The sequence below is a fragment of the Dermacentor silvarum genome, chromosome 9, assembly GCF_013339745.2.
Source record: "Dermacentor silvarum isolate Dsil-2018 chromosome 9, BIME_Dsil_1.4, whole genome shotgun sequence".
Classification (NCBI taxonomy): Eukaryota; Metazoa; Arthropoda; class Arachnida; order Ixodida; family Ixodidae; genus Dermacentor; species Dermacentor silvarum.
In genome coordinates, this window is record NC_051162.1 from 110,010,859 (window position 1) to 110,136,502 (window position 125,644).

At 46.1% G+C, this 125,644-nt stretch overlaps 1 protein-coding gene across 1 annotated transcript; it reads left to right on the forward strand.

Moving 5' to 3' along the window:
• Positions 1-17,774: 17,774 nt before the first annotated feature.
• On the forward strand, positions 17,775-113,207 carry LOC119463814 (glucose dehydrogenase [FAD, quinone]). Its single transcript, XM_037724637.2, has 11 exons — positions 17,775-19,157; positions 90,619-90,821; positions 92,586-92,775; positions 93,426-93,557; positions 93,989-94,110; positions 95,264-95,434; positions 97,122-97,275; positions 101,071-101,234; positions 104,579-104,756; positions 107,901-108,123; positions 108,874-113,207. The coding sequence occupies exons 1-11, from the start codon at positions 19,028-19,030 to the stop codon at positions 109,055-109,057; spliced, it is 1,851 nt and encodes a 616-aa protein (XP_037580565.1). The 5' UTR covers positions 17,775-19,027; the 3' UTR covers positions 109,058-113,207.
• Positions 113,208-125,644: the final 12,437 nt, after the last annotated feature.

Consider the following 125,644-nt stretch of genomic DNA (forward strand, 5'->3'; position numbering starts at 1 on the left):
GCCAGGCAAGTAACAATGAAGATGGTTGTATTGATAGATTTCGATCATAAAGTGCATGCAATCTCTCCCCGACATTTCAGTGTTAACAGAGGCGCGGTAAGCACGGATTCCGTTTTCTACGACTTTAAACAGTAAACGCGCTTCTCTGCATATACTGTTTCACACAATCGCTAGGACACTGCCATCTCGGTCTGTTGGCGCTGCCGTTTTCTAAACGTAACGATCAACGAAATTCGATCTACTATACGGTCGACTGTTACTCGTTAAAATGTTTGTACGAATGCGTTCCATGCATAACGACCTTGTTATTGTGATGTAACTGTGCACAAAGTTGAGACATTGTTGCACAAGATGGCGGTACTCGTAAAGTGAAACAAAATCATTAATCGGTATGGAAGATGCAGAATACGGGGACATCGATGACGCGGACGGCAACAGTTATACCGCTGGCAGTTTCGAATGAGCACGGCGATAGGGGCGGAAGTTGCATAGTCGAAGTTCACGGCATGAATGCACACCCACGACTTCGATCTACGCTTAAAAAAAGGTCGTTGTAGTTACTTTTTAGTTGTCACACTGTTCCTACAAGTTCTTAACTTTACTGACTAAACAAGGTATAGTCACTAAAATACCAATGGGTCTCAGCATATACCAATGTCAAACGCACTTAGCGCCCCTGAATACGAACTTTATAGCCTACATCGCATATATCCGACCATCTCTTCCTTATTCCCGCGTGGAGTTGATATATATGTACAGGCTAGAAAATTTGCATCCGGTAGTGCTTACTGCGTTTCCAATTCGTAGCTGAGTCACATTATAAGCCAGTAATGTACCGTTAATTGTAACGGTAGATTCAGTAACTCTACCGTTACCAACTGAGATTATGCCGATGTAGTAAATGGTGCTGTCAACTAACTAGTAATTGCAACGACCATTCTTTTAAGGATCGACTTTAGTAATAGCTAACCTGGATAACACTGGCGTCTGTCACCGCTGCGGCGGAAACGCCCTACAAAAAAAGCTCCGGCTGTCCTCAACACCACCACCCACCGCCTTTCCACAACCTTCAGCTCCGTTCTTTAGCTGCTCTACTTTCCAAGGGGCGGAAGAAAAAGTAAAGGGGGACATCTGCGCTGGTCCGTGAATAAACGATAAATCACAGGTGAAGAACATCGCTCCGCCAAACCGGTGATGAGACCCCTACGACGAGACGCGAAATACGTATACACACAAAGAGATTCAGCGAAACAGCGCCAAAAAAAGAAACGACTTCAAGAGTCGCGAGCGCATTTGACTGCGACCCGTGGGCCCGTCCGCCCCGCGGCAGTCATGCAAATCGGGCTGCAGTTTGAGGCTTCCTCTGTGGAGCGCATCGCCCGTGTGCACCTTGTGTCTTCCTCCGCACGCCGTCTTCGAATACTGAGACACAGTGTAGGCCATCTAAGTTTGATGTTCACTACTCTATAACTCCGTTTCCTACGTAACAGGCAACGCTACGAACATTTCTCTTCACAGCTCGCACTAGCGACGAAAAAAAAAATTGTGCGTCCGACGTGAAAGAAGGACATATATAGGTATGCGTCACGTAATTCGATGCGGCAATAACTTTCATACATTTATGTCGCAAAATGTGACATGATTGTTTAACTGAAGCCGTCGCTGGTCTGAACCTTCAATGATCACCCTATACGAGGTGAGTGGCACGTTTGCGCGACCAACGGCCGCAGCACGCCGCCCTCGCAAACGACCAGAACAAAGTGCGTCGCATGCTGAAAGTAGTACGGTGGACAAATAAGACGTGTTGAGAACGCAACCTTAAGTGCTACGTAGACAAACAGCGGTGGTGCAAGCAAGGTAACGTTTAACATCAACTCAGCACTCTTGTATTGCACTATATTCTGAAGATATACATTTTCTGTCAACATCTCCGCGAATGATTGCCAGTCAATGCAAGCAGCACAAAAAGCTTCGCTTAGATCGATTGCCACAGTGCCTGGGATCTGCATAATTATTAATTTTTTTAAGACCGGCTTTTGGGACTCGCGGCACGTGTTGGTGGGTGACCATGGCCGACACAATGCGCGCAGAGGCAGGCAGAAGAGTCATTGTTTTGTTTCTTTTTTTTTTCCTTTCGGCAGACGCGGTAATAGCTGGTCCGCGCGTGAACGATAAATTGAAAAGTCACTTGACGCGGCGCGTAATCATATCTATCGCGCGTGGATACGATTTCCGTTTGGTATAAAACCATACATTTAATTAAGGTAAATGCGGTATTTGGTTTGGATGCATAATTATAAATCACGCAAAACACACAGGACGAAGAACAAGACCGTACACGGGAATGTTTGTCCGGGTTTATTCTTTGTGCTGTGTTCCTTTTTGTAATACGCCATTTACAATTCATAGCAGTGCAGGAACATCAAACCGGTTTAGCGGAAAAAATCGGTTATCCGGCAATTCGATTCACCGGTTATTCGAACTTGAAAACCGGATAACCGGAGTGATCGGTTATTCGGTTTATTCGGTTAAATGTATCCTAATACTTGGATAGCCGGATGTTTGTTCTCTAGTTGTGTCGAAATTACTTCTTTCTCTCTTGTATTATATTTGTAGATATTTTTTCAACCGCCCTTGCAAACCCGATATCTGCTTTGGTTAACCGCCTTACCTTTCCTTTTTTAAACACCAAATATTCGTGTCCGAATATTCGAATATCCGGCTAACCGGTTATTTCAACCGGATATCCTGTATAACAGTTTCTTGAAGTTCGGATAACCGGTTTTTGAGGCCGGATTCATTTCCCCTTCCGGTTAAACCAGATAGCCGGTTTAACCGGAGAGTGATGGCGTGGAGCAAAGGTAGAACGCAGGGTTTCTAAGCTGAAAGTCTTAAGGTCGAATACTCCTCCAGTCCACTACATTTTCAAGCTTGAGTGGCGCCTGACACCGGCAAAAAAAAAAAAAAAACAGTCGAGATGCACTGGGGCTATACTAGTCCAGGTACAACCAATATGGGAAAGGCTCACTAAGCTTAAATACACTCCCTCACCAGAATGGGAATTGGCCTCCCTGGTACACTATTCTACCCCTACCTCCTTCAGTGGCAAAAATTTTATACTGACCTGTACAGTACCCAGAGCAGCCACGCTATCTTCATTCAAAGTAATGATAAACAAGATGCAGAGGCTCCTTTTATAACCAGCCATGACGTTACAAGGGCCTTGCAAAACATGACCCGGGGAAAATCGTCAGGGGAATATGGAACTGTCGATTTAATCAAATATGGAGGAGATATAATGCACGAAAAACTTTCGGCTCTTTTTAGGCAATGCCTCGTAATTTCAAGTCTACCAGAGAGCTGGAATAATGCCAGCATTATACTAATGCATAAGAAGGGAGGTGTTAAAGAATTGAAGAATACTTCAAGCAAGCCCATTAGTTTGCTTTAAGTATTGTAGAAAATATACAGCAAGATAATTTCAAATAGAATCAGGACAACACATGATTTCAATCAACCAAGAGAACAGACTGACTTCAGGAAGAGATTTTCTACTATGAATCAGATTCATGCCATCAATAAGATGATTGAGAAATCTGAGGAGTATAATCAACCTGTCTATATGGCGTTCATAAATTATGAAAATGCATTTGATTCAATAGAGATACCAGCAGTCGTAGAGGCATTGCGTAATAAAGGAGTACAGGGATGCATACGTGAATATCTTGGACAACTTCCTACAAAGATTCCACAGCTGCCTTGATTCTCCACAAGTAGAAAATTACTTATCAAGGAAGGGGTCAGGCAAGGAGACACAATCTGTCCAATGCTATTCACTACATGCTTAGAAGAAGTATTCAAGCTATTAGACTGGGAAGGTTTAGGAGTGAGGATCAACGGAGAATATCTCAGCAACCTTCTTCTTGCAGATGACATTGTCCTGTTCAGCGACAATGGGGACGAATTACAACAAATGATTGAAGACCTAAACCGAGAAAGTGTAAGAGTAGGGTTGAAAATGAATATGTAGAAGACAAAGGTAATGTTCGATCGCCTGGCAAAGGAACAAGAATTCAGGATCGCCAGTCAGCGTCTAGAGTCTGTACAGGAAGTACTTTTATCCAGGTCAATTATTCACAAGGGGCCCTATCATGAGAAGAAAATTTACAGAAGAATAAAAATGGGTTGGAGTGCATACGGCAGGCATTACTAAATCCTGACTGGGAGCTTACCACTGTCATCGAAAAGTGTACAATCATTCCATTATACCGATGCTAACATATGATGCAGAAACTTGGAGGTTAACAAAGAAGCTCGAGAACAAGTTAAGGACCACACAAGGATCGATGGAACTAAGAATGTTAGGCGTTACGCTAAGAGACAGGTATATAGCGGTATGGATGAGAGAGCAAACGGGGGTACCCGATATTCTAATTGACATTGAGAGAAAGAAATTGAGCTGGGCAGGTCATGTAATGCGTAGGGTAAGTAACCGGCGGACCATTAGATTTACAGAATGGGAGCCAATGGAAGAGAAGCGCAGTCGAGGACGGTAGAAAATTAGGTGCAGGCGTAAGGAGGAATTAGCCAGCGCAACACAGGGACAATTGGAGATCGCAGGGAGAGGCCTTCATCCTCCAGTGGACATATAAATAGAGTGACGATGATGATGATGATGATGACGATTAGAACACCATAGCTTTCGCTACACATTCAAGCTTCAGCTTCACAAAGTTCAGAAATAGTTCACAAGGTGTTTGGTCAAACTTGGCCCTTGCGTCACAAAACACTATATTCATCATCATCAAGGTTATACTTGATTTAACTTGATTTAACGAGGTTTGATATCATCGTGGTAAACTATAGCTTAATGCACAGGGTTTTACGCGAGACCAAGGAGATTAGTAGCACTCGTTCGAGTCCGTAAATTTGCGAGGAACGTGAGTTAACAAGCAGAGCACGAACACACACAAAAAAAGTATTGGCCTTTTTTCTTACAGGCATTTCATTCTGTGTGCACTTCTGCGTTATTCACCTTTGTTTCCTAGATTGACGATTGGCTTGGCCAGCCGGCTAAAGGTGGCTGCCGATCAAGGCCAGAATGTCAATGGCAATGTCACTGAGAGTGTCGTAAACAGAAAAAAAAAATACTTGTCTGATTCTCTGCCTGCGTTACACATGCAGCTCGATGTGACACTCCCTGTCAAGACTTGAAATTATGCGCACTCGAGATGTGCCGAAATGTGGCTTTACTCAAAAAACAGTTTCGACATGAAGGAATCCGGTATCGGCTTGTCCGCGAAGCCCCCAGGCTTGCGAACGTTCACAACATGCATTGCACTTGCGATGTGTGAAGTGTTCGACGTGCTCACCGAGCCAAGGGTGTCTCCCCTCCTCCCTAATATGAATGTCTGCAGTGCGTAGCGCTACTCAACGAGGGCGCCTTTTGCACTCAAAATGAGGTGCCTACGTGACAGTGGTCGCATGAGTAAGGCACGCGCCGAATCAGTGCACTTGAACTTGAGCAACGCGAAAGGAAATAAACGCACAAATCCTTCCCGACTGGCGTCGCAGTGACCCCGCTTGCTTCCAGTCTGATGACACACATTTCAGAGTCGGTTGCTTGCACACGAATCAGATGCTCTTTGAAGATGCGTTTTTCCAAACCGACGTGTGTCACGTTCTATCTCTTCAATTTCTTTGTATTTTTTTTTCCTTTTCTTGTAATTTTCTTCCTTCGAGTCTCTAGAAGACGAGCGAATTGCCCCTTCATCGAAATCCTCAAAAAGTCGATTACTGCTTGTCACTGTCGCACTTGTAAGTACTCACACGAGTTATTTTATTGCATGCGCTTCTAGAAACTTCTTCGTAACCCAGTTTGATTTTGTTGTCTTCCATCTTGTGCATCTTCCAGGAGAATGCGAAAACACATTTGCAGTGCCCTGAAGGAGGTTCAAGCGAGAAGAAAAGCGCAGAGCATCACTTCTGAATCACGCCATGGAAAACTAGATGAAGTTGGTAGTCCACGCCTGTCACTGCGCCCCATTAGCCATACTGTGGTGCGTCGTCTAAAATGAAAGTTGCGTTGGGAGAGTTAGAATGTGCTTCTCCAAAATGTGTCTGCAACTCTGTGTCGTTCTAAATGTCCTCGGGGCCGCGTGCTTACCTTGCAAAAAGAACAAGAAATGTACAAGCGCGAAGCAGAAAGTGGGCCGAACCACGGCGGTAACCGAAGCCGACGGTCAGTTCTGTAATAGGACCACAGCAGAAAAACACGAGAAATGAAACATCGCAGACATCCTCAAAAAGAAGGGGCACCGTCCATGAAAGTTGTCCCCGGAGTGGCATTTCCACCGGAATGCGGTTGCTGGCGCCCTTGAACTATATTTCGAATTGCCCCCCAAATCTCGAGTACTCCTACAGGTATAAGATTGACCTCGTTATCTGATAGGTCGTTGCAGCCGTTTCCATACGTCGTGCTATTTGGCATATGGGCTCAGCGCGTCGTAGTACGCAACACAGTTGAGAAATGCGCGAGAGTAAATGGATTGGTTAGAACTTTCGTGAAAGATGGATGAAATGGTCAATGGCATCTCAGAGAAAGTAATCATGAACAACGGTAGCATTGCAAATAAAACACGTCGTTCAAGATATCTAAGTGGAACTGTGGCCATCAGATTAGGAAACCATGTCACGCTTTCTTGAGCTTCAATATATGCGCCAAGGGCTTTAGAAACTAAACTACAAGAAGTCAGGGCAAACCCTCCTAAGTATATAAGCAAAACAGTAGGGCCATGATCGCAGAACCATGTGACAAGAGACATTAGAAGAGGTCAAGCGGTCAACCGGACAACACTATTCGGACTGCTACCCTGAACTGGAGGGCAAGTAACTGGAGTTCGAACGATGGGGGAAGAGAACGGATGAGCATACAATAGATATGATAGAGAAAAAGGTATACGAAATAAATGATGTAGCTGTTCATACAAGCTGGCAGACCTGAGATAATAATGCTTACACGGCCTTATTTAATCTCTTGACGAGTGACACCGTTGTTACCAAACCTTCTATTGCGACAGAGGACTGCCTTTCTACATGTTGAGCACTGTGGGGATAGACTGTTTCAGTTTACAGAAGGGGGGGCACATGACGCAGAATGTGGTCGATATATTTTGTCCATGACTGTAATGTTTTTTGGGTGACGCTGGTGAATGTTTTTGAGTCGGAAGCGTAAGCATTCTAAAAGACCGCTTCCAACCATAGTCGACAAAGGAGTATTGTGTCTCTTGGTAAAGTCCTGGTGAAACGAATGCATTCTAATTCAAATTCTTTATTTCCAAAACAAGTTTGGTGGTTGACAGGGCTAACAGTTGCCTTGTCTAGAGGGCAGCTTTTCACCGCCGAAATGATGGTGATTGCCAAAAATAACAAAAAAAGCGTTAGGTCGTCTTGCTTGCACCAAAACAAAAAGAAAACAGGAAGGAGAGATAACAGAAGTAATTTGCAGCTTTTTTTTTCGTGATGAAGCATATTGCATGACTAGGTTTGCTGAAACGCGATGTGAAACGTAACGTTTCGCAACAAATTTCAGTAACTATAGGCAATGCGACATTCTGGCGGGACTCCTCTCCGCGACATTTGACATTGATCCAACGGAAATGAATGCGACACCATGTCTGCGTGCATAACGTACGCATCAACTAGATTCAGCATGTGCTTTTCTGGCTCCAAGGACGTGTATAGAGTGCGAGGACGGAAAACATGTTTTGTCCATCCTTAACTGTGGTAACTTAGAGCTTGTACACTATGACTCAAGTGGCTGTCCGCAACACTAACAGAGATCTTCGGTCTTGATGAATGCACACTGAAGTGAACAAAGTTCAGTATTGACCGGGTGACTTCGCACTTGAAGTTAAAGATTTGTAAAAGTCTTCATCAGACACGAGAATAGCGTAGCTGAAGCCTATATTTCTACGCAGGAAACCAGATGAAGCAAAGTGTTGGCAGTCTGGTCATTTTTTTTTACCTCTCCTGAAACTCTGCACACTTGTTATGGCTGCTTTGAATGTTCAAAAGGTCAAACAATGGATGTCTCAAAAATATTGTATAGGACGTAAGACAGCGTTCAGAAAAGCATCATCTCTTCCTTGATATCTTCCGTTAGCTGCTGAATATCCTATCCCTGTAGCTTGGCAGCAATGCAGGGCGTCATGAAGGTGTTACAGCGCTGCCGTTTGTTTTGCGGTGCGCAGAACAGATGGGGCTTCTTTCTTGGTGAACGAACGCATGCACGTGTGTGTGTCACCACACCAGTGTTATGCTGCCGCAAGCATAAGCGGGAGAGCCAACGTATACGAGTTTTCACTACAGTCCTGCTATACGCAAACACTAAACCTTTACTAAACTGAATTTCTCAGCGTGCTCTGAGCTTACAAATATATGTACCGTGTGTCCCTGCTAAGGTAAGCCAAGCTGTGCAGAGAAAAAAAAGAATATATTTAAAATCCTGTGCAAAACAAGATTTTAAGACCTGCTTTTCGGTTGTTAGAGATCGGACGACCGAACACCGTAAGTCTCAAAATTGTGTATTGCGCGGTGCTTTTAAAATCTTTTTTTTTCTGTGAGCAGCTTGGCTAACGTTCGCTTGGACACCCTATATAACGCACAGTTTCATTGTGTAGCAATGGCCTCCGAGATCATCAGCGCTCAATGGGCTGGTTCCATACTATCTCTGAGGCCTTGGTGAAACACGGTGGGTGAGGTGGTATAAGGACTAAGTCATTTGGATATTCCTGAAAACCGCGTTTACATGTCCCAGCTATCCATAGCTGCCTCCTAGTACAGTAGAAAAGTCGCGAGCCAGCATAGAGCCAGAGCACAGCGCTGAATATTTTTTTTCCTGACCGCCGGTGTGAAGCTTTCTGAGAGCGAGAAAGTCTCACCAACCGGTCATACTTTGTTTTGGTACATAACCACCACGTAGTAGCACAAATTTCTCACTTATGAACTGTAGATTTGTCAACAGTTGAGTACGTACTAAATGTGTAGGCACTGTCACAAAATTGTGTTTTGTTTATTTATTTATTGATACTGCGATCTTATACAATTTCTTCGAGAAGCTGTTAGAATACCGTAGTACGTATTTACTAGCCTAATCAAGCTCAATGGAGAAAAGAGGCAATCGAGACAAAAAGAGAACAAAAATACATAGGAAAAGGTCGTGCCATAATTGTTACGTGCTGTGAGCGGGGTAATTGATTGGGAGTGCTCAGTAAATCAGTCGAAAGTTATGTATAAGCGAGACATCAATCTTATGATGTCTTTAAAAAATAAAAATAAATTTTTTGTGGTTAATACGATTTTTTTATCTGCCACAGACGATTTTCATTTTTACCTGGGACTGACCCCTGCTCAAGAAGCACATCGTGCGGAATATAGTAAAATATTGCATAATGATGATGGTGAAAACAAGGACGTCCCTTCGCGTGCTAGAAGTGACGTATTAACGAGTAATGCTACGTCATCCATGGCCTAGACGTCAATGGCGGCCTCATAATAACGCCACAGTAGCGATTTTTTTTATATGTATAGTGCAGACAACCAAATTAGCGGGCATGTACGACATGAAGAGTTTATGTTTCTGAGCTGATGAATGGAATCGTAATACAGGGTAAATTTCTTTTACGTGTTTTACATAGATGTCTTTATTTCCACTACTCTTTTGTTCGATAAACGTGTCGAGTGGACAGAAATTCGACATCGTCGACTGGCTAGAGAACGTTCGGTAGGGAACGATTCATACGGCAGGGCATTATGATCTAAATTTAATATCAGTGTGTGCATGTACACTCTTCATAATCAAGCAATAAGTAACGACGGTACATCTGTACAGATATAGCTGCAGGCTCTCAGGCATCTCTAAAACACACAGACCTGTACTAAGACCGCATGATATTCAGTGATTTCATTAAAACAGTTTAACACCTAATTTGTTGCAACACCACAACTATTACATATGAATTCGCTAACTTACAAAAGGTATATATAAACGAGCGCTTACGCACTTAAGAATATTGCTTTCTTGCAGTGCCATTTCTCTACCTCTCCTGGCGTTCTATGTTACAAACACCAAATCTTGTTCAAAGCTAATTCTGGGGATTTACCTGTCTAAATTGCGCTATGATTATAAGGTGCACACTGTAGTGGGGGGGACTCCGGAATAATTTTACCCACATGGGATTCTTTAACGCGTAGCTAAATCAGAGTGAACGAGCAGTTTCGCATTTCATCTCTATCCAAATGTGGCTGCCGCGGCCGTGATTGAAATCGTGGCCTCGAGATCAGCAGCGCATGCAACGCCATGGCTTCTGGGCTACCGCGGCGGTTAAAATCTCGCGTATTCGGCAACTATTTTCCTCGAACAACTCAACAAAAGCACTTCTGCATCCGCGTAATTTCTCAGGGATACCGATCTGGGAAGCTGGAAAATGTCCGAATTGGCAAGCACTGAGGCGCGACCAAACCGGTGAAAACCAGCCACTGCTAGGATAACCAGTCGTAAACATAGTCAATCATTAGCACCCTTATTTGGCCGAACTAACGCTTACAAACACAGTTATTTTCCCAGAACAGTTAAAGGCTAGAATTCACTGCCTCAGGAGATATTCGCAGCTGAGAATTTTGCTACAACACTGAAAAAATCTCTCTTTCGTATTTAGAGTTCAAATGCATTGTACTCTTATTGTTGTTCCTTCACAGATATGTTGTTTCTTTCTGCGTATTGAGGAGTGTTTAATGCGACGAATTCAAGTTTTCTTCTTCTTGGTGTTACGAGTTAATTGATATTGCATTGCCCCTCCTGCTTGGACGAAAATGTTGATCCGCAGCATGTTTAAATAAGTAAAATAAATAATAAGTTAGGTTATTAATGCTAACGGGCAGGCTTTCTATGTAGCACAGAGTACGTGCAGCCCTTATCGGCGCTGGTTCACCATTAGAACTTCCCGCGCTCATGGTATATACTGTCCTTGTGTGTTAGCAGTGCGATAGCATGTGAAAAGCGATGATTAGCGGAGCGCAGGACCGTGAAATGTTCTTTTCCGATTACTCTGCTACTTGTCGCGCGATTGTCCCACAGCGAGCAGTATCTAAATTTTCTCCCGTCTTTATCTGTTCCAATTCTATCGATATTTCTCACGGTGCTTTTTTCCTTGTTCTCACGTTCCCCATGACGAGTTTAGTCACCGCCCGCAGATATGCTTTGTGTTCTTTTCTTTATTGCAACAAGACTGCAACTGAGTGCATGGGAAGGAAAAAATAACTGCGCTGGTGAGTCACGTTTCTTAAAAAAAAATCTGTCTATTTTTAATTATCACAACATACACAGTCGTGGGCAATATAATAAGGAGACCCTAGTTTGTCTTTAGCGAAAATTATTCGTGATGTGCCGACATTAATGTGGGTGTCAGAAAGTAATAAGTTTCTTTTTTTTTGTCGAACTTATAGCCACACACTCTCAACATTTTTGCACCTTTATGTGTGTAAAAAGAATATTCGGTTGTCGCATGGCTAACACCCTCACGTTTAAGGGGTAAGAATAAATTGTGGGTGGGAACCAATCGATGGCATCTTATTTTCCAACTTTTTCGTGCAAGTAAAAATGATGACAGCTGTAACAGGTGATGATAAAAAGTGCATTAAGGTTTCATATCTATCCCTGTGAAGTTCTCCTGTCGGATATTTCTGTGTGCCCAAGGCTGTCAGAATGATTACATAGTTTTAAACTACGCCTTTTGTCATCGCATGTCTACTTAGATATCCGTTGTCGTCCGCTATAAATTTTGTAAGGCCCTAACGGCAGGGGTGTTACCCGCGTGACAAGCAAACACCTTTAAGGGTGTGAACATTTTTACAGTGCATGCAAGAAACATTTTTATGAGGGGATGTGTATGCAGGAAATATGACCGCTTGAAATAAGTTTATGCGCTCGCTTTAAAAGGGGGGCAGGGGGTCGTTGGGATACGTACAAATTAAAGTTTGATAAGAAAGATGGCGGGGGAATAGGGAGTATTATAACAGCTTGACTGCTACCATCCTACCGGAAGCTCAGAAGATTCGGCGTGCCAAGCGACCGCGAATGCTCGTACCGCGTGCCTGTCCTTTTTCTTTTTTTCTTTTTTAGTACGAAGCTAGATCTTTATTATTTCTTGGAAGCACCTGCGACAGATAGCGTTTTTCGTCATTCCAGATTAATCCATTGATGAAGCTGACATTACCTGCATGAGAAGTTGAAATATCTTATTACCTAATTAAAATAGCGTTTGTATGCAGGCATTTGTTTGCAGGCAGTTTGTGATGCGTTCATTGTAGCAGTGTTATACAGCACGCAGGAAAAGTACAAGGACTCGGTTTTGTCTCTTCTCGTTTTCTTTTCCTGGGCGTAAATGTGCGTAAACACAATTGTGAATAATTCATATAATTTACTAATTACTTTTACAATTATCTACACTTTAGGACATGAGTTGCAATTGCGAAATCGATGCCGAGCAGAATTTAAGCCCCTGTTTGCTAGGCGGAAATCATAAGACTCGCACGACTTTTGACATATCCGGCCTTGAAGTGTACAACGAATACACTGTGTTCCAGCAAACAGTTACCCAAAAGAGTGCGTGCAGCCGTTCGGAATAGTTTAAACAGCAACGCCAATAACATTTCAGCCCATTTTGGGGACAGAAATATCTCGAAAATTGCGCTACTCTTAGGAATCCTGCTAAGGGGATGTGAGTTCATTCCAGCTCAGCTTCAACTTCGCATCTGGATCAGATGCCCCGAAGTCAATAATTAAAACGTTATTCAGCGAATGATTTTATTTGGCCATAGGCAAGTTTTGGCGCAAGTAACGTATGTCCGCCTCTTGAGGCAATCTACCTGAACAGGCCGCCAAATTACTCTGTTTGCTGCTTGATTTTTTTTATTGCAATAGCAACCAAACGGATGCTTGAGACTCATTAGCGCCATCGGCGCCGTCGCCATCGCGCTGTCTAACTATCGACTGCGCAGGTGCAGATCGCACGTGGAGGTTTAGAGTATGGCCGCTCGACGCCTTTTCATCGAGCGTTAGTGCTCAAACTGTCTTCAGAGACGTAGTGTGCGTTTGGCTGCAAAAACGACGATGCGAAGCGGACGCACAATCAACTCACGGCTCAATCTGCTCTGTGGCCGAACCAGGACATCGTTGTGCCTTGCGCTTCTGGAGTGAGTGTTTTGCGCACGCGCAGCGTGTAAGCACGCTATTTATTTATTTATTTATTTATTTATTTATTTATTTATTTATTTATTTATTTATTTATTTATTTATTTATTTATTTATTGAAAATACTTCCAGGTTCCAAAGGCACTCCAGAAAGGAGTAGGGAAAAATGACAAGACGTGCAACTAACAACAAGGCATTTTGTAAAGCGATCTTGAACTCGTGGTCATCAGTTATGCTTGCGATTGTGAAGGGAAGGTGGTTCCCTGCGACGCTTGTTCTAGGAACAAGAGTCATTACATAATTTTGGGTGACAAAACGGTAGACGAGGTGGATGAAATAGGATGTCCTTCAAATCGTTGTTATAATAATAGATTTTGTGAAAAAGAACTGGGCGAGATGACTTTCGACGCAACGAAAAGTCGGGCAAGTTTAGGGTTTTCTTCATAGACGTGGCACTGGAATGACGTGAATAATTCAATAAGATGAAACATGCTGCGCGGTTCTGGATGGTTTCAAGAGTTTGAATGAGGGTGGTCTGAGTAGGATCCCGTATGGCGCATGCGTAGTCTAACACTAGCGTTCCTGCTGAACTGCTGCGTGTATGCACTGGTCTGAGCTGAACCGGCGATCGTTTAAGTGACAGCCGCTTTCACATAGGCAATGAAGAACGCCGACAGTGTAGCGTTGGTCTCGTCTAGTGTGCCATCGAGGAATGACGCCTGGCGGCGCTCCTCATCCCACTGCAGCATTGTGAGACGCCTGGTATAGTTTCTAGGGCGCTGTTTCTACCGCACAGCAGCAGTTGCCTTGCGCGAGGAGTCGCGCCCGCTTGTCGCACCAGCGTTAGAACACCATTAGAGCGGTTTAAGCGCATCGCGAAACGTTGCTATTGCTGGCAATCTGTCGCTTTTCGGCCGCCATTAACTGCCTCTTTCTTTCGGAAACGCTGGGTCTCAAAAAAAACGAAAAAAAAAAACGCGGTATAACAGAAATACGTAGTGTAACGGTAAAGAAAATACGAAAAGGAATAAAACGTGAAGTTCCCGGAATTTGTTGCTATACCTCCAGACTGATTGATTAATGAAATTCAAGACGTGTGACCCCATGCTTGGGGCACCTTAATGCTTTCGCGTGTTAAAGCAGTATCCAAAGAAACCAAGGCAGACAGAAAGAGAGGTAAAAGATAAATGAAAACTCAAGGTGGAACTGGTCGCATTTACCACTGGGTGCTACGTGTCCATACTGCTCCGTCCCTGTGATGGAAGCAGATGCATACCATCCTAATATGGACATGTACTGGTTTACAATCGGAACGCTCGTGTCTCCTATTACAAGCCGGCCTCCGCTACAGTGTGACAACCAGCTATGACCGCTGGATACATGATAACAGATTCCACAAAACACTGCTTCAATTCATACACAACACAGGCCTCACACCACACACATAATACATATATACATATCAAGAATTATGCCTTAACGGCAAGTCTTTATCGCAATAAAAAAAGAAAGCCATATAAAAGATAAATGATCAAAGACACAACATAAAATTTGCAGTGAACCTTATAGAAATAATATTATTAATAATAAAAAGGAGAAGAAGATGATGAAGCAGAAAATCATCTGAGGAACGGGGTATATTAGGCGCATAACCACATAGTAAACATGCTAGGTCAAATTTTCCAACAATAAAGGGGTGTGATGACTGTGGCGTCAATTCATTTTGTCGCTAAACTTCTTTTCATGTTTGGTCAGCATAGGAGAGTCGCTTGCTAAAACCGCATGTAAGGCTACATGTATGAAACCAAATTTAACGCAATCACATAATAATATTATTGCTTATATCTTTGCAACGGTACTATACACACACTTTACTTTGGTATCGGTGTGTAGCGGAAAGAAGCCATTACTCGACCACGCATGTGACGGTGCGCAGATGGAGCCAATATTCCTTCTGGGGTTTTTATGTGCTAAAACCAGTTCTGATTATGAGGCACGCCGTAGTGGAGGGCTCCGGGTTAATTTTGACGTGCTCTACAACGCAAGCACACGGGCGATTTTGCATTTCGAGATGGAGCTATTGTCGCACCACTCATGACGCTGTCAGAGATAAATTTAGCCACCCACTCAGCATTCAGAGAGGCATAACTCGGCAGTAAATTTGTTGATCCTAGCGGGAGTAATCGCTTTTGCGAGAGCTCACACTGCCATAGTAGGCGTAATCCATCAAACTCAAACCTCGGCTCATCGGAATTTATAAGGCTTAGAAGTGCGCAATCTGTTGCAGAAATTTGATGCTTGCTCGCCTGTGACGCCCCCGCGTTTGGCACGTAAGTTTCAGAAACGGCGTGAAGAGACTCGGGCAGCAATACAAATGGATGTCAACCAGCTCGCACCACCTGTCGCAAAGGCGGCTTCACTGCATACGAATATGAAGCGCGCACGATTGCAAGATTAGACCGTGGGACACACAATAGCTTTACCATAGTTTCAGTTTTGAATGTAAGCATTGTAATGTGTAAATAAATGTCGCTTTTGTACTTGATTACGCCATTTCTGTACCCTTGTGTCCATACGTCCTAATCAGCAAGCACAAAACGTTTCAGGCACACCATTGCGACTGCGTCCCCGATACAGCTTAGCCAAATTTTTAGCCCATTTTGGCCTCGAGGGATCTTTTTGTCCCCCAGAGGCCAAATCGCCGCACAGGGTAGTAAACCGGACATCCGTCTGCGTGGTGAACTTCCCTGCCTTTCCTTTCTTTCTCTCTCTATTTATCAGTGACCAAACGATAAGAACGAAACAGGTTCGAGCCGCACTTCAATTAAAGTTTGGCAGCGAGAGAGCAGAAACGAGAGGGTGCAACTAAAAGCCAGCGAAGAGGTATCCCAGCCCCCTAAGATTAACCGCACTATTTTGCATCGTGCCATAATCGTTATGCACGTTGAAGCATCCTAGGATTAAGATGCCCTCAGCAATGATCTGATAGTTTGCGTGAATATGGCAGCGGGAGAATGGAGAGGGCATGAGTGAGCGTTACTAAGAACAGGAAAGGGCACATCCCAGGACTTTTAGGTTAACCGCTGTGTGATGCGCGATGGAACCGCAAACACGTTAAGCCATGCTACGATTGACAGGTCATCGTCGTTTTTGCTACCGACAGCGTAAATATGGCAGCGAGAGAATAGGCGAGAGTACCAAAAGGCGTAAGTAAGCGGGGCCACGACACTGCCGAGACACCTGAGGTTAGCCGCTTTACTCTATCTCTACCAGGCGATTACCATTAGGCACGTTGATCCGTGCGAGGACAAAGAGTCCGTCAGCGATGATCCGATCAACAGCGCCAACATGGCTGCGCGGTAATGGGAGAGGGTAAGAAAGAGGGAGAGGGCGAAACGTGCATGTTAATAGAGAATGGGCGAGGAGAAGACAGCGAGGAGGCGACAACGAGAAAGGATGCGCCCGAGAAAGAGCAGTGCGTATAGCGCAGAACACGGTTCGACGACGGAGCGCGCGGCATTCACAAGCCGAGCGGCCGCAGCCACTACTCCCACCCCCAAATCCCGTCGCCTCCCTCACCCTCCGTTACCGTTTATCTCTCTCCTGAAGCGTGTCTCGAAGCTGCACGTTGTTGTTGCTTGCTTTCTTTCTGCCTTTCTTTTTTCTTTCTTGCTTCGCGGGGCCAACCAACCGAGCCGGCAGGCCGCATCGGCAAGTGTTCCGTTTTCGCTACGTGCGCCCTCGTCTAGGCCGCCAGTGCACGCCGGGCTGCCGCCTGAAGCGGGTGAGCGAGTCAGAGACGTCGACGACGACGACGCTTGGTTTCTCGGCCAAGTTCAAGGCGGCACGCGCGCTCACCACGCGGTCGCACGCGGCGAACTCCGGCCACCGAGCTCCGATAACTAGCCAGCAGGTTAGGCATACTCTTCCGCGCGGACTCCAGAAAGTGGGCTTCTAGAACTCGGAACTTCACTTCTTCTGGAACTTGGATCCTGGAACTGGAATCGAAACCTCGGCCTCCGGAACGTCGCTTTCGGAACTCGGCTCCTGGAACTTCCGCAGTTCCCGTGAATCGCGGCTTTCTCAGAATATCTTTTTTTCTCGCCCATTCCTTTGGACTACTCGCCTCTTCTAGGATTATCCTCTGCGAAACTTGGCGAACGACCGCTATACGGAATTGATCGCCGATCGTCAATCGAACGCTGCAACTTCGGCATTGGACGTTGGATCCCTTGCGTCTAAGCCTCCCCGCTGAAGAGCTTTTGAAGCACGACCACTCGTCGGGTCCTATCATAAACGAAACACCAGCAACTTCCCCGACTTGCCCCTGAGAAGATTTCCCCTGCTATTTTCATACATTCGGGAGCAGTATTATTTACCCTTTTGGATGCCTGCAAACTCACTTCCTGTGACCACGCTCTATTTCTGGACTGCCCACTTCCGGCCTGTCATCGAAGAAACCCTACTCATCCCAGTCGCTCTCTTGCAGAGCTACAGAGTCACCATCGTCCTGCTAACTCCACGACTCGCGTCGGCAACTGCATTCCGTCACTTCAACAGTTTCGTCGGTCTCCTCTCGTCACCCACGTGTCTTGCTCCTGTGCGTCCCCGCGCGACGAAGAGAGCAGTTGCATTGTTTTCCATCGGCTCCCCTTCGCAAAAGAACACCCGGTCCCGCGTTCTTCAAACGACTGGAAGGTACCACGGAAGGAAGACGGGCCAACGACGGGGGCGGTGAACGGATTAGTGCCACGGCATTGCTTCCACGCCGCTACGATTGTTCGAAGACGGGCCAGTCGTTCATCCCCCAGCGATCGCTTGACGCCTCGGGTTTTCTGAGCCAGTGTTCCTTTCTGGCAGGGTCAGTGACATATCGGTGGCGTGTGTTGTACGAGAGAGAGTTCACCTGTGTTTCTTTTTTCTTTTTCTATCTCTCTTGTTGATGTTCCTGGAAAGTTGAACGACTTTTCGTCGCTGACGTGTACTTGTTTTCGCAAGCACTGTTCCGACTATTTGAATGCCCGCAACGACTGCCTCGTGCGCAGGAAGTAACTACGTCTTGCGGTATCGGACTACGCTAGCCATCGGTGCTAAACGTGTCAGTGAGTTATGACAACTTTATGTGTTTTTCCAAACCACGTCACATATAAAGAGCTCCATGAAGCGGATTTCGGAAGTAGTGTTACTATGAGAAGTGGGCACTCCAACTGGTGTTGAAGGCATTCCTGAGTGGCCGGTTTCAAGGAAGCCGTCCTTGACGTGACTCATCAGTGGAGCAATACATTTATACCGCGTAGTAATGACGAGCGAGTACTCAAAGTTTAGTAGTTTAACAAGTTAGTACTTGTTACCGACGAAAGAACCTACACAGAGTTGGAACAGCGACGAAGATTGCGTTTGTGCCTACTCACGAAGAACGTGTCTGCAACAACTCAGGAAGTCCTTCGTTAGGGAAACTTTATTTAATCACCGAGCTTGAAGTTTGGTTCATGATTTAGAGCTTCTCGTGATAATTTTGTGCCGTTTGACATTCCCCGTGGTGCCAAGTGAATACGCATCCACACTGTCCTTTAAGCCAGGAGTTCGCGGCTAAATGTCGTTCGTGATTCGTGTGATTCCTGCGGGCTCAGATCAGTCAGTTACACACAGAGGGCGCCCGAGAACTGGTCACTAAAAGCGGTGCACATACCCCGAACGGTGCCGCGACTGTTCAACTCACGTTGCGTGTGCTTGTGTTTTTTGTGGATTTCACTGTTTCTATCTTGAGCCTTCACCATGGTGGCCTTGGATATACCGTTCATACCAGCGGTCATTCCCTTCACCGCATTTCTGTTTCTTCGGTTCGGCGAACGAATAGTGCCATTCCAGAGCGAGCACATTCAGAAGGAGTACGACTACATCATCGGTGAGTTTATCGACTTTCTTTGCATGATGCTGCAGCTAGAAGAAAACAGTGCAGTCACCATGCTGTTGTTGTTGTTGAACTATGTTTATTGAAATGCTTATCCAGACTTGTCGGAGTTGAAAGCAATGTTCCTACATGAACCGACACAGCCACATAGACACTTACAAATTTACATACGTACATCTCGAGTCCTTTGAATGTCCTTTTATTATTCACTCGTGCAAAAGACACATCGGCAAATGTTCAATGCATATAATGCGATCGGACCAAGACTTCTCCGACATTTGAAGGCCGTCGTTTACCGGCTTGCCAAAGAAACTTTATTGGCGGAAAAAAAGTGGTGATGACTTCTTCGCATCGACATCAAGAATCAAATGCCAGGTTTATAATGCCACGCATGATGACGACCAATCAAAAGCCTGCGAATGGTTGAGTGATAAGTTTTTTTTTCTTTCTTTTTCACCACAGCGCCGTACTCGTTACCTGCTAGTGCTTGCGATTTCCACGAAGGGAGCAAACTTGTGGAACAATCTGTATACTTACGAATTTCTCACGAGCGTTTGCTGATTGGTCTGACGTTCCAGCACCCCTTTTCACGTGTTGGGCGGGGCTACTCATCCATTCCTTCCGTCTTCTCTTTCTCTCTCACCTACATCGTTAAAACCTCGCAACCCTTTTCCCTAGTGCAGAGTTGCCAACCAGATTTGCCTTTGTCAGGCACCCTGCCTTTCCTAACCTCTCTTTCGTTCGGGCGCTCGTTAGGTGTGATAACCACTAGCGTGATGTAACGTGACTCACAGGTTACATTTAATGCGGGTCCAGAATGGAAGATGTAGCACGATGGAAACCGCGTCACCTATGCTGTGTGTGGAACGGTGGTTGTCCTTTTTTTTTCTTTGTTCAGATATCACTTATACTTCAGAATGTTGTGGGTATGACAGTTACCTGCTTTATCAATAAAGTACATAAACCTTATGAATATCGTCTAGCCCAGTCGTGCTGTAATGCTTTTAAAAACAGCGATAATTTCATTCTTAAACCGTATGAACTACAGCCGAACCTTTTTTTTTTTTTTTTTTTTTTACGTGCAACACAGGCTCTCTTGTTAAATGGTGCATGCGAACTCCTCGAAGTAATTACGCCTTGCAGTCATTAACATACACCCTACCACAGTTGTTAAATAGATTTGAAAGTCAATTTTGTGGCCTAACGTGCATTTCGTGATGACACTGTTTCGTTATCTTTAGTTTAACGTGTTTTGTAATTCATTATCTTTTAACACGTGGTTGCTATTTCAAATATTATGTTTCAACCATGTGCTGTTCTTATGCTATAAAGTTGAACATGCTTGAAAATGAAAGTTACTTTTCTGCGTTATAGATTTATATGTACATTATGTTGTGAATCATGCGAATGTTTTTTGTTTCCCTGTCAAATGTTAAAATTTTTATTTATTTTAATTTTTTCCGCCCGTGTTTTTTCTGTGGTGCTACAATTATCTTGTCAAGCTGCTGCATCATGCGGCTGTCTGGAACTCTCCTCTCCTAGTAGTTGGATGAAAAAATTTAACCTGGTTTGACACGTGGGAGGGTGTGGGCGGAAGGTTCCGCATTAGGTAAGCCTATTACAGACGGCGTGCGCCAGAGGGAAGTATATGCGAGATAAGGTTGGCGTTGCCGTTTTCTTTTCTTTTTTTTTAAGGTCAAGCCACTAACAATCGTTCGACAATGCTCACGAGAGCCCGGAGCAGTACCACGTAGGGCTTTGCACTAATCTCGGCTCAAGAGCACGGTTGATTAGACGATGTGATGGTACGAGAAACGTCGTGCAGAGCGCGACGCCCGCTCTTTGAATTCGATGTCAGCGGATATAAACGAACGCACAAATAAAAAGTATTGTGTACGAATATCAACGAACACATCAGCGCGGAGTATCTCTTTTTTTTCGGATTGTTTTATTCATGGAGAGCGGCAGGCAAAGAAAGGCAAGGTAACATGGCTGAGCTCCACCCCGCTTTTTTATATAGATGCTGCAATCACCAAAGGTGATTTTAGCAGGGTGGTACAACAAAGTCATACATCAATGACAGTCATGCTGTAAAGAAATGGGCTCATGCTAACAACAAGAAGAAACTCACAGTGGTTAACCACTGCCACACCGCTGCCCACTGCCGCCTGATTCATGGTCGATCCCCCGTAGTGGGTGGGGCCATATATATAGGCGCCAAACCAAACTTGCATCGTGCAAAAACTTCAGCGAGGTTGTGAAATCTTGCGGTACCTACTTGCTATAAAGTCAGCATGGGGGTCACTGCGTAGTCCAGACCCTCTGAGCGAGGGGCGGTGCCGTTATGTTTTGTGCCTGGCCCAATCCACAACAGGTGCTATACATCCGCGTCTGGTGCCAGGGTCGCACATTTGAGGCAGGTGGCGACGGCCTTGATGAAGCACTTCCACTTACCAGGTGACACCAGGAGTGTTGAGCCCCTAGCTCGAAGGCTCGAAACCTGTTCATGAAAACCACTTCCACCCTCGTGAGCTTGAAGCGAAGGGAGAGGGCCCACGAGGGAATAAGAGAATATGTGGCTTTTCAATGGAAGAAATCGTTATGGGTTTGCATAAGGAAAAAAGAGGCTGGTACAGTTGGTGTCGTTGAACGTGTGTTCCTCGTGTTTCCATGCGTTTTTTTTATATAATCTGACATGACAGGTCACAGTTGTAGTTCACACAATAAGACGCTCAATGCAAGGAAGGTCAAATACACCAGCATGTCATGTCCTACAAGAAATACAGAAGAGAAAATGAGCTTGACATAAGATACTTAATGAACCTTATGACGCGCACATCGTTCCATCGCACTATTGCTACCTGACGGCAACGCTTCCTCGGTTCTTCTTTGCCACCTCTAATTATCCGGCGACCTTTTACTGTGATTAGCGTTCTTGGCATTCTCATACGATTTTTCTTTCCAGCTATCTATCTAACCGTTATCGTGGGCCAATTCCAAAGACGGGCTAGTGTAAATGCGGGTGGATCCCGAAGATCATGCCGTCTGAAAATGTGGCCCGATTTCGAAGTTAGTGCAGTCTGAAATTTTAGACCTGACCTCGTTCACAGCACTCTTCGATGAGAAGAAGAAACCTTTAATTTTGTTTTTCAGAATTCAACGTCATCTAAAAGGAATGATATTCGCGTGCCTGGATATTTCTTTTTAAATAAAGGATAGTACTTCGTGCAACTTTTTGTGTATGGATTTGATTCGTGACCTTGACCATGAATGACCGCTGAGCTGAGATATCCGCCGGACATCACGAGGAAGTCGTGTTTATAACGGTCGGAGGAGACCGTTTGCACCCACCCGCGCGGCTGTTTAGCCCGCGCAACATGCGATAATTGCCGAGTCGACAAAAAGGGGGGAGGGCCTCCCATTGTGTTTAAAGACGTCTAATGACGTCGGCACGAAAGGTGTCAAGTATGCGCGCGCAACAAGGCTTCCGCCTTGCGTGAGCTGAGGGGTCGTTTTTCTTCTTGATTTTTTTTTATTTTATTTTTGTTGCCCCCGCCCTCTCCCCTTTCGCTGCTGCCATTGCGCGTGCTTACGCTGTCTACATTACAGGCCGTGTACCATGAGACAGCTGAGTCGCGAGGGTCAATGCCAAGAACGCCGAGTTTCTAGCTTCATGCTCTCTGTACTTTGCATAGTTCTTGATAAAACGGATACCAACAGCACCGCAACTGCTCGAATATTGTATATAATATAGCCGAGGTGACAGTATAGCCGAGGTGACAGTATAGCCGAGGTGACAGAATAGACTCCGTTCTTGTAGGAACGGAGTCACCGATATATAGCGCGGGCCTTTGTGAGCTATTTCGTGCGCTTAGCTTCTCGTCGGGGAGTGTTACTCAGTGGCGCCACCCACATGCAGTTTCCTTATAATGGCCGCAGTATAGTATGTGGGGGATCAAACGTGATAGGTGGCCGAGCGTTTATTGTGTCGTGGTTTGGCGACCGTGAAATCAGGGACGACAGCTTAGGCGAGTGACAAACAAAGCGCTGACTCTCAACTGTGCTCTAAATGAGCTATATGGTATGCGGCTCAACGCCGACTCTCAGCCGAACGTTTTAGTTGAAAGGAGCAATATCCGCAGCACATTTATAGCACAGGTTGCGAGTCGGCACGATTTGTGTAAGTCGGCATTGACGTCTGGTTCTTAGATCCACAAATATTGATAGTATAAGAGCGTTTGTGTTGGCAGTCGTCTATTTTCTTTCTTTTCTTCATTAATTGTTGTATTACTACACGCATGCTTTCATGCTGTGAGCATCTTTGTCGATGCCAGCTACACTACTGCTTTTTTAAATTGATGTCGATTCTTCTTTAAAAATGACACTGAGTCCGTAATAATTCGATTTAGGCACTGACAATCACAAGGGCTGTGGACATCTGTACCCAATTTCCTCAAAGATCTGTCACAGCAATGCTCTGGCGTATGCTCCTGACGTATCCCTCGTGCTGCGTAACTGTTAATATTGACGAACAGTTTTTCTCGACGCACGTGCCTATAATGGCACTGATGTACTTTCTTTAAACGTTCGAGTACTGCGGGACGGACCGCACGGTTGGAGGTGTCGCCCACCCGAGTTTCCACATCCCCATAGCAAAGTGAACAAGATGGATTTAGCTTGCAACAGCGCAAAGTGCACCCAAATATTGGACAGGCGCTGACCAACAACCAATGATTCCATTCAGAAAAAGTCAAGAATAAACACACACAAAAAAAACCTGATTTTATTTGGTCGGAGTATCACGTGCGAGCTGCTTGGATTCCTTGTGTAAGTGTGCCTTTATTCTTCTGTCTGCCGAATAAAATTGTCAGTTGTAAGTCAGCGCCTGTCCCATGTGCTTCTTGTGTTTGCGTCCCCTTTCTCAATCTGCGTCTATCGTACCTTCAAGACACCATATATACGCCTGAGGCATTGTGATTGAGTTCGAGGTCGGCCGGCAGAGCAAGCGATGACCCGATACGTAATACAGAGCATTCGACGCCGCCCAAGATGCTTCCACAATGCGGAAGAAGGAACATGAAGAAACGCTTCTGCCCCGGTGTGCACGTCTGTGTGCGGGTGCCTTCCTCTACGTGTGTAGGTCTTGCCTCCATATATGGATGTTGCTTCCTTCATCCCAACGGACCGGGTGTTTCGTGTCTCCGGAATCGTTTCCTCCATCAAGAGCAGACCCGCGTCTCTCTCCATCTCTCCTTCATAGCTACTGAGGCATTGTGTAAGGCACAGGGCTCGTCTATTCAGAACGGTAGTTGCTTTCATACTTTACAACTTGGGCAGGGTGGAAACATAAATACCTTTATTCGCATTTCCGGGAGCTCGTGATGCTTGCGTCACGTTCACGCGGACTGAGTTGTTTACGTGGCCGTGTCCTTTAGAGCGTTATGCCTTGGTCGTGATAAGAAAATGCTTTGAAAGCATGACAAAAGGGTGAACAGAAAATTAAATATAGGGCCTTACGTCTCAAAGTCACGATCTGACAATGGGAGATGCCATGCGTGGGGTCTCTGCAATGAATTCGACCTCTTGGTGTTCCTGAATGCGCACCGGAAGCTCGCTGCACGCGTGGTAGATGAATTCTTGTCCTTGTCGGACTGCGGCCGCCGCAGTAAGGAACAAACCCAACCCTCGATATAACAATTATCAATCTGGCAATGTATGCGCATTTGGTACCTTCAGTAATATTATGCGCAGTGGTACCTTCAGTAAGGGATCCCAGAAAGGCCAGCGTGTAATTCTGGACAAAGAAAAGGAAAAGATTTGCGCACCTTGCTATCTGAGCAAGAAGACTTCGGCTGAGCATGCCGGGCAGGGCGACCAAGGAAGCGTCCTGCCGAACAGCAATGCGCCTGCGGAGGGTACCTCGGCCGTACCTGGCCCCACCACGTGAACGGAAACGAGAAAGAAAATTGGGGCTCTCATCGGCCTTGCCCGTTCAGCGTAACCCAATGACCCGCGCCAACGTTCCTCGAAATGCTTTTAAGCGGCGCCGGCGGCGGCGCAACGTTCCTCACGCCGAAATCGCGTCGCTCGCTCTTTTTCCCCGCGTAATGAGCACTAATTAAGGCGCAGTGTTACGGAGGAGCATACATTCCCGCCGGCAATACTCGTTCAGGTAAAGTTACCTGCTGTCGTCGAAAGTGCCATTTTGATAATCTTATGCAGAAACTTCTTCAACTCGCTATAGCGCCATCTTCGCTTCATGCAAAAGTTAACGGCACAAAAGCGGGTCCGTCAATATTAATATGGCGCAAAATTAAATACTCGTAAATATAGAAACAGAAACGAAAGACACGTCCTGTCTATTTCGTGTTTTCTTTTTTCGTATTCTTGCGTGTGATTTCTTACTTTTGCGCTGCCATTGCGAATGCAAGCTTCGTGCGAGCCTCTTGCGGTATAGATTTCAAATTTCCATCGCGTTCTTCCTGACAAAGTGTTACGAAAAAAAGTGAGGTTGTTGATGGCACTGCGGTACCTGATTTATTACGAAACGTTACAGCGCGAATTTGCTATCTTAGGTAGTTGTTGACTCCTTAATTACCAGGCCGTGTCTCAATTCCTCGAGAGTGCCACAAACAATTATTTGCAGCTCCTTTTATACGACCCGTTCAAAAACCCGCTTCAAACGCAACACGGCTTCGCACTTGAAAAAGGCGACTCGTAACGTCACCGAAAGCGGAAGAGGGTTCGCGTAGTCAACCCGGTAGGTACAGTGAGCTATTCTAACCCTCTATCCAACACCTGTATCCTTCACCCCCTCCCCCCTGTGCAGGGTAGCAAACCTGAAACTCGGCTCGGGTTAACCTCTCTGCCTTTCCTCTCTTGCTCTCTTTCAAGCCCATTGTACCGGTGGGATGGCTGAAGGCCATACAATGACCGTGTCCCCGACAGCTGCCAAATGGGGGTGAAAAAGCAGGAGGGGGAGGGGGGCACCCTTTCTCTTTTTTTTTCAGGTTGAGGGCTGAATGAACACAGATTTGGGCAGCACGGCCAAATTGCGGGTGTACGTGTCAGTAGTATCTATTAAGACAAGACCACCTCAGCAGGTTTCCATTTTTCCCCGTCCAAAGCCGTGTGGCACTTCGTGCGCGTTTTGAACTTATCACATTAAAAGGCGACGTGAACAATTGTTTCTCGCTCTTGGGAAATGAGACTTCACAGCGTAATTACTGGGTCGACAGCTATCCAACCGAGCAATAAGAACCAGACAAACGTTTTCTGCCAGGACTCCTTTGCTTGGCACGCGACTTACGTGAGGAGTTATTCGGTCGTGCGGGGCCGTATCAACTGCACCTTTTAATCTTAGGTCCGGTAAATCGCTTCCACAATGCGGTACTTTGCGGTAATTTTTTTTTCTTTTGACCGACACGTAGTGCTCGACAGACTTTGGCTTCCGGGGTACCTACCAACCACTGGTAATAATGTGATCTCTACAACCGATTCCAGACTACTGTAATCCGACAAAAGAATGCATATTTAGTGGATCAGTCACGGTAACTATTCTGTCGGACGACTTTCTCTGGCAATGAAAGCAAACTAGCGGGGGTAGTTGGGGGGGGGGGGGGGGGGGGGGGGCGAACTTCTGCACACTGAACTGCACCAATTATTCCGGCAGAGTTTTGAGTTTTTTTTCGAGCATATACTGAATCAGCGTAGTATCAACGTGCGAGAATTTTGCATTGGCCAAACGCGGAAGGAAACATCGAGAAATAAGTCGTATTTAACACTGAGTGGGCTACTTTATATGTTGATTTATTACAATCACTGTAGTAAATAGGATGCTTATGTTTTTTTTCTGTTTTTTTCCTTTAGTGTGCGCGTGTGTGTTCCCGAGCTTAACCCAAGAGGAATTACACTTCGGTACTATTTTGAAGAGAGCTGTCACTTCAGTCTGCTTCTCCACCGCAGCTGTCACTTCATTGTCACAAACAGCTGGAGTGTGCACGACCTTCGCAACGTATTATGGAGCGCCTTCATTCCGCAGTGCGGTTCAACCGGGTGGAGTGCCCGAAGGCTCGGCTTCTAACAATGATGAACAAAGCTTCGAAAGCACACTCCTCAAGACCACATTGCCTTTCTCACGTGCATTGTACATCACGCACTAGAGCGCACTTCACCCCGGTGTGCTGTACGACCCAAACCACTGCTGTTAACATGTACCGGAGGGAGCTTCCATTGTGCCGACCCCATCCCAGCCCCCGCGTAGGATTGTCCTCCTCTTCTAACTTCAGCGGTCGCGCCTAAGCGCATTCGTAGAAGAAGTCGTACCTAGTCGTTGCTGCGCCGCTTGCTGCGTCTCGTACCTGTTTGGGAGTGGCAGTAAACTTCGTTAACTGCCAGCCTTCCGCACAATAGACACGCAATGAGCTAGAAGGGATCGAGTTAAGACGCGGAGATAAAAGGAACAGAGTAGTCCGAGTGTCAAACCGCGCGTTACCACGACAAATGTCCCACGTCCTTAAAAGTAAGAAAAAAAGCCCCGGGACGACTGCTCAACCGATGTAGTTCTTGGGCGCTGATGAGCCTGAAGCAGGTGCGTTGTCAATGGCTATGAGACATGACCTCAAACAGTATTCTTTTTGTTGTTGCTTTTTTATTATTATAAAGGCGTCACAAACATAACGTAGTTACTCGAAAAAAAAACATAACGGTAATTATACCAGACCATTTCATTCCGGGAGTTCTATAGACATCGGGGACAATTAGGCATGTCAGAAAAACTGGTTCAGATGCCGCGGTGCAGAACTACAGAAAGCGTTGACTACTTATACTGACACTCTTGAAAAAGCCGGTCCAGCGCGTGGACTTGAAAAACTTTCGTCCTACGGGTATGAAAAATCGAGCGTCCATTTGTCATTGCCAGCCACGAAGCACTGGCCGCATTTGTTTAGAAAGAAAGAAGGGAAGGGGCTTGCATGCTTCATCGGCGTTTACTTTTGTAAACAAGCTAATAAAACGACGGCGCGCATGGGCATTTTCTTAATGTCCAGTGACGCTTGCAATGTGACCTTTTACACTTAGGTGGTGGTGGTGGTGGTGGAGAAACATTTATATAGAAAAGTACAGAAAGTTGCTCTACAGAAGCACTTGGGTGGTCTCCATATTCCGGAAGTCCACTGGAAATGATCGCCGCTCGGGCGCGGGCCACCAAGGAGCGTTGAGCGTCCAGGGTAGAGCAGCAAGCAGGACCTCCTCCCAAGCCTCTCTTGTGGGTAGGGGGAAGGGGGATGAAAAAGGAAGGGGTATGGAGGGGCATACTGCCATCATGTGATAGGTGTCGGCCAGGACACCACAATGCGCGCAGTGGCCGTGTATACCCGGCATGAAATGCTGGGCGGCCGCAGGACACAAGAAGGTGTTAGTCTGCAAGCGTCTCAGAAGTCTTTCATCTTAGGATGTTCCACATCCGCCGTCAAGGCCGTGAGATGTGGCGCTTGCTGACACTCCCAGGGTCAATTCTAGTAGCAAAACATAAATAGCCCGAAAAGTGGATGGGAAAACGGCGCAGCGGTAGCTCAATTGGTAAGAGCATCGCACGCGTAATGCGAAGACGTGGGATCGTTCCCCACCTGCGGCAAGTTCTTTTTTCATCCATTTTCATTTCCATTAATTTATCATTTAGGGTACACTTAACGGGAACCAAAAGGTTTCCCTTGCCACCTCCATCGGAATGCGACTGAGGCCTCAGCTGGGGACCAAACCAGTGACCCGAGTGCGTTATCAGCAATAGAATGTCTCTGCCAGCAAGCCGCCACCGCAGGCTCGTAGTAGACTCCTGCAACAACATTGCGAAGCAATCAGCCGCAACCATATGAAGACGTTAGGATGAATAGTTAAGAAGTGTTGGTTAAGCATGATCTGAAGTAAAGGCGCGAAAACGACGACGGACGAAGAGGCGCCCTGTGTGTGTGTGTGTGTGTGTGTGTGTGTGTGTGTGTGTGTGTGTGTGTGTGTGTGTGTGTGTGTGTGTGTGTGTGTGTGTGTGTGTGTGTGTGTGTGTGTGTTCTCTCTTCGTCCGTCGTCGTTTTCGCGCCTTCACTTCAGGCCATATGAAGACGTTAGGCTCGCACATGGTCTAGGTAGATTTGGTGCATAAGGAACGTCCTACAGTGTGAACAGACGAAGGTCAAGGAACAGACACTTACACCATATATATATATATATATATAGAGAGAGAGGGGGGGGGGCATAGGTTCTTGTAGCACCTGGCGGGAACACAACAAAAAGTTCAGCGCCCGTGTGCTGGAGTGTTGCCTTTTAGATTAGCCGTCGACTTCGTATTTTTCGTGCTATGAGGCGTTCACGCCACGAATACGCTAAAATTGCCTTCCTCGCCCACAGTCGCCCCATGGACGGAACCGAACTGAAAGCAGCCTGTCACATACGACTCCTATCATCGGCAACCTGGCAAGGATCGACAAGAATGCGCGCCTAGTGGAAAGACAACGGGCGCGTAGACAGAACACAAAAGAAGCGAAAGCTGTTCCTCTTTCTCTCTCCCTTTCTTCCTTTTTTTTCTTTATGTCTTTCTCCCTTTCGTTCCCTTTCTCCGTCGCTCCGTCTCCTCCGCCCAATAGCTCAGCATCGAGGTGCGAGTCGTCTCGCTTTGTCGGAGAAGGGTGAAAGACGAGTCAACCTTCGTCTGTACCATCATCGTCGGCAGAGGGAGTCCGCCTTCCCTCCCACGACGACGTCGTCGCAGTCATCAAGGAGTGCGTACGACGAAGCCTTGCGCCAGAAATGAAAAGTGTGTCGCCTTCTTCGTCGCTCATAGTTGCTCGGCGGGCCGACAGTCGGCGAGAATGGGTAGGAGGAATCGTCGCACGGTTCGCCGGCGTGCCTTCAGTTGCCGGTTGGAGTCTCCCTCGTCGCTTGCCCGTGGCGCCCTCATACCGTAATGCTTGCTCAGCGCCGGCAGATCACAGGAGAGGCGGTCGTGATGCTGTTATTTTCAGCGCAAGCTTGACGAATTGCTCGCTTTTATCTCTACCCTATCCGAAGTAGATTGAGGTTGTCGCGGTTGATTGGTTATTTGGCTTTCGACGTTGGCACGTAGTGCTTTTCTTTCGAGAGCGCGCCGCTTTCCGGATGAGTGGAGTGTTAGATTTCGGCATTCTACAGGTTCTTCATTGTTTCCCACCTTTTTTTTTTCATTTGTTCGCGCTCATATAGAGCGCAGCTGGCCGACAGTTTCGGGCGTGAAACGTGCTTTGTACTCCAAGCACACATCGTTGGGGGTCTTCGGATTTAATCACACAGCACCTTGGTTTTGGTAGAGCGAGTTTCGTTCTGGGGTACCCAAAACTGCAGTTGTCGTTGACACGGTGAATCGAGAACACGTCCTTGTGTTGAACCGTTGTTTCTGAGTACAATGATCCACAGTACCTATGCCGAAAGCTTTTTTTTTTGTGTGTGTGTGTTGTGTGTGTAGCCCATACTTGGTTGTATGAAGGGTTTAATCGTTATAAGAAACCAAGGTGATGGCAGGTATAACTTTTTGAGAACGACTAGTTTCGCAAATTCAGCCCTGCGAAAGCACGAGCCACATGTATGCCAGACAATCCTAGAGTTAGCGCTGTGTTCTTTAGCATAAGAAATAATAGATTGTGGTTAGTCGTTCTGATATGATCTCAACAGCGTTACGGTGTTCACTTTTACTCTTAGTTTCAGAGCTCAAAGCCTGCTAGTGAAATAAATGAACCACGCAGACGCGTTGGCAGTTTAGCACACTGCCAGGTTGGCTTCCGTGTAGGTATTACCTACAAGCTTTGGTCCAACTTCGACGCACTTAAGGAAGACTGATTGGACAGGCGAACACCGTCCATCTTCCTTGTATGTGTCGACGTTGCGCAAGCGACTACCTAATTCATAAAATGGACCGACTTGCTCATGAGAATGTAATAATGACTAGAATTACGCTGGCAAGAAAGACTGCCGACCTTCACGTGTGGTTCCGCTAGGCACAGAATATAAATGCAGATTGGGATAATGAAGAGTATTCAAAGCAGGTAACGTTTGGGCGACTCTTTCGTCACTCACTTTCGTCACGTCACAACTCAAACGTCCTGGCCCAGTTCGGCCATGTGCGTTATTGAAACACCCCTGGTCAGAACCTCACACCACTTTGATATATGTGGTACGCAATGGCTCCAGACTAGGGCTACGTGTTGGCTCGTCAATTGACGAAGAAACGTACGCCCATCGAGAAGGAGCGTGTTCTTCTTTTACAAGGCGATATGCTGAATAGCTGCTACACACATCGAAAACGATTTATTTTTCTGTTTTCCCAAACCTTTGAAAACACGATCGCACGCGCTGGCAACGTCGTGGGAAATTCACACCTCGTGACCGCCTTTCAGCTCCAAGCAATCGTCGCGTCATGCGTTACGAGGCCGCAGTCGCTGATCAAGTCAACGCATGCATGAGCGACGCATTCCTGCACTCCCGAAAGTACCGAAATACGACGGTTCAGCGTAAACACTAACCGGAAAGACGAGACGTTCGCTAACCGTGCATTACAGTTCTTGGTCGACAAGGAGAGCTCATGCACGCCGACGGCTATGGTATGGAAGACTTAAAAAGCAGAGTGGGGCGCTAACCATGGAACTGTCGGGGGAGGGGACATGCAAGAGGACGAGGCTTGGCCACAACCTCTCGTCGCCTCTCGGACGCAGCCGCACACCAACGCACTCGCTCGCAAACGTGCACACAGAGAAGACACGCACACTTCAGATACCATCGCAGCGGTCCGCGCTCGCTACGCGCTCCGGCGGCCGCCTTGCTCCTCTTGGGCAGCCTGCTGTGACCACGGCTGCTTGTTGGCAGCATCCGCACCCCGCTACTCCTTCGACGCTGTCTGCGTCTCGCCGCATCCACACCGCAGCGAGGAACGCAAGCAAACACGAATGTCCCTCTCGTTCCTTCATCTATTTGCGCGCGGTAGTCACGTACGCCGAGAGACGGGTTTTGCCTGCGCCGTGCACTGCTGGGTGACGGCGAATTGTAAGACACTGCAATCCCTTGTGTCGACAGTTCCGCAAAGTACTTCCGACACAGTTCAGAAACTTATTTTCAAATTTGGCGAGCCAAGAACGACAACGTAGACTGTCGCGGTGGACAGCGAGTTGTATGCATAAATGAGGAACCGAACGTTCAGTGATAGCAATCAGTCTATGCATATTTATGTATGTAATTGTGGGTCATTTCACCGTGCTGACTATAGCAACCCAGTCGCGGCCGTCGTATTGCCCACAGAGCCTATTTATTTCGAAGGAGCGTATAGTTTAGCATGACGCACATGAAGCAATGTTTGCGAAGCGTGCCCTGTCGATGATATTCCGAGCTTTTTTTTATTATGCTCACCGATAGATTATGTTTGAATGCTCACGATAGAGCCATCTCGTCTCCGTCCGTGTCTTCTTGCGCTGCAGCCTTTTCAAATATGTGCCAACACGCCCAATTCACCGCAGCAATTGGTTATGTTTTTTTCCCAGTGCTTTCTTTGTTTCCCTGCTACAATTTCCGTGTTTCTAACCCCGCTTATTCATATCCCTCTGTGTCGGGTATGCAACCAGAAGTCTCTATTATAGTTAACCTCCCTGCCTTTCCCATCTGATTTCTGTATCTCCTATTTTTCACTGCCTCTCTCCTGAAGAACAACCACCACTGCCGAGATGTTGCAAAGAATGGTGCCACCTTAGGATTCTTGAGTGACCATTCCTGCATTCAGTCGGTAGCTGTCAGTGCAGTCGGTCTGCAAGGTTTGCGTGTGTTAGTGCCAATCGAGCACTAGGTACAATAATGTTGCCTTCTATTTCCTTTTTTTTTTACCGTTCGTGTAGCAATCCCGGAACTGCATACACAGTTTATTCACACAGGTGCTATCTTGCGACCACAATGCTCTAGTGCAGTCTATGTTATTTTCTTTTTTTTTTCGTTTGCAAAGAGACCAATAGTGTCACGGGGACGCGTTCGACGGACTTGAACACACAGCCCATCGGCTGAACAATAAGATCAGCTTATATTGAAATATTACTCCCTTTTTCTCTTTTCGCGCTGATAGAATGGTCACTGAGCGATATCCGGAAGCGTAGCAATCGTGTAATATAATACAGTCTGCAGTGACATCACACTAATGCTTTCGCACAGTATTTTCTTCTTCAGACTTCGCGTTTCGTCTTCTGGCAGGATTTCGTAACACCAGCTTCTCGCCTTATCTGCACGTTTGCACGACGTCGTACGCTCAAGACACAGACGACGGCACGGGTTTCACGAGAACTTCTGTCGTGCCAGCATGGTGTCGTCAATGGCGTGCGCGGGCGACTTGAAAGAACCACGCTGGCCCAGTTTCGTGACAGAGCCATGAAGTAAGTACGCGATTCGAGCATCTGAAAGATAAAAAAAGAAGTGACGCAAGAAACAACAGGACAGATTTAAAAAAAAAATAGAGATAGAAATGGCGTCAGCGGTCATAATAAAGCCATGAAAGTCACCGTAAAGGGAACGTCTACTCTAGAGCGAGAGTTTGAAAGGAAAACTGGCGCAAAGGATGGGATGGGATCACTCAAGCGAAAATCCTCTAAGGCACTGCATGGCATTCGATCAAAAGCGCAATGCTAGAAAGTGAATCCGCGAATGGAGGCCATTGACCCGAAAAACAGGTCGAAGCAATGCACTCAGGTCTCGCGGGCAGAAAGAGCTATGGCTTGAAGGTCGCTTCTGATATCTGGGACTGAGAAGTGACCTTGAAAGCGTCTAATGACTATTCTTGTTGTCGGGAGTCGTTTCAGGAAGAAATGGTTCGCAGGTATGGAGGCTCAGCGTTTAATTAGGTCGAGCAGGTTTTCACGTGTTAAAGACTTGTGAGTCACTTCGACATTGGTCACTGCGCCAACAGCTATTTACATCGATTTGATCACATAGCGCTGCATTACAAGTTTCAACATACTGAGAAGCGTTAAACAAGTTTTTAGCAGTGCCAGTCAGCCGGAGAAGTGCTAGAAGCAATTTCCACAGCACTCAATAAAAAAAGCACGTTATAAACGAATTCCCGTGAAGAATTAACAAGGCGCATATGTTGCGGTGAAGTGTGGAACGAAACATTCGGGCCTACGCTGCCATAGTGCATAGGCTGCAATCTTTTCATTCCCGCCTACGGCCACCAGCACAAGCTTGTGGAAAAAAAATGTGCAATGACATGTTATCAACATGGAACAGCGACCATATGCGTTGAACGCGTATTACGCTGTGTCCCAGTGACATTTGCAACAGCCCAGGAGTGCAGGGACCAAGGTTTATAGGAGCTACCTTGTCCTTGAAATCTCAGCCATTGCTCTACAGAAAAACCCGTTGAGACAGAACGCCGCCTTGAATACAGCTAGAGGCAAATTGACCAACTTCCGTAGTAAACCTTGCGCGTTTCTCGAGCCCACAAACCAAGGGCGCCGAGGAAATGGCAGCCAGAGCTACCACCTGCCAATGGTTCACTTGTTCAAAATCTGCCCACAAGGGTGTGCACAGCTGATTTGACTGAAGAAAAACAGGTGCTAACTGAAAATGGTGCTTGCGTGCCAAAATGTTTTGTTGTGCTCGAAAAGTTGCATTTTGTGCTTAGTTATGCAGTACTTAGAAGCGCGACCATCTACTGCCACGCTGGTCACCAATCACAAGCTCTGTCAGAGTCCGGAAACATGCGGCTATGGCGAATTTCGCAAATGGCAGGATTGAAAACACTGGTCACTCGAGGGGGTCTGTGTGCAGCCCGAGTACCAATGAACCAACGTGTGATATCTGCATGTCCAATAACCTTCCTTTATGGTTTCTCTCGAAACCTAGCAACGCGATGTCACCTTTTAAACTCAAATTCATTGCAGTGAGCAACGCCTGTAAAGGCATCCTACCTTGTATTTGTTTTGATGTCCAACTTTACTGCGTATCAACGGCGCTCTTTAGCGTAACATGCAGGTCATCTTCGATATTGCTTCTCAGTGGTTTTCCTCACTCTTTCCTTTACTTTCCTTTCTCTTAGTCTTCTTTTTTTTCCATGACACAACCATCTTCGAGGGTACACGTCAGAAAAAGCTGTTCTCCATTTGCAGTTCGTAACGCGGTCAAGTGTGGTCCGACCACCTTCGTCGCTTTAAGCGTGTCAAGTAGCTTAGTCAAGAAGGTGGGGCGAGCGCTGTTGGTCTACCGAAGACGCCGTTGAACGCTAGAAGGGCTTTGAGGAACAGGTTTTGCGGCTGGTTGTCGCATACGATCGAGAGCGGGGAGAAGACTCAGCAGCAGGTGGGATAAACCGCTGGTTATGTATACTTATATCCGATGTCCTGGCGTATGTTGTCAATTTCGTCACCTAATGGCGTCGACTTGGCGATAACTTATACGTGTGGATTATGTCAGGTGCCAAAGAACATAGAAACAAGCGAATGCGTGCAGTTGGTTATGATGCAATCCGAGGTCTTCTCCCGATCGTTGTACATAACTTTTCCGTTTTTGAGCGACAACAAGAAAAGCGTGTCGATCGTTCTTGGTATCATTGTATAAGCAATTCGTGCACTTACGAATTGACGCTGAGCTTCCAGGAATTGGTTGTTTCAGGGATCCAATCAAAGTACTGTAATTGTACTGTTTGATTGAAATCATTTCAGTTTGATGTTAGTTGTCTGAAGTCCACTGTAAATGAAAACATCCTACAATATTCTATAGAAGGGAGGTCATGTGTAACGTCCAGCAACTTATTGTACTCAGATGACAGATGTGTGGAAAATAAAACCATGCTTTTAACCCGAACCGGTTAGGCCTGATGTGCTTTGGAAATGGTACGCACGACAGCAGTATAAACAAAGCATTGAAATAAATCTGCCAGGGGGATTTGAGGCTCATGCGGTAAGAACGCAAGTATATTTTGGTAAATAAATTGAAAAATATTGCGAAGGCACCTTTAGAAGGCCATGAAATGATTTTGACGATGTTGTACAAAACTACTGAGTCGTTACGGTAGGTCCTTCTGATCTTCAAGTGACACATCTAAGCGCTCCGCGTAATGCGTGTAATTTACTATAAGATTTTAAAAATGTGCATCTCTACCGATCGCAGTGGCGCTGCTCCCCTGAGTTTTCAGCCACCCCGTCCCCTGCTACGTAGCGGGAATGCGTGACGTCAGTCGGGCGAGCTATCCGATTGGCGACCCACGTTGCTACATCGGTAATTTTTCCAACTTTATGGCGAACAAATGTTCGTCATAGTCAGAAGATTTATTGTTTTGTTTCTCTCAAAATAAGTTGAAAGAAAATCACAACGACAATTTGTCACTACACTCAAGTACTTCCGGCACACAGGTGTCGTCTGATTGTGTTACAACGTGCTCCGCGTTTACGTGAGCTGCGCGGTCAGTGTTGGTCTCGAGCTTTCATTTCGGGAGCGCCACGAGTTACCCTTGTTGCGTTGTGGGCTGCAAATCTAGCGATTGGCGGCATGTCAAGCTGCGAGATCGTGTCTCTCTGCAAGACAACAGGTGAAGCAGATCCAGTGGCTGAAGTGCATCGGGCGGTCGGTATCCGATCGGCACAAACATCTATGTGTTTGCGGCCGTCACTTCACGCCAGAGCTGACCATTACCATAATACCGTGCCCGTGCAGCGATTCGGCGCTGGCATGATGAATTTATCCCTCGGAGCTGAAACCTTGCCGCCTTTTAAACGCCATAGCGTTAAGGGCCCCGTGTCGCAGAAAATCCAGCGTCGGTGTCGGTGTCAGCGTGGGCGTGCCGGCGTCGGTGGTGGAGAAAATCATCCCGAACCTGCCCGATCATTAGTGAACAAAATTGAATTTCTCAAAGTAAAATCCGCCAGAAAAATCGTAAAGTACGGCTTAACCACAACCTACAGACATGTTAGCGTCGGACTGTAATTTGAATGTACGAGAAAACATAATTCTCTTACGAGGAGACTCGAACACAATCCCCTTTTCCAGCATTTCTACCATACCAACTGTGGCGCGCCAAGGTAGGTTACTTGCAAATGCCCCATCTAGACGGCGCTAGGGAGCGTAGAGAGCGTAAAACGGCAGCGGCGAGCAGAGGCGAAGGTGGAGATAAAAGAAAGCTGCAGTTGCCGGGAAGCCTGACAAGCATTCAGGGATCTTTGAATGTTATCGCGTTACACTCTTAAAGGCGAAGCTTAAGCGTCCTCCAATGTTTCTTTTTTTTTTTCGTTTCAAATGTAATTTCACAGAGAATGCAGGTCGTTTGCTGCTCGTCGTGCACGATATCAGAGCTACGCTATTTTGACTGCCGCACAATTATCTACGTCTTAAGACCAGCTGAAAATCTTGGAGAATTCTGCGGCGTACAGCGGCTGACATATCGATATATCGGTCAAAACCCATGGATCTCTTCGCTCAACCCGCGCAATGGCTCCTCAAGCTCCTGGTTCATTACGCGAGCAACGGTCGAAACTGGGGTCGAAATAGAATGCTCGCAGTGCAGGCTGCTTGGATAACTCTCGCTGGGGATCGACGGCCAGACGGCTAGCGGAGAGGTACGAGAGTCCTCGGGCGCTGGCTTCAATACACTGGAAGTAGACGACACGATATTACATCATGACGATGGGCCAGTGAAGGCCGAGCTTAGCCTCGATCACTCGGCGAACGAGTTGAGGAGGAAAGACATGGCTCGGCAGGACGGTAACTTGTATAAGCGCCCGCAGCTTAATATGAGACGCTTCACTTAAATTGGGCGAATGTTTTACTCAAGCTGTATACCCTACGCGCTTACAAAATTTGCCCAACCCGTTTCAGGGATCCTTGCATATCTTCACACACGAAGCCTTGTAACAGAAAGGCGTAAGTGAGAGCTCAAAGGAGCGGAGTCAGCGTTCAATCAGTTTACCGTTGGCAAATGTTGCGAAATAATGGGTGTCCAGCACACTTGAATCCATTACGGGTACATACACGAGTCACGACGACTGAATTTACGCTGTGTTTGGCCTTCAAAGCATCGTCGGCGCATTTACGGCAAAAATCGTAAACTAAACAACATACTTCAACCATTCTTGTGGCATTCAACTCATTTAGCGTGGACCGTGCGTATACTGACCTGCCTCCTCCCAACGATGCGTCCAGCTTCAGCGTAAGGCGGACGGGATAGTCAGGACATTCAGTGGAAGCTTTCTCCAATACAAGTTATGCACAAGTGCATAGCGTAAACAGCCGCAGCGCATTTTTTTTTCTTTTTCTGTTGTAAGCTCCGCGCTTCAGGTGGGTGTAACCGCGACAGCGGAGAAATTTTCACACTTGTTAGACATGCTTTTTTTTTCTATAAATACAAAAGTCGTGAGTGGGTCAACTGATTGCCGTGTACATGAACCAAGCTGGTCATGCCTCGGTGATTTCCGAATGCGTTAATACAGCGAAGAACCAGAACGTGCCTTACAAAGCGGTGTATACCTATACTGTGGAGAACACACATTTTTCAACACAATGTTCTCTTCACAGTATCATGGTTATGCCGAAGCATATAAGTGGAGGTTCCAGCGTAGATTGTGGTACCCAGAAGATGTGAAGCAATCAAGGCTGACAGGTACATTCGTGATGAAAAGAATAACAGCGCGAGAATTACGACAAGAACACAAGAGAAGACGGCAGGACACAAGCGCTGACTGCCTGCCTCTTCTTCGGTGTGCGTGCCCTAATTATCGCGCTGTTTTTCCACTATGAATTCATAGCAACTCGCTCAGCTGTCAGGTTTAGTTAGTGACCGGTAAATCCACGAGGGTAGAACAAGCAACATGAATGTTCACCGAACGTACAAAACAGTATCATTTAGAGCAACAAAAACTAGATATACAACTTCTGAAGGACCATGCATTTGCGGTGAACGCAGGCAAAACGAAGCAAACAAAAATATTTAAATAAGCAATTACACTGTTTACCCGCTCTTCATTGTCTCAACATCCGTGACCGAGACGAATGCGAAACATACGAGACAACAATATACAAACAATAAAGCACAACCAGCGGTAATAATTTCAAGTCGTGCTGTGTCTCGGTGTATACTTACGGTCACGGACACTACAATCCAGCATGCATGAGCGGCTGTCCACCCGGTTGAAATTACGAAGAGGTTCGGCAACGTTGCATGAACAAGCCGTTCCGCGTTCCATCCGACCTTTCCCTGAACCGACGTGACTTTAGAGATCCACGACGCACTCGACGGTATTAATCTCTTGAGGGAGACGGAGCATGACCTACGAGAGTCGTGTGCGGCTAAGTTCATTCCGCAATTTTGTTCAGCAGCTCATTCGACATGTCACGGTAAGCGTCCCCCGCGCCTCGTGACTCCTGTAAATTGATTAAGTCGCAACTAACTAGATATAGTGTATTTATTACCATGCGGTTTAAAGGCAGCGTGACGTGGTTTGACGTCAACGCAAGAGCACATAACGTCTCGTTCTTTCCGGGACGTTAACTCTGCGGCGTCTCGCTTGGCTGCGCGAACTCTCAGCCAACCTAAACAGGGAGAACAGGTAAAAGAACTAATCAGGGCATCGATTCGGCCAAGTTAGCATCTTGTGGGAAAGGATTGTATTAGCGGGACATGTGTGAATGTACGCAAAAGCCACGTTTATTGGTCGTATCGCTTTCCCACTCATTGTTTCAGTAGAACAAATAATAAAGAAGGAATGGTGTAACATTGTAGCAAAAGCACCATCGACCTTATTTTTCTGAACGTACAGTCCATGAGAATCGGTACTATCAAAACAGCTAAATCAGTATAGAGCGACTAAGTATCTGATACTGGTGAACTTCGGCTAAATATTCGCTGCATGGCATTACATTTCCGGTACAAGTATTACACACCCAGTATGGCTGCGCAATGGATGCTGTAAATTGTTGCTGCTGTCCGACTACTGGACAGCAGCGAATCTGCTGAATATATAGGTACGCCTTACCTATAGCCTTACCAGCTATAGGTATGGCGTACATCATATCGGCGGCACACTATATATAGTATTCTGAAAGTTTGATACTGTGCATAGACCACACTGAATGGTTGAAAGAGTCGGATGGTACCAGGACAGGATGACCTGCCGCTTTAGAGCATGAATAGAAAGCGTTCAATGGCAAATGAAGAAATTCTTGAAAAGGCAGGCACTATTAAACACAATGTATGCTGTTCTGGACCTGTTCTGCCAAACTAGCAAACCCGAATTTGTAGTCTATAATCATGTGCCCTCAGCTTTCTTGCGCCAAGCTGTTGGTGAAATTGACGTGTACATCGAAGCGCAGCTATTTGAGTCTACCGCCCGTCTGCTGAAATTTTAACTATACGCAATAGCATAAAGCGCCCTTCAACATAATTTACAAACACCAATAAGCACCGAACAATGTACCAGCTTCAATAAAGTAATCATACATAAATGAGTATAATTGGTCTGTGGAATAAACAGGACTATAAAACTCCGATCTTTATAGATATTCACAAAATTTGCATTTCTAGTTGAACCAGTAGTCAGTCGGTGATGGGAAGGTTCCGAAATGTACAACATACAGAACAATTTGCGCACTGTATATAATGCTCACAACTCAATGTAACATCTATTCACCCTATTCAGGTTTATATATCCAGATTGTTCAACTATTGTTCAACTATAGTGGTGCTGCTGCTGATACCATATCATCTTCAATGGTTTCTGCCACATTTTATGGCGCGTTTTGCATTCTTTTGTACTCTATTTCATATTCCTTTGTGCTGTTGGCCGACCTCATCCTCTAACTTCGGGTTGCTTATTTTGAAACGGTCTCTATATATATCAGCACTTAATAATTTAAAGGGGAATAAATGTTGGTATAAACTTTGGTTAGCTGTTGCTTTCAACAGTGGGTCGGTACCATACATCGACAAGCCGCTGTCGATGGTTGATGTAAGCGTAGTGACAGCACAGGTAATCTGCAGCCATAGATCGGGCATGCGGGTTGCAAAAGCTCCAGAGCACAGTGACGTCGACCGGTCGTTGAGCGGGCTCCATATAGAGGTCTGTGAGCGTCTGTATTGCGGAGTGGGGTGAGGGGACGATGATTTAAGAAGACCGCGCGGGACGGGACGCTGTATAGTTATTAGCAATTTTCGGCTCTACCACGGCTGCCAGATATCGGCGTGTCGTGGTGGCCCTTTGCGCATTGTGCATCTTACGCGTGTCTCACGATTATCGCTTATTTGCAGAAGCGAGCCTGGTTACGAATGTACTCACGCGTAAAAGAGACAAATCAATAAAGAGAACAGACCTTGAGAAAGAGGAGGACGTCGTCATATCCATTTGCGGCCTCGTGGCCAGTGGTCGCGCGGTTGTGTGTTTTGTGTGCGTACATATGCATACGGCCACTTATACCTTGTGATTTAGAAGGCACAGGTAGTTGTCATAACTGGACCAATCATCTGCAGCTGTAGCCTTGTGATGTGTTTCTTTTAGCTTCTTTTAGAAGGAAGCTCTTAGGCGCCCGTTCCTGGATTGAGCGTCGCCGTCCCTCGGTGTAACTGCGCGAATGCGCTCGCACCACTGCTCGCGCGTTCATCGTTGTCTTCCATAGCTGGCCCGATGCCGATCATCATGCCGGCGTTCCCATACTGCCCCACCATCTGCGAAGGCGTTGACGCTACTGGCCCACTGCCAGTCGGTGAGGTGATTTCGGTAGCAAATACGTTGTCCCAGTATATCGCGAAATGAAAACATGCATACAGCTGCGCTCAAATGTTGCATTAGGGAGTATCGTAATAGTCGGACATTTTTTTGTTGTGTTTTTTTTCTCCGCCCTTTATTCTCGCATTGTCATTGTAGTCCTGCAGCTCCTGATCATTACAGCATCCAATTGTTTCTCTGGTCCTGGAGTTCCTGGTCATTGCAATGTCCAAATAAAATCTGAACTGAATGGAACAGCGTGACAGGAAGCCTTGTTTAGCATGACCGCACAGTTTTTAGCAGGAAATAAAAAGTGAGGAATGAGCAAGGGGGAGGGGGGGGGGGAGATGCAGACTGTACTTAGATCATCAAACAACAAATGGTTAATCTAGAAAGATGGCGGTACCTTATCGACAATTAGTGTATGTGTAGTTCTTGAATCTCATCTTGAAGTACTGCTCTTTCTGTGATAATGAACCAGCTATAGCGCGTCATTCATTTCTTGCAAAACCATCTTGTGCTTCTGCGTCTTTTCTGAGTTTCCAAGTTTCTTCCCGTGGTAAATGTGGATATTTTTAGTGTTACAGAAAAGCTGCAATGGCAATGTTCTCATACCGCTCATAATAATTTACTCTTTAGTGTCTCTTTAACATTTATATTTACTGTCCTTCCATGCAAAGTTCAAGCCAGGTCGTGAATTAACAACCTCGAATTGCAGCAAAGATCGCGTTCCAGCATATTTATCGCGAGGTTTTTTTCTCCAGCATCGGTAAACCTGCCAGACGAGAGAAACGCCACCGAGGTGCAGAGCTGGGCGTGTTTCAATGGCCCACAATGTTTGCGCACATAAGCCACCATTCTTCATGGCGAAAGTAGGATGCTTCTAAAGCGCTATACGCATACACTCCGCATGCCAACGTGAGAGATCCACGAACGCTGAGACGCACACACACACACACACACACACACACACACGCGGGAACGTATTCTGGAGCTCGAGGCAGCCGCAAACGCGCACGTCACGTTTTCGCGCTGCCGTGAGCATGGGTGAGAACAACGCCGCCACTCAGTACCGCACGGTGTAAGTAGTTCAAACAAGGAATGCCCGTGTATACCCAGTGCTTTTGTAGCATTCGCGGCGTTTCTTTTTTTTGGGAAACCCGTTATGTTGGTGCCCACATGTTGGGCTGACGTTTTACGAAGGTCACTAAATGAGTACTGACATGACATTTACAACTTTTACTTTTCTTCTTTGTAACTTAAAGCCCTAGGACCTCCAAACATTACAAAGTATGCTGGCCAGCCGCACACTGCCATAAATAATTTATTATTCAAAACGTTCTTCTACGAACTAGTTTCGGTTTCCTTTCTGACGAGGTGTAAGAGTCATGACGCAGGATGTAGTCACGTGGGAGCAGATCATCGAAACGTTGTAGCGCTCGCTCAGACTCGTTCGGTCGTCTGCTGTGCTGTTATTCGTTGCCAGGGTTGATGTAGCACCATAGCAGACGACTGAGCGAGCTGGAGCGAGGGCGTGGCGGGGCTCAAAACGTTTCGATGGCCTGCTTTAACGCGAACACCTTCTGCGTCATGACGTCATTACAAATGCACCTCTTGAGAAACAAAATTGAAACTGGTTTGCGGAAAGATATTAGAGTAAATTTATTCAGAGAGTTGTCAGGCTTGGCAGTATTTCTTCTGGTGTTTCGGGGTCTAGAACCTTCATTTAATGCAAAAATTGAAAGTAAAAGAAGAAAATGCCATGTCGATGTTCTAAAACATCTTCAAATAGTCGTTCGGACAGCGGCCGCAACAAGACGTACGCGCGAAAGACAGACCATATAAAACGGTTCTTTTGAACTTGGCACTTCTCATAACAAGGATCTCCCTCGAAGCTCGTATAGCATGACATTGCGATTTGGAATAGTATAGCTGACCTAATTTTCTGCTCAAAGTGATTTTACCGGACCATGCACACAGCCCTTCTTTTCGACGGACACTTGATTGCTCCTGTCAGCAGTACCGCACACTGGCTGGCTCACAAACGTGTCCACCGGACTTCCCAGTAATACAAAGTGACAGTTTATTTCACAACACTACAGTGCAAAACGCAGATATATATGGTCGTCAGAGTGCGAGCAAACGGCACAACAATATTACTCGACGGGGTCTGACAGACATGACCTCTTCCTCGCTTAGAACTCAGATGAATACGACATAGAAAGTAACGTACTCCGTGACCTCCCCGCTTGCACACGCACGTCTGCCCCTCCGCCCACAACCTTCTCAAGTCCGGTTGCTCGCGCGTGCTTGACGGCACGTAGTAGCGTCGAGAAGCGTGGCTAGCGAGTGTCTACGAACACTCCCTCACTGCTCCACCGTCCGTAGTAAACAGAGGAGGGTGCCCCTATTCATGACCGGATCATAGGTGCATATTGTCACGTTGTACTGACAGTGAAGAACCAGACCGGGTACAAACTGGGAGTCACAAATTTGAAAACTGGTGCACTTTCAGTGCTTCAGAACAAAGAAAAAAAATCATAGAGTAAAAGAGAGCAGGACAGGGAGGACGCTAGTCTTCAATTAATTTTAATCCAGGAAAATACACCCAACTGACGCGTGGTAGCAGACGAAAGAACTACAGAATCGTGGCGCATGCGTCAAGCTATACGTCACAGATGTGTATCATACAAGTTTCGATGCAGATAGTAGCACTCTTTCATTGTCAAGGACACTGAGAGAGTGCGACTATCTGCGTTGAAACTTGTGGGATACAGTTCTCTTTTACTCTCTCGTATTTTGTTTCTTCCAAAGTGCTGGAAATGCATTAGTTCTTAGAAATCCAACTAGTCCTATTTCTGACATAAGCTCACAAACTTCACTTTTGATCAGCAACACCCATCCTCTGCCTTCAGGCTCGAATATGTATTGCCAAGTCCTAGTTCACAAAGCCCGCACTGGTTTCGCCTTATACGCCGAACGTTATGTCACGTTGGCTGGTGCACAAAAACAAAAAGAAAGGCAACCTGGAAGACGGCAATAATATTCCGATTCCCGAGCTTGCACTTGGCTGCCCCTCGCGTATGACAACAAAGCGAGGCCAAGCATACGACATTTAGTAAGGGATTGCCCTCCAATTCACAGTAGCCGCCAGATGTACGCGACGACAATACCGCAGCTGGTCAAATGGATCACTCCGCAAGTAGAGACCCGGGAACACCTGGTGGCCCTCTACAAATTCGCAAGAGAGGCGGGAGTAATACAGATGATTTCATTCCACGTGGTTGAATAGCTTCTCTCTTCCCCCTCCCGCCTTACTTGTGACACCCACCATCTTTTATTTATTTTCTTGACAGTCCTGCCATTCCCTTCTCCACTTAGGCCAATGAACCTTCTTTTCAAATTATTGGTCTATTCGTTCTTTCTTTAGGTGAAATTGTGCCCAGAAAAGCAAGCAGCATTGAAAAAACAAAGGCAACGCAGAGCACACTCATCGGTCGTCGAAATTTGGTCTCACGGGTCAAGACCGCCTGCTACTTCTACACGTATCGCAGTACGTTGCAGAATGACAATTTGTGCTCGCTTACATTCGAGGTTGCAGAACAGCCTTCACGTCGCGTGCACAATTTATCCGGTGAAACAGATAACTGTCCGAACCACCAAAAGCAAAGTACTGTGCGCGGGACAATGTCACTCCCCCTTATAAAGCATCTTTCAGATTGTGTACACTGAACACGAATGTAAAACAAGGTACGCGTAATAATGTGCTCATATAGGTCAAAGACAATCACATGAGGGTGGAAGCGCAGGAGGGTGGTGAATGAAGGAGATCATGGTCATGAAGCGTCGCTGGTCGGACACAGCGTTGGCTGCCGAAAAGCGCCAATGATTGCGCGAGAAACTTAATAGGCAGTGGCCTACGCGTCAGTCTTCGGTAGTAGGGGTAGTCCGTGAGTGGATCCTCCATATTGCTCCTGCAAGACAACATCACGAGCTTACCCGCATGCCGTGTTTCATTGGAGCTTCGGTAGGCTGTGCTTTCATACGTGATGTGGGAGAAGGTTCATTCGAACTTTAGGGCTCAACCTTTCGTTAATAACAACCACGTGAAGCCGACAGACACTGAAGCCATCTCTTCTTGGCTTCAGTTTCGGTTGGCTTTATATGGCTGTTATTAGCATGCGGGGTTGCGTTTTGTACTATAGAACGGCGTCGGGGTCTTACTAAAGCCAAGTAGTAATAATGGAAATGGCAATGATATTTCGAGGTTTACCAAAATTTGACAGCGTGCCGAAGTTTGACATTCGTAGTTTGGGCGTATCCTTTTTTCACAAGTTCATTGTACTTACTGGCTAGCCAGTACATCGATCGGAAAACTTCTAGTGGCCGCCCTGCTGTTCTCGGTGGTGACGCTGATCACCAGCACAGGTGATGACACCTTGCGAGGATGTCCTCAAACAAAGTGGCCGTTTAACTCTTAGGGCATAATTGTTAGATGACAATTTAGCTTTTTGCAGAAATATTTAGGCTGCAATTTGACTTTATGTACATAGAGTAATCTCCTGCTTCTTAATTATTTCTTTTCGCCAGCAGAGGTGCAGCGATCCATTTGTTTTCATTAAACGCATTGTCTCAAGGTATCCCCGGCTACAAGCACGTGGGTCAGGGCTGGGAAATTTAGTAATCCTTCCTAAAAAGCAAGATTCAAAAGCATTTTTTTTTCACTGACATGGACAACCATATCTTCAAGACCTCGAAAAGTCGAAAGGCCACTTTTCTTCGGCACTAAGTTGGCCTTCAAGCTTACACTGACGTACAAGTGCGTTAGCGCGAGCAAAATACATCAAATGACCCACGAAAAATTAGGTTGTCATTTGTAAGAAGTCGCTAAACTTATTCAATCAGCAGGTTTTTCAGTTCAGCGATTAGTACTTGCATGTTGTTATGGTTGCATTGTGCAATCTTGTCGTTTCCATAAGACCACCACTGTCATTTGCCTTGCGCGTTGCCTTGCGCAAGATGCTATCTGTTTCCCCACATTCGAAAAGACAACTTTCGTAAAAGCAATGTTTCGTAATATTTATTACTTGGGTGCTTTAGCAAAAATTTATCGCCCTGCTTTTTCCGTTACTAGCCTGCCGAGGCGCTGGAGCTTCGCGGGCCTTATGGACGCTGGTGCACAGTTCACAACTTAAAATGTGCGCTGAAATGATTCTAAAATGATCAGCTAACATGACTACCAAGGTGCAGATACCCCACGTGTCATTCCTATTCACGTATTCACCAGTGAACCTAGACTACACGAAATTTCTAGACTCCACCAAGGAGGCGCCTTCCCATGAATGGGTGTTAAAAGCTTGTGCTTTGAAATATGGTTGTGGATAATGCCACTGAGCTTGTTATTAAGGAGTTTCAGAAGTAGCACCCCCTCCCTGAGCCCAGCTTGAGTTCTTTTGTACTCCTTTCGTGTTCTCTTGTACGCTTGGCCGATAGCGTTTTCTAACTTTGGGTCTCCTATTTCGAAAACTCCCTATTTTCAGCTCTCGTGTTTATTATCGGCCCTTGGATCGCTGGTGTTATTTCAACAAACCATGAAACATGGAGGACCTTTAATGCCCTAAAAAGTAATGTTTTTTCATTATTTGTGTCCTGCCCCAGCGCCACCGATACCCCAGCCACCTTTCATTGTTCTCTACATCAGATTCTTTACTGTTTTCTTGGTTAAACTTCAAGGACCATGTTTTGGACAGGGTAACCACGTTTTCACTGACGTCTGAATAGATACTGCGTTGTTTTAACAAAATGTGCTATTTGGATATTGCGATATTTCCACACGCGTCGCATCTGTAGTTGTCATTGGTAGTTACGCAGCTAGAGCACAGCGCTACCTTTCGATCGAAAAGGGCACCGCACTTCGATAGTGCTTCTCGCCGGTTATTCCTCTGACGAGGAGTAGCAAGAGAAAAACACTTTCACTCCAGTACGTTCGAGTAGACGTTCAGAGCGCCTGGTTACAATACATTCACCCAGGAAACACCACGGGGTATCACAGAAGCGGAAGGACAAGTTTAGTCGAGGGGCCGCCCTGGTTCCCATCCGCTTGAGTGGAGGTGTCGCGTCGAGGTGAGGAACGTTGTACAATACGGAGCGTTTTACTGAAGCGTAACATGTTTCTATTCAGAAGTGCCCGCCGAGAGACTACGTAATAGAAATTGTCCAGGCAATACAAGCAAGTAAAAAAGATAATTGAGATATTTTAGGTAGATTGCTTGATTTTTTGTTTCAGAATATATTTATCTCACTGTCAGTCAGACTCCGCGTTTATATTTTAAATTGAAGTTTCAGTTTCATGAGCGTACACGCACAAACGCAAGCACGAGACACATTCACATTGCCTCGCGCTATTGCACATAGGAACAATCTTCCGGACCACCATACCGTCAATATCAAACAGCGCAACATTTCTCCATCATTTGAATACACTCTACTCCTAAAATTGCATACTGATGTTTCACTGTATTTTATTTTGCCTCTGACATTTGTAAGTACATTAGTTAACTTTTTATTTGATGTAACTTGTTCCCGCTCGGTACACGATGTTTCACCCCTTACTCAATACGATCAATGGCCCTGCAAGTTGTTGGGAATAAGTAAATAAATAAATACGAGGGCACACAGGCAATGAACACGTGCATAGAACCAAACATAAGTGTGTGTCTGCCAAAAGAAAAGAAAAATGAGCACCGCAAGGAATCTAGGCCACAAGGCTTCCTTGTGGACGCTCGCGACGGAAATTGGGTCTCCGGTAGGCAAAAGACCAAGCGTCCTCCTGAAGAGCTTTCCAAGTGACACTTCATGAATGCATGTTGTCTTATACATGCACGTGGACGTACGCACGCACACGTAGGGACAAAAGTACACAAAGAAGCGAGCGAATTCGCATGCACAGACGGACAAGTGTAGAGCCCACAGGGAGGAAGGCAAATTTGCAATTCGAATGCCACGTTCGAGAGTCTACAGCTGCGTGGCCGGCCAGCCGTCATCGTTCAAGAGTCAGGCGTCTCCGCGAGCCCAAATGAACAAAGGAGGCTAAGAAATAAACGTGGAAGCCCAAAGGCCAAGAACACAGAAATTTTTGCCCTGTGTAAAAAGCCTACTTTCAGATAGGTATATAGATAGAGGAGTCCTGCTGCAAAATTGTACAATTTACGTGACTGGATGAGTCACGAGAAGCTCGCAGAAAGATATTCTGATACCTAAAGTCAAGATAACCTATTCATTACAGCTGGCCGGAAATAACACGGAACCCGGCGCCTCTGAGAGGGGTTGAGACCACAGCGCGCCGACAATCTCGAAGGTTATGTTTCACTATATGCGTCAAAGCCTCGGCCAGCTGTCGACTTCGTCTGCTTAGATGTTTTTAACTGAAAATTAGATGATTCCCAGCCTCGAAGCTCTTCTAGAGTGTTACACTGCATATACTGCTCACTTTTAACCAATTTTTCCAAAGTGAAATGTCGTTGCAGTTGGACTTCGACGTTCGCCGCAGTTCTTCGCACCCGGATTGGTGCAGCCCACCTGACACTTTTTATCTCATTGGTCGTTGTAAAATTTTTCATTATTCTCGCAGCGACACACTCCCTCTCAAGGACAGACACTGCGAGAAATCTTCCCATTCCAGTACGCACACTCTCGTTAGCTGAGTGGTATACCGCACATGCAAGTCGCACCAGATTGCACAGGCTAAACCCTTCGCGGCAACTCCGACCTACGGCTGGACTGCACCGACGCGAAGAATCTCTTCTGAGTCAGTTGTGGTTGGGAGTTGCCTTCACGAAAGCTTATTCAGCACTACGTACTTGGAACGGCTGACAGTCCTGCATGTGATGTCTATGTCGGCGAGGGGAACATTGAACACCAGTTGTGCTACTCTCCTCAATTTGAAGTACACAGACAATCTATGTCCAACGCATTCAGGAAACTAGACGATCGTCCCCTCAGTGAACAGACAATGCTAGAACACCGTACCATCCCCGCCATTCATCGGCTCAGCAGGCGGTGAAGGCAATTTTGTGCTTTCTGAGAACGTCTCGCTTGTGCGAGTGCCTGTGACTCCGTAGTGCTGTCCGTGCACGTCTCTCTCTCTCTCTCCCTCCCCCCCTCTCTCTTTCTCTCTTCCTTCTTTCTATTCCCCTTCTCCTTTCCTCCAGCGTAGGGTAGCCAACCGGACTCTTGACTGGTTAACATCCCTGTATATTTTTTATCTCTCTCTCTCTTACTGCGACAGCTCTTCAAACTCCGTTTGCTGTGTCGTATACGATCTTTCCGTTAGGCCGTCGCTGTGAAACCACCACCTCGTCTTGAGTTTCACCATATCCATGAGACGCTGAAAAATAAAGCATTGTACACCACCGCTGCTGCTGAGAATAAAACCCATCCCCCTGTGGTTGGGAGCTGGACGCACTGACCACTGCGTGACCGCGCTTTTTTTTATATATAACGCACGGAGAACAGGTGTAGAGGTTACTACGACACCATATACACGAATAAGCACAAAATATACAGACAACACATCCACTCTGGCGGTGTCTCTTGTGCGGCATCTGCAGTATACGCACATAGGATGCAGCTCCACTGAAAAATGACCTCGTAGACCTAGGAGTCTCAGCGTGTCGGTCACATATTCGACTTCACCAAAGACTGCTTAGTCCCAACAAGTTTAACACGTCATATGAAGCGTGGCCAGGATATTAAAATGGCAGAAAACGTATCGAATATGGTGCAATGTCTATGTATTTCCAAAGTGACCTTTGAAGGATGGTCCCAAAAGAACACCGCATCTTTCCAATATAAAGAAACAATAGCCAATGACTTCAGCTCTCAGACACAGACGACCGTTGGTTGAGCATGGTACAAGACAGCCTCTTTTATCCAACCACGCTTTAACTGGAAGGGCTGTTCAATTTAAAGAAAAGGGCTTACACGGCAGGAGGAACTCACATTCGGCGCATACGTCTTAGCGCATCTTGTTTGTCAGACTCCAAATAAGGTTGTCCATTGGAATCTGTGAACAGACAGTCTATTAGTGCAGTAGTAATTAAGGGACTTATGGGAAGCACTGCAAATATTTTGCATGGTGAAACGTTGTGACGCCCGCACGGTACCGCAAGCAGTAATGTACCGGGCGAAAACGACGTGATCACTGCAAATAAGATGTTCTTTATAAGAGGTGGTAGCATTCACTGTTTAGTATAATCACCAGTCGCAGTAAATGAGTCTCTCCGAGTGAACCATTGAAATCGGGTATTTCTTTGTGTGTGTGTGTGTGTGCGTGTGTGTGTGTGTGTGTGTGTGTGTGTGTGTGTGTGTGTGTGTGTGTGTGCGTGTGCGTGCGTGTGCGTGTGCGTGTGCGTGCGTGTGCGTGTGTGTGTGTGTGTGTGTGTGTGTGTGTGTGTGTGTGTGTGTGTGTGTGTGTGTGTGTGTGTGTGTGTGTGGTGTGTGTGTGGTGTGTGTGTGTGTGTGTGCTGTCCAATGGCGCGAAGGACTATGACATCTTACTCACTCCGCTGACCACTCAGGCGCAAAATTGCCCCCGTTTAATAAGCTCTAAGATTTCACAGGAAACTCAAATCAGGCGCACGCTCACTGCGCTAGGCCGGAGCCGACACCAGTTAAACACAGGGGCCTAGCTAAAGAAACAGTATACCGTAATATGCCCCTCCGCTCGAACAGAAACGCCGAAAGATTCCCTCAGGATCACGCACCAGCGCGCATCCAAAAAGCAACGCGACGCCAATAAATAGACTTACAAGCTTAGTGTTCGCCGTGGTACTTCGCGCCTTAATTTTCGCTGACCTATAAACTGCATGCACTACACGAAACGAGGCCCTCATCGCGGTCCAAGCTTTCAATAAGATTACTATGGTCGACGTAATTTATACAGCGCTGACAACTTTCTTTCGCTCCACATAGCGGGATGAAAAATTGCTGACCCTCGAAACACAAACAGCAGGAGCGGATGTCCCGCCCCTCCGTTTTGACTAAGCTCATACCGCGTCCCCTATGTGACCTTGGAGCAGTAGCTTTCACCGGTGAATGCAGACAGCAGATGGCGCAGCTCCAGCTAAATAGATTGCCTCCACTCAGAAAGCCACAACCTGCATCCGGCGCCAGCCATGCCCTTATCTATCTAGTTCACTGCAGAACTGCAAAGGGCTCTGCTTCCAGAACGCGTTCTCGAGTACAATTCCAAATCTGAAGTCGCTGAGACGAGGTGCAGAGGTTCTTCGGCAATCTACGAACCGACTGGCCTGAATGAACGGCAATTTCACACAATATCTCATCTAACCATCGTAATAGCTCCGGCGTCTCGTCAACACCAGGTTTAACCGCACCTTAAGCGGTTACAAGTAAACAATCGTACCGTTCAACGAATAAAAACACGTTTAATGGTTAAACTGGGCTCATGAATCATTCTAGGAAGTGGAAAGAGCCACCAGTGACCTTGTGAGGGAGATGGTGCACATATTGCACCTTTATGAGGCAATCTAAAGGGAAAATAAACGTCCTATACTCAAACAATTCTGATAAAGACTTCTTCAGATGTGTTCTTGTTAACTACGTACATTACCCTAGTGCTCGTCTATTCAGCTGGTCAGTAAGATACCTATGGCGTACGCATTACTGCACGCAATTAGCACGGCGCAGCGTACAAGGGCCGGATTGACCTAATTTCCTGCGGCAGGGGGCGCTCTACCTACCAGCACCGCAGCGCCATCACCCGGACGAGCCATCGCTCGGATAGACACCCGCTCCCTCCCTCTCCTCTCCTTCATGTTCCTGCGCGTCGTCACCACTCCGATTGTATCAGCTTGCAACGCCCATTAAGGAACTTTGCAGGCTGATCGCAATCTCCACTGTACGAGCCGCTCTCGCAGCGCGACGAGATGTTATCTTTATTCCTTCCAATAGCTGCCGCCTCTTCGTTTTGATGGCACCGCCCACACGGGCTCATTATGGCGTGCCGATGCTCACAGCAGTGACGGCGCCCGCGCTCCGTAGAGGTCAAAGGGGCCGGACCTTTGTTGAAGCACGCAACGGCTCGCGCTATAACGAAGCGACGTCCGTTGTACAAAGGGCATGCTTCTAATTGTACTCCTGGGACATGGTGCCGGTGTCGCATTATGTTCTTACCTTCGCGGGCGACTTCGAAGATGGAGTCACGTTTTATGGCGCCGGCGCTGCTATTAGGAGGCCCGAGTCCTCAGCATCTGGTAACAGAGAGGGGGGGTTCGTGTCATTGAGCTGAAGGCCTGCGATTGCGTCGGCATCACAAGATGAATGATCGAGTGGGTATAATCAACGAAATCAAAGCGTTCCGCTGCGGGTGGCCGCGCTTGCAAGAGGTTACCACGTTCACAGGTGCACGTGTTGGTCGGTGCTCGCTGGTCTGCCGTTTTATACGGCAGGTATTGAAACACGATCCGTCTAATATATAAGTGAGATGTGCACTCCTTGTTGCGTCTAGAATCGTCCATAGATGAGGATTATCATCTTTGATTGCGTACTTGCCCGGAAGTAGTTCACCGTCAAAATTATGGCGCAGGCTCAAATCATGAACCAATGACGATTCATTTTTCGTTTATGCTCTGCAGCCTCAGCGACGTTTACTTACTCTGCGAGCACAGCTCAACGTCACGTGTTATCAAACTTGCAGCATGGAACGTATCCTTCTGGTGAAACAAGAATTTTATTTATTTATTTATTTATTTATTTATTTATTTATTTATTTATTTATTTATTTATTTATTTATTCACTGACTGACTGACTTGACCGGGGAACAAATATCGGTGAATTCGTGGTTCTTTTCCAATAAATGTAGCTACTATACGAATCGTTTCCATAAAATGAAGATGTATGCTTGGACTCATACACGATAAAAAAATAAACGTACACTCGGAGACTGCCTTCGTATATATATGCGTGCACTGGGGCGTATAAAGCGAATGGAATACGAGAACTGGCACAGCAGGTGCGAGATTAACTCTCAGAGGTCGCCTCACCGAAGTTGGTTCACGGTTAATCTATCACAGCCTCGGTAGGCGTAACTGATCAGCATACGCCGAACGTTATTGATGGCAATGCTTCTATTGCGTGCTCGCGTTCACGTGTCGGCATGGGTTCACGTGGCCGCTCAATTCATCCGAGGATGCGAGCGTGTTTTCGCATTGTTTCTTGGTCTTCGAAGCGAGCCATGTTCTGTTTTCCCGTATTTAGGGCATCGCGTCCGTCCATCGTATAGTAGGGAGTACCCGAACTAGCGGTCGTTCGGAACGTCCGAAAATTGGAGGGCGCCGCGCAGGCAGCCTTCGAATGTGGCGCAGGCGGCGTTGTCATATAAGCCATCTTTCCTTACACTCTCGGCTGCCGGTTCGCATTGTAACGGGCTGGTTAGTCAACGTAAACCCAGTGGGGCAAACGACATCTAGGTCGGTAGCGAAAGACGCGCCTGAAAGCAAGTCCTTGTGTCTCGTATGCAACGGGAATTCGCTTGGCTTTTCTTTTCATTTCTTTCTTTTTTTTTCTTTTTGGTTGTTGCTTGCTTTTTGTTACAGAGCATGGCTAAAAGTTATGTATGACAGGGACAGTGTCGGCCGTTCCCTCATTTTCTTGCACTAGGCTTTCCTTTTCTCTTAGTTTTTAAGGCTTCTAACGCCCGTAAACCGTAGCCGCAGGCAGGTTTAAACTTATAGTTCGTCGCGCCTGTGCGGCTGTATATGGCTCGTGGCTTGGCTTTAGATTCAAATCGCATTTGCTCAAAATGATTTCGAAGCTGTGCATTCCACACATAAAGTAAATCGCGTACATGTAAGAAAAAAAATTCAAGTGGTGTTGTGTTGGCAAAATGAAATATGATAGTGTTCTTTCTAAATTTTTGTTGTTGCATTTGTGTCTTCTCAACGCAAGGAGAACTCACTTGGTGATGGTTAAACTGGACGTATTGGTAGCTACAAGATCTGTACTCGTTTTTTTTTTTATATTTCTGTTATGTGGCAGAACGTAGGGAGCTCCATAGCAAAATGCGCAAATCACGTCCCAACGCTCAGTGTTTAGAAAAGCTAACCCCCTAGGGGATTAGTAAAGTAGTACAATTTTTTAACAACGCCGTAAGGCTGATAACTAGTGCGTGTTACACGGACAACGTGATACTATAAATGTAAATGTTTTATTAATTAAAAGACCTCATGGCTCATCTGCAGCCCCTGTTGCATAGACTTCGACAGTGTTTTGTTGCGATATCGCCTCTGTAATCGCTGTTAGAGCCGAAAGACGGTACACGCCGGAATAGTCAATGTCAAAGCTTCGGTAATCTTGAGCGGTGTTTATTGAAGCCTCGTGCTCAGAATTCCGCCGCTGTCACCCCGCGCTTTCGATATTGTCGGGGCTTATAAAGTGTTCCATGGATTAACTGAAGGATTCCAACTTCCGCCCAAAACGTGTGCACACGCCCGATCCTCAGTAGACCATAGATTTCTTTTTCTTTTTTCTGAAAACGAAGTTTTCCTTAACTACTCTACCGTGTTTTGGCGTGGCTGTTGGGTCGGTCGGTATCTTGGTGCATATATATGTATCAAGGTTATATGTGCGCCGAGTGAAAGCCCCAGTGAACAGGTCTTATGTAACCCTTGTTTGGCTGACCGACAAAGTATTAGTGCCAGTAAGCGCACTTCTGTTCTGCGTAACCAATATATATATATATATATATATATATAAATTCCTACATGAAGTCGGCACATCCAATGTCGGCACATGTATATCTCTGAAGCACACAACAACCTGTTAAAGTATTTATGGGTTATATATGGCGGATTCTTCTATTTGCCTTTTTTTCTTCTTTGCTTTAGCACTTTCGGTACGTCCTACTGGGTACGTCCCACTGTGACACAATCGGTACAAAGGATCGCTCAATGTACCCAGATGTGTGTCGTACTTCTCTTTATATACACCTGTTATCCTTATGTGCTACAGTAGGTGTGCGTTCTATGTATCCGTTCTATGTGATAATATGCATCGCCTTCTTTTTTGTGACACCGCTGCGAAGCTCGTCTCGCAGTGCGCATGCACCTCATTGAGAGTTTGCACTTCCGCATAGCTTGTGAGCGGTGTAGTACATACGCATAAAGATTGCTTGACAACACGCGTTGTACAGAATGAAAGTACGCAAAACTGCACGCTTCGCCGTTAGTTGTGAAGCATTAAGTTATCCCCTTCACTAAATCTTCGCTTCACATAGATGGCAACATGTGTGTTTGATGTGCTCATTTTATTTATTTATTTATTTATTTATTTATTTATTTATTTATTTATTTATTTATTTATTTATTTATTTATTTATTTATTGGTGCGCTGATAAAATCCAGATTATATAAACTCTTAAAAAGTTCAATTGCTTTGATCAGCGGGATCATCCCTAAGTTCGGGTCTTCCTGCAGTCATATTGCTTTGCTAAACTTTTAATAGTGCATTTGGTCTCAATATTCAGGCAAGCGACAGCGAGTACTTTTTAGATAAACTTAATTTTTTTTAATTCAGAATTCTTTGTAGAACTGCCTAGACGTTTGTAGTGACACTCTCATCGCGGTTAACCTGATTGTCGTACTATACGCAGCAATGCAGAAAATGCCCCTTTGTGTTAGACATTTACGCAAGGGTTTTGGTTGCGTAATGCGTGGCTTGCCTTTTTTTAAGCTATACTACAATTAAACTTCCTCCTCATTCGCGGTCTCCTGTGTGCGCCAGTTTTCTTTGGCGTGTGTGAGTGGGTAAAAATAGACGCATTTGCAGATTTGTCATCTGGAACCTGTGGAGACGCCCCTTCGCTCCCTCTAAGGCCAGCAACTTTTACAAAGTAACGAATAATAAAAAAACAAGACGTCGTCTGCTTTTGTTGTCGTTGCTTCTGGCACTGGCGCTAGTAGATCCAGCGGGTTTTGCTCTTTTCCGACACATCGGGTTCACGCGCGTGCAGATGTTGTAAACAAGTCACCTTGCATAAGAGCTTAGATCACGTTAGCACCGCTCTGTACCCTATGCTTTGGCCGTATGATATCGCGTGCCAACCAATCGCCGAGTACAATTATCTCTTCGCAAGTGGCGGCGTCGTCTGCAGCTTCCCGCCCATCAGATATCGTCTGCTCCGTGCAGTAATGCTGCAGGAGCCAGGCCCTCGCTTCGAGTTACGCAAGACTGGTCTTCTGGAAAAGAAGAAAAAGAACCGGCCGAGCTCCACGATATGGTGGCTTCATCCTCTCGCCCTATATTAGGCCCATTTAGCCGTTCAGTGGCTGCCGATCGCACTTGGCCCACATCGATTCGATCTACGGTTCCTTTTTTTAGTTTTTCTTTCTTTCTGTCGCTTTGTTAAAGCTTCTATCCCGCAAGTTGATCTATAAAGGTGGGCCACAATTCGTCTGCTCCGGTTCAGGCGAAAATATCTGGTTCCACCACCAAAAAGCAGACGCGCGCTTTTTTTGTGTGTGCGTTGCGGTCTGGGACTGATGACGATCGCTGAGGATTGAGCCTATGGGTGTTTGTTACAGCTGTTTTTGTTGTTGTAGGAACGCTACATGTTGCGTTGCAATGGGCTGTTAAAACTGAACCTAGACGGCTGCATCGCCAACATATCCGCAAAAGACATCGCTCGCGCGCACTTACATGCAAATGTATCCGTATAAAGAAAGCCCAGTAGGCCTGCTCATGGCCTGGAGACCATTAGCATTTCTTATCGTTGTTCATGCCCTCGCCGAGGTTGTTGTTCGGACGCCACCTGTTACATTAGGCCGCTTCTTAAAAAAAGGCTAAAGAAAACGCGGAAAGTTTCACTGCCAGCAGGTCCGCTAGAACATCACTCCCGAACCTAGGTACAAAGGAATCTACAATAAAGAAAGCAGCGCGGGCCACCCAGGTAAACTGATTTCGGATTCTCTCTTGATGCCGCGTTCATATCATTTTATCTTGATCTATTCTGCGAGGACGTTGGTTTGAGGTATTTTACTCGTGGCGACAGCGACACCACTGGGGCGTCTGGCCAGATATGCCATGAGATGACCGAGAGAATCATTCCTCAGAACGACCCATTGTTTGCGGCTCCATTAGGATGCGTTGGGGGAAAATGAAATCGAAACGCCTGCGGCCCTTCGCTCGAATGTGAACGACCCGGCTAGCTTTCTGCGGTGCCGGGAGGTCGAAAACCTTTTATATTGCGCAATGTTTGAAGTTGAACGGAGACCGAAGAAAAAATTGGTTCAGTAGTATTACTACTGTTACGACACTACCATGAAGACGGTCACTCTTACTCTTACTTAAGAAGTGTCTTACTTAAAAGGAGCCTTGGTAAAACTCAAAAGGCGTGCAAAGAAAATTCGGATGACGACGCCCAATTTGAAGTTTCCGCTCCAGCTGACCATGGCGCCATATATGTTGACGCCATCTGCTCGGCCCTAGTTAATTTTTTATCAGTAAGGATTAAGTACGGTAAATTCTAGACGTGCCGAAAACTGAGCTTAAGCAAGTTTCAAGAACATTTACTGCGAAAAAAAAAGAGGCTTGTAGTCTATGACGTCAAAGTGACGTAGCGGTGCTGCGGTACTTGCTCAAAATGAAAAAAATATATATATGTATCTTTGATGATTATATTTTGCAATAGTATTTAAAGTTGGGCGAGTAAGTGTTCGTTCATTCTTGGAACAGCTCGAAATACAGGACATGAACACGGAAGATGGCACACATATGGGTGCAACCCTTGTCACGCATGCGCACACAATTACATGCAGAGAAAATCCCACGTTGTCAGTACAAGAACACGTGCCTGTGATGTGCCCTTACGAATAGGCGGCCTTCTTTTGTACTTTTCTTTTATCAGTGGACACAGCTTTCACGCATGTCGCCACCCCAAACTGCAGTGTCTGCTCGGTCGGACAAGTTTGTACGCTCTCCGTGAGTCTCTTGTAAGGAATGACGTAACGATCGTTGCCCCAGTATTTCCCTGCTCGCTTCCACCATCAGCCCGAGCAAATAGCCGCTTTTGGAACTCGAAAGACAACCGATACAAGTGCATGATATAAGCGAGCCCAAGAAGTAAATCTGTCGTTGCAGATGGTGCTTGCCGGTCTATCCTATGCGTGGAGCCTCAAGAAAGCGCGGGCAGTGAACCGTTGCGAGTCCTCTTTTGTCCGCGCGTCAACGCCTTTTTCAGACCAGAAAGACACACACAAGCCAACAAGCCGGGCAGCCCCGCTACCGATCGTCTCCGCCGTCGACACGGCTCTCCGAACGCGAAAACGACTCGGCGTTGTGTGCACCGTTTCTTCGAGTCGTTGCTTCGCCATTCAAAGCGACCGTACGAAGCACCGTGGCAGGTGTGGCCTATGCCGGCTTAACGGTGCGACGTTCTGTCGCTGGCGTTCCTCGGGGTGCGGCCGGCTATTTCGACGGTCGAAGGTAGCTACATCCTTCAGAAACATATAGCTATCTGACGGGCAACCTGCTACTATGGCACGACGTATGGAAAGCATGTCGTTGGCTTGACCGGCAACCGGTCGTTTGAAAGACGCCCCGTGTATCTCTCGAGATCCCATTGGCTCGCGGAACTGCCCGTTGGCTTATGAAACTTGATGATGGCTCTTGCACTTCTCTTATGCGTCGGAGGTGCTCCCGGAAGGAAGCAGGTATGGGCGCGTTTGAGAAAACATATAATGATTGACTTTCTTCGAAACTGGCACGTCTCTTCCAGGCGAGCGGGAAAATGACGACGAGTCTGCGTCAAGGTGCATTAGTCGGGACGCTTGGATGTTACTCATGTTGGCAGTTGTCTTGGGCACTTTCGGCGTGTTGCGATGGTTGGCGCTGAAACTAGGTCATGATCCAAGAAGCATCTCTAATTTTGGCTTAGAGTGAAGGTGACCATAACGTCTCTTCAGTTTACCAGCGTTTAACGTCCCGAAGCAACACACGAGCTATTAGGTCCCGAAGCGACACACGAGCTATTAGGAGGTAAGGATTTCTTTGGACCACGTACGGCTCTTTAACTTGCACAAAAACCTAAGTGAACGAGTGTTTTGGCATTTCGCCCTTATCGGAAAGTGGACGTCGCAGCCGGGTAACGAGCCACCTACCTCGTGCTGAACAACTGAACTTCATAGCCACTCAGCAACCGTGGCGCTTGGCACTGCTCGTAAGAGTAGGTGTCACTCAATCGCGAAGTGATACATATTATTAGTGAGAGCACCTGGCAAGCAGCTCTTACTAACAATAGACTTCTTGTTTCGCATAGTCTAGCTCTGTTTCTTTGGCACACTCCTAGTCATTTTTTTCGGTGAAATTTTGTCCAACTTTCGAAGTTATTCTTCTTGGCTTTTCAGGAATAATCGAAATGTGCCAGTCGTGGGAGCTAACTTATGACCCGCGGGCGTCTTTCACATCACCGTGTGACCCCTCCCCCCCTCACCCAAGCTTATGAACCGAATTGCGGACACGTGCTTCCGATGACCGCGAAATCTCCGCTGACAGTCCGGGGTCAAGGATACGGAGATAAAGACCGTAACTGCCAGGCCCACCGGCATCGACAAACTTAATTTATTACCTGAGGTAAGCACAGTCACTTCGCCAAAGCAGCCCTCTGATGCCGGGGTTCTTGATGTTTCTCCCTGGACATAACTCAAAACACCGGGAAAGAAAAAAAAAAGCATCGGATGAAGCTTGTTGGCGAATCTGAGTACAGGTTTTGCCCCCGCGGAAGACGTCGACGAGGGAGGCGGTCGTTCGTCGTGACCCCATTTCGAAAAGACAAGTGTTTACTTAGGGGGCGTGGGGCAGGTTAGTGAGCGCGTGTGCTATAGCGGCGCGCCGCGCATAGCAGTCGAGGCAAAGTTCATGGTCATTGCCGCACAGCTCTGGCTGTCGTCGAACGCAAGGAAAGGTTACTAAGCCAGAGGCCACAGTTTGAACAAACGAAGTCTCCACCATGTGTTACCTCTCAGGCACGTGTTGCAGAATCCTTCGAGCTTGTGGAAACCTGATATGATGGACTTACGCAGCCCAGCAGGACGTGTTGCTGGTGCAGTGCTAAGTCACATCACACTGACAGGACAAGGGCCACTGACAACTTTACTACGTTGAAACGAGTGACATGAAAGAAGGCGCATAAGAATACATAGAAGGACGAGTGCTACTAGTAGCTGTTGTTAGTGCCACTTCTTCAGTTATCTAGTTTGGTGTGTAGTCCTTTGTGCCGTTGCTTCCAAGATGCACGCAATCCACTGCCCGAATGCCGCCGGTAGTCATGTCATGACTGAAGTTATCTGAGGAATAACTGCAAAAAGAAAGTTCAGTACGTGCTCTTGTGGGTCATTGACGATGTGCGAGAAGAGGCTTGCGCGAGCCGACCTTTCATAACAGTATAAGGCTCTATTTTGGCACTCAAATGATGTCACATGGTACGCCATCTAATAAATTTCACCAGACTTTACACTTTCCATCCAGCACTAATCAGCATTTTCTCCGTTGCAAATCGGGAAGACCAGCCAATGGTTTGGGTGTTCAATTATACAACTAAACGCTCCAAGCGAGAACGGCTTCGTTGTACTTGTTCTGTGTAAGCATAGTGGTAGCCACGCGAGGAAACAAAAAAAAACACTCCAGGCGGATTTTGTTGTATTTGGTCACGTGCTACCCGAATACGTAGTGGTTGTAGGATTCAGAGGTCGCCTGAAAGGTCACCTATCAGGTTATAATTAGGAGCTATAATTAACAGTCACCTGAAACGTTTCGATCCTCGGCCTGTTTCCTCCTTTAATGTATTTAAAACGCGAGCGAAAGCTTTCTTCTAATGCATGTTTAAGAGCAGCTTTGGGTCAATACAAAAGCGAGAGCTCCGCAGTAAAATAATGGCGGGAAATTCATATTGAGAAAGCCTTCTAATGCCCCTCACTCAGTGTTACCAATAGGCCCGCAAAAGAGAAGAAGTTCCCATTTCGACTATGCGCCAGCTTGATATCGGTGCACAGGAATTTACAACGTATGAGATAAAAATATAACGCGGCGTATTGAGATGAAGGCTGCGGAGAATTCGTTATCTCACTGCCAGTCTGCACGTCCCACGGTGCACTTTCATGTAACCCCGTTTTACACGCGAGGGGTCAGACAACTTGTCCACGGGTGCAATCGGGGCGGTTCAGGGTCGCTTGCAAAGCATAACTTTCCGGGGCACAGCTCATTGTGAGTACGTAGGTTGCGATCTTTCGATAGTGCGGGTAGTTCAGCGACCGTTAACGTCCCCGGTCACCGTCGCTGGAGCGAGTGATATTTTTTCCGTTGTCTTCGGCCTCGGGGTCAATCGCCCATGCGTGATATGAACACTAGTGGAAGCAAAGGCTTTCGCTCTTTCTTTTTTTTTTTTTTTTGCCCCTGAAAGCAAAACTGCGATGAACGATTGTCGGGAGGGACATGCAGGCCGTTAATGAGTAGCGCTGCGATCAATTGTGTCATCAATGGTGTTGCCTTTTTTTTTTGCGCGTTTGTGATTCTGCGATGCTATCAGTGGTACATTGTCTCTGCAGTAGTTACAGCCTATTGTGATTCAGCTAGCGCTCACAAGAGGTGCTTCATTGAGATAGCTTGGATAGCAAGTAAACGTAATGCTCTTTCATCCGCACAGTGCGTTCAACAGTGTGTCGCACTGAACGGCCTCCGTTAGTTGCATTAGTGATGACGTTTGTAGTACCATTTCGCTGGTTAGTGTTTTAACAAATAAAGGCCTAAACTTTCAAAGTGGTACTTTCTGTCATGGCCTTTCAGTACAACTCTTTCACTTTTAGATCTTTACGGTAATACATTCAACAGTAACAGAACAACGTCTTTCATAACGCCATTCAGCGCAGATCACTACGCATTATGCTGCTCTACAGAGCATTGCAGAGGGCGCGCAACTGTGCTCTCTCTAGCTCCTCTATCTCTTTCTTTTCATCCATATACCTCTTTCCCCCAGTGCAGGGTAGCAAACCGGGCGTGCGTCTGGTTAACCTCCCTGTCTTTCCTTTCTTCTGTTTCTCTCTCTCACATAGTTGCAACAACACGACCTCTAGTTTTGCATCGTTTTCTTTCTTTCTTTCTTTCATTCTCTCTCTCTCTTTTTTTTTCATTGCAGTGGGCCAACCACACTGGTTTGAACGTAGCTCGCTACTGGGCTTACGGCTTATGCTCGTAATTTTACTCCAGGTGATTTCTGATAACGCGTTTGAGAACTGAAGCTGAAATCGGCACATGTTCTCACCGTAAGAAAGAGGATGTTAGAAAGGGAGAACCTTCAGGCTTCAGCAACATATAATTGTGGCCAGTCACGCAACTGAAATTGCTTTGCCGCCCGCTGTCACGCGATATGTGCCAGCCTCCTTTCGACCTTCGGCAGTGTGTCGGTACCAGAACGCGAGGACCAACTTTCACGGAACTTAGTCAAAAAGTCTTATGTTGGCAGGGTCGAAACATATAGCTGTCGCTGCAGTTTAATTCCGATTAATGCAGAATGCAAGAACATTTGTTGTCTTAATTGAGAAGGTATTGGTCAGCTAGCTGGTAGGGCCATTATTGTTTTAAAGGCAGCGCACTTTTTGACAGATGGACGAAAACATGATCTAACACGTGTTTGTTTTTACATTGGTCCAATATGTTAAAGGGTGCGCTGCCTTTAGAACGATTATGTCTTTTTTAGATTCAAGTGGAGGTTCGAAGGAGGCCTAATAGTAGAAATTAATCGGTAGTCTCCTGCATGGCGTTTTCTGAAGTAAAGGTGCTGCCTGGCGCGTTAGATTTTACAAATCAAATAAAATGAAGGTAGGAAGCAGATGAGGTTTGTAGCGTTGGCCACAAGGGGATTCAGCCTTGTAAGGCGCGTGATTACAAGACTGAAAAGAAGCACTGATGCATAAAGTCAGAGTCATAGAAGCTCTACCGGACGTTTCTTGTCGGCAAAAGGGTTACACTTTTGCAAGCATGAACACTGAGAAACATGTATTAGATATTTAAGTTTGATACTAAATTTCAACTCGAAAGGCTGGACCTGGGGTCACCGACATTCTTGTGTCATCATGACAAAAAGTAATATTTGCTGACGTTGCAGTAATGCCAGGTATCATGATGTTGTTTATAAAAGAAAGTTTTTGGCCAGAGGGCGGCATTGCGACCTGTGGTGGTGTTGAGGGCCGGACAATAAAATAATAAATAAATATTACAGAAAAAATTCGCAAGCATAAGTAGTGGTACTGGGCGTAAACTAAAAATTTTATTCCAAACATTTGATGTGCTTTATTCAAATAATTTTCATTTTAATTAGTTACGTTGACCTTCTGGCATAAGATCCAACATAGGAGCAAAATCATTATATTAGAGGTACAATCTCGCGTTTACCACCAGGTTCCGTGGGTATACAAATTCCAAATATTTTTAAACATTTGTGGTAGTTAAAATGTTAAAGAAAAGTAAAATTTATAAGCACGTCATTCAGGGCATCACTGTCCAGATTTTAGTAGCATAGCGCTGGACAGGCAAACCAGGCAACTTGCCCAACGAGGCAGATCATGTTGCCAGCATGTAATCAAGGAAGCATTGAATTCACGCTAAAAATAGAGGGAGAGGAACAATCACAAGCATTAATTATTAAGTAGTCATGTTCCTTATGTTTGCTGAATTGCCCCGACGTGAGACAAGCGTTGCGTCACTCGAGAGTTATACGAAACGTATAAAACTATCCTGTCATTACTGTTTCGAAATAACCGACTCTCACTCATGTCTTCATGGTGGTCGTTTTAAGGACCGAGTTGGATTATGTACCGTCAATTTATTCTCGAACGTTTTCGATGCTTTCTATCTGCGCAACCCATATCCTGCACTGAACGTAACCCACGCCGTGTGAATGCGAGGAACACAGAGAAGACACACGTGAGAAGACGTCTGCCTCAAGCTTTCTTGGTTTCTGCTCTGTAGAACCTATTAACTCACCGGGGCAGACAGCCAAAGAGAAGAAACTGGGTCCCAAGCGTGAAGTAGAAGGTAATCAGGGTGCTATAGAACCGTCCCTGCGACTGCACCTTAACGGAGCGTGTTTCACTTCGCAGCGCATTACGTAGTGTTAACAATAGCAGGTGTACAACAGAGGTAACTAGCATTACATAACTTTACGCCAGCCTCACCCATTGCCTCTCCTTATAGGTAAGTGAGCGTATCGAAGCAAGAAATAAAAATGAACACTAAGACAGCGTTACGTTTCCCTCGCTTCTGTTCGTGGTGCTGTACGGTCCAATGTTAAGTGGAACACGAATTTTTATTTAAACTAACAGACCTTTTAAAAAAATTATGGGGTTTTACGTGCCAAAATCACGATCGGATTATTGGGCACGCCGCAGTGGGGGACTCTGCAATAAATTGGACCACCTGGGGTTGTTTAATGTGCACCTAAATCTAAGGACGTGGGTGTTTTCGCATTTCGCCCTCATTAAAATGCGGCCGCCGTGGCCGGGGTTCGATCCCACGACCCCGTGCTTATATAAGCCCAACACCCTAGCTACTAGCAACCACGGCGGGTCTCACAGACTTTCAATTTATCATCAGCTTCACGAGAAAAAAAGATTATTGTTATGACGCGTTACATTGACTTATAGGTTAAATGTTATTGGTGAAGCTTTCCTTTCAAGACTAAGCTGCCATCAGTGTTGAAATGTTAATTTGGTGTTCCCTTCAACAGTGCCCCCCCCCCCCCCCCCCTGTGGACATTTGTGCAACTTGTTTGAAAACTGGTTACGGCGCGCTGATGTGGCTTTGCGTTGTACTGATCCCGACAAAAGAAAGCCGCATGAGCTCCCGGCTTGTAATCCGTTTCTAAGAAATCCGCTTATAAGCGACATCCACTTATAAGAAGCGGAACTGATCACTGTGGTTCGCTCAGTTTCCTCCTCAAATTACTGAACGAAGCTCTGGTGCTTTGGGAATTCAGCTGCCATGGCAATAATGGGCAAAGTCCATGGATTAGCGAGGACAAAGTTTCAGCTGCTGGCTTCAGACGCTGTCTTGGCTTTATGTATAACGATTTATCTTCCTTTATCGGCCTGAACGTTCAATAAATTGTATATTTGAAAACGCAAAAAGAAATGACTATGCACGCATGCCTAATCATTGTGAAAGTTTGCAGCATTTATAACGCATTATTTTGTAGAATATCAACAATTTAGAAAGTCACAAAGCCGCATCAAGCTAGAAGGACAAAGTTTAGGCAACTCTACGTAGTAAATATCCTTTGCCGTGCTGGTTCAACCGCCTTGCGTGCAGCAACCCGAGACTACATGCGCCGAATTGTCTATTAGCGTTTGCAGAAGCTATATGGTAGTGGGCTTCCAAACTAAAAACGCACGTGTCTGCGTCTTCAATTTGGGCCCTGCAGGATATTTCAAAAGTTCAACAGACTCTCAAAACAATAAAACGAGGCAGAACATCCAGTCCTTCCAAGCAAGTAGTCAACAACACAGACTCCCTTAATTCCCATGCAACGTTTGCACACACGAGCTTAGCGCGTCACGCCGTCGAGAGTGAGATAAACGATGCGCTCGTAGTGAAAACTGACGGCCAAGAAGATCGCCCTCGATGCCGGCGTGAGAGGAAAGCGGCTCGGCGCGTCGCCGTCGTCTGGGCCTCGTGCTCCCGTTTTCCAGGATGCCTCGCGCGCGGCACGCTCGCGTCTTAACGCCACGGGGCTGCCTCGATCCGCCCGTCCTCTCTCCTTCGCCCGACGCGCGTTCGTGCATCCACTTTATGTATCTACGTGTTCGTGCATTCCCGCCGTATATAGGCACGCGTATACACCCTCTCCTGCGGCGTACGCGCGTGCCACCTGCATACGCGTTCGTCGTTACAGTACGCACTGCTCAGAAAGGGGTCTGTAGCTCTGGCGCCTGCAGAGATGACGCGATGGGCTGGCGGCCATTTGCGAAATGGGTGGCGAGGGCTTCAGTTTATGTAGTCCGCCTACGTGTGTATGTGTGTGTGTGTGTGTGCATACGTGCAGGCACATTCCTCGGGGTAAGTCAGCGCACCCTTTACGCTTGGTGCATGCCGGCATTAAAGCGGTGATATGAAAGCGGATTCCAAGAGTAAGCGACCCCTTGCTGGTGTCGTATGGCTCTGGATAGAGTGGCCTGGGCGAAAGGAAAGTTGTGAAAGTTTTGAAAATGTCATCGTTGATGTCTGAGGGAGGATGTTAAGGATAGCGAATATAGGTGCACATATCTTCGTCTAAGTGTCCTTTTCGGGTAACTGTGAATATTTCTGCGGATATTAATGTGAAGGTTGCAATACGCCGTGATATATCTAATTGCTTATTTGGAGGTCCCGTTATCCTCTTCGTGGAGCTGCAATTTTCAGTAGCTTTGCAGATTTGATGACCCCGAGCTTTACAGTGGACAACGATGCCGGGTAGCTTTGGCTCCTTGGGAAGTCTTTGATGTCCCTCATATCTAAGTAAACCACTATTTTTTCGTCTCATAATTTATTGTAATGCGCTCGTGGCTCAATCCCGCGACCACGTATATAGCAGCAGAAAGCCAGATCCACATATCCACTCCCCTTCGCTGCCCGTGACATCTAAACTTGTAAATATTGCTCTCGAAGTTCATGTTAAAGTGCAGTGTGTGACTGTGTGTAACACTACATCGGCCAACGAAGACAAATTTGCAGGAAAATGGAGTCTCAGGGGGGGGGGGGGGGGGGGGGGGGGCTATTCTGTAAGTGTCCACCTAGAGGACATGCCCATTTCGTCTGCTACTGAACTTCTGATTGGCTGGGTACGCGTCAGGATAGGATAGGATAGATAAACTTTATTGAAAGAATGATCAGTTGATCAGTTTTTGTGGGTGGCTCCCGAAGGAGCATAGCTAATGGTCGGGGCCCCTAGTCCAGGGCTCCGCTGCCTCTTGCCATTTCTTCGCTCTCTGGATGAGCTTGAGCTGGTCGTCGAGGGCCGAGCTGGACAGCAGTACCTTCCATTACTCCCTCGTGGTGTCCGTGTCGGAGTGTTCTATGTTGTGTAGCGTGCACTCCCACGTAATGTGGTATATGGTTGGTGTGGCCCCGCACCACGGGCATTCGTCCCTGTAGGCTGTGGGGTGTATGCGATGTAATATGTGCAGGTTCGTGTAAGTGCCTGCCTGGAGCCTACGCCAGGCAGCAGCATCTCCCGTCTTTTGTTTTCGATGGGTTGATGGATATTGCAAGTGATGTCATCTAGGACACGTCTATTTAAAACAAGGGAGCCTACTTTTTACAGCTATACGCACAACCGCCACTTTTCAATCAATCTTGCCGTAGGTTCTGCATCCTTACTTCCATACCTGCACTGGTGAGTAATAAAGAACTTATGTGAAAGCGATCATTTCCTAGAAATGGTCGCGCTACTAGAGCCAACTGAAAAGTGTATATTTCCCGCACGACCGAGGCCATGGTGTCTTCGTCGTGCAAAATGGGATAAACTGAAGGAGTTTTCCACCCCGACGCATGAATCGGTACATCTCGGTATAGAGGAAATGACTACAATCCTCACAGGCCATAGACCTAACGCTGCATGCGAAACCATCCCTTAATCTTCAAGTACTCGAGTCAACCCAAAACCTTGGCGGGACGAAGAATGCAAACTATCCTGAAAATAGCAGAATGAGACCTGAGATTTATTTTCAAGGTCCTCAACCTTGAAAAATATAATAGCTTTTAAACAACGCTAAGCAAATTGGAGACGGTTGCGTCGGATCGTACAAAGTAATAGTTAGCCCAGATTTGCTTCGTTCATGAACTCACAGATCTACAACAAGATCTACAACAGGGTACGCAGGTTAACAGGCCAAGCCCCCAGCCCCACATTCTTTGTAAATGTAGCGGGCAATGCACTACAAGATCAAGTCTATGCACTTGGCGCGCATTTTGAGTGAATATCGAGTTCGCAACACTGCTGCCAAAAGTTTCTGGAACACAAACGTGTAGCTGAATCAAAACCAATTCGCTTTCTCAGAAATAAGCAGAAGAGCACAACTGGTACTTCCCGATATTCGATTCGTCCTTAATGCTTGTAAAAGCTCAGCGCCAGGATGTCACCTAATCACTTACTGTATCATTATTAAGCTACCAAAAGAAACTCTTGAATGCACACTCGGTCTGTTAAATAAAATTTCCTCATATGGTCACCTTCCTTCTTCTTGGAAGGAGGCTATTATCATTTCAATACTAAGCAATCTTTCCAACCATTCCAATACTAAGTTAGGTAAAGATCCACCAATCAAAACAAGTTGCACACCAATAGGACTAACGAGCTGTCTAAGTAAACTTCTTGAAAAAATGATTAACCGTCATCTCGTGTCGTTCCTTGAGTATAATGGCATTCTTGACCGACCTGAATCAGGCTTTCTGACAGGGAGATCCAAAACAGGCAACCTTGACATTCGAGGACTGCAAATCAAATATGTTTTTGCACCTAGGCCACACCACTAGTCCACACTTCTTTACCGCATAAAAGCGTATGATGCTACCTGGCGCTATGGTATCCTGCAAGATCTGTGCATGTTTGGAATTTGTGAAAGTATCTATAATGTCTTCAAAAGCAAACTTTCTGACAAAACATTTCCCGTCAAGGTCGAAAATGCACTGTCGTGAACTTTCTCCAAGAAAACTGCGTCCCGCACGGTGGAGTGCTGAACTGTACAATATTTGTAAAAAAATGAACTTGTTGCGAGCTGTACTGCCTCGAACATTATCTTACTCGCGTCTTTTGTGGACCAATTAAAGTTGTTTCACTCACTCCCTCACTCACTCACTCAGTGTCAATTAATGATCTCCATACCAGTTTCATATTGTGTAATTTAGCGACCTGAGACCTTCCAATTCATTTCGGTGTGAACCGTTTGTCGAAATGGGCAGGCAAGAACGGCGTTAAGTTTAATGCAGAGAATTCCAAATATGTGTGTTGTTTTGAAAACTGAGAGACGCGCATGCATATCCCAGTATTATTATAAATGCGCATAACCTGACTATCATGAAACACAAATTGAATTCAACTCCATTCACATTATTTCAACACCAAAATATTGAGGACCAAATATGAGGAAATTCTTTCGTGTCACCTTTGAGCAAAGCTTCATTTCACACGATGCATTGTGGAAGCCAAAAATAAATGCGTTAGTGTAATGAACCTTCTGTAAGTTCTCTCTTTGTCAGTCGTGGAGACAGAAAAAAAGTGCCTACTTTCTCTACATAAGAAGCTCATTCAACTTCGAATAGACTATGGCTGCGTAGTCTACCAGTCCGCATTTATAACAAGCCTTAAAACGCTAGACATTGTACTTTACGATGCATCAGGCTCGCCACTGATGCTTTCCGTTGAAGGCCTGTGGAAAGCCTTTGCGCATAATGTAATCAGTGGTCTTTAGCACACCAGAGAGAAAATTGCAGTCTGATGTATGGCCTCAACGTTTCCTCTGTTTCTGTACAACCCTGAAACAAATATGATCGAAGATAAATCTAAACGTCCATCACTGTAGTGACTTTTTTCCGACCATCGTATGCATCTGCCCAAAACATACTCCGAGGACGTATGACCGTCTCACACTGTCACGGAAAATATTCCCCATCAAACGTGACACATAATTTATTCCAGTGAACAGATTTTAACCTTGCACCAACAGCCGCATCTACCCAGCATTTTATGGCCCTTAAACACAATTACAACTGCACGGAATTTTAAGAGGGCCCATAGAAACCTAAAAGCAGTTATTTTCGCGGCTGCACCAGGACAATAGTTTTCCGATGCACACAGGCTAAATGGGTGTGCAAGTATATTCACATCTGAGGCATACGCTAGCTATAGACATCGCTGTGACAAATATGCAAAGAAACGCCTACCCAAATAAGCTGGGTTCTGTGACTCCCTGAGCTTTGTGCGGATGCTGCGCACATGTAAAACACATCATAACCCTTTGCAAAGCTCCCTTGTAACATACATTTACAACATAAAAACTTCATATAACCATATGTTGGGTGCCGGGAAATAGTAGTATAGCTAGGAATGAGGAAGCCGATTCGACTGCTGGATCAGTCGATATCACCTGTTGCATTGCCCTTTGTTCCTTCCACACTGAGACATCATAGCACTAGCGCGCAAGAATTAGCGGAAGCATTGGCGGAAGGAATGGAATCTCCTAGTCAATAATAAGCTGCACACAATAGAACCACGAATAACCTCAGGATATACTCTTTTCCGCCAGCGACATCAGGAAGTGATATTGAGCCGCTTGAGAATAGGAAACATTTATGGTTCACACTCACACCTCCTGCCGCAAGCTGACCCGCCCATGTGCAGTTGGTGTGATCATCGGCCTACCGTTTTGCATGCCGTAACTGAACGTCCCAAAGTGGAGCAAGAAAAGATGCCACATTTTAGTTCCCTTTACAATTCACACATCCCATTGCTTTCATCACTATTTCTATGCTCACTCTCTTCCTGTTTTCCTCTTTTTATTCCCCCTTTCCCTTACCCCTTGTGTAGGGTAGCAAACCAGCCTTTCCTCTCTTCACGTTCTCTCTCTCTATCTCTCAAACCTTCGGTTTCCTTTAAACGCGTTTATGACTTTCTGAAGGCTGATTAATTTTTAAAGCTAGTTTAGGCATATGAGTAAACCCAATCTTGCCTCATAGATGAGAAAGCGAATGGCGTAGCTCAAGCGCATTTCATTTGCACTGGGCCACGCTATCCTTGCCATTGCAAGGACCAATGAGTGCTTCTTTGTCACCACTAATGTAGTAATTTTAACCATCCGACATACCCATTTCGCGTATATAATTTTTTTCTAAAAACCTTAGTTGCCCAATTTTCCTTTAACGTGGCTCTATAAAGCAGCGTCCTTATTCCGCTTCAATGCTGGAATGGTATGTTATCATAACCCTGAGCCGACCAGTCCCACTGTTTTGCCGCTGCATGGCTATAGTAGCCCTTGTTCCATAGGCTCCATCAGTTGTCATTATCATTGTCTTAACGCTACATTGGATTTATCAGTTTTCGCAAAGCAGTAAGTGGAATTAAATGTTTATATTCTTAATCGAATCCGAGTACTGGCCGATGTCCTATAGTGGTAATGAGCCACGAGTTGCGAACACAACTACGACGACTGTAGCAATAGATTCAGTAATCTGGTTTAGTTGTTACAGCTGACTACACACCGCAACAGAGCCAGACAACGCGGGATCACCGCTCAAATGACTGATCCACGCTTGCTGAGAGCCTCTCCCTGTTCCGAGGCGGGCCGTTCGTTCACTCTTTAGTAGGTCTCGGCCAAGGCGGCCGAGCGGGGGGCCAAAAGGAAACAAGCAGCCAGCAGTTACGTGCGTACGCACTCCGTTCTAGAAGGAAGAACGAGAGAGAGGAAGGGGGAGAGAGAAGCTTTTTACTCCCTGTGTACAACCGGCCGGGGCCTTTTCCGTTCCAGATCCACGGAGCGCCCGGCTGCGGCATCGTGTTATCCGGGAAGGAAACTCGTTCGTGCGCGAGATGGCGCCGCAGACAGCGCACTTCTCTCTCCCTCTCTCTTTCTCTTGTCTCTATCCGAGGCGTGCATCGCGTCGGACACGCATTCGTGTTGCGTAATGCCAGTGAGACGGAATGCCGGCGGACCCAACGGCCACCGACCGAGGAGAAATGGCGCGCTGGGTTGACTGCCCCACTGTTCGAATCGAAGAGACAGGACCATGAATATTTGATCGCAATTACGCTTGTTTTATCTTTCCGTTCATATTCGTTAAGGAGAAAGCTCGTCCATTAAAGGCCTGGTGCACGTGCTCAATGTAATCAAAATTCCTTCGTGTGTCTTGACCGCCAAATATGGGTTACTGCTGCTGAAATTCTGCAAAACGTGTGGCATTCGAAGTTTTCAAAGAGAATATGAAGAGAAAATGGTAAGGGTTTATGCGGAAAAGCAATTTTCGCAACTTGTGTCTTCAAATTTGTGAAAAATAAAGCAAGTGGCTTTTGGTTTTTGTGAGCCTTTTTGTTATAAGAATGATTTTTTTCCCCAGCTAGACCGTTGAAAAGGATTCTCCGTGTGCTCACATTGTGCCACGGGAAGCCTTATAAGATTAAAAATATATATAACAAAGAATGGAAGGGACGTTCATTTAAAAGCTACCTGGATGGCTTCCCTACGCAGAACAGAGCAAACACAATGTGCATCATAGCTTTAGTTGCTCTTGCGCTATAAGACATTACACAACACAGAACAAAAGATAAAATTATATGTAAAGCTCTTTTTTAATGCGTATGCATTTCTATGCCTACCCAACGAGAGAGAGAGACAAAACTTTATTGAAAGTCCCTGCTGGGGTCAAGGGAGGCGGAGGACCGGGAGACTAGAATCCTGTCTGTCATGTAAGACGAATGCAATGGCTCATACCCCCTAAACAATGGCTCGTACCCGAGTAAACAACGGCTCATACCCCCGTAAGCAATGGCTCATACCCCGTAAAGGCTACTAGCGCTCAGCAAAGTGAAGCGAACAGTGCATACGTGCATTGAAATCACCCATACAACACAAAGAACAGCATACGTTTCCATAAAGAACAAGCTCAAAACAAGCATCCGGACCATCAATGAAGCATTTCATACCCCCCTAAGCAAATGTAGTGGCGGTTTTGCAACAGCTTTGCTAGACATCCACATTAATAAGGACCGATAAGAGTTGATAAGGGTCGGATCATGTTCGATAAGATTGATAACAGCCGATCAGGGTTGACAAGAGTTTATACTTGTCGAATCAAGCTTCATAACATTGATAATGACACCGGGCTGCGTGGAGAAGATCAAGTGGCACAATGCTTACGCATGTGTAGACAACTCCCAGAGGAGTTTCTGCCTGAACTATTTTTTTTCAGAAATCTCGATGACTATGGGCCCGCAGAGAGTGCAGGAGTATAACATAGCTATTGCATTACTGCGTTTACGTTTCAGATATCAGACTAATACTAAACATTCATCTCTGGCACCGCGGAGTCACTAGCAAATCTGGCCGGTGTCCAACACACGTCCGATCTCAACCATAACAATCGTTGTAATTTTGTTTTATTAAGTATATTTGTTCACAGGGACAATGCGACGACACCAATCAAACAAAACTGCGCCGGCCTGCATCGTGGGCGCTCAAATGCCCGGCACTCGACGACTGTAGTTCTCTGGTGCATCCGGCTTCAATTTTGCGTTTCTTAGGGCCATTTTAATCCTGTTGGTAGTCGTCCAAGGGCAATATGAAAGTATGCGTGCACGGCGCTAGAGACAGTCCACGAAACTAAGAACAGGGGCCTGTATGAACAAATTAATTCTTACGCTAATGTACCTTCACTAAAAAATACAGAAAGAGGAAGGTGCTTGCCAATCGTCAATAACGACATAATATTTGCGAATGCTGTCAAGCAAGGACAAACGTCTCGTATGAACGTCTTAGCTTTGTTGACACCGTTCAAGACTTTTTTACGTATTCGTTTTGCATTATTCAGTAGTAATGTAGAGACGAGAGCAGAACAGAAAAAGAAGGATCGGAATAAGGCTCGGGTACGTATTACTGGACGCACCTGCCAGTCCATTTGCAGACTGACTCTACACTAAGGTAACCGGCTAAGGAAAATATAAAAGATGATGCACTGTGTGACATATTTTACACCGTGAGAAACACACGTCTCAAGGCCGTTCGATTTGTACCCACCACCATCCCAAGGCAGTTCTCGTTTCTTCAACCCTAACGATGCTGAGAAGCGTAGAGTTCTTGAATTTTTTTTAACATTACCATTTTTGTGCTCTGTATATAAGACATGGATATTGCACTTTATTGTCACAAACATCCTGCTCTTTTCCCGTTTCTTCACTGAGCCGTCGTGCTTTCTGTACTGGAAGGTTCGAGGAAACACCGCATGGTTAAGGAACTCTATTGTGGGAGCCTGGCAACAAAACGGTGTGAACGGGGCAGAGACGGTCTTCTATTTCTGAAAAAGAAAGAGTAGAAAGAGACGGCTTCAGTCAGTAAACCCAAAGCTACGTACATCACTAGCATCAACTGGCACGCAGAGCCGCGCGAAGTATTCACAGTATTTAGGGCTCTGCTCGAGAACGGGAGCGTCGTTTCGGGATCAACTGTTTGAAGCACGTAGTTTGCGTATTGTTTTTTATGCGAAACATGGCAATAGCACTCTGCTAGACACGGACAACATAGAGGAGGTGATGCTGGGAACTGTTGATCTGGAATGCGTGCTCGTCGAGTCAAAACTTCGTCAACGTTTACCTTCTGTGATACGTCAGTGCTACGCAATGCCACCGTAGGAAATTATTGTAAAAATAATATATTGTATTAAAGAAACGCGAGCAGGCTTCTTTCAACTTGGCATAGTCAAACTTGCACTGCAGTCCGCCTTGAGGCTCCTGCAAAACGGCTGAAGTCTATTGAGTATACCTATGGGCACATAATGTGTCTTTTGCGAATGAAATGTATTTAGACGCACCGGTTGGGTGTCTCCCAGCGCATGACTCTCGGCGGAGGATAGAAGGATTGACTGAATATATGAAGAACAGTGCGCCAACATTATGAAGCTAGCCTAGGGAAGTGCTCTTAGCAGCTTTGGAGACTAGCACCTTGATTATATTTGCAGAGTTCGGGATGTACAAGGTATCTGCAAAGTCTCAGCAGATAACTTTAATGAGACACTGCAAAGTCTGTGCAGGAGACCAGTTATTCATTTATTTATTTCAAAATACTGCAGGCAGCAATGCTGCCCAAGGACCGGTTTACATCAAGTGCAATGATAAAGCAGTTATGGCACTAGTGGTGCATGAAACTGTTTTTTCACTAGAAAAAAGATTTGAAACAAACTGCATTATGCTAACAGTGGAGCAAATGAACCTTGACCAGTGACCAAAATTGCAACCTCATGGGTCTCAATGTTTTAAAGACGCAACTGAGAAGGGTTCTTTCGTGTATGTATATGTTTGCTTCTACACCAGGCGTAAAATCCATCTGCGAATCATACGACAAAAACCCATAACAGCGAGCCATATTGCATATTGCATCAAGTAAAAATTATGTAGGCAATATCTCGCCTATATATGTCATGCCACGCTTTCATAACAAATAACGCCGTTTATACCATCTCCAAAGAAAAGGGAGTAGCCTCTGTTTTTCTTCACCATGGCGTATGCGCCATGTCCTAGAATTATTGTAGTGAAGGAACTATTAGTCGACACTATAGAGTTTCCAAACGCTGTCATATGTAGCTCCACTGCACATGTCCCTATCATATCAGATTACTGCAATTCTACACTAATTAATTACAGAAACCGCGCACTTGTGTGACTTAAAACAGCCCTTTCGCGGCTGATGTCTCGGTGGTGCCATTAAACTTGATTTATGACGCTACATCCCAACCTCGATGCGGGTCTAATGGTCATAAGTTTTGGTAGAACAATAAAACCGGACATCATCCATGGTCAGCAACAGCAGCAAGATACCATTGCAACACTCATCGTTTTGTTGGGGGCAAGCTTCGTGAGCCCTCCCGGAACTCAGCCGACCCTCTTGTCACGTTCCAGGGCCATGGGACCCCTCCACGGCTCTGCCCATTCGATTAAGCGCCAACCTGTCACGTCGGCATCGAGCGATTTGTTTCGATGATTCTTCAGATCGAGCTCCAGTGAGAAGACGAATGAAGGTCGGGGAGCGAAAAAAAAAAAACAAGGCAACTCGACGTAATGAAAGTTCGCTATCATGACTGAGTCGTTGAAGCGAGTCTCTTAAATAGGTCAGAATAGAAGCTGTTTTCGCTATTATCAGAGCTATCCTGTCAGGTGTTTCGAAAAGCATTCTTCATGGTGCATATCGTGCCTCTAGGCGCTTTCATTTCCATTGTGTCGCATTGCCTCTGCTTGCCACTTTCTTGCTACCGCTCCGATATAAAAATAGGCCCGTTGTTCGTCTCTGTTTTGACACAAACGGTGCCTAGGGCTGCTGTCGAGATACAACGGATGAATTCAATTCTGACAGCTTCATTTTCGGCACTTGAGTCAGTTGACTTCAAACAATGAAGACCGCAGCCACGACTGAATCGTTGGTTGATAAACTTCTTGCCATGGCCTACATCAAGCCTCGTTCTCCACAACGCAGATCTCAGGCAGAATGATAGAGAAGCCAGGCAATGAACTATTCGGCAAAGATTGTGTACGGGAGAGTTCGACACCTCTTTTGTACCTTCGTGCCTGTGACATCCTTCGTGCTTACAGGTGTAAACTTCGTGACAACACGCGCTGTAAAAACAATATAAATAATGGGCAATTCTACCTTTGATTCCACTTATGAAAGTGGATGATGTCGAGTCCTCGGCCTCCACGCCCTCCAAAGACCGTTGTTTTACATTCAACGTGCCCGTAGGCACCATGTTTATACCCGGAATCATAGCATTGAAGAAAAAAATTGCCGATGAAACAGTTTTAGTTTATTTTATGAATTTAAAGGGGATACGTTGTGCACAAAGCTCGGATGCACGGAAGCATATAAAAACAGTCGGCTATGCACCGGAGATTGTGAAGCCTTTGAAAAGGCTTGAGGAGATTTCGAAGAGCAGCAAAAGACACTTCTAAGACTTCCTAAGGGTGTCATAACTCCCCTATCTACGGAACTAGCACACATCTGAGAAGGTTTATCTTAGTCTCTAGGCTTCTTCTTGACCATTCGACCTTCTTACATACTTCTTGTTCCCACGGCTATAAAAAACCTTTATTGTCTATAAAAACAAAAACGTTGACAAGTTGATTTGCATAGGTATATTGTGGTCGGTAGACTTCTGAACGTGTGGCTTGCAGAACGTCTATGGACAGTAGTCGGAGGAAAAGTGTGTATACTTTTTTTCTGTAGACAACCACCAGGGGTCTTCAGGATGTATCTATACTCCTATAATTGAAAAGTTGATGCGTCCTTAAAAAAGAACTGTTTATTGTCGATGTCACGGCCGGAGACCGACCTTGAGATCTCAACACTGAAACCAAAATTTCCACCGTCTGTATTTACACCTCTCTACAGCTTAAAAAAAGAAAGGAAAGAAAAGAGCGTGTGAGAGAGAGTGAGAGAGTTAAGACGAGGATTTACGCCAATAGCCATTGAGGAGTTTGTGTAGAACGGGCCTACTTTAACGAGTGCGGGATTCACGAGGGCCACCAGTTCGGCTAAGCGAGCAGTCGCAGCACAAGAAGTGGTTCCAGGTAAAAACGTGAACAGGGTCAGTGTGCGCGGTGCCTTATGTTGGCTGCTGGGGGGGGACAGCATACCGCCGGGGTACCCGTGAGGGGAAGTGTTATGACCGTAAGCCGGCTCCAGTTGATGCCGCAGCGCGCGACTTGTTTGTTCGTTTACGCTGTGAAGGATTATTGACACTACGCCGACACTAGAACGATTTTGGTCGGCTGACTGATGACGCGAGCAATTTGCAGGACGAAAAACGCTGTGGTCAACGGCTTAAAGCAAGGAAAATGCTGTCGCCAATAGTCGGCAGACCAAAATCGGTGCCGTGTCGGTCTAGTGTGAACCAGCCTTAAGGGGCTTCGTTCCAGCATCCAGGATACAGGGTTGGGAAGGAGCTGGAAAGAAGAGGACGACGCGCCGACATACGTGAAATCATTGTTCAAAGCACCTGCGTGAGCAGACTGCAAGAACGTGTTGCTACAAATGATCTGTACTTAAAAAATAAAGAAAGAAAGGGGAAAGAAGAAGGCAAAAATAGAAATGAGGAAAGCTTAAACAAAAATAAAAATGTCCGAAATGCAAACATTAAAAACACCAAAAGTACCAGGTAAGCAGTAAGTCATCATGTAATACGACCACCGGAGACATTTGTCTGTGCATGCTGGCCGGGCACGCTGCGCAGAGTGCGGACTATAGGCGGAGCCCCAGAGCGTGGCATGTATGCGTAAACCAAGCGAAGCGGCAAAACTACGAAGGTAGGGTAATTGGTCGTAGCAGAAAACGTATCCGTGGAACATGATTTATTAATCGAAAAAGGAAGTAAGGAGGCGGGCACAGTTTAGATAGCGGTGCATTCGCCTTTCAAGGATCTTAATGCTGATAGGGCACTGGGGTGTTCATTTCTTCAATTGGTTTATTGTGTTTAATTTGTAGATAAATTAGGATTCGCGTTGTTCGCGTTCTCTGGTAGTGCGAAAAGTGCTTTTCAGTAATGCCACTTTGATACTGTGAAAGTTGTGACCTTTTCACGTAATATGTTTAGAAAGGGGAAGACCGGGTAATGAGTGCACATGAGAACCGTTATTGTTGAGCCGAATTCTAAGGGAGGTGTCCGTCTGTACTACGTATTGGTTGCTACATGCTCCGCATTCAAAACGGTAGATGACATTGAGTGAATCGCAGTCGAGTTCACCTTTAATTACCAGCTTGAGTTTCGGCTGCGGGCTATCTGCAACCGAACTCGTCTCCATGTGCTTGTGTACCTTGCATCAGCTTTTCCCGAAACGACAGCATTCGATGCGAAGCGTTCATTGTGTTTTTGAGTGTATGATGTAATCCCTGTTGCTTTTTGGCCGCCTGTACACCGTGCGTGGAGGCGAAGTGCAAATTTTCGACAGGTGCTCACGTTGTTCAAATAATTTAAAATGTATTTTTAATATTTTGTTGACGTTTGGAGAAATTTGGAGCCAGGATATATTCATGTGCACTGGTTGGGCTGTGGTCTCGCTGGTTGTCGTGGGGCTGTTTTCGGGGTTTTCTTTACATACATACATACATACATACATACATACATACATACATACATACATACATACATACATACATACATACATACATACATACATACATACATACGTACATACATACATACACACATACATGCATACATGCATACATGCATACATACATACATACATACATACATACATACATACATACATACATACATACATACATACATACATACATACATACATACATACATACATACATACATACATACATACATACATACATACATACATACATACATACATACATACATACATACATACATACATACATACATACATAAGGAAAAAAAGATATTCAGAGGCCACAGAAAACCGCCTGTAGACGTTGCACAGACTCTTTCAATACACCTTTGTGAGGTCCGGCCACGTTGCTTCTCACCCTTGGAACTCGCCGCCCTGAAAGGCTCAGGAAATTGAGCAGCATTTTCGGTCTCGCCCTCCGGAGCTTTCAAGTAGTACACATGCAACAGAGGGTCAATTGCAAGTCTCAGAAGCCACTGCGGTCGCGCGCGAGAATGGCTTCGCCTCGTTTGACGAAGTCTGTGCGCGCCACATCACAAAAAAGGGGTTCTAGGAGCCCTTGGGACGTCGGCAGCCCTAGCTTCGTTCAGGAGAGGTCGGCGGTAATGGACGTGCGTTTCGCAAGCCCCGTATATCGGCAGTCGCTCTAGGATTGAAAACAAATTGCACGGGTCATAGGACAGCCCCCGCCACATTCCACCGGTGAAGGGGCGGAGGCAGGAAAACAGAGGGGGAGAGGGCGGAGGAGAGGCCTAGAAGGCATGTAGAGGTCCTGCTGAACGATCCCGCTACGCTTCGAAACAGAACAGTGGCGCCAAGTTTGTTCGCTACGGTAGCACAGCGGCGTTGATTCTGGTCCCCCACGTGACTAATCCGGCATCCTAGCCTTGACCATGAATCCAGTAGACTTGCGGAGCGAATCCTCGCCTTCTTCTTTTTTCTTTCTGTGCACTAGCTGCTGCGTTTGCTGAAGTCGGGTCACCGGCTCCGCAGTTATTTTCTACGCTGTGTGTGTGTTCTCTGAATACTGCGAGAAACCGCCGTCAGCTTCAACGTCTGTCGAAGAGGTCCTCCTCAGAGGCATGGTGAGCGCCGTATTTTGGACTCAGTGCGACAGTGAGTCACTTACGAACGCAAATTGGCCACAATGCGCTATATGCGGTCCCTTGCGTCGAAAATGCGGTGAAGACCCAGTTCGACAGCGTTCGGATTGCGCGCGAAAACGAACGGACATGAAAGTCAATAGGCAAGCGAAAATGGTGACCTCGAAATGCTATGTACGCGATTGCTTCGGCGTCAGTGGCTAAGGTCGATATTGAATGGCACCGCGGCACGTCGTTCGGAACCGTGTCAATGAAATGTATGACATGTGGGACAGCGGTAATCAGTTGCGCTGCGTAATGCAGCGCTGGTCTCCAAAGCGCTGTCAAGCTGCTTTGATTTAATCGTGTTTGAATGCTTGTCTCTTCTGGACGGCTACTTTTGCCGGCGACCGCTTGGCACCGCTATGAGCGCACCTGTGGCGTTGTGTTATGAAACAGGGCTTTCGTTGCGGTTCTTGTAGCGTTTGGGGCGTCGTGGCCAATCGCGTAGCACCCTCCAAACGTCATTGAGACACGTAGAATCTCCAAGTGGTCGTTGTTGCAATTAGGTTGAGTCAAACGCGTGAATTGGTCGGACATCGCCGGGTTGCAGAAATAGCCACGGTGCGCCCGTTCGAATGACAAGCGACCTATCGCAAGAATGGAGCGCTGAACCTAGAAATGTGTCCCAGATTTTAAAGAAACCAGACAGATACAAAGTCTACGTCTAGCCGCGACCGAAGCGGGCTCTAAATCAAAGCGAACCTATGTGGTTTTGAAGCACACCGCATCCAAAAGCAAGGCCGCGCGTGAAGCAGCAACACAATTCGGGTCACCATTTTGCAACACTGACGTTAAATTTGTAGTTGTGGATGTTGCATCATAGAGGTCACCTGCGAAACACTTCCAGTGCCAGAAACCGCTGCCACTTATCGTCATTCCATAAGTTGTCGAATCATCTCTCTCTTTCCCTCTTTCGCCTTTAGCCCGAGCGCTGGTCGGAATTCCGCGGCTGAAAAAAAAAAAACGTCGTGTCCTACTTTTCGGGCCAGGAACCAAAATGATACAGCCAAACTCAAAGGGCCTGAAGCATCCAGAAGCTGGGAATATGGCACGTCCTGTTAACCTAAGGGCTCCAGCATAAAGATTCCGGAAGACTCTGCTAAGCAAAACAGTGTTATACCCAAGTTGATTTGCTATTTCTTTAGTTGGGTACCTTTTTACGAGGCAATTTTATTTTGATATTGCACGCGGAAACCCACTGTCAGCAACTTGGCACAGTAGTTTTAACAGGTAGCTTTATACCATACCAATGTCTGATCTAAATGCTGGGGGCATTTTCAAACTCCCTTAAAAAACAAGCACAAAGAAATGCAAAATCTAGTCTAACCTAACACGTTTCCAGATTTTCTGCCGGTGATCCGACAACGTGTTGAGAAATACAGGAAAACCAAGAAGAGTAGGTACAAAAACTAGGGTTTATTCGAAAGAAAACTTACACGTATAAGAGGTCACACTTTTTTTTTCAGATGTTTCTGCTCTGTCTCCGGCGTATTTTGCAATGGAGGAAATAATGCTGTGCCACGGGACCTGTTCTTCACGAGGTAGAATCGACCCCTATTTGGCTTGCCGCATAAAATAAAGAGGCACCGCACGCTTCTCCTTATCTTAACATTCAGCGCTGTATTCAGTCTCACGATAAGAATCTCTCTCACGTATGTACGTCTGCAGACGTAGCTTTGCATAACGCCATCCGCATCCTAAGGATGTTGTCGAGCGTACGGTACGGCTATACTGCGCAAGCTACGGCGTGACACTTACTGCCCTCCAAACCATAGTGGAGTTCCACGTATGGCCTCTGTGTTCGGGGTGGCTTCGTTGTCCGCATAATAATCGCCGATGAGGGCTGGTGTGTCTTGCGGGACGTGGTCGCGCGGATTCGTTCCGCCATGACGCCATCGTGTGTTTTGTATGCCGTGTAGGGGTCAGTGTCACGCCTTCAGAGTGTGACCTGGTGAGAACGGTTGCTTCGGCGTTCCGTTTATATATTGAAGTCGCGGTTCTGGGCAAGAAGAACCAGAATCAAGTTAGGTGTTATGTTGCAGTCTAATGGCACAGCCGTACTGCTTGTCACTAACTGGGAGGTGATGAATAAGTCATTGACAACAAGTAGTTCTAGAGCCAGTTCACTAATTGCCACATAACACATCCAGTGTTCCACATGGCTGGAGGTTTGTGCACTCTGGTGTGTGAACCGCATACATTAAATTTCACTTAGGCCCCGACGATGCATCAAAACATTCTCATAGATACTTCAGTACGGTCGTGTTTGAGGTTCCAACGTCAGGCCAGGATGGTTGACGTCCCATAACCAATCCATCGTTGCGAACTAACCAGGAAAAAACTTATGCTGCGGAAGTATGCATGTCGGTACATTATTTTTTTTAATTTAGTCATGAATTAGTATTATACAGGGTGTCCCAGCTATCACGCAGCACGATTTCAAAAAAGAGTAACGGAGTTACGCGAAGCAAACCTAGTGCGTATTGTTTCCAGTACAGTGTAGTAGCCGCCAGTAATTCTTTCGTTACAGAGATTTAATTAGGTAATTATAATTAATTATCTAACTCGTTAGGTACAGTCTTAATTATCAAAGTGTCAATGAGAAAGTTGCAGAGCAACATGAGAAACTCCCGATAGAACTCTCTGTTGCTCAATACGTGCTACATAAATGCGTTTTTCCGAGTGTGAAAGAAGCCCGCGAATACACGTAGGTTTGCCGCGCGACTGGCCGCTCGAGGAACTTTGCGTGCATTTGGGGGCTTCTTTCACGCTCGGAAAAACACTTTTATGTAGCACGTATTGAGCAACAGAAAGCTGTATCGGGAGTTTTTCATATTGCTCTACAACTTTCTCATTGACACTTTGATAATTAGGGCAGTACTTAACGAGTTAGATAATTAATTACAATTTTCTAATTAAATATCTGTAACGAAAAAATTACTGGCGGCTACTACACTGTACGGGAAACAATACGCACTAGGTTTGCTTCGCGTAACGGCATTCCTCTTTTGTTTTAATCGTGCTGCGTGATAGCTGGGACCACCCTGTATAAGTAGAAAGCTTTCTTCACGGTGTGTTGATCCTCAGCAAATTTTACTCCAAGAAGTACTTCCCAATGTTTGCGGTATGGTTTGGAAATAACTGCTACTGAGACTGCTGCAAAGGTCGTAAACTTGATGGTGGAGCTCGAGGCAGTATTGTATCATTTTACTACAAGCTCCTCATCGCGTACACGACGCTTTTTTTGAGCACTTTTAGCTGTTGCAGGGACGACGACCTGGCTTTGGGCAATGGTTGTCGCTTTCTCAGTGCAGCAACTTACGATGCAATGCAGAATCCGCTCAGACTGCCACGACACTTCCTAGATCATTGCCTGCTCTTACGCTCAAGTGATCAAGCTGTGAAACTCCTGATATCTTCCAGGAAGCTACATTATTGGATAAAAGGAATAACAAACTGTAAAAAACGAGGCTCGTCGCAAATATCTTCGAGAATGTTTTAATCATGGCTTCATACTTTTTCTGCTTAAAAGACATCCTTCTTTTTTCTGCACTGTCCCGTGGCGAAGTCCATGGAATAAACCATGCGTGACTCAATACTACAAAAAGAAAAACAATGTTGTCAAGGAGCCGCACAGGTGCTGACGGCATTCGCTTCCGTGATAGGATTCCGCGCTTTCTTTTGGCACTTTTGAAACGACCCTTTATTTCCGCCCAAAACAACGGGATTCGTTCAACAAAAGAACACAGCTACGCGAAGAACCCGACCACGTAGGCTTCTGTGGTACACTGTGCCACGCACTCTCGCATACTCGTGCGCCCTCTCACGCATGAAACGGCAAAGTCACGGTGAACATTACGGCATGTTCTGCAATGCGATTTAAAAGAGTTAAAGGAACGGCGCATTCCAGCACGGTTTAAAAGGATAAGCCGAATGATGTCAGCACCGCAAAGTGCATGGTTGGTACCAAAAGCTAAGCGGATACGCGAATTTTCTCAACAAATATAATGCGGAAAAGGTTTAAGATTAGAGGACCGTAAGCACTGTCATGCGTGAAACGGCACAAAGCAACAGGAAGCTGACTAGTAATGAATTTCGGGAGCAGACATAGAGAGAGAGGAGGAGAAGCGGCCGTTGCGAATAAGAGAGGACAGCAGAGACGCTCTCGGCGAGTCGAGAAAGTTTCTGTGGGAAACTCGAAACTCTTCTTCGCCGCCGTCCGCTTCTCGCACTACTGTGTAGCGGAGCATGGAGCGTTGCGAGCCGGCATTACTACGACACGGCCCGTCGCCAGCGTACGAATACGAAAAACAGTAAAAATAAAGCATGTAAAAGAAAATAAAGGGAGTTCACGAACGTGGCTGAGTGTTGTGTTGCTGCTCGGGATGTGGAGCTGTCGCTGTTTGTTGAACGTTGGCTGCCTGACGTGCGTGCTTTCGCTGATGCGGCGCGCCCCGCGCCTGCATCTCTGAGTAGACAGGGCGGCTGCGCGCATCCGTCAGACAGCGTGACACACCTTAGGGCGGCCGTCACTTGACAGCACAATGGTAGGAGCAGCGGTAACCGCACGCATCGTTTTGAAAGAAGAGGAGTCGGCGGTGACACTTTCGCTCCGTTCGAATGAGACATTAGGTCGGACGTTTAGTGAAGCCATTCCCCGCAGCGGCTGAAGTGAGTGCTCGAGGGTACAGTGCGAGAAGCAACCAAAAGAAAATTCAGCCCTCCCGACCATGGAGTCCTGAGTGGTATAGCCAAATCTGCTGTAAAACGATGGCGAGGCAAATGACAGTGAGACACTCGATTCATATATATGGAGTTTCACGTGTTAGGGTACAATATGTTAGAAATCTTACGAATTATTAAAAGCATATGGCGAATTGTTAACATTTTACAAATGACATTTGCCTCTGCGAATATTTAAACGCATTTTCCTGACCACGGGGCAAAATCGTGAAACTTCTTGCTCGTAACTGCTGTTGGTTATTTGCCGGCCATCTATCGCTAGTAATGTGTGTGTGTGTGTGTGTGTGTGTGTGTGTGTGTGTGTGTGTGTGTGTGTGTGTGTGTGTGTGTGTGTGTGTGTGTGTGTGTGTGTGTGTGTGTGTGTGTGTGTGTGCGTGCGTGCGTGCGTGCGTGCGTGCGTGCGTGCGTGCGTGCGTGCGTGCGTGCGTGCGTGCGTGCGTGCGTGCGTGCGTGCGTGCGTGCGTGCGTGCGTGCGTGCGGTTTGACCTTGCCGTTCCTTGTTTCCCGGTTCATTTTCTTTTGCTTTGTTTTTATTCCTTATAGCCCAGGCTTTTTTTTTTGTATGTCATACGAATGCGCATGTACAAATGTAGCAATCTAAATAAATTCAGATGGAGGCCCAGCCGGGCACATGTGTCCACTCTCCTATTGGCTCGTTCCCGTCTTTTCTTGTCCTGTCGCTTGAAACCGCGCTTGAGAGTACACATTTTCGAAAACTTCGTCAGGCACTCCTCTGCTTTCAAGCATAGGCAAGCCAATTCTGATGTATCCGGCAAGCTAGGTTAATGGGGAAAATTTCCGTTCACCGGAAAGCAGCAGGCAGTTACAAAGAAAATCTGTACTGGTTTCTCGGAAAGCTTCGCATTTGGAAAATTAGTCATAATGTGGGGCTGCAGAACCGCAGCGAGTGGTTCAATGTACTCTGTAGAGGAACTTTAATTGAAAGTTCCTGTTTTTGGGGGGTCAGTGAGGTTTGGGCGGCACTAGATCTCCACGGGTCACAATCAAACGCGCGACCGTATGATCAGCCCACGAAAGCTAAAGCCAACGACTGTGGTGCACCACGACGAGTTGGCAACCAATCTGTGCCCCGGGCGATGCCGCGGGAACCGGGAGGTACTAAGTTGGGTAAGCGTCGGTTACGCAATACATGGGCCGATTGCTTCCGCCCTTTTAGATGGCATCGTGGTTCGCCACCGCCTGTGTGAGGCCATTGCTCTGGCATTTTAAAAGCTTCTGGCAAATAATAGCTTTCCACCTGGGTGGGCTGCCTTTGACGGTGATCTATCTACGCATACAGCATAACCGTTCTCTTGCAGAGCGCAATGCTGGATAAAACGGGACACGTGGTCACGCGTGGAACCTTGGGCTATTGATCTTCAGAAATGTGCAGTCCGATTATTATGAAAACATTTCGACTTCTACTGCTACATCAGAAACGATGACTCTGCCTGCTCGAGCATAAGTCAGCGATGTTCTGTCATGAGGAGTAGCGCAACGACCGTGAGGTGGAGCTTGATGAAGGTTGAACTCTTGATATCTACCTGAATTGTATACCAGGTGGAACACAACGTGGAAGCAAGGAAAATTGACACACAAGCCTGTGCCTCGGGCAGTGCATGTATGCCTCAGTTTTGAATTTATTTGATTCAGTTAAATCTAATTAGTTGTTTCTTAACATACGTGGACATTTTGACAGAAGGCATAGCAAGTACAGATATCAATATGATGCAAAAAGGGAAATTAGTACAAAAAGGACAGGTCTACCGTATTGATAGGCATAATAGCCTGTATGCATTATAGAAGAATATCAAATAAACAGCACTCTTTTTTTAGCTCTTTTAGAGCTTCAAGTCAATTTAACTGAGTCATTCTTTTATGCATGCTTTTTTTTACATTTTTTCCTCCTTGATTGCTGAGTAGTGGATAACACCGAAGCAACCAGGGGAGCTATTCTGTACGAGTCCACCTAGTGGACTGTCCATTTCGGCCGCTGCTGATTGGCTGGAGCTGCACAAGTGTGGAGGAGACAGGCGCCCCCAGCCAGTCTCCTTCTCGCTCATACAGCTGCAACCAATCAGCGACAGCTGAAAAGGACAGTCCATTAGGTGGACTCTTACAGAATGGCCCCTCAGAACGTCCACTGATGAAAATGGCACACACACCTGACACGAATAACTCTTCTTCTGTGTTCCACAAAACTGGTTTATGCTCGCGCAGGTCTAATGGTCATGCGCTCCTTATGTAACCAAGTGTTACGAGCGGCGCGTTAGCAGCGTTTAAATTCCTTACTGTGCATTCGACTCTGTAGCGGTAAATTATATGCCTTAAATTTTAATAAACACCAAGTAGGACCAGAACAAGTTCCTTTGAAGCAACGTTTGCTGTCTCTTCTTCACTCAATACTTACTGCCAGCATCGTTTCCACTGCGCCAGCCACCAGAAAGAGGCATTATACTAGAATCAGAGTGGACCCGAGTAACCGACTATCCTACATTGGGCGCTCCTTCGACAGACCGCGCAGTCGGCTTGCCCAAGCGCGCCGGAGAAATGCGATGGGAGGTAAGAAAACGTAAAATTAGCAAAGCGCATATGCAAGGGCGCCTACAAATGGCGCTGCCGAAAGCAACGCATCTTGTGGCGCGTATGAAAGAGGCGCGTCAGCCAAAGCACGCGCATCGCTGTGGGACCGGTTGAGAGAAGAGAGGTGGCACTGCCGATGCGCCTGAAGCTGAGCCAGTCGTTGTTGTTTGTTCTAGTTGTTCCTTTCCGTGTTTGTAGTTTGTTGGGCTCTTGCCGTGGTCTCTCTAAAACTGTGCACTGTTGCAGAAGTCACGGCAGCCGCCAGCTTTTGAGAGGCCGGTGCTCGTATTCAGGAAGCAAGATCAGCATTCACAAAAAAATGTTCTTACGGTATAACTTTTCGTAACAAGGGATGCCATCTAATCGTGAGCCAATCGCGACGCTGGGCGTAGTATTGGTGAACACGACCGGCCAATGGTAACCAGCACTTTTAAACAAAAAGCATCTGGAATTTGACCCCATTTCTTACGCAAGATGAACAAGAACGAGAACCAGCTAATAATGACTGCGCACATATTATTTGAGAAGACGGCCAAGCAATCAGAAACGGAGACTATAAAGGAAAAGCTCTGTGAATGGTGCCGCAAGTTGGTGAGGGTTCTTGACGCTCATGAACGCCCCATGATTGACCCTGTCACCCTGGCTTGGGCCAGTCATGGCTATCAACCCACAATAGCTAAAACTGAGTTCATGACAGACCAAGTGAATCATGATCGTCAGTGATACAAGGTGCAGGTTTCTCAGTGTTTTCTGGGTGTTCCACAGTCAAACATGGCAGCTAATGACGGCCTGGCACACAGTACTAAAGTGCCAAGCAGTCACTGATGTGAGAAGAGTACATCACTTTCCTGAATCCTTGAATTAGCTTAATTAACTGCGACCAGTTATACGTACGCAAATCCAATAAACGTTAGTGTGCATGCTAGTTGGTTCTTGAAGATGGTTGTAACAGAAGAAAGCGCGAAATGTTTAAGGCTTATAGCGTGTTGTCCAGTGCATTTCGCATGCGTCTGAGCAATCCTTCTATTGCGCGGAGTTATTGGGTAATTTCACTGCTAAAATTTGATAAAATAACCAGTAAGCGGCTCTGATTGTAATGAAACATGTGTGCTTTCGTTTCCAGTTTACTTGTTTATTTGTCTATTTTTTTCTGAACCACATGCCTGCATACTTTGCCTTCATGAACAAAACACTTTTTGTTTGCGCATCATCTTGTGTGTGTGTGTGTTTTTTTTTCTTGTATGTTCCGTTAAGCATGCAGCACAACTTTGCATCCGCGTACGTAATGGTTACTTTAATATCCAGTATACTGCGCCTGTTCTGCAGCATTAACTCTAGATGCTCACCTTACTTTAATAATCTTGTCACAGGATGTACCCACACATTTTATACATTGGGACCTCTTTCTCGCTAATATTCTTCTTTTATAAACTCCGGGCAGCAAAAGAACACTTGAAACTTGAAAAATCATTGGCCACCCATTGTGTGTGTGACGCTCGGGACGGTCAACCACGCTACATCGAACGCGCCACTTGGTCACGACCACTTGCAACGCGATAGGTGACCCACCCGATTGGCTGTCACCTGGCTGATTGGATAGGCAGACTGATTAGCTGTCATCTGTTAGTTGGCGGCCAACAACACAGTTCAAATCACTGGCTAATTACTACCACCAGCTGTACTAAGGGCGAGACACTGGCCATTATGCTATGCGCGACTAGCCAACGTGTTGTCTACGCACAGGCCTCCGCAATACTGCACGGCTTTGGTTTGTCGGAGAGCAGCGTAATTTAACCTGCGAATGCGGCGTTACCGGCCACGGCCTGGCACATAGCATCCACCGTAGTACTCATGCCTTAGTGGCGCAAGCGCGGCGCATTAATGGAACGGTATATTGAGAAGCATTCGAGGTCGGATGCTCGTGAGTTGTTTATCACGCGTGGTGCATTCGGGCTTATGAAACCAGAAATGTGCCATGCCGTCAGCCCCATCACTTGCCGTTTACGTGTGTGTCGTATGCTCTATTTACTCGTATGTTGTTCGACCGCAATACGGTCGCATATATTCAGTCGTTTTTCAATGCATGACGTGAGCGAAAATTTGAGTACTTCGAATATTGAGTACATGGGCTCTGGCAGAGCGCAAGCAAAAACGGGCGATGCAAACACTGTCGAAAACAAGCTTAATCGTTGACAAGTGGTCACTCTTGCGAAAGAAGTTGCTATTACATGTCGCTAGAGTGGACGCTTAGCTGGAGTGCACATTCACGTGAATGTCGCATAACGTTTTCATTATTGTTCCTATCTTTTCTTTGCAGTGGGTGGTGGATCAGCGGGAGCAGTGCTGGCCAACCGGCTCTCGGAAGACCTCACCGCAACCGTCTTACTAATAGAGGCGGGCGGTATAGAAAATGAAGTATCGGACATACCACTCATCGCGGCAACTATGCAGATGTCCCCACTGGACTGGGCGTACCGAACGGAACCTCAAAAAACGTCGTGTTTTGGCCTAGAAGGAAGGGTATGTACAGTCATTCTATGAGTAGATCATTCTTCTAGGCTAAAATTATGTGCTATTGATATGCGATGTGTTGTGTTCCGCTTTTAATGCATGGGACAAGCAATATTGTTGAGCGCGAAATAACTTTAAGCCTATAAAGCCAAGCTTTTTCTTTATCTCACTCATTCGTCCGTGAGCGCCGAAAACGCACTGCAGGAAAGCCAACTTACACAATGGAACTATCTGCGCATCTGCGAACACAATACAACAACGGCTATGCATCTGTGCACACAATAGAACAACGGCACACGACATACGTATCGTAGAGCACTGCAGTTTACCTTCGCAGTTGTACCGATAAGAACAGTAGGAACCGCAACGCCACGCTACCCAGATGAACTGTATTATGTCGAAGCTTTCTATGTCTCACTGATCGTCCGTGAGCGCCGAAAACGCACTGCAGGAAATCCACTTACACAATGGAACTATCTGCGCATCTGCGCACACAATAGAACAACACCGCAGGACATACGTATCGTAGAACACTACGGTTACATTCGCAATTGTAGCGATAAGAACAGTGGTAACTGCAACGTTACGCTACCCAGACGAACTGTATGTATCTGCATTGAATTAAGCGCGTCACGCAATGCATTCCCGACCGTCACCATGGGTAGGCCGTGAGTGCAACGCACGGCAGAAGAGGCTGCGTACGCGAACGTAAGCGCGAGCGCGATCGTGCCCGTAAGGCCGATCCCGTGCTTTGGCAACGGCAGCGCCTCTGACCGTCTAGCACAGCGATCACAAGGCAATACTGTGCAAGTGTAGAGTCGTCCTTGAAAGTGTGAGTGTGTGTGTGTAATCAACGGCTACATGATCTAAAAGAAAGGCTATGCAACTTAACGAAATGTGTCTTCTTTGAACTTCAACGTTCAAAAAATACAATCCTAAACAGGCAATCAAATCGCATATGCATCGAATCAGGGTCGTTCAGCATTTCTTGGGTTCGTTGCGTGGTCGTTGGCTTTGGACTTTGACTTTTATTCAGTTTGCATAGGAGAAAAGCTTCGCATTCAACCATATTTCTGTAATAAAGGGGCTTTGATTTTACGTTTGCGAATTTTTTCGTTCTATACCTTACTGGGTTAAACGTTTCACTGTATTGCCATACGCACGATATTAGTAGGCAGGCAAGACTTCGAGCCTTGCCAATCTTAAGAACATGAGACCAAGCTGAATCAAACCATAGCAACAAGCCAAAAGATTCAAACTTAGTCCGAACATTTGGCACGGCGTAGACATTAAGGGTAAGGGTACGGCAGTCTGAGAAGTGCTTCAACAGAGGTACAGCCAAGTACCCATGTAATGCAGAATAGTGTTTTTTGTTTTTGACAAAAGCATTACTAATTTCTTGAACTTGGGCAGCGTTCCCGATACGGACGTCTACCATACAGTAAATCTTCTCAACTATCCATTCAAATGGGGAGGTATTGCAATACAGGTACGAAAAAATACACGTCTCTATAAGTCAGGCTAGATTTAACGTGCCCCGGACGAATTTCGTTTACGTGTTTAATTTTGCTCACATTAAATCTATGGGACAGCGCACGTGACATTCTAAGGAAGCTTATTGATCACTAGCGTAAATGCGTATGTCCTTGTAGAAGAAAAAAAAATAAAGCGATCTACCATCCGACACGCAGCGTGTATTGTACTTGAAGTTTGATATCCTACAGTTTCTTTGAACTCATGCGGACAATTTTTATGTGTTTTCCCGTTGTGCAGAGGAGTCCGTGGCCTAGAGGAAAAGCGCTGGGAGGATCGAGTGTGATCAACTACATGATCTACATCCGGGGCAACCCACACGACTACGACCACTGGGCACAAAACGGGTGCGAGGGGTGGTCATGGAAGGAAGTGTTCCCCTACTTCCTCAAATCGGAGGACAACCGGGATCCTGCTGTTCTGCAAAATGGTATGTATCTGCCGTACGATTTGTGCATACGTTCACATATAACGACTAACTCCCACAAACATATGCCTCTGTCACAGAGATTAGATGTTCATTATCTGAAAGAATGTACAATGCACAGAATGTACAGAAAGAACCAATCAATCAAAAATTTGTTTTATTTAACGATATTACAAACCAGCTGGACCAATAGCCTATGTGGCTAGTACCTGGTCTAATACAGAAAATGCATATGTATGTCTACCGCCTACGTATTGCGCAATGAGTAAAAACGTTGCTTACATGAACAAGTCTTAATTTACTAAGGAAGTGTTATTACATTTTACTAGACAAGAAGAAGCGTTTACATGCAAGGTCAAATGTACAGTGCAAGGGCTTCCGTCGAGACCTTTGCGTTTTTTTTTTCATGCAAAGTGATATTGCCAAATTGACGTTCATAAAAGAATTGCAAAGGGCCACGTGTCTTCTTTCCTGTAACCTACTCCCCGAAAAGAAATATTAGTGATCTTCCACATCTGTGAAAGAACATGAATTTGCAAAAACGACGGATAAGTATTCTGATTTTCAACTCGAAATGAATCCAGGATATCACCTCGTGCTAAACCTTACGTTATGTCTTGTTACTAGCGATGTGATTGCTATTTTTTACCCAGGGCACCATAATCACGGTGGCCCCTTGACTGTGTCTACCCCTGCATACGCGACGCCACTGGGTCACGCCTTCATTGAGGCCGGTCTTCAACTTGGCTACCCAAACGTCGACCTCAACGGAGCCCAGCAAACAGGTCGAGCACATCATTTCTAAGGGTTGTCTGCTTTAGAAAGAAACGCTGTCAAGCTGGTAAAAAGCAAAGTATATTTTTAATAATGTGTATTCCTTACAGTCTTTATGCTCTAACAAGCTTTTTCTGAATGTATTGTATATTTCAAAATTGCGGGGTTCAATTCATGCAATATTATAGAGTTGGCAGTTTGTAGGTTCCTGAGCACAATGTTGCTCCAAAACCGACTCGATGCAAAATAATATTGGTGATGGTTGAAGATCTCGCTTGACTTTGGGCATAAATAGCAATATTTTTTATTCGTTTCAAAGCCTGCAATTTCTTTACGTCACACTTATTTGTGCCGGCGTACTTACTTTCAGTGTAAACTTCAAATTGTGAATTAGCTAAAGCATCAATACTAACATGCGTTATTGCTAATGTTATGGTTCCAGGTTTTGCCATACCGCAAGGTACCATAAGACGAAGCGCCAGATGCAGCACACACAAGGCGTTCGTGAAGCCTATTCGTCATCGAAAGAACCTGCACATCACTCTCTACTCAGTGGCCACCAAGGTACGTCTTGCGGCGAAACATCAATCTTTTATCACTTGATTATTAATATGCACTAGGAAATGCAACGCAGCATCCTCACGAAAGGAATTGGACACTTTGTCGGAATTTCAAACCTGTAGTTGTTGAAAAAGAATCGGAAAAATTGCACAAAAGCAACTAAAGCAAAATCATTTCGCAACAAAAAAGTGGAAAACGGAATAGGAAGAATGAAATTAATCCGTCTCCAGTAAGTTCACAAAATAACGACTTTACCATCCAAGTTTCACCACTGATGGCACATGTATGGATGTTTTCTTGGTGGCTATCAGTCGTATCTTGAAACCCAGCACAAGTTGTCCCGTGCTTAAAGCTGCCAGAAAATGCAGTAAAAGCTGACATAAGATATCGCACAAATTCACGAAGAATGAGCGCAACAACGCGGTGCCTTGCGATTGTATAGCAGCAAGTGTAACGATAGTATATATATATTATTTTAGAGTGGAGAAAAGCGTACTGCGAATAGCGTAATATTGCGACGTAGGGACGAACCGTTAAGTCGCATCACGAACTGCGACATCCGAAAGGTTACGTCTAAGCGAAACGAGGTACTCACATTCGCGCACTACGCAATATCTACATGCGGAATATCGAGTGGCCAGCAGTGTTCTTCCTCTGCGCGGAAGCCTCTGTAATAAAATGCAAGCAGAATGCAAGTCAAGGAAGACAAAAATGGCATTCATCCGACTGTAACACGAAGCTACAAAGGAAACCCAATGAGGATTTCTCAGAAAGAAAGGCTCGCAGTTGACGAGTAATTCGTCCTGTTCCCGGACGAGTACGGAGTTCCAAAAACCCCATATTTCGTTTCTTTATATCTTCATGCCGGTCAGGTGCGTGGTAATTTTCGCTTTCACGAACTTTCCTACACCTTGCGGGCTTCCGCAAAACTGATTTTCTACAAGGAAGTCAGGCATTGCATCACGAATCGTGCGGAACTTTGCTGGCAGCAAGGATTTATCAGGCTTCGCTAGTGGTACCGTGCTGACATTGTTTCGACGTGACGGCGATGCGGTAGCCTGCAGTTTTACATTCAGCTGGAGCACCAGGACTGCTTTGGATGTGTAGCTTCCAAATAGCGCTCACTACAGTGTCCTGGGGTGACTGAAACTTACAGATCCACTTCGACGAGTGGAACAACGCCCGTGCTGTCCAGTTCGAGCGCTTCAAGGTGCCGCACATGGTGTTCGCCCGACGAGAGATCATCCTGTCGGCTGGATCCATCGGCAGCACACAGCTTTTGCTCCTGTCTGGCATTGGACCGAAACACGACCTGCATAAGCTGGGAGTAAGCGTGCGCATAACGTTTTCCCTCTCATCCGAAGATGACAATCGATGGTGCTTTTTCTCTAAATGGTCATCAATATATTTCTTTCCTGCATGAGCCTGCTTTTCTTTCTAATCAGCTATTGCCGGTAGCGTAATGTGACCTCTGATGGCGGATATTTGAAAGAGGTTGACATTACTAGCATAACACATCACGATGTATCTTTATCTATCTATTTATTTATTTACATATACTGCAGCCCAATATAGGGCTATAGCAGGATATTGAACAAAGTTCCACTCCGTAACCTTTTAGTTATTTACTTCGGGACATATGTTTCAGCTGCTGCACCCAAGCTAGATAGCTATGGCGCAATCTTCAGTTATAAGTTGTGAGGGAAGCACATCTTTCGAAATATCCGTAATCAAACATTGCCACAAGATGCGCCAGCGTTCAGTTACTTTTCCAACACAGCGCGTGAGGGAGGGTTTGTGCGAAAGTATTATGTAGAACATTTTTGTATTTGTAGGAAAATATGAGAAACTTTTGCTTTATTTATCCCATGATATCTATAGAACAGACATTAGGTTATTGCCCTTACTAACTGGCTTCAGTTTCTTAATTTCAACACACATTTAACAGTATGTTCATGCAAATAAACCAGTGTCTCTCTCTGAAGTGAGTCATTAAAACTTAACGACAATAGCTTAGTTAATTATATATTGAAACGGTGCGATTTATTATACAATGTCCGCCGTTTCATATAAACTCCTCAAAGACACGAAACGGCGTTACATGCCATATGCAATTTTTTCGAACATTTTCGGAATAAAACAGCCAGTATCGTTTTTATTTCTTCATGACAATCCGTGGACTGCTGATGCCAATTTTAAGCACCACGTTGAAAGCAGAGAAAGGACAGATTACTGAAAGGACAACACCGCAACCGTACTTTGTAAGCCAGAAACGTGGACGTTTCTGGCTTACAAAGTATGTAATGTTCACGTTTCATACATGTATGTATGAGACGTCCACGTTCAGGTCAATGTACCAGCTGCAGGATTTGAGACAAATCTGGAAGCCGACCGAGACGGCCTTCTGGATTATTGGTTTATTCTGTGTTCTCTATCTAAAAATATGCATGCGTCTCACAAAGGAAGCAAACAAGGAAACCCTGAGATCATGTCGCCGCGAGCGACCTACCGGCATTGCCTGTAAGCGTCGAAGCACTAAGCGTTTCATTTCACTTGCATTAAACTTACTGACAGAGTATTGATGAACCATACGCAAAACATCGCAATTGGTCTCTTAAGAATGGCGTTACGATCGCAAATACATACCAACTGATCGCGTTCGCGAATATTCAGAGTGTAGCGTCAGTCAGTATCAGGTGACTTGCTACTAAATCTTGTGTTTCTTGTGTTAAATCTGCTAATGCAAGTAACTGGAGCAGTGTTCTGCATAAAATAGCTGGATCTTTGAAGATTCAAGCATTATTTTAACAGCTAAAATAACGAAAACATAGTCTTCGTCGAATAGAACTCGCTGTAGGCGATACATTCGAGTAGTCTTAGTGCGGTCACTCCAGAGCGACGTAAGGCTTGTTCCATAGCTATCATCACCCTGCTCGCTGCTTTCGGTGGAGGTTATTTTTTTGAACTTCTTATATCGATGAACTTCGCATAACATGTTTGCTCTATTTGCTTAGATTCCCGTCCTTGCTGACCTACCAGTGGGTTACAACTTACAAGACCACATCTACCCTGGCGGCATGAACTTCCTAGTTGAGGAGCCGGTGTCTATGGTGCAGACCCGAGTGTTCAACCTCAAACAAATCCTCCGCTATCTCACCATAGGGAAAGGTGAGACACCGCAAAAAGCGACGTGCAGGTGTTTTCGAAAAACGAGATTCAAGCAAGTGCAAATCGCAGATGTAGTTCCTTGAAATTCCACTTAATGCTACAGTCCAGATCGATGAACAGTTACGGAATCCCGATGATGCCGGTTGCAATTTCTTGTGCTCGCGTTTCAGGTGAATGAACTCACACTTGGCCGAATTCAGCGGTGTTCCTTGAAATCTGTTCATACGAATTACTGCTGTAATTTCTTTGCCACACTTTGTCCTCGACTTTGAAACTTTTTGTCAGCAACAAAACTACATGTTTAATTTTTTGAATGGTTGGAGCACCTGGCCAAACCAAAACTCTTTTCGCCATTAGTTTCTTGTTGATTAACGATTTGCTTTTGCAGTGTAGCAGTACGCAGGACTTCAAATACTACAATGATACCATGAATGTGCCCGAATACTTTCTTGAGCAAAATAGGAACACGGGCTTCTCACCGAATCTCTGCGTTTACTTTAAAAAAATATTCCTTTTTGCAGCAGTTGACGCTTAGATAAAGCGAAAGTTTAGTGATAACACACGAGAAGTTTAATTTGGCCATTAGTATCTCGCAGTAACAGCGTGAAACACATCGCAGTATTGTGGAGATGGTAAAGTAATTACTTCACCGTCTCCTCGGTGATATGAAAATGCTTGTTGGAAAATTATTTCACGATAATGTAGACTTTTAAAGCTTTCTGAAGTCTTAAAAGGCGGATAACCTTCACAACTATCATACTGTTTCCCAAGTGTGTCGCAGCGCGTGGTGTCCCAGCTAAATACTCCGAGCATTTAAAAGAAAGATGGATAACTTTACGCTAAGAAAATCATGTAGACTTTTCCGCAGTTGAACTGAGAAGTCGCCAGTAAGTTTTTGTGATGCCACTGATTCAATTAATTAAACTTCTTGATTACTCTCCTTGCTCATGAGACGCCAATTATGCAGTTGTAGAAAGTTGCAGAAAACAACCAACATGGAATTTTTTCAGCAAGATGGATTTAGAGTGCTTAATTTTTTCTGGTTGTAAAAGCAAGCACACTAAATACGAAAAACATCACAGTGATTGCGTACCCACCCCCGCATTGGGTGCTACACCAGAATGCAGCACCCTGAAGCAGGCTGAGTGGGAAACCTCCCTCCCGAGACCACACGTTGCCTTGGTGTTCGGGCGGAACGGGCGCCGAGAGCTCTGGGTGCTACCTGCAAAGCGTCCTTGCGCAGAGTCCTTATGTTAACGAGACAGCGTTAAGGGCCCCGTGTCGCAGAAAATCCGGTGTTGGCGCGGGCTTCGGCGTCGGCATATATGTCGGCGTCCGTGGCGGAGAAAATCATCCCCAACCAACCTGTCATGAGTAAGAGGCCGGCGGCGAAAGAAAAGGACGATGTGAACGGAGCGTTCCAAACGGCGCGAGACCGCGAGGCGCGTGACCCGAGGTGTTGTCGAGGCAGAAGCGAGGCTGAGCTGGCATTATCGACATGACTTTGGGCCAGGAAGGTCGCATCGTCAGCTACGCTCTGGCGACGGGAGATCTGGCTGAGTCCGTGACGCGGGCAGTCCGAGGTGCAGCCGTCGACCTCGGAGACGTTCGAGCGAGGCTCCTTGGACCAGCTACAGTATCACACCGATGGCCGGGCACTCCAGATAGGATCACCCTTTATCGGCAGACCAGCGCGTTCGATGATGCCGCGAACGATACGTCGGCACTCGGGAAAGGAGCTGGACGGAAGCGGCGACCGAGCACGTCGCTAGGCCTAACCCGTCGAGCCCCCCTGCCACGTCAGCAACAGCGACCGGGTTAAACAGGCTTCGGAGACGAGCGAGTGGACGGACCCACTTCAATGCAGCAATGATTATGCGACGATCGGCAAAGACAACCACATGAAGAAAGATCCTACAAGTTTCCGTTTGGAAAGATACGTGCAACGACGAACTGAGTAAGAACGGTCTTTTATAGTAGCGTCACACGACACAAGCCGACCCCCGGCCGCGCAGCCCTTGCGCGTGGTGCAAGGTGTTATGAAGAGAAAATCCCCAACCACCCCGACCGCGCAAGCCCTCCACGTGGCGCAAGGTGTAAATGAACAAAAATTGAATTTCTCACAGTGAAATCCGTCAGAAAAATGGTGAAGTACGACATAACCACAATCTACAGCCATGGTGGCATCGGATTGTAATTTGAATGTACGAGAAAACATATTTCTGTTACGAGGAAACTCAAACACGAACTCCTTTTCCAGCATTTCTACCTTACCAACAGCGGCGCGCTCGGATATGTTAGTTGTGAAATTCATATCCAGATGGCGCTCGCATCCTCGGCAGGTCATATTGAGACTTCGCCTGCCTGATGCGTTTTGGCACGCGCGCGTGTCGGGGCAACAGCAAACAATTTATAAAATAATAGAAAAAGGTGCTAGAGTTTTCACATTTTTGTATAAGACGACTCATATTACCCCTGAAAAACGTCTTCCCAGCAATAATTTCTGTTTAAAAGTGAAGCCGACTTTAAGGGGATCGGAGTAAGCTTGGTCTTTGTGAGCTGGCGTTCCAATGTTCTGTGTTGCACTGAAGCCTACTCAAAGAAAAATGCGATGCGAACGGGGCCCGATAACGCCATCGCGTTCCACTCTTAAAGGCAAAGCTTGAGTGTCTCCATTTTTTTTTTACCGCAATACCTCTCACAAAACTTCGCACCCAGTGATCCTGCTTTCTAGTGCGGGTGGATGCATAATCACAGGGTATTTTTGTAATATTTCCTGGACATTATAATAAAGCTGCTAAAATGAACCACGCTGACTATCTCTTGATAAAACATCCCAGTACGATGTTGTAGCTAAGACTTCTTAATTTACGCTTTGTCAATTAGGACAGTAATTACCAAGTTGGACAATCATTTTATTTTCTTATTAAGTTTTATCAGCAAGAACCACTGCTGGTTTTTCAACTTGGTTCTAAACAATATGTAGTTAGTTTCAGTCCTTAAAGGCTTATTCATACTGTTTTAAAGCTTAATCCGTGTTAGCTAGAACACCCTATACAGCTGATTGGGCAACGCCACAGCCACGACACGGCGTTTAAATGTGCTTGATGCAGTAATTAAAGCACGAAATAAGCACAAAAGGCAACCCTTGAGCTTTCCTGTATTCTTCAAGTCATTGAGGCTGACGCACATTCCTAGATACGACGTACGTAGACAGATCGTGATTGTATAAGGGAGCTCGTCAAGTCTGCTAAATAATTTTTCGAACTTGTGTACCCCGTGTGCGTCGACCACAACGCTTGTATGTAAACCTTGTAGCGTAGCCCGTAATAAATATTATCACGCCGATTTATGCAGTCTCTTTATTACGAAGAAGATCGCCCCTAGCTTTCATCTAGCATATTAAGCGAGAGTAGGGGTGACCGTTGCAGTTTCAGTTGGCGTGGCGTCATTTAAGATGAACACAATTTACCTCCCGCGACAGAATTTTGGTTTGGCAATTATCTGCTGCAATATGACAGTATAATAGCGGCAACTGCGGAAAGTTGTGTTTCTGTGAATTTTAGCACCAGATGAACTGTACTTAAAATAATGCGCAACAATCTCAGCATGATGCCATCACGAATTTTCCAGACGCCTTCGCTCGCAGACTCCATTTCGTGACACCACGATACCTAGTTGTGTCAACGTGGCATTGGTCTTCTTGAAATCTCAGTGTAAATTCACATTCAATGGTTTGGTGGTTTCACAGAACAGTAAACAATGCTTTCTGTTGGCACCCGTCCTTTTTTTCAGGCCCTCTGACACTTCTGGGCGGTGTTGAGGGTCTCGCATTCATCAATACAAAGTACGCCAACAAAAGCATGGACTGGCCGGACATCGAAATCCACTTTTTGTCGGGATCGCCTGTATCCGACGGAGGACAGATATTCAGGCGTACCGAGGGAATTGCTGACGAGGTATGGATACCTTCAGAGGAACAACTTTCGGAGCTTGCGACACTGCTTTCCGAAATGTTCAGAACGCTACGTCACTTCTGTTCTGACTGCTGAGCACTGACGCAGGTTCTATGATAAAGCGCACCGGTTGACACAAAGAACGGGTTAATGTAAGAATTCTATTACAATGTTATTCCGTTTTACGCGTTGTCAGGGGCCCGAGCAACGCTCCCCCCACGTTATCACCGAGATCGGTGTGCCGTGAACAGTGGATGGGTAAAAAGTAAATAGACTTGAGGGAAAGGAATGCTATCCATATGCCAGCCAAAAGTTTTAAGGCAGTAGGCATATCTATGAATGCCTTCCCATAAAACAAAGCTAAAATCTCGCCTTGGCACACTGGCAGTAACGGGAACTAGCGATCTCCTTGGATTTGTGGCTGAAGCAAATATTCTTGTTTCACTTCGTAATTGCTTTTTTTGTCTGTTTCACAAAAGCGGAAAATTTTTTTAATAAAAACATGAAAATTGTCTTGTATATGTGAAATGGCTTCCTTCCCGCAGGACTAATAGCTTTCATGGTATCTTTTCTTTTGTGGTTTTATCTGTGTATCTTTGGTGGGTATCTGTGTATATGAAGACAGATAGCAGGTTCCCTCGCACCTTGTAGCATGCGATCTACGGACCCACACACATCAAATGCTAAACTACTAAGCTTTACTCAACGGAATCAATTATATTTAAGTATGCTACACGAAGCCTGCACGAGACTTTGAAAACGTCCAAGTCTCTTACACACTAGGCCCTGTAACGTCTTGTCAAGTCTCTCTTTGTAACTCTAAGCACACACGAATTCAATCTCATTTGTCTATGTTACCTAAGGTAGATTTCGCTTTTTTTGCGTTTGCTAAGTGATTTGGCATTGAATAAGTACTGACACAAAAATTTTCTATCTTGTTTTTTCTGCTGCAATAAGTAGCTAATGACCCAGTAATCATGGTACGAAACGTCATTTGTTTCAGAACGCGACAGGTAATTATTTGGTGTCTTGTTTGTTGTGACCAGCCCAAGTTTCGCTTTCAGGGAGCAACGAGAGGAGAAAAGAAGGATTGTAAGCACCGCTGGACACGTGATCGCACAAACCTGTGACGTCAGCGCGCTCCAGCGTGCTCACCGGCGCGCGAGTTTCGTGTTGCTCGTTCGTCTGCTACGCCTGCACGTGCTTTGCGATGTACTCGCCATCACCGTCGTCCTCGTTTTCGTCGTCCAGCGGCGACTATTTCCTGCAGGCGGGAGTCGCCGCCGTATTAGACGTGGCCAACCACGTTTTATTCGATTCACTATACAAAGCAGCGATTCGGAAAGTGCAGCCAGCGACAGCCAATCAATATGCGTACGCACCGCTACAAGTAGTACAAACCATTCGTCGAGGGTGCTTTGGGAAGGAAGCATATTCAGAAGCAAGACACAAGGCGTGGTAAAAGTCGGCACAGCACCAGGCTTTGGTGTACGTAGTCTTGCTGGAAGATCGTCGGACTGCTCTTAGCTCAGCGGGCTTTGTTTATACCAGGCACGCTGAAAATGAAGCGAGCAAATCTGGCTGCTCTTCAACGGGATCCAATGTAAGCGTCCAGTGGCGCGCATGAACTGGGCCCACACCTGGCACTTACCGACGCCGACTGTAGCGAACGAGCAAGCCAGGCCAGCTGGCGATCGCTGGGAAACGGTATAGGCCTAGCTCGCTGGCCGTCGGATCCGGGGCCGACGGCCCTTGTGATCCGTACGCAGCGTAATAAAGCAACTTTCGTCAACGCAATCAACGTCTGCAAATTTATGTCGCTCATAAGTGACAATACAATTAGTTTTGCTGACGCCGTTGGTAGCGATGAGAAAACACGTTAGCCAGGCGCACCGCTTCGCAAAAACGATGGCTGCGGCGCCTGCGCTCACCGCTTGCGAGTCAAAATCACGCCAACGATTTACTATTTCGCGCAACGTTTTATTGCGATAGCAATTATATGGACACTTCAACCGGATTTCTGCCGTTGGCGTCGGCGTCGCCGTCGCCAGCGCCGTGAGGTTCCCTATAGATAAAATCTTCGCCGCGCGCCGTATGCCCGAGCGGAAGCGTGCGGGGACGCGCGCTGTCGCGGAGCGCGAACGCACTCAATCTCCCACGCGCAAGCAAGGAAGCGGGAAGCCAGCGCCGCAGGGAGCGGAGGGGGGGGGGGGGGGGGCGCACTTCTACTCTGACAACAGCCGCGCTCGTCGCTCCGCCCGCACCGTCTCTTATCTCCCCACGGCTCTGACCTTTATGCGCCGTGCATTCACCGCTCAGTTTCCGTTGAAGCGATAGACCGCACGTACCTTCGCCGCTGCGGCGTTTGCGCTTGCTGCCAGCGTTTTGACAGTCGTTGTCTGCAGTCATTCAGTGTGATCTATTCATGTTTGTTTGTGCACGCTCACGCCACGCTTGTTCACTTAGTGATAGTCGGGCCATATTTTCCAACGCACGCTACACATGTAATGCTGCCCGGATCGGCAGTGCAGCGCTACAGGTGTGTCCCTTCGCACGCGCTGCCCACGGGAAGCGTTTCACATCAACACCACCGTTTCACACGCGCCTTCTCGTGGTCATCGAGTCTCTCTTCATGTCGGTGTACTTACGCCCCAGCACACCTGCTTACTTAATCAGCTCATGTTTACTACAATTCATATTGCTACCAAAGCCGCTCTGAGCACCTTACTTCATATGACATTGCTGTGTTGCTATCGCATTCATTGCTTCGCCCTTAGGGCGAAACTTTGACATTTTTTATAACATGCACAGTTTCGACGTCACTTTACTCCAAGAGGTATTTCGTGTCAGAAAGAAATTAAGATGATTTTTGTGCCGCCGTCAGCGGCGAAAGAGGCCAGCGTCTCGACCAGGGAGAAAAAAAAAAGCACAGGAATGATCGAAGCGGCGAGAAACTTGCTCGCCGGTCCCGCCCCGACGGCAGCGCAAACTCCTGACGTATCCTTTTCTCGGTTATTTACAATCCTTATTTGTTTGAATCATCATGATGATGATGATGATAATGATGATTTGTTTGATGTCAATGTCGCGAGGTGCTGCGCTTTGCGGCTGGCTGTGCGCACGTACTTTAAAATTTATTTTAAATATGTTCTAAGCTATATTCGCCGTTGATATTTTGTAGACGATGTGTGTGTGTCAACATAAATCGGTCTCACAAGTTATCTCGACTTCAAAATTTTGTGTCAGTGCTCCTTCAAGCTAAAAGTCATCCAGGCATTCTGATGTATGCTACATGCTCCCGTCTTTACCATAGCATTCAATGACCCCCTTCGTTGCGTTTTCTGCAGCTGTGGGAGAAAGTTTATGCGCCTTACGTTTACGCGGACACGATGTCCGTGTATCCGGTGCTGCTGAGACCCAAATCTCGAGGATACATCAAGTTACGGTCTCGGAACCCGCACGACCCGCCGATCCTGGACCCGAAGTACCTCAGTCACCCAGACGACATCATGACACTAGTTGATGGTGAGCATTCACTAATCCCCGGAAGGTTTTTTTGAAAATTGTTCGCCGCCAACGAAGATTATTTGTTGGCAGCATCACTGCGTAATACACGCTAACCAGAATGAAGTACAATGCCGAAGGAGCCGTAACGACATCAATACCAGCGACATCATTGCGAGTGATTCCAAAGCGAAGGTTTCACTTTGCAATTTAGGCGGAAACAGAGGCAACAAATTATACAACCATGAATGTTTCAGCGTACAAGTTAGTGGCAACGTTGATTTTTTGCAAGTCTACTTAGTCAGCATCAGGGGCGTTCTCTGTTGCCTTTCGTGTCAAACATTTACACGCTGTTCAGCGACATTTTGCAGTTTCACATTTTCACTATACAAGAGTTCTAGCTTCAGAGTGAGGAACTAAACCATAGTAAATAAATATTACGCACTTTAAACCACTTGCTTGCATCTGATCAGGGCAAAAGTCCTAATTTCTTGTTTGCATCTGTGTGAGCACAATTCCAAAGATGAGCTTATGCAGATATTGGTATACTAGGAATTGAAAAGTGTTTGACGTTGCGAGACAGGAACGCTAAGTGATACTACCGAGGCGTAACCAGCCACACGTGCTCACCGACTACTGACGCAGAGATGCACGCAGTAGCCTTGTCGCAGAATCTATACCCAAGCAGTTCTACGCCTCATGCAACGGGGTAATATGCTTTGTTCTGTCGGAAAAAAAAACGTCTAGTACCAGATGTAGGTTACTTTTCCTTTCCCTGCAGCGCCTGTCGCAAAATATGCAAAAGAATTCAAGTGTGTAAAAGCACACTTATCGGAATTCATTCTCACCACCTTTGGTTGGTTTGATCACCGCGGCTGTGATCAAACCAGCGACATTGAACTCGGCTGCGCAACGCCAAAGTTACAGGGCTACCACGGCCAGTGGCCTGCGCCTATAGAACTCCGACTTCATGGATAACTACAGTGTTGATTGTAGGGAAATGGCAAATGTTTTGCGTCTGAGGGCTCCGCCCTTTTGATTCTTGAGCACAAATTATTGGCTAAGAAATTTTTTGGCACTCATTTTATTGTGCCTGTGAATGCTTATTTCAGCCATTATGCCTATATATGCCGATATCTGCATGTATCGTCCGAAAATGCGATTTGAGGGCGCTATTTTTGTTTCGAAAGCACATTTGGTTAATCATTTCCAGGAAACCTGCTAGCATTGTCAGATGCTTTTTCTCGTGAATACACACCCGGCCATGAGACCAAGCAAACAAGCGCTTGCGATAGCAACTTTAGTTGACCTTTTGAGGACCTCTCTGATCTGCCTGAGATTGGTTAGGAATGCCAGAGCAAAAGATCCCCAAACGTATGCTCTTTTGGCAGTGGACACGCAACTTAGCGCTACACTGCAGGTGTGGTCTTGATAGAGAAAGGCGCAGCATTTTGAGAAAGCTGTATAGCTGACCGTATAGCAGAGAAACAGCTGACTGTGGATTTCGCACCGCATGTGTTTGGAAGGAGTGCATGAAGCCCACTGGAAGTATTGGCTGTGGCTACGTGGTCCACTTTTAAATGCGAAGCATTTCTTGCCGGCGGCTCTGTCCGTCCCTCCCGCGGCGTCCCACACCCCCACAGCGCATGCGCGTCCCCTCCCCCTCTCTCTCCTCTCCTACGCTCTCCCCTTTCTCTCCTCTAGGAATCCTGTACGGAGCGGCGCGCGCGTGCCAAACCCCCACAGCGCATGCGCGTACCCTCCCCCTCTCTCTCCTGTCCTACGCTACCCCCTTTCTCTCCTCTAGAAATCCGGAGCCGCGCGCACTACAGGTGGTGCGACAGCTGCATACTCCGCTGGGGGCACCACTGTAGTTCCGCGGTATAAAAATGACGGAGCGCGCGCGCGTTATTCTCTCTCCTGTGCAGCGCCGCGATGAGCGCTCGCGCCGCTGCCGCGAAACCATCTCCCCGCTGCTTCGCATCCACACATGGTTCCCTTTAGCGGGAGATGGAGTAATTTTTTTCGTTGCCTCCACTCTTTTGATAGTCGTACGATAAACAAGGCGATGGGAGTCCATGTAAACTGTGCCCTTGTCGCTCGCCTCCCCCTCTTTTTTTAATAAAATAAGTGCATGTAAAGACATACAATCTCATGTGCTCCAACGTGTGATTAAAAAAGAAACATTTTGCAACAAATGAAATAGCAGCGATACACTAAAATTGCTTAAGGAAGATGTTTTGTGAACACTTCGTGATTCGTAGCAGAGCTGCCGGGCCTAACACAAGTTTAATCCATGCAATGTGTTTCACTCTCGAAAAAATTGTGCAAAGTTTTCAGAATGCCCTAGAGAAAAAACATAATTTATTTATTCTCAGAGAAGTTTCAGATGGTATTACAGGCGAACATTGAAGGATCCCAGAGTGCGTGAAGGCATCATGCATACGCAAATACATCAGCAATCCATTCACCTCTGTCCATCTTGAGTGCTCGTTTTCAACCCGCAAACTTATTCTGATTGAGAAATGGCACAGTACTGAAACCCAAAACGTAGAGATGATAATATTCTGCTACTGTTCATTATAACTTTTACAAATATTTGTACTCGTACACTATTCTATCTTTCATACTGGAACATTTATTGGCTTCAATTCATTAGACACGTACTTTTACTTGTCTCATTACAAGATTAGCAGCTTTCCTAGCCTATTTCGCGTCTTTCGTGTTCTCGCTACACCGTTAATGCACCATTGTATGGCAAGTTTAACTGTTAAACATGCAATGTCTGCTCATTGAGTCAGAATAAATGCATTAAGCGTGTTGGCTGTAGTATGTGGATTGACAAAAAGCGGCCTCTCATGTACCTAGCGACGCCCTGTGAACCGATAGATTGCACAATATGGTTGCTGTCTTCAAGACCTCACAAGCGAACCCTACGTTAGTTTTCTTGCTATGAAATTGAGCTAAGTGCTTCCAAAACACAAAACAGGTCGTGGTTGGCGAACAATTTATACTGCCCCTATCGTGCCTAAAATGAAGCTTTAAGTGCCTTTTATAGGTGCCTAAAACCCACATTTCTAGTGGCCAAAAATTTGGTCGCTATAGATAATCTGTATCTGTACATACTCTGAATAAGTTCCCTTTGTATCTTTGCTCCGTTTTCAGCAATGAAGTTCTCAATGGCGGTGGCCGAAGCGCCAGCCTTCAGGAAGTATGGAGTTCGAATGTGGGACTTGCCGTTCCCTGGATGCGACCACTACAAGCACCTTAGCGACGAGAACCTGGCCTGCATGGCCCGATCCTTCACAAACACTATCTACCACCCTGTCGGCACGGCAAAGATGGGGCCGGTGTGGGACCCGACCACAGTCGTTGACCCGCAGCTTAGGTAAGCTAAGCCGTATGCGGTTTCATAAGAAGCATTCTGCGACGTTCTTCAATGTGGGCAAGCTAAAATCGGTCTCTCCTATAATAGGAGGCAAGATACTGCCCTTCTGAAAATCTAGTGTGCCTGCGGAACCCACCACCCCAGTTCAAGGATTTAATGCGTCTTCTCCTGCTATACAAAAACTCGGTATATGTGAAGGGTTTCAATGATTTTAATGTATTCAACATACCTGAAATCTGCTCTGTATCTACACTAATAAAGCTCGCTGATAATAAAGTAAAATCAGTGGATGTTTCTATGTGATTTCAAATGCTGAAGCTAAGATACTTCGCCAATATATGCCGCAGGTCATATTTCCTAAATAAATAAAAATTGAATGTTGTAGATGGAATAAAAAGAACGAGTGATAAAGATAAAGCCGCGGCGAACTTTGTCCACTGGGAATGCGCAGCATGCCATAAGCACATTTATGTCACGATGGGAGCTGTGTCAGAAAGGACTGAAAGAGAAAGCAAGGAAAATCGTGGCAGGAAATTGAACAACATTGGTATCTAGTTTGTGACCATACGTGGTAGGAACATAAAATAAATAGAGGCACCAGCGGGATCACACAACATGCTGTTCTGCGTGACAACAAGTCGCCACCTAAGCCTGATGATTTAATTAACTGCAGGTGCACTTTGCTGCCTGCACTCTCGATATAAGTGTCTCCCCAAGATCCCTAATTCTGTGCTCTTCTTCATTTCGCAGGGTCAAAGGAGTGCAACGATTGCGGGTCATCGACGCCTCCATCATGCCCACAATTGTGTCGGGGAACACCAACGCGCCGTCGATCATGATCGGCGAGAAAGGGGCTGACATTGTCAAGGCCGCCTGGATGCACCACAGCAACTTCCACCAGCAGCTGCACGAGGCTGCCAAGCGCAAGAGGTGACCACGGTCAGCCGAGACCCGCGCGAAGCCGCGGCCGCAAGCGCTGCACGCACTCTTGCCAAAGACTATAGCCGAGGCATTGCTCACTACGCCAGCGCCACCAACGCGTGTCGTGTACGGTGCACAAGGACTCAGAGACAATCGGGCCCAGCGCCGGGGACAATAAATCTGTGAACACTACTCGCTAACAACTCGGACACACTCGCACTGTCCTCGCCAAACGTATGCAAGCCACTTCGCCGAATGGCTTCGGCATTTCGGGATTATTTGCATTTGAATGCCGATAACGCATCACGGGGCGTATTCCAAACTGTTCACCAACTCGACACTCCACACCAACACAAGCATCTATGGAGCCGCTATGCAAATGCTGTTCTAAAATGACTTGCATATAAGATCCCTTCAATTATGATGATGATGATTTATTGGCACCCCCTTTGAAACGGGGCGGTGACAAATATTCACCTAGCCTGCTTGAACTAGTCAGGTATACATGCTTTTCTGTCTAGCAGTCTGCCTACATCTGCTTATTCTTCTTTCTCTTCCTAGAAGCTTCTAAATCTACCTTTTACCGTTACCTATGCCTATATCAGATATTCTCCTATCAATGTTTTTCGTCTTCTATCAATCACAAGCATCTTGGTGACAGCCCTGCTGATTGAATGAAGTGGTCACTACGCCTTAATAACACCATGGCCTCGGAGATTTGGCGTCCGTGCGGCATGATCTCGGAGGCAATGCAATAATTTTACACGACTCTTCCTCAACGAAAACTTTGTAACCAGGCAATCTCGTCCTCTACGTGAATGCACTGGAGTGACGATACATTTCTAAAACAGCTCCTCATCGCAATCGCCGAGGAGCGCTATTGAAGATAAGTATATTCAGTGAATGAGTCAACAAGTGGATTTGGCGTAGTCGAGGAAGAGCGAGTCCTGGAGCGTCTCTGAGTACGGGGCTTAAAATACTTTGTAGCAACCTTGACATACCAAAATTGCAAGCGTTAAGAAAAGCAACGCATACGTTCTCGGTGCTCCTTGGAGCACCAACCGCGGAAAGTCCAGCGGCATCTTGACGCGACCTGTCATATGATGCAATGTGAAGTGGCTTGTGTACTTTCGGCAAGGACTGTAACGTGTTGTTACAGTCCTTATAGGCGTTGTTGTTCCCCTTCGCCGCCCAAGGCAGGTCTTCAGCACTGAGATCGCCAAGAAGACACTCTGCTGGGGCCACTGAAGATCACCACGAGGAATACGTGAGCGAAAGTCCGTGTTGTGCTAACAAAGAACTATAGATTGCATGGACTTTCGCTCAAGAAGACCAGTCGGAAAGTGCCGTCAGTTGGGTCATCGGCCATTCCTTACGCTTTCAGAAACTTCAAACGTGAACCGACATTTACAGCCGCTGTATGACTGACAACAGAAAAGCAGAAGTGACGATTTAGTGGAGTTCCGAAGATTGGAGTGCGTTGAACGTGCGCGGAATCTCAAGTCTTCGCTTGGTGTCCTACTTGGTGTGTGAGATTTCTGATTGTGGATGCGATGACAGCAACCTGGACAATTTGCTATCATCGTGAATGCGGAAGTCAGGATTTGTGCTTGGAGAAGTGTAATGATACAGTGGTGAAATTCCTGTTATACTATACAAGTAGAGCTGGGCTCCAGGTTTAACGCTTTCTGAGTGTGAATGTACCGGCTGGTAAAACCACTGCAGAGCGGCATTATATTGTATGGCGCTAGATAAATATTGCAGCCGTAGATTCTTGCCACCCCAAGTTCTCGCGAGGTGCCATGCAGCCGTGTAATGGCACCGGAGCGGCGAAGGATAAGGGTGTGTTGTACTATAATGCTGTATGCAATGGTTGCGGTTCACTACGGTTCGCTGAAAAAGCCAGACCTTTTTCTTTATACGTTATGACTAACTGCACAAAGTAACTCGTATGACCGTTGTGCTTTACTGTGGCCACAACGCAAATTCTGAGTGGCGTATCTGAGGGGCAGGACAACTCAATTCTTTTAATGCAGTAAAGGCATGCGAGAATAAATGCAATTGCTTCACGGACCACCTCGTTTTCATTTGATTTCAATAGTTATACTTTATGCATTTAACGCTAAATACGGAGGTATGTATTTTGCTGTAAAGCATGGTTGGAAAAGTGTATCCCTCCAGCAGGGCTAGGACATGAAATGAAAACCTAATTAATGTGGATTAGCAATTCCTTTCTTGCCATTTGTTATACCATTTCATTTCACCAGCATCAAGTGTCGAGTAGCGCGCCTCAATTATTAATACCTTGACAGCAAATAATATTCCAATGAGCCGGCCTACACATTCTGTTCATGCTTCAAAATGTATTGTTATGTTTTGATTTATCTTTTAATTAGTGCACGTAACCCAATATGCAGCTAAGCAACACTACTAAAATATGACGTCGTTCTGTCGGATAAAATAGGAATCCTAGCTGCCTGGTCCTCGTTTTCGGCCTACTACCTCAAGCATTACGCTAATGTTAAGCGAAATATGAAGCCACCTAGGTAGGAAAGCTCAACCGCTGAGCGAAAACTGAAATTTAGAGCAGCATCTTATTATGCATAGAGCTACACTCTTTTACACCCATTTCCACGAGTATAGGCCCTCATAAAGCTGAAGGCAATCAATATATGATTTTAACAATACTTTGCTGGCATTTGCCAACTTCTACAAATGTCGCCAACCTTTGTGTCATCCGTGTATCTGTCCACATAAGTTATTATAACTTCTTCGCCTGCCTTCGTTTCCATCACTCAATGCTTAGGACAACAAATCCAATGCTCATGTAGTGTTTAACAATGTTACTGCAATCTGATAATTTGTGAGAGATGTGCAGATTGTCACTAGTGTGCTTCGAAAATAAGCGCTTCAATTTTTCTATTTGAATATTTTTGTGCTTCCGTAATATTTCAGTGGTAACTACAAGAAATATTGCCAAATAGGCGCAATATTGCGTCTGAAATGCAAGACAGATTATTTGATATGTAGAATTCGCTGACGGGGGCTCACATTGTAGGATTCTTTTCAATTTTAAATCGATTTCTTTTGAAAAAGTGCGCACTTTGGCATGTCTGTTTCTATGGACTGAATACTAAATAAGAAAGGAAATGAAGAAAAGAAACATAAAAATTATGGGGAATGTAAGTTCTAATTGCTTCTTGGACTGGGAGCGCAACGGCAGCTAGCTATGGCACAAACCGTTGATTCTAAGCAGACATCTACAATTTTGTCCTGTACATCAGCATACACAAGAAAGCCAGTTATCATCATATTCACCACTTGCAAGTTAAAGGTACTAGAGCTGAAAGTGACAACGAATTTTCGCACATCCTGGGATTTACTAGACTTCTGTGTTTTTATGTGGCTGGCTGCGGTTCCAGAAAGGTTCGACATTTCGTTCCAGCTACCCTGAAGTCTAAGTCACTGTGGTACAATGCGCTCTGTTCGTCTACGCGTCGAGCAACTGCGTCAGCGAAACGTGTGCTGTGAAGTGTGCTTCGTCGTTAATCGTCTTCACTTCCAATTACATTGTGGTTTCTTGCGTGTGTGTGTGCGTGTGTGTATGTGTGTGTACCGTAGTGTGCTGGCGTCTGCGGCAGTGGTTGCAAAACGAGAGAATGAGTTTTTGTTTGGGCCTTGCCGCTTTCTCCACTGATGTTGCTCGTGCATGACTGTTTTTTTTTTTTTTTACCGCAAGAAACTTTCCATGGAAGAGTGTCTCGATGTCCGTCTGGCTTAATTTTCCGTTGATAGCTTAAATCGCCTTGCAACAAGCTGTGCTTGTTGGCCGAGGTTAAATCGTTTTGCTCGTTCGTCCATAAAAAATATTTCAGCGTTGTTCGTCCATAAAAAATGATATATCGTGATTCTTGTCTGTCGAAGGAAGTAACACTCATTGGTCTACTAAACCGCTTGAATTAGTAGGTGTTAAGGCCACCATTTCAGGAGGATGTGAGTTGTATGGTGGCTTAATTATTGATCCAGCTTTGTTGTTTTGCGCTTTTTTATTATAGTTGAGGCGCAATTTTTGTTGTGTACACTGGTGAAGATGGCTGGCTCGAAGAATACTCTTTGCTGATTTTTGTTCAATAAAAAGGATCGCAAGTGCGGTTTGTGCCTAATGAATCTTCGTGTGTTTCCTCCAAGTGCTCCTAAAGACGAAATATGGGAACCATAATTTTCTTCAATAACTTGATCAGAGAGAGATTTTGCATTTTTGCAAAGCTTATCATGAATTCAGTTTTGTGAGTACACTGACTTAGGTACCGACAGATGGTGCCACATTTTGCTCGAAAAAGACCCTGAGTCAGCCGGCTGCTTTTGTTTTTCAGGTTTTTTGCTGAATGAGTTAATTGCGAATGAGGTTATTATTGCATTGCTCAGCAGATTTGCGCTACCCACTGTCATAAGGTAAGTCAGGACTTCAGCTTGTTTACTAAACACTTCTTGTTTCTTCTTGAACCTCTTACACTACAATGATGCAGGCTCGGCGAATGTTAACCCAATAAGTGCTCTTGAGTACTTTATTCCTGCGAGCCCATTGAGTTTCTTCTAGTTTCTATGTAGCCACAAGAAAGCAGCAACAGAACGCGCGTGTGTTGTCATAAGAACTGCACACTTTGTCTTGTAGCTTGCAACGTCTTCGCCGACAAGTGTATGGCGCCCCAATCGTAATAGTAGCTGCTGCTAACATGTGGAACATCAATAATCTGGTCACTGAATATTCAAATACATAGAAGGGGGGGGGGGGGGGGTCATTCGTCTCAGACATATTTTTGAACGCTGACGGGCGCCAGTTCCTGTTCTTTCGAAGACCGCATGGGCAACACATTCTCATGTCGTTTGGTATGCTCCCATGCCTATTCCTGTGCGAATCTATTGGTGTTTAGATGGATTCTTCGTCTCAGAAACACTAGAACGACAGGGAAAGCATATTGCGATTAGAGCATTGAGTAGCCACAGCAGTTTCTGAAAAATGAATTTTGTGGGACGTATTCATTTAAGAGCTCGAGAACAAGCCATCAGGGTGCAGATTTCCCCCTTCAGAATATTATAAATTAAATCTGCATCTTGAGGTCTCATTTAATATTTTGTTTCATCCAAAGAAAAAGCTTCAGTGGATCGTAAGTAATTACGTCAGAATGGTACACTGAACGGAAAGCACTCTGATTGAAATTGCAACCGCATTATTGAAGATTTAAAATCAAGATAAGAAACACTTGGCATTTGACTAGCTAGATGGAATACTGAATAAAAATGTATTACAGTTTCATCTCTCACTGCCATTATTGTTGGCTCAGTTAGAACGGGGAACTCATTAGTCGCAAAATAATAGTCTGAAAGGAAATTTTGTTGCACTGTGTTTTCAGCGACGCTTTTGTGGCTGCCTATGAGGGCATATATTGACGCAAAGTTTTGAATGGGAACGCGATATCGCAGCTCTCCTAAGACATCCCACACGATACTGCTTTGCTAAACTCATCTTAAACTTTGGAAGATAAAAGGGACACTTTCAATTTAATGGTCAGACAAATTTCTTAATTAACACCCGAGGGAGCATCCGTGAGCCGAACGCAGGCCCTCCACACCGACATCTCGAGAAAGAGGGAATACGGGCGTAACAAGCAGCGGCTAAGTTCTAGCCATTAGGCATGCTCATGTTCACTGTAAGTTGATGCCAACGCCAACATACTCTGGCCGAGCACTATGGTTCACGTACGGAAACTCGGTGAAGCAAGTAAATCAACGTACAAGGCGGCATATGTTTACCCGAAAGCAAAGTTAACATGATGAAAGCTAGCTTGTATCAGGGGGCGTCGACAGCAAGATAAACAATGACGAATAAATCTGATCTGTTTGTTAATACTACACAGGCCGATGTTAATTGTGGCCCGTGAGAATTACAAGAGACGGTTGGTAGAGGAGGAAACTTGGCTGTTCATTATAAAATAAAGGGTGCACGCGGGTCACTAGGTAGTTTATTCTCCTCGTTCAAAGGGTCTGGAGCTATTCCTCGACATTAAGCTCCTCCTGGCTGTAATGCACTGACCTCTCAACATCCTGTGTATCTTACTGTCTATGCCGCCCTGCCTCGCGTCACACCTGGAAAATTTGAAGCCGGAATGAGCCTTTTCGAAGTGTCAAGAAAGGTATTTACTTTTGGGTTTTTGGTAACAGCGCGTACTAATTCTGTGCTGAAATATAGGCTAAGCATGGTTAAGATTGTGACTGCAAATCTATCAACGTTTTTGAAAGGTGGCATCGTCTTGCTTTCGTCGTTCGGCGCCTAAGTAATAAAAAAATAGCTAAAGTCTTGTGCAGCCGACTCTGGCGCGAAGCTTCAAATGAAATCACATAGGAGTTCCTCAAGTGTGCGGCAAATCAAAAGTTCTTTCATTTCATTAAGCTTTCTTTTACCTTGCGCAGTTCCGCTAAACTGTTTTGTCATAACCGAATAACAGCGTTGCTGATAGTACTTGATAAAGTAAGAAAAATGAATACTGCAAATGTAACCTACATGCTGTCGACGATACAAGGAAGGAAGGAAAGAGTGGAAAGGAAAGGCAGGGAGGTTAACCAGTTTAGCATAACCGGTTTGCTACCCTACGCATCGGAGCGGGTGGGGAGAATGAAAGATGGGGAGGAGAGAGAGAGAGAGCACATAGCATAGCACACACATCGTCAGTCACAGTCCGTCACTCTTGCGTGGTACGTGACATCACTGTCACAGCCGCTTGTCAAAGCCCGTTTCTTTCAAAAACCTAAGTATTCCCTTCGTCGCCTTCTGCTGCGATGTCTTCTGTCGACGACATGTGAGAATCGTTTCAGCTGACATGGGTCTATTGTCAAGGTGCGCTAGAAAGGACGCCAGGGACTGTCTCTGAACATTATTAGAGCGAAAGCTGTATATGGTTAGGCGAAACAAAAAACCGTTCGCCACATGTTTCGATTACGTCTCCATTGGCTGCGCCGTCAATTACGTCGTTCTCTACGTCGCACCCAAGCGCGCGCGCCAATCGCAGCGCTATTAGTGACGTGGTTCTCTGCGCTGTACCTGCTCTGCCCGCAGCGCCACCTCCTCGGCTCGCCGTTGTCGCATGCGTTCGATATCTCGAGTTAGCTCGGCGTCGTGGTTAGCAGCAACCGCCCGCCATTGACGCTTGTGTTCCACTTCGCGATTTCAACGTGGACGTTTCGTCGCAGCCGAAGCCAAAGTGCCGCTCGAGAAACTCCCACCGAAAGCGGGCGTTGGCCCCGGCGAACGCGTTCGCGCCATTGCCACGTTGACGCTGCTCTGCCCGCAACGCCACCTCCTCGGCTCGTCGTTGTCGCATGCGTTCGATATCTCGAGTTAGCTCGGCGTCGTGGTTAGCAGCAACCGCCCGCCATTGGAGCTTGCGTTCCGCTATAAACACAAACATGTAACCAACAGTTGAGAAACGCTTCAATACAGCGTCGGGATTAGCCCACTGCCAAACACCGGGGCCGCACGTTTCAGCTTCGCTGGTTAACCATCTGTACGGAGTGCTTGGGCGGCATTTTTATTCAGGGCAGTCATATAGAATGTGTTCTAGGGTCTCCTCGCAAAGACAGGTATTGCAAATAGTGTTGTCGGCGATTCCGATGAGACATGAATAAGATTTCCTGAATGCCACCCTTAGCCATAAGCGATAAAGCAGAGTGGCCTCTCTTCGTCGAGTCCAGTTGGCATACAGAGATGCATCAAAGAGGGCAGGTGGTATTGACGATTGCTCCTGTTGGTCTGGCTGCTTGGTGTGCACCATAAAGAGAGTGCGATCTCCTGTGCAAGCCCCCGAAGTCTGTTGGCTGCGTCGGACCTTGAAAGTGGTATGGGTTCTTCCTGTGTGTCTTCAGAAGCTGCCCGAGCGGCATTATCGGCGTCTTCGTTCCCTATAACGCCGCAGTGGCTTGGCAGCCGCTGAAACATCACGTGGTGTCCTTTGTCATGTGATGTATGGAGTAGGCATCTAATATCGAATACGAGCTGTTCGTATGGCCCGCGATGCAGAGCTGATAGCACAGATTATAGGGCTGCCTTTGAGTCACTGAAGATTGACCTATGTTGAGATGGTTCCCGATTGACTAAACAAAGTACAGCGCGCAGAGCAGCTTGTTCCGCAGTTCTGGATGTCTTTGGGTAGTCAGTCCTAAAGCTGATGGTAATAGCTCTTGCTAGGGAAACCACAGCACCGGACGAACACTGGAGGTTTGTGGAACGATCAGTGTAAATATGTACACTGTCCGCATATCTCTCGTGCAAAAGAAGCAGAGGCAGTTGTTTCAGCACAAGCAACGCCAGCTCAGATTTTTTCGTGATTCCTGGTACACTGAGATGTACTGTGGGGCTAATAAGACACCAAGGGTGTATCGATTGTTTAGATGCAGTGGTGAAGCCCGAGGGAAGTTTGTCGTTGTACTCGTACTTGAGGATAGTTTTAGAGAACGATGTTTGGCGCCTGTATGAAGTTGGTGTTGCAAGGTGCTGATAGGGGGCAGGTGCAAAATGTCTGATGTGCGTTCGCAGGGCTTCCTGTATAGCAGTAACTTAATTAGGGCCCTGACAATGTACCATAGATTTTGCTTCTGAAGGGCTGCTTTACAGGTTAAGTCAGAACAGATAACAAGAGACATGTGCGAAGAGTAGATGAACATTTCCTGCGCTGCAATTAATGTGTTTAAGCTTTACCTCCTCAGACAAAAGATGTAATTTATTCTGGCAGTGCACAGATGAGCACATTTCCTGTGCACAGCAAACCCACTGCAAATCTTCATTTAATACAGTTGCACAGCTTGAAATGCATTTTCTCTCCTTATGAGATCTCAAATCCTTGAGCGCTTCAATTGTGAAACCCCTCAACGTTGCAGTTACCTACATTACTACTAATCATAATTTTATTAGCAAAACTCACTGTGCCAGCGACCAAATCTTTGTTTTTTTAAACAAACCTTATAGCTCATGAATAGGTTATCGGGCTGCTGAAAACTACGTAGTTGTGTGCGTTTTCTATTACATTTAGGAAAGAGCAACCAGCACCACATATCTTTCCTTAAATCAACCACAATTGGAAAACGCATATCCCTTTATGGTGCAGGGCAATTATGTCATTCATGTAAATGACTTCTCGCAGGATGTGTAGTGCCCGAAATTTTTAAACACCCGTCTATCATAGAATTATCATGGTAAGCAACAGCTTGAATGTTTTCTGTTTCAGATTTTTCATGTTGCCGTTGTTTCGGCAGCCGTGGTTATGACCTTGACACGGTCAACAAACACCAGTCGACTCCTCGGAACTCGATACCCACGAAACAGGGAATCCCTGCTCGACAGCCGGCCAGCTGTCGACAACATCGAATCCGATGACTCTGATGTGGAACGCGAGCACTCGTTATCGATCGGAGATGGTGCAGTTGAAAAGAACACTTATGGCGATGTTGCTAATGCTCTGGGTTCGAGCTTTCGGCCTTTCCGTCGAATGGAATTACCGTGTATGAGCTTTGCCGATAAGCCTCCATGCAAGAATGTTGCCGCTAGGTCTTTGAAACACCAGCGAATAGACAGAAGCCATGTCTTGGGATTGCATGGAGAGGTGCCGGGAGATAAGCTGACGTTCCCCTTCCTGAAAAACGCAGATAAGGAAAGGCACAGACGTTCCCTTGTTACGCTCCCTAGACTTGGTTCATTTGTTCGACGCACTAGAGACCACATAGGTGGGGCTGGAAGATGCTATGAACAACGCAATGACTTTGACTGCGGGGATATCCAGTCTTCAAAACACTTCCAAAGAAGCTTGGTGAAGACTTTCAATCATCACTTAGGCAAGCGACATGCTCAAAGCAGGCACTTGGATTACGACAGCAATGAAGACGCCAAGTCCAGAGAAACCGCGACTTCTGTTCAGCAGTCAAAGCACCGCAGCTTTGGCGTGAGTGAGTCCAAAGGTGACTTGCTTCCTGGGGACATAGAAGACATGTATAGACAGAACGGTTACTACATCCTCAAGGTCGATCAGATGACAGACGAAGAGAGGTCTGGTACGAATAATTATATGAAGAGCCATGTAATCCCTGTGGTCACCATAAGCGGTAGTCCTTCGGATGATCTATTCAAATCGGAAGAATTCCAAAAATTCAAGAAGCACGCTGAGAAAGTCGTCAACGCACCAATAAGACAAGGATACGCAAGATTTGCTTCTGCAAAACCGACACTAGCCCCAGCTTTTAGTCCACAGGTAAGCAGTCTGTGCGCCTGCCACGTTACGAAGCTAGATAAAAAGATTACGGCTTAGAAATTAAGCGCATACTTAGACAAAGCACTAAATTATTTTCATACAAAGTGCATAGGTAGCTTATATTTTGTGCCTCAGCAGGCATACAGAAACGTTTCTATTTCTATCTCTTCTCTGCCTTCTGCAATCCTTCTACGCAGCTGGAAAGAGAGAAAAAATCACTGCCTGTAAGTACCTGTCTTTTCTTCTTTCTGTTTTTTTTTTTCTTTTTGTTTATCCAGTACCTCCACAGATAAATGGCCGATAAAGCGGAAGAAAATCAGAAAACAGAAAATAGCAAAAAAATTAAAAGGGTTTACATCATGAATCTATAAATGAATTGAGTATAATTATACACAGGTTCGAAAACACGCACTTGCAGTTTTATCCTTATTAGGTAGCTCTTTAGAGAGGCCTTTTTTGAACAAATACTTTTCATTGGGTCGAAGAAAATCGTGTGCCAACGCATGGGCACTCGTCCTGTTCATTTGTGTCTTTTTGTTTCCGTTTTTCCGCGCTTTAATAATTGTACTACTATGTCTTAACCATGTGCGTTTGTTTTTCGAGAAGAGGCACTCCGGACATTTCGGACGAAGCATGGTAGGAGGGCCTGAAGTTGCCAGAGATGTCTGTCCGAGTACAAGCAACTGGGTGCCGCTCACCACTGCAGATGATCCATACGGAACCACACTCAAGGTTCGTGCTTACGAGACTTTCCCATTGTAGTTGCCTGCATCTTCTGTGGTTTCTTTAACCGCCTGTTGTAAATGTTCTTTCACGGTGTGCCATATTACTGGTACCTAGTTTCATTGACAATGTTTGCGTTTAAGGAAATTGCCCAAACGTAAGCATTGAAAGTAATGTATAAAGTATAAAAACAAACAAATAAGAAAGTTAGCAAACTTTGGGACTACGAGTTTTTCTGTTGCCTTCCTTTGTGACGCTAACTTAACCACATGTTCCCAAACGAAAAACTGTACATATATTAACTAACAAAGACGTAGGATTTAAAAAAATGCAATTTCGGCCTTCGTTAAGGATGCTAAATATAGTTTTACCACAGGAAAGCTTCGTGGTTTGTTGCCGTCATGCTGTTATTACCAATAAAAATCGAGTTCCTCGGTTTCGCCTTACTTTATGCGGTAATTTCCTTGGGAAGGTTTAGTACAGTTACGGTTGAACGACATACTTTTCTAAACGAGTATTTTCATTCCTCTCGTGCCACATAGTCGGGGGTTTTTGATGTAATAATAGTTTGTTACGTTGCTGATTTACTTTGCAAAGACATATAGTAATAACACTTATGTCGTGTTTTGTGCACTAGGGCTGCTGAACATCGCTAATAAATTTTTATGCTACAAAGTTGGGCCAGCTTTCTATTCATTCCCTATGCGACCATTTTAGGTGTAGCATTGCGATTCAAGGAAAAGCGCTTATTCTCCTTTCATGGCTAATTATGAAGACTGTTTGCGCAATGGTGTGTCATACAGGGACTATATAAGGGAAAATATTGAGCCAAGTTAGGTCAATCAATTATTCGTCTAAATGTTTCATCTTTTTCTGTGTGCAATGTTTGGCTTTGTTGCGTAGAAAATCGACACTGGAGGAAGCGCTGCTGCTGTTCAATTTGAATCACCCTACCAAAATAGACGTTATCCCCGCGAAACCTCTCTTTTCACCGTTCTCTGTAAACTAGCCAATGCTGACGTCACATGAGAGGCACCGAAGTGCAAAATGTGTGGCTCCGAACCAATTTTCTATTGTCATTTTCTCGCTTGCAAGAACCCTGTTCTCGCTATGAATGACGAATGCGCAAATGCGCATTCTAATTACTATGCCTATTTTTTCAATCCAGCTTGAATTAATATGTTCATTTAGTGTCCATTTAACAAATTACGTCCTTGGCCTCTTAGGATTTTCCTGGATGGTGAGGTCTTTTTTGTCGATCTCGATCGTTTCTGCCTGCTACAAACATGAGAAGGGCATAAATGTTTACACGAAGCGCGGGCAAACGCAGGTCCTGGATACGCTCGAGTACAACGGAACCATTGTGCGCCAGTACTTCTACGAGACGTTCTGCGCACAGAAGCAGGGTGCAGCGACGGATGTCAACCTGCTCGAATCCGCGTCAATCGGGAAAGACGCAGCCAATATTGACGAGCATCACGAGTGCCTGGCCATCGACAAAAAGGTGTGCTGGTGTCGTACGTGCTGTACTGTTTGTATTCGAAAACCTTCCCGCAAGTCATATCACGAAAATATATATATATATATATATATATATATATAATTATGCATATCCAACGCACACCTTGGAACCTATGTGAAGCAAAGCTTTCGTGAAGCGCTGCAGCAAATGATATAAACTTGCTCATTTCATTCCTGCGTCTTCGACGGCGCAGGCATGTGCTCTTGCATACCTGTTCTATGCAATGTGACAAATGGGGGGGGGGGGGGGGGCGGAGGGGGGGGAGGGGGGGGTCATCTCAAAGAGCTAGCTGGCGTTGGCACCACTAAAGCACACGGGCGATTGTTGTCCCGTGGTTAGAGCACCGAGTTGATGTGCTGGGGTGACAAGATTTGATCACACCATCGGTCGTGTAATTCAATTCTTCATTTTTAAATATGGGCTATTCATCACGACAGCAGAACCGTGCACCCGGCAGCCGTGGTCAGAAAGGTCCGGGACGTATTGCAACCAAAAAAAAAAAAAGCTTCGCTTGAAAATTTGCAAACACAAAGCTACGTACTGCGAAATAACATTTGACGGCTTTAACGATGAGAAATGTTACTCGGGGAGCCTTCTATTACAGCCTCCGTAACGGCATGCAACGCAAATTTGGTACGCTAGCAGATATTTCTCTCGGGCAGTGTTATTATCAAGATGTGCATTGTTTCTTCTGCTTTTTGTCGATAACCGTCTTGCACCGGATTGTGAATGTTCTCCAGTTATCGCCTGGTGCGAGACGCAAGTATGGCATCCGAACCTCCTTCACTGTTGTCATAATTATGTAACGAAAGAGTCCTTTATAATGAGACGGCAGGCGACTAGAATAATGTTGTACATTCTTGCATGTACACGAGCACTAGTGATTGCTCTGGAGTGTGCTGCGCTACATGCTTAAATATCGGATCGACTTGACCCGTGAGTTCAGATTTCCGATGTACCACCAATTGTGCTCGCCGCTGCGTCTATTCTTTGAGCTTTGCTCGTTTTTCTGGGCATCAGTTCACCCAATGAAGAGGTAAATTCTCGACTTACTCAACTGACGCATTTGACAATATTTTATTTTTTCGCACACTCACTGCAATGTGACCATACTGAAATGTTTATTCACTATACAAACTGCCCACCTACATGTTTTCTATTATGTTGTTTTTGCATTCCTTTTCATGTGTTCCATTTTCGCGGGGAAGGAGGCGTGGAATGAATGCAGTAGGGTCATTTCAGTTCCCTTGCGCACTGGTCAGGGTTATAAATATGGCCCTGTCGTAAGCACGACCACGTTGGTTCATGTTCTTGCAGAAGTGGCACTCACGCTGTCGCGAGCGCTTGATCTGGACGTACGGAATGGTGGTTAAGCCTGACGGCGACGCCGGCTGGGGAGTCATCGCAATCCGTGGATCATGCACGTGTTCTGTGTGGCCCCGAGATCCATTCGAAGGGCGCCGACCACGGATGAGGCTGTTTATCGATGACGTGTAACGCTAATAAAAATTTTCGTGTACTCGTATGGCCATATCGCAGGAACCGTGTTGAGGAAGCAAGAAATGCAACTACGCTAAAGCGCACTTTGCATGCCAGTTCCAACTGTCATGGAACCTGTGGGTTGAGTACACTGATGCAGATAAACTCTAAGGAATAAAAGCAAAGTTTACGCATGCCTACGGCTCCTTTCACAAAAAAGCACACGATTACAGTTTCTGTTGCCTAACAATGTTGAAAATTTGACATCGCTCTCGGTATTGACCCTGACGAAAGCATTACCAGGATCATTTGACCTGTGAAGAACAGTTATGAGGAGAGTGCGCCAGAAAGATCTTCGAGTTTTCACTTACCAAAGGAAATTCTATCCCCTTGATCACTACCACTATCATTGAAAGAAGCATCACAATAGCTTATGTGAATTGTTGAAACAATAGCGCCAGAAATAAAAATGAGAATAAAAGCTCTTAGAAAGCTTCTCACATTAGCTTACACCTTTTTTGATAGCGGCACTTCAGCGTATTACAAGGCGTATATCTTATCTAGGAACGGCCGCGACCGGGCAATCTCCCAAGCCCGTTTACGAAGGACAGGACCAACCAGAACTGGACGCCCCCATAACCTTTGAGGAGGTTTACGTGGCGGCATTTCTTCAGGAAAAACACCGCCCCAGGGGTAGATCTGGGCACGAAGACAATGATTCGCAATCTAAGTGACGAGACGCTAAGGAGCTTGACCGAATTCTTTAACAACACGGTCTGGACAGAGGACGGCGTCCTTCCCAAAGAATGGAAGGAAGCCAAAATAATCCTGATTCCTAAACCGGGCAAGCCCCGTAACATCAACAACCTTCGACCCATATCATTAACGTCATGCGCGGGGAAACTTTTTGAAAAGGTTGTGCAGGTCCGGCTCTCGAATCACCTAGAACTAAACAACATGTTCCCCTAAAACATGTTCGGTTTCCGAACCCACGTGTCGGCGCAGGACGTTTTTCTGCTACTCCACCCCAACAGAGGTTCGGACGATAAATTTGTATTGGCATTGGACATCAAAAAGGCCTTCGACACCATGTGCCACCACACTATGTTGCAGGGACTGCAAGTGGTAAACTGCGGAGCACGAATTTATACCTACGTGCGCTCGTTCCTCAGTGACCGCACGGCTACAATCGGACTATATGCTCCACGAGGTCTGACACCTTCAGCTGTCCCGACAGAGGCGCCCCTCAGGGAGCTATACTCTCTCCACTGCTATTTAGTGTGGGGATGAGGAAGCTAGCTCTGGAGCTAGATAAACACCCGAATTTCGGCTGTGTGATATATGCCGATGACATCACGCTTTGGGCTCACCAGGGGTCCTACGGGAACAAGCAAGGCACTCTTCAAAAGGCTGACACACTTCAAAAAGTCGTGGAATACACGAGGGCGGCGGACATGGCGTGCGCACCCGAGAAATCAGAAGTGATTCGGGTGCGTGCGAAATACGCAAGAAAGAAAGACTGAGTGCCAATCACACTGACTCTCGACGGGGCGCCGATTCAAGAAGTGCAGACACTCAGAATATTGGGGATGTGGATACAGCAGAACGCTGGAACATCACACACCCTTCAAACACTAAAGGCAGTCACAGGAAACGTTGCCAGGATGGTAGGGAGAGTGGCAAGAAGCAGAGATGGCATAACTGAAGAAGAGACCATCAGCCTGGTCCACGCATTCGTAATCAACCGGATCACATACGCCCTTCCGTATCAGGCCTTGACGAACCAAGAAATTATACAGGCAAACACGATAATCAGAACAGCCTTCAAAGCCGCCCTTGGTCTTCCCGAATGCGCTAGCACAGAGAGATTTGAGGGACTAGGCCTGCACAATACTTTTGACGAGTATGCAGTCGCGACGTTATATGCTCAGAAATAACTATTTTGTTCTTCAACTCAGGGCAGAGAAGTATTGGCGAGGTTAGGCTTTACACTGAGGCCTCAGTATTGCGGAGAGGAGACGGCACAGATAGACCGAAATGTTCGATCGCACATCGCGGTGGCCCCAATTCCCAAGAACATGCACCCCAACTATCATCCCAGACGACGCAGAGCAAGGGCAAAGACTCTTCACAAACGTTTCGGCATGAGACCGGGAGTGTATTACATCGATGCTAGTCGAACCAATACCGACACGTTCACCGTAGTCTCTACGTGTCAGAACAACGTTACAACGGCATCATTCAAAACCTCATCGGCATGCGTGGCAGAGGCTGCAGCCATCGCCTTGGCCATTCAGGACGCCGAGCGCCAAACCAATTCGGCTGTCATATTATCGGACTCACAAGCAGCTTGCCGCCTGTTTCTAAAGGGGATGGCACCCCAGTCATTAATCAAAATTTTGGGCAATCGACTAGAAGGGCACCACACTATCATATAGTGTCCAGAACATGAGGGACTGGCAGGGAACGCGAGGGCAGACCATATTGCTCGATAATTAAACTTACGAGCAACGGCAGGGCACAGCGACGACCTTCCACCGAATTCTCGTGACATCCTTTTACAGCAAAGGCAGCAGCGGATACG

Bases quoted from the DNA above. Each gene is read 5' to 3' on its own strand.
- LOC119463814 (XM_037724637.2), top strand. From the start codon at position 19,028: ATGGTGGCCTTGGATATACCGTTCATACCAGCGGTCATTCCCTTCACC. The intron at 90,822-92,585 runs GTATGTACAGTC...CCCGTTGTGCAG, and splicing joins GTTTTGGCCTAGAAGGAAGG to AGGAGTCCGTGGCCTAGAGG. The intron at 92,776-93,425 runs GTATGTATCTGC...TTTTTTACCCAG, and splicing joins TCCTGCTGTTCTGCAAAATG to GGCACCATAATCACGGTGGC.